Genomic DNA, 121,896 nt, shown 5'->3' with positions numbered 1-121,896 from the left:
CAGAGAGTTCAAATAGGAGGCTAGGCTTATGTTTGTGTTGAATATTCTAGCTTTGTAAAATGTTTCATTTGCAAGAGTAAGCTGCCCACTCAAGATTGGTTAAGTAATCTATTGAGTAACTCTATGATGGTTTTAGAAGGATTAATACATGGGGGAATTGATCATGGCATAAAAAACAAAGAAAGCAGGTTACATAAAAATAGCATTTCTGGTAAAGTACTACTTTTTAAAGTATTATGTATACATATTACAATTTATTCATATGTAGTTGGAAGACATGCCATATGTTATCAATAGATCTTTAGCTAGAGGGATTATGAGGATTTAAAAATTTTTTCTTCATATCTTTTTGTCTTTAATTTTTTGTACTATAATTTTTTTGCAATTTTTTAAAATCGAGGAATAGTTGATGTACAATATTAGTTTTAAGTATAACAGTGACTCAATTTTTAATGGTTATACTCCATTTGTAGTTATTTAAAAATACTGGCTCTGTTCCTTGTGTTATACTGTATATTCTGGTAGCTTATTTTATACATAGTAGTCTGTATCTCTTAATCCCCTACCCTGCTTCCCTTCTGCCCTCTTCCCTCTTCCCAATGGTAACTACTAGTTTGTTCTCTGTATCTGATTCTCTTTTGTTATATTTGCACTGGTTTCTCCTATTTTTTAGACTCTACATGTAAGTGATATCATACAGTGTTTGACTTATTTCACTTAGCTTAATACCATCCAATTCCACCTTCATTGTAGCAAATAATTTCATTCTTTTTTATGGCTGAGTAATAGTCCTGTGTGTGTGTGTGTGTGTGTGTGTGTGTGTGTGTGTGTGTGTACACACACATATACCATACCTTCTTTATCCATTTATCTGTTTGACAGACACTTGGCAATTGTAAATTACACTGCTGTGAACATTGGGGTGCATGTAACTTTGTGAATTAGTGTTTTCATTTTTTTTTAAGTTTCTTAAACTTTTTTTCTTTGGCTATACCCACAGCGTGTGGATATTCCCAGGCCAGGGATTGAACCCACATCACAGTAGCGACCCAAGCTGCTGCAGTAATAACACTGGATACTTAACCTGATGTGCCACAAGAGAACTTCTGGTGTTTTCATTTTTTAAGATATAAACCCAGAAGTGGGATTGCTAGGTGCTATGATAGTCCTGTTTTAAAGGTTTTTTTTTTTTTTTTTTGAGAAAATTCCATACTGTTTTCCACAGTGGCTGCACCAATTTCCATTCCTACCAACACTATACAAGGGTTATATGTACTTAACTTTCTTTTTTCCTTTTTCTTCTTATGGCTGCATCTGTGACATGTGAAAGTTCCCACGCTGGGGTCAAATTGGAGCTGCAGCTGCTGGATTATGTCACAGCCACAGCAACACCAGATCTGAGCTGCATCTCCAACCTACCCCACAGCTTGAGGCAACATCAGATCTTCAACCCACTGAGCGAGGCCAGAGATCAAATCCGTAACCTGATGGAGACCACATCAGGTTCTTAATCTACTGAGCCATAATGGAAACTCTGATATGGATTTAATTTTCTGTATTGAATTTTTATTTTGTTTAGAATTTGAAAATGAAATCATTAAATTTAAAATTGTCTCATGTAAAAAGAAAAAAATTCTTCTATTCAAATATTTCCAGGATGAAGTTGAAACCATCTAAAAAAGTGATCAGTGTTGGCCAGGGCTCTTTGAGAAATTACTTCTGCCTTTTTCTGAGAAAGGGTTGGCAGTGCTACAGTTAGTCCTGAACCATCCTCTATCAAAGAGACACAGTCTTAGGTGAGATACAGGGTCAACAAAACAAGTTAGGTTGCTTTCCTTATCACTAAGTTAGGGGAAAAAAATTTGCTCACAGGATTTGTGAAGCCAAAACAGCAAGTGAAAAAAAGGCTGACGCTAGAATGAAATATGAATAACTAGATACATTTTTATTCCTTTGCAAAAATTTATTTTGGCCTCTCACATTAAAAAGCTTTTTTAGGAGCTCCCGTCAATGGTTGACAAATCCGACTAGGAACCATGAGGTTGCGGGTTCGATCCCTGGCCTTGCTCAGTGAGTTAAGGGCCTGGCGTTGCTGTGAGCTGTGGTGTAGGTCGCAGACGCGGCTCGGATCCCGCGTTGCTGTGGCTCTGGCATAGGCCGGTGGCTACAGCTCCGATTCAGCCCCTAGCCTGGGAACCTCCATATGTCGCGGGAGCGGCCCTAGAAATGGCAAAAAGACAAAAAAAAAAAAAAAAAAGCTTTTTTACAGGAGTTCTCTTGTGCTCTTGTGGTGCAGTGGGTTAAGGAACTGGTGTTGTCACTGCAGCAGTTTGGGTTGTGGCTGGGGTGTGGGTTGGATTCCTGGCCTGGGAACTTCCACAAGTTGTGGGCGTAGCCAACTCCCCCAAACTCCGCCATGTACTAACTCAGTATATTAGCCTTTTTTTTTTTTTTTTGGAAAAAAACTTTTTCTACAGCCATAGTTCTCAATAGTTTTAACATCATCATCCATCAAATCCAACAAGCTCCCAAGAGTAAGTAACTTTCAACGGGACAAGGAAGAGAGCCTGAGACAGGTGCAAATCAGAGTGGGGAGAGGAAATGAACTCAAGTAAAAAAAATATTTCTTGGAGTTCCCGTCGTGGCGCAGTGGTTAACGAATCCGACTAGAAACCATGAGGTTGTGAATTCGGTCCCTGCCCTTGCTCAGTGGGTTAATGATCCGGCGTTGCCCTGAGCTGTGGTGTAGGTTGCAGACGCGGCTCGGATCCCGCGTTGCTGTGGCTCTGGCGTAGGCCGGTGGCTACAGCTCCGATTGGACCCCTAGCCTGGGAACCTCCATATGCCGCGGGAGTGGCCCTAGAAATGGCAAAAAGACAAAAAAAAAAAAAAAAAAAAAGTATTTCTTGCAGCTTCTGCTCTCCCCCTACTTTGATAATTGCTAGTTTATATGATTTTTGTTGTCTTTTATTGAATATTTAGATCAACATGGCAGGCAACTACCTATAAGAAAAAAAGCTTTATTCTGCTAATCATTGTTAGTAGCACTTCATTCTCATCCCTCCCTTCTTTCGTGAATCCATCTTGCTGTCCTTCTCTATAATCCCTGTGCTTTGGGTGGGGGGTGGGGGGTACAGTGGCGGGGCCAGGTGACTTGGCCTCCAGCCTCAGGGCTAGACCTGGTTGCTTTAGAACTAATCTCCAACCCTTGCATCTGTGTCTGGTTTAGGACCAGGGTTTAGGCGAGTCACCTGTGGCATTTTCTGGACCATAGGATTGTTCAGAAATGAGCCTGAGGGCCAATGTGAGTGAATGAGACTCCAGCCACTTCAAAAGAAACGTCCTCCCTGTTGGGAAAAAAAAAAAAAACCCAAAGTTCTTTTTCTATGGAAATTGCCCTGTGCTTTTACAGTCTCTCCCTAATACAGGATGCTGACTGGAGGAGGAACTAATTCCAAACGAAGAGCCCAAACAAGGGATTTGTAGGGGCTGTACCAACCTTGAAGCTCTCTCCACTTCTCAAGTACCCAGTGCAAATGTTTCCTTACGCTGTGGGCCATTTGGGGTCAAATTTTCCATTTCTTGAAGCTGAAAGCATACAACTTATATAACACTGAAGAATTCCTCAGTATGATTTTAGTGTGAACTTCATAGGCTGGAATAATAGGGAAAGAGAAGCTGCTGGAGTCCCTGTAACTGTTGATTTAAGTTAATCACTTTAGCATTTTAAATGTTAATTCTAAAAGTTTCCATTAAATACAGCATAATAATTTGGCTGGTTATAAGAGACAAGGGCTTTTAGCAATCATAAAATGCCAGCGATCTTAAAGCAAATCTCAATAATAGGATGTGTGCTTAAACTGTGTTTTACCTGTAATGTCCTTGAGATCTAATCTTAAAATATCAATGCTGATAAGAGGTGATTAAGATACATTGCTCCCTGAATAATTTAGGTATCACATCGTCAAGTGGAAGAATTACACTGAAGAGAGATTTCACTAAGTATGCACAGTATTACAAAAATAGTTCTTATGTTTTTCAAAAGTGGTCCCTTTTCAGCTCGTTCATTTACTCTTTTAAAGTGTACTGAAATATTTAAAAATAACATCAAAAGCACAAAAATAGAAGCAAGTCAACTTTCTAAAAAAGGAGCTCAACTTTTTCCTTCTTTGGTGAAATTTCAGATTTTGTTCCCCAGTTTGTAAGTCTAGAAAATCAGTCCTTTAAGGGTATGGGGAGAGGGAAAGGTGATAAACAGATGCCAAGTAAGCCACATGATTGTCTTCTAGGAGAAATACAACTGCATTGAAAGCGTATGTTTTTGAAGATCACTTAGATGCCAAAATAATTGTGAAAAACCTGCGCTATATTTTGACAGAAAATCTTCTGCCCTTCAAAGATGCTTATTTTGGGATTTCCCCTTTCTCTCCATTAAACTCAGCAGTATTTATTCTGCAGGCTACAGATCCATAGGCACTTTGCCACCCATCCTCCATTACATACTTGTATTTAATCTGCTCGATGCACACATTCCTACCTATTATAAAGAGGAAATAAAATATTCAGGTTAGCTAAATATTGGTCATCTAGATTTAAATTGGTATCTATTATGCTGACAGAAGAAAGTAGCAAAAAGGTATAGCCTCATCAAAAGAGAAAGTTCTTTGATTAAGGGAAATGTATTAAATTAACTCTATTCTTTTTTGTGTGTTTGGTGGTTCGTGTATGAGATTTTAGAATGGAAAGCAGTATCTGCTAAGGTCCAAACAACCAATATTAGCTATTTTGTAGGTTCTGTTTCCAAAAACCTATAACATTTTAATCCAATGAGACTTCGTTTTAGAGAGAGGACTTGTAAATAAAATATCCCAATGAGTGAAATTTTGACCAAAGTAAATAAGGTCACTGGATATGTTATTATCTTTGAGTATAGCCGTGGTTGATTTAAGAGGAGGGAAAGAAAAAAAAAAAAGTATGAAATAATTGCCTAATTACCGGGTATCAGGTTAAAGTACTTATTTGATTTAAATGGATGTGAAGTTAATGAATACAAGGAACTGCTCTGAAGTTCCACTTTTTCTTATCAAAATGATAACATTAGGCACCCATACTCCTGAGAACCAGCCTGGGTAGGGAGAAAGCTAATTGATCTAGGCAGAAACCCTTCAGGGGAAAAGACAAGAAGAAAAGAAACCTGGCCACGTGTGTAAGACGAGCACTCCCTAAGCTCTACTCTGAGAAGTGATAAGTTAACTCTTTGGATGGGCTGATAATTGGGTTGGTCCCTTGCAGTGCTTTTGTTAGACTTTTAATACTTTTAATACATTTAATACTTTTTAAATGGAAACAAATTCAAGCCTGATGTCTGCTCAGTTTTCCTAAAACTTAGAAGCTTGCTTTAATTAAAAAGACAGATCACCCGTGAACTTGACTGAACATTGATATATGATAATTTGTTCAATTACAAACCGATTAAGTTCAGAGGTACATTTTCCAAGATAGACCGAGATGTGAATTTGGGTATTTGAAATTTGAATAAACTCCTGGGAATCTTACGGTTCTATTTTGGTCTAGTGAAGAAAAAGAAGAAAGTCCTTGAACTTCTGATTTCTACATTTAAAAATGGGAAGTGTAAAAATTTGACAAAAGTAAGCTACTAGCCTAATACAGCTTTTTATTTTGAAGAGAGGAATATTCCAAGAAAATGTTCAACATTTTGGTAAATTTACTTTATAATAGGTAATATTAGTCAAATATGTCATATCACATTAAGTTTAGAGTCCATCCATTGGCTGAAATCCACTGTAGTTTTGTTCATTTGTTCGACAAATATTTATTAAATGCCTCTTTTGTGCCAAGCACTGTTTTAGACCCTTGGATAGAAAGTAGAACAAAGAAGGTTGTGTCTCATGGAACTTAATTAATAGATTGTACTTCATTGGCACTTGTTCTACTAATATAACGAATTGTTAATTTATTTTTTAAATTTAATTTTACCAGACCATAGTTGTCTTAGTTTCAGGGGTACAGCAAAGTGAATCAGTTATACGTATACGTATATCCATTCTTTTTTCTCCCCATATAGGTTATTTCAAACTTTGGTGTAGATTTTCCCTTGCTATACAGTAGATTCTAGTGAATCATCTATTTCATACAATAATGTACATATATATTTTTCAACAAGCACATGAAAAAATGCTCAACATCACTAATTATTAGAGAAAGGCAAATCAAAGCTACTATGAGATACCACTTCAATCAGAATGGCCATCATCAGTAAGTCCACAAATAAATGCTGGAAGAGGTTTGGAGAAAAGGGAACCCTCCTACATTGTTGGTGGGAATGTAAATTGGTGCAGCCACTCTGGAGGTCAGTATGGAGTTTCCTTTATTTGTTTATTTATTTATTTTTCATTTTTTAAAATTGTAATCAAATGTCTTTTCTCCAATATATTTTTTTTCTACTGTACAGCATGGTGACTCAGTTACACACACATGTATACATTCTTTTTTCACACATTAGAGTTTCCTTTAAAAACTAAATATAGAACTACCATGTGATTCAGCAATCCTACTTCTGGGCATATACCTGAAGAAAACTGTAATTTGAAAAAATACACGGTTCCAATGTTCATTGCAGCACTATTTACAATAGTCAAGACATGGAAGCAACTTAAATGTCCATTGAGAGAGGAATGGATAAAAAGATGCATATATATATATATATATATATACATATATATATAATAGAATATTATTTAGCTATAAAAATGAATGAAATAATGCCATTTGCAGCAACATGGATGTGCCCAGGGATTATCATACTGAGAGATTATCATACTGAAAGATATCATATGATATCACTTAGATGTGGAATCTAATGAAATTTGTAGAAAAGAACTTATTTATAAGACAAACTCACAGATTTCAAAACCAATCCAATGGATACCATAGGTGAAAGCACTGGGGGGGGGGGAATTGTGAGGGTGGAAATAAAATACACACATTACTGTATGAAATAGATGATTCACTAGAATCTACTGTATAGCAAGGGAAAATCTACTCAAAAGTTTGAAATAACCTATATGGGGAAAAAAAGAATGGATATATGTATACGTATAACTGATTCACTTTGCTGTACCCCTGAAACTAAGACAGCTATGCTCTGGTAGAATTAAATGTTCATTGCAGCACAAAGTGTGATAAGGTGATTTTAGAAGTAATAGTATTGTTTGGCAGGGGGATCCAGATAAAGAGAACTATGTAAAAATTTTACTATGTGAAAAAGTTTCCCAGTTTATTTTAATCATTTGACAGATTTTTTTCTGACCTGGGATCATTCTCTGGCGTTCAGTGATGGTTTGTAATCTAGGGTTTCAGCCCAGCTGTACATCCGAAAGCAAAAACAATGAAGTATATTGATGGCAGTTCCTAGTTCTTTTACAGCTGCTACTTAAGGTCCGAGGTTGTTCATATTAAAAGGTAGTAACCAAATGGCATTTACTGTATTTAAGTCCTGTACTAAAGAATCACATATGGGTAGCATATACAATGGTAATTGCCTAGCTGAAGCTGAAGTTAAAAGAGTTATGTGACTTGCTTAAGGTCACCCAGCATGATGATGGCAGAGGAAGGTCCCAAACTCTGATCTCCTGGGTGTTCTTTCCACTGGAGATACTTAGTGCTTTGGCCTCCCTTGTGTAGCATTTAATGTTAAGTAGTGTTTTACACTCCTGGTAACCTTGTTTTTGCTTGTTGTTACTCTGTTTGCTTTTATTTTTTTTTCTTTTGGTCTTTTGAGAGTTACACCTGTGACATATGGAGGTTCCCAAACTAGGGGTCGAATTGGAGCTGCAGCTGCTGGCCTACACCACAGTCACAGCAACTTGGGATTTGAGCCATGTCTGCAACCTATACCACAGCTCATGGCAACGCTGAATCCTTAACCCACTGAGCAAAGCCAGGGATCAAATCTGCGTCCTCATGGATGCTAGTCAGATTCATTTCTGCTGAGCCATGAAGGGAACTCCATTATTATTATTATTATTTGTCTTTTTGCCATTTCTTGGGCCACTCCTGCAGCATATGGAGGTTCCCAGGCTAGGGGTCGAATCGGAGCTATAGCTGCCAGCCTACACCAGAGACACAGCAACACAGGATCCGAGCCGCGTCTGCAACCTACACCACAGCTCACGGCAACGCCGGATCCTTAACCCACTGAGCAAGGACAGGGATTGAACCCGCAACCTCATGGTTCCTAGTTGGACTCATTAATCACTGCACCACAATAGGAACTCCCATTATTATTTTTTGAGTATGTAGACATATTAGACTGCTCATTGGAGTATATATTAAATAACAACACTGATATTGCATCAACAAAATTTAGACTGTGGTAAACTCTGTAGGACACAAGACTAGTTTTTTCAGTGAAGAGTTTCAAGAGAAAAAAAAGTGGGAGTTAGTACTTCTAGAGAAGAAGAGGCAAGAGAGAGATCAACCAAATACATTATATTCTGGAACTTGTTTGGGTCCTGATTTGAACAAACTAACTGAAAAAAATTTTTAGACAATCAAGGAAATTTGAGCATGACAACTTAATTATATTAAGGAATTGCTGTTAACTTTTAAGATGCAATAGCTCACTTGTGGTTAAGTATCTGACGTTTTAAGATTGTTTAAAAAAAGTCTCTCTTTTTAGAGGTACATATTGAAAGAGAATAATCAATATATAAGGGATTTCCTTCAAATCATGGCTCCTCTGCACCAGATGAAGATGATTGGTTTTAAGCTGATAATTGTTGGAGCTGTGTTGTGGGTACCTACAGGTTCATTACATTATTCTATCTACTTTCGAGTCTGATATTTTCCTCAAAAGAATGTATCATTCAACAATGAACCCAAAGTAGATCATTATTTTGATTTTATATGGCATAATGTGTTATTTCACTCAGGGAGGCCTCTGAAGGGTCCTGAAAAGGATTTAGATTCTTCCACTTTTTTTTTTTTTCTTTTTAGGGCAGCACAGCATATAGAAGTTCTCAGGCTAGGGTCCAAGTGGAGCTGTAGTCGCCAGCCTATGCCACAGGTCACAGCAACGCTGGATGCTTACCCCGCTGAGCCAGGCCAGGGAAGGAACCCGCATTCTCGTGGATACTAGGTGGGGTAGTTTCCACTGAGTCACAAGGCGAGTGAACTCCTCTTTTTTTGGGTCTCCCAGCATGAAGTTCCCTGGCTTGGGACTGAACCCCCAGCCACAGCCTTGCGTCCTTAACGGCTGGGCCACCAGGGAATGCCCTGAAAGGGTCTTAGAAGTAATCTAGTATGGTCTCCAGCTCCCTGCACAAAGCAGAGGTGGAGGTGGGGAAGGAGAAATTGTACTCTCTTCCTCTTCCCTCCCACCTATCTCGTCCAAGATCCAATTTCAAACTAGGTGACCTCCAAAAGATTTTTAATCTTCTCTAAAATAATGCCTGAAGTTTTAGGGGGAGAAGGGTGGAAAAGGGAAAATGTCGGTTGTCAGCCTTGTTTAATTTCTGGTCTTGATTTTGCTAATTAGTTACTTTGTGGTCCGGGGTTAGAAAACCCTATACCTTTAATTTCACTGCCCACGTGACAATGTTTTTGTTTTAGGGTAATTTCTAAAGCACAGGAAATTCTCAGAGAGCTTACGTCACTGCCAACGTTACAGTAATTACCGTATTGACGCTACTTGTTTATAAGGCGTGGAAACTTGAGCTGCAGCGCGAGGACAATTTAGCAATTTCAGAGTTCAGATGTAAATTATTATTGCTCTGTAACTTAACTTCTAAGCAGTGTTGATACTTGGGACCTGAACAGACCTAATTGTTGTTTTTGTTTGTTTGTTTGTTTTTCCTTTAATGACTACTGATACAATTTCCAGGTTGTTTAGGGCATAAAGCAGAGAATACAGCGCATTCACGTTCCTCCCAGGGGAACTTCAGGAAGTGTTTACTGCAGTAGTGCGCCTGCGCAGTTGTTCTCCACCAAATCGCCCGCTTTCCCCCATCCGGCTAGCAGGGGGCGCTGTGAGGTAATGGCTAGTCTTCTCCCGAGACCTCTGGAACGTAGCGTAAAAGGCCAGGAAGGGAAGCCGGCTAAGGGGCGTTCTATCTTCGACTGCCCTGGTCTCTATCACCCTTTGTCCTCCAGCCTCCCCTGCGCGCAGGGCCTGCGGGCCTGGTTGCTAGGCGGAAGCGGGGCGCGGTGGCGGCCGCGGCGGCTGCCCGGGCGTTTGAAAAGCGGCTACGCGGGCGGCAAAAGGTGCTCAGGCGGCGGGCTCCCCTCTCCCTGCAGACTGGCCCAGCCGGCTGCTGAGTGGCTTTTGTCTTCTGTCGGGGCCCGGTTGCGGGTGGACTGTCAGCCTGGGGACGGGAAGCCGGGCGCGCTACAAGCGGGCCGCAGAGCTGGGTCCGGGCGTCTGGGGCCACGGGCGGGCGACGGAAGCCTCACCCAGAGCCCTGCCGTGGGTGGCGGGCTACCTGCAGCTCACCCGGGCCCCTCTTCCTCCCAGCAGACCCCGCCTGTGGGCCGCCGACCGCGACCATGGTCTCCAAGTCCGACCAACTGCTCATCGTCGTGTCCATCCTCGAAGGTGAGTGGCCCGGCACCTGCTTTTGCAACTGCTGCTTCCAGAATTTTAACAGAGTAGTGCGGGGCCGAGGCTTTGTTAACCTTAGGAACCCTGGCTTGTGCGGCCCCCAGAGACTTGTTCAGAGTTGTACGTAGTGAGGTCCGTTAGGCAATTGATTTAAAAATCCCTCAAGGGAATATGAGCGCTGTTAGAGATCGGTGATATATAGCGTGACTAGCCATAGACCCCAGAGGATCTTGGCAAAACGATTTGCATCAGAAGCAGCGTGTATGTGACTTTGATATTATGAGCTGAAAGTGTGCTTGGAAAGCACGATCTGTTCAGCGACTTCCCGGTAATACCATTGGTGAAAATTTTGCTTTCACTCTAGTACAAGTTTCTCTTTACAAGTCGATGGGGGCCTTAGAAGACAGTTGTCAGGAGGGTCTGTTACACTTGCATGCCTTAAAGTTTGATTTGTCGAAGGAGTGACATTTGTTTATTAGGCATCTCACTGACTGTGAGGCAGTGCGCTGAGCCTGTAAACCAGTCCTGGTTCTAAAAGCTAAAGGTGTAGCATGAAGAGCAACAAATCATTCAAATAATGCATCAGGGTGTGGGTATGGTCTCTTTTGCCTGGGCAAGCTGGGAAAGGTTTCCTAGAGGAGATGGAGTTTATTCGGGTCCTAAAAGATGATTAGGAATTCGTCAAGTGGAAAAAGGAAGGAAGGGCATTCCAGGCAAAAGGAAGAGCCGGTGGCATTTAAGGTGTAGTAAAGCAAGGCTTGCTTCTGTTTGCTTTAATTCAGTGAGGTTGAGAGCAGGATGCAGCAAAATGGAGAGAGTCGATAGGTAAATTGAGGGTGAGTTATGAATAACAGGACAAGAAGGAGTCATCTTGAGTAGTGAGATAGAGGAATGGCTGGGGATTGTCATGGTGGTGTCCCCCCCAAAAAAAAGGTATGGGGAGGGCCTAGGAGTATGGGTGTGGGGGGAGGTTGAGAGGGAAGAAAACACTGGAAACCTAATTTTCGAGTTGTGGAACAGGAGACTGACCAGAAGTCATAGTGTTGGGACAGTTTTAACTGTGAGGTTGCTGACTTTTAAAGACATAGGCCTGAAATTCTACTCTACTTTAGTGAACAAAAAGCTTTTGAACTTGGAACCGTGCTGCATGCTCTGAGATAACAGAAATGTAAGGCACTCACTGTCCCTTCAAGGTTGTAGGGTTCTGGCTCCTTGGGGAGACCAAAGTAATGCACAGGAGCTAATATGTTGGGATGTGATATAAGTTAAATAAAGCTCAAGGATCCAGGCTGTAAATGGAAGTTTTGGAGGTGGCTGAGGATGATGGCTGAAGTGCCTTGAGTGATACCTGAGCTTGAGGTAAACGAGGATAGAGGAAGGTCATCCCAGGTGATTCAACAGCCCGGGCCACTGTGGGAGTGAGCAGGGTGGGTAGCACAGTGAAGAGGTCAGCAAGATGACCAGAACGGAGGAAGGAGGCTATTAGGAATACTGTGGTAAGAAATACGCTTGTATAGACAGGGTGCATAGGCCTTGGAGGATCTTGAAAACTGTGGTGTTTAGATTTAATGTTCTGAAAAATAGGGAGGCGGGATACATTCTTAAGTAGGAGAATAGTTTTTGCACGTTTAGTTTAATAGCAGTGTGCAGGGAGGAGAACCTGGCGTTGGGAAGGTCAGTTAGGTGTTGCTACAAACATGTCTAAAACTGGCGTGCGGTCCTCCCTCCAAACTGTTCCTCCTCTTGTGTTTGTATTTCTCTTCGTTATAACCACACTGTTGCCTCAAGCCAAGAACCAGGGAGTCATCTTCTTCCTGGGTTCCTGCTCCATCTCCCACTTGCGCCTGTCACCAAGTATTGATTTTATTTTTAAAATAATAGTTCATTTCAAAGTTCATATGAAGCATCTACAAGTTTCCATTGTGAGTGCTGTGCTGCAGAGCTGTCTTTATCCACCTAAATACTGTAGTAATCTTTTCACTGGTCTGTTTCATAAGTGTGTTCTTCTCAGTAAACACAGTTCACCTTATTATATGGGGATAATCCTTCTGAAGTGCCAATCTCATTTTCTTAAAATCCTCAGTGTCCTAAGAGATAAGGTCTCTACTTTTTTTTTTTTTCCATCTATTTATGGCCGCACCTTTGGCATATGGGGGTCCCCGGGCTAGGGGTCGAATTGGAGCTTCAGCCACAGGCCTACACCACAGTCACAGTCACTCGGGATCCGAGCCAAGTCTGCAACACCACAGCTCACGGCAGCAAAGGATCCTTAACGTACTGAGCAAGGCCAGGGATGCAACCCGAATCCTCTGAGCCATGACAGGAGCTCCAGTCTATACTTCTTAGAATGGCATTCATAAGGGTAAACCTGTGGCCTCCCTTTTCAACCTCATCTGCGCTGCCATGTGCTCATATGTTTCCAGTCCTTCAGCTATATTGAGCTACTTGCAGTTTCTTGAATACACTTTTGGAAATGCCGTTTATTCAAAAGAAAATGATTGGCTTTCTACCACGAGCAAAAGTTGGCCTATTTATTGGATTCCAGGGATGAAAATGGCAAGGTTTGTTCTCAAGATAGTCGTTGTCTTTCGGACAAGGCAGACACCTGTTTGTTTCACTGTCTTCTGTTTTCAAACCTATTGGAGGTTGTAGTTAGGTTAATCTGAAAATAACAAGTTTTTTTTTTTTTTTTTTTTTTTGGACATATATGAAATGCATTTGGGGAGCTTAGTGATCTTTTACAGCAGCTGAAAATAAGGTCCTGAAAGAGGCCTTTTGAGTGCTAATTGGGAGAGCCATGCCAGATGTGGGAAGACTCATAGGGCATTTCAGATGAGAACGTCAGGCTGAAACTCACAGGTTTGCAATCAAGGTCTCTTTGGCCCACCTAATTCCTTCCTAAGTAGCTTGTACCAGGGTGAGTAGCAGCAGAGATGTATTTACTTAACAGTGGTTAAAACTCCCTTCCCTGAAGACTCCCTCACTAGGTCTATAAACATCTTGGCTCTAAGAGTCTTAGTGCGTCTTTCTTAGTTCTTTAGTGTTCTGTTTTCAGTGTTTTAACTTTATCTCTTTCCACTAGAGTCTCAATTCCTTGAGGGCAAGCAAGCACCCTGTTTTATTCCTTTACATCCCATTATCTGACATAATACCGGACACTGAATGTGTCTTCAGCAAACAGTAAAGGAATGGAGTCAGGCAGTGCAAATGAACAGTAATGTGTAGATAGAATATTTTCCTTCTTGATAATGAACAACATTGTGCTTGAAAATAAGATGTATGAATAAATGGTTATTTTCTTTTACTAATTTATAAAGTATCCTTACTTTAACAGGAAAATTAAGATGCAGGTAAATTTGTTTGTGCTAATTCCATTATTTCTCAACCCTCCAGATGACTTAGCTATTCTGTACTAAGTACTGGTATAGTAATAGCTCAAGTTGGTATGATTACATTTTTAATTGTTTAATTCTATTTTTATTTTTTTGTCTTTTTGCCATTTCTTGGGCCGCTCCCCCAGCATATGGAGGTTCCCAGGCTAGGGGTCTAATCAGAGCTGTAGCTGCCAGCCTACGCCAGAGACACAGCAATGCTAGATCCAAGCCACATCTGTGACCTACACCACAGCTCATGGCAATGCCGGATCGTTAACCCACTGAGCAAGGGCAGGGATGGAACCTGCAACCTCATGGTTCCTAGTCGGATTTGTTAACTACTGCGCCACGACGGGAACTCCTAATTGTTTAATTCTAAATGTTACTGAGATCATTGCTGCTCAAAGTGTGAACCGAGGACACCAGTGACATCTCCTGAGATCTTTAAGAGTCTTGCAGACTCTCAGGCCCACCCCAGGCCTGCTGAGCCCGAATCTACATTTTACCAGGGTCTCGGAGCACCTTATTGTTTGAGAAGCACTGATTTGTAAATTAAAGATTTTTTTTTTTTCTTTTTGGTTTTTAGGGCGGCATCTGCGGCATATGGAGGTTCCCAGCCTAGGGGTCAAATTGGAGCTACAGCTGTAGGTCTACACCACAGCAACACAGGATCCGAACCACGTCTGCGACCTACACCACAGTTCACAGCAACGCCTGGGTCCTTAACCCACTGAGCGAAGCCGGGGATTGAATCCGCCACCTCATGGTTCCTAGTCAGATTCGTTAACCACTGCGCCACAACGGGAACTCCTGTAAATTAAAGCTTTCAACTTGACTCATATTTCTTAATCATGAATTTGGATATATATGTGAGTATGTGCTAGTGAGATAATTTTATGGGATATATGTCAGCCACTTACACCATTTGTCAGTTTTTAAAACATATACGAAATGATCACATTTGATTTTTGTACACATCTCGTTAACCTGTATAGTCTTTTTTTTTCTAGGTCGCCATTTCCCCAAACGTCCAAAACATATGCTTGTGGTAGAAGCAAAGTTTGATGGAGAACAGTTGGCTACTGATCCTGTGGACCACACTGACCAGCCAGAATTTGCTACTGAGCTAGCCTGGGAAATAGACAGGAAAGCACTGCATCAGCACAGGTGACTGTGATTTTCAATTCGTACTGCTCTTTTTCGGTCAGTTATAAATCAATAAATATATATCTCTAGTTGGTAATACTTGTTGAGGGTTTTTTTTTTTTTTTTAATGTGCCAGAAAATTTTCAAAGTACTTTGCAACAATAATTGGCTTAAGCATCCAAACAATGCTATGAAGTAGGTATTATTTCCCCCATATTACAAATGAGAAAACTGAGGCCTAAGAGGCTAAGTGACTTGTGCTAAGTCAGTCAGCTGGATAGGGATAGAGGCCAGCAGCCAGTTCAACGACAGAGCTAAGCTTTAACCACTACACTTAGCTTGCCTTTTTTTTCTTTTGTTTTTCTTTTCTTTTTTTTTTTTTTTGCTAATGTCTGAGAGAGTAGATATTCTAGAAGTGTCATAATGATACCTACCCATTGTTAAATGTGGGTTGGAATTCATTGTAATTTCTGTTAATTCATTTATTGTATATTTTACCTGGATTGCCAAGGATATATAGAGATAGGTATGTGGTAATTATGTAAGAGATTCTTTCTAATTAATTTTACAGCTGGTTTTAGACTTCATTGGTGTATAAAACATACTTAAAGTTATAGCTTTTTATTATTTTATAAACTCTGATGATCAGAAGCGGGGAAGAACACTGATAGTTTTATTAGAAAAAGGGTTAAAAATATGTTTTCTCTGGGTAACATAGAATCATTTCAATATTTGCTCTCTCTTAGTACTAAAATCAAAGTACAGAGTCAAAAAATGAAAGCAAGGGTAAATTTATTTTCTTGGGTTGCCAGATTAATCCATGGATTTATCTGAAAGTGAATTAAGTTCTTAAAGGATATCAGAATTTTGTGTTGTATTTCTGCCTTCTGGAATATTTGCTCAGAGTCTTGGTATGAGATATTAGTGCCTGCATCTGTGGTTGTGTGTACAGTGGTGTTAGTGCTTAGCGATACCACTCTATATTTTGTAGGCTGAGAAAATAACACAGATACATGATGATTTTGTGCCAAATGCAGGTTTCATAGTCATTCTATTAGATAATAGTGGTGGCAAAATCTAATCCTCTTACTGTATGAGCCAGTATAAGAGTTCTAGACTCAGGAGAAGCCATGTTACACCAGTCCAGTTCATGCTTACGTTACCTTAGCATGTATTACACTGAGCTATTGTTAATTTTAATAGTTTATGCTATTATGGCATTTAATTCTTAAGTTTATTTCATTTTTTTTAGCAACAGAAAGAACCAAAACTATATACATACGTGCATTTGAAGTTTTATGTGTGTTTGTGACAGTCTAAGAAAAATAATTTAACATCAGCCTTGAGGATTTATGGGAACTTTTTACTTTATTATTATTTTTTAACTTAGTTTTTTTAGTCATTTAAAAATTTTTTTAATGATTTTTTTTAATCTTTTCCATTATAGTTGGTTCATGGTGTTCTGTCAGTTTTCTCCTGTACAGCAAAGTGACCTAGTCACGCACACGCACCTAGTCATACACATTCTTTTTCGTCACATCTTCCATCATGTTCCATCACAAGTGACTAGGTAGCTTTTTACTTTGAAAGAATTCTATGTTACAGAAGCTTGAGAAACATTGACCTAGATGATAGCTTTTTAGGTGAGGGAGACTAAACTTTTTGACATGTTTCATGTATTACTTAGTTGTGGTATAGGTGAGTAAAGGTAATTAACAGTTCATGCCATTTGAAGAGTTTTTCAGATGTAGAACGGATAGAGGTTATCCAACAAAATTATAATTGTCTTGCGAGTAGTAGGCAGCTTTTTCAAAGCTAATACAAAGTTCAGTATTAAGCAGAAGTGATTTTATTTATCACATAAATTGTTATGTTACAGGTTACAGCGTACTCCTATCAAACTCCAGTGTTTTGCCCTGGATCCTTTATCTTCAGCCAAGGAAACGATAGGTTACATTGTTTTAGACTTAAGAACTGCTCAAGAAACCAAACAGGTACTGACCTTTTGATGTTTTTTTACTGATTATGTTAAACAGTTGGTCCTTTTCCGTAGGTAACAGATTGATGGGAAGGACATGAAGTATTGGACCTGATAGATTATGGGCATGAGCCGGTGTGGTCGTTCTTCGTTCTTAGGAATTTGATTTAGAAAATCCTGCCTGTTTGGTCCTTCCTTTGACCTGGAACTATCTTTCTCAGAGAGACTTCTCAGAGTTCAGATCTGTGTGCAAGTTGCTATTACCTCGAGCTGGGCATGTTCAGCTCCTGCGCTTTTCTTTCAGAGATGCTCCTCTTTTAGAGTCCTTGCCGCAGTGGACGGTCGCCACTCTCTTTCCAGTTAGGTGAGCTAGAAATAGAGAGGTCTTCCTCAGCACTTCCCTTTTCTGGCCTCCATAGCCCCCCTTTCCGGGTGGTTTTCCCTCCTGATGCATCTGCTCTTCTGCAGTTGCATTGCTGCAGCTTTCTTAGCCTAAGCCGTCGTTTCTTACCTTGGCTGTCACAGTAGCCTTTTAATTGGCTCCCCCGCTTTCTGCTCTGTGCTTCCTTGTGCAGTAAGCAGAGTAAAGGTACTTACTGAAACACACCTAGGTTATGTCAGCAGTATTGCCACCAAAAGAAGGTTAGGATTAAGGGTTAGGGTTTGATAATTCTTGCAGTGTTTCAACATTTTTTGTTACTATTATTTGTTATGGTGGTCTGTGGTCAGTGATGTTACTATAGTAGAAAGATCATGACTCACTGAAGGCTCAGACGATGGTTAGCATTTTTAACAATAACATATTTTTTAATGTATGTACATTGTTTTTTAGTCATAATGCTACTGCACACTCTAAATAGACTACAGTATAGCGTAATCATAGCTTTTGTATGCACTGGGAAGCCAGAAAATTTGTGTGACTCACTTTATTGCAGTAGTCACTTTATTGTGGTGCACTGGAACTGAACTTGCTGTTTGACCATAGTCTGTCTCTGTTTGCTCATGAGCCAGGCGGCCTGGCCCAAATTTGGAGTTAATCAAAAGAAACTGAAATTTTAAGATGATATAAAAGAGGACTCATTTCTCTTCCATCTTTGGGCACTCATTGTTTCTCTGCCCTTAAGTCCTGAGAAAGGCTATCCTTTTTCAGTCTTAGACCCTTGGATAGTCCGCAGTCACTTTGCTTAAAGAGAAGGTAAATCCTCTTAGGAGGAGGATATCTGGCTGGAGATCATGCCTCTAACTGCTCTTGGTATTCCTTTCCCCCTGTCTAGTCCTTTAGGGTAGTTTGTTGTTATATGGATAATCAAAGTTAAGGAGAAATGTTTCAGGTTTTTTTTTTTTTTTTTTCAGTTTTCAGAAAATCAAATATTGTCCCCGTTATCTCTTCCAGTTGCCAACAGAAATATTTGAAGTTGGATAGTAAATATTTGAATTTCAAAATAAATTGATTTCTCTGTAAATAAACACAAACAGAAAAACAGATTTAGTTTTCTGAGTTAGTAACAGAAATTAGCATAAATTCTGTGAGTAGGTTTAAAGTCTCTTTTTTCAGGCTTATGCTTACAATGAGAAAATGTCTATTCTAAGAAATACAGGAACAAATTATACTATGAATTTTTGCCTTTAAAAAAACTTGGTTGTTTGGAGTTCCTAATGTGGCACAGCAAGTTAAGGATCTGGTGTCTCTCCAGTGGCTTTGGTTGCTGCTGAGGTGTGGGTTTGATCCCCGCCTAGCACTGTGGGTTAAGGATGTGGCATTGCTGCAACTGTGGTGTACATCGCAGCTGCACCTTGGTTTTGATCCCTGGCCTGGGAACGTCCATATGCTGTGGGTATGGCCAAAAAACAAAACAAACAAACAAAAACCCCCAAAACAAAAAAACCCAAACTTAGTTGTGAATTTTTAAAAAATATGTATGGCCTAGTTAATCCAATTTTACTTATAAACTTAGGTTGAACATGAGAAGACAGTTTTGGGTTTTGATCAGTATAAACAACAGTTACTTCCAGTGCCTCTGTATTACAGTGGTCGGAGTAAGGATGTTGGTTATAGGTATTGAAATTGTGCCTCTGCACTATCGGTGCATGTGGTCCTGGGCCATGAGATTTAGCAGGCTGATCTGGGCGTTAGAATTCATGAGATTACCCTGGGGTTTGGGCAGAGGGTGGATATTCAGGTGGTTTAGGATACTTCATTCTGTGGGCAAACCTTTCTAGTTCAGTATCAGTCACGTGCATGTTTCATAACCCAGAACTCTACCATTAGACCTTTACTTTAGTATTTTGTTAGTGTTATTATTAACACTTTGCTTTTCCTCTCCTGATTTGATATTAACAGAACAGAAATATAGGAGGCAGAAAAGGTATAATAAAAAGTGAAAAATCAGGAATTAGGAAAGTGGAAAATTGATAGTCTTTTTGTTTGTTATTTCTATAAGGGATGAAGTGAGATTGGAGCTATAAGAGTGAAGATAGAAAGAAATACATGTATTTCCTCCTCTGTAATAAATTATTACCTGTTGAAGCACAGGAATAGAAGGAAGGAAAACAATCCAAACTTGTACTTAGTTTTTTCAAGAGGAAATTCAGTTAGTTTCCTAAGCAGGATTAAAAAGGATTAATTTCTTTTGAGGAAAACATGGGGAAAAAAATACTGGAAAAGAGGAAGAAGGAGTTCCCGTTGTGGCTCAGTGGTAGCAAATCCAACTAGTATCCTCGAGGATGCAGGTTCAATCCCTGGCCTTGTTCAGTGAGTTGAGGATCCAGCACTGCTGTGAGCTGTGGTGTAAGTCACAGACATGGCTCGTATCTGGCATGGCTGTGACTGTGGCGTAGGCCAGCAGCTACAGCTTGGATTTGACCCCTAGCATATGCCGTGGGTGTAGCTCTAAAAAAAAAAAAAAAAAAAAAAAAAAGTGGGGTGGGGGAAGTACTGAGAAACTACAGGAAATATATTTAGAATTGTATACAACATTTCCCACTACTGCTTATTTCCTATTAAGATGTTTTGCTGTGTTCTGTTGTTACTCTCTAGGCACCAAAATGGTACCAGTTGCTGAGTAATAAATACACCAAGTTCAAGTCTGAGATACAGATAAGCATTGCTTTGGAAACAGATACAAAGGCACCCGTGGATACTTTTAAAGCAAAGGGAGCTCCTCCTCGAGATGGAAAAGGTTTGTACATTGTTTCAAAGGACATTCTCTGAGAAGTTAAATCTGTGGACTAGGACCTTGGAAAGGGCAGGGAGGAGATATTTCAGGGAGATAGATGCAGGAGCGTACACTGCTTTTACTCTAGAGCATCAGACAGGAGTCTGATATTGTTACACATGAACACTTGCTACTCTTAGCTCTTGTTTACAAAAATTCGAAATAGGGAAAGATTGGTCTTTGACATATAACAAAACAAAGCAGAAATTTATATTGTGTATAAAAGTTTAGGAAAATGTTCCTAGTGTGAGTGCAGGAAAGCCAAAAATGGTTATGCTGGACTCTATCAACTCAGCTGTAGTTCAACAGAATCTTCATTTTTTTTCCCTTTCTTTTTAAATTAATAAACTTGATTTTTTAGAGCATTTTTAGGTTCATTGTAAAACCTAGGTTCATTGAGTGGGAAGTACTGAGTGTCACCCTCCCCACAGCCCCCCAATACAATCAACATCTCCCCCAGAGCAGTACATTTATTAAAATTGATAAGCCCACATGGACACATCACTGTCACCCAATGTCCATAGTTTATAGTAGGGTTTGTCCTTGGTGTGGTACATTCTGTAGGTTTTGACACATGCTGTGACACATAGCCACGATTGCAGTATCCTGCAGATAGTTTTGCTGCCTTAAAGATGCTCTGTGTTCTGCTCGTTCATTCCTCCCTTCTACCTAACCCCTGGCAGCTGCTGCTCTTTTACTCTTGGCATAGTTTTTTCCAGAATGTTGTACCTTTGGAATCTTGAAGTATGTACCCTTTTCACATTGGCTTCTTTGACTTAGTAATATGCCTTTAAGTTTCTTCCATATCTTTTTGTGGCTTGGTAGGTTATTTCTTTGTAGAGCTGAATAACAATCCATTGTTTGGATGGACTGTTGTTTATCCACTTAGCTACTGAAGGATATCTTGATTGCTTCCAAGTTTTGGCAGTTAGGAATAAAGCTAACATCCCTGTACAGGCTTCTGTGTGGACCTAAGTTTTCAGTTCATTTGGGTGAATGCCAAGGAGTGTGATTACTGGATCATACGGTAAAAGCATGCTTAGTTTTTAAGAAATTGCCCAACTGTAAGGGTATATGGGAAGAGTATATTTAATTTTGTAAAAACCACCAAACTGGTCTTCCAGAGTAGAGGTACCATTTTGTATTCCCACCGGTAATGTGTGAGTTGTTTTTGCTCCACATCCTTGTCAGCATTTGTTGTCAGTGTTTGGGATTTTGGCCATTCTAATAGTTGTTTTAATTTGCAATTCTCTTGTGATAAATAGTACCAACATCTCTCGTGATGCATTTACTTGCCATCTGTATATTTTCTTAGGTGAGGTATCTGTTTAGGTCTTTTGCCTAATTTTTACTTTGTTGTTTGTTTTTGTTTTATTGCATTTTTAGGAGTTTTTGTATATTTTGCGACAATTTTTTTTCAAGTCTGTGACTTGTCTTCTCGTTCTCTTGACATTGTCTTTAGTAGAGCAGAAGTTGTAAAATTTTAATGATGTCCAGCCCATCATTGTTCCATGGATTGTGCCTGCAGTGTTGTTTCTAATAAGTCATTACCATACTCAAGGTCACTTACGTTTCTCCTGAATTGTCTTTTAGGAGTCAATAGGTTAGTGGTTTACACTTAGGTTTATGATCCATTTTGAGTTCATTTTTGTAGAAATTTTAAGTTGTTCCAGTACTGTTTGTTGAAAAGGCTATCTTTGTGCCATTGTATTGCCTTTGCTCCTTTGTCAAAGATCAATTGACTATATTTATGTGAGTCTATTTCTGGGCTCTCTATTCTGCGTCATTGATCTTTGTGTCTCTTTCACCAACATCACACTGTCTTCATTACTGTAGCTTTATAGTAAGTCTTGAAGTTGAGTAGTATCATTCTTTGACTTCGTTGTTCTTCAATATTGAGTTTGCTATTCTGGGTCTATTATTTATTTAAAGTATAGTTGATTTAGAGTGTGCTTAATTTCTTTTGTGCAGCAAAGTAACCTAAACTTATAAACATTATTTTTTTAAGTATTCCTTTCCATTATGATTTATCCCAGGAGATTGGATATAGTTCCCTGTGCTATATATAGTAGGACCTCATTGCTTATCCATTCTAAATGTAAGCGTTTGCATCTACTAACCCCAGAGTCTCAGTCCATCCCTCTTCCTGGCCCTCCCCCTTGTCCATGATCTGTTTCTGTTTTGTAGATAGGTTCATTTGTGCCATATTTTAGTTTCCACACATAAGTGATATCATATGGTATTTATTTTTCTCTTTCTGAGTTACTTCACTTAGCATGATAATCTTTAGTTGCATTCACATTGCTGCAAATGGCATTTACTTTGTTCTTTTTATGGCTGAGTAGTATTCCATTATATATATGTACCACATCTTAATCCATTTACCAGTCAGTAGACTTTCAAGTTGTTTCCATGTCTCGGCTATTGTGAATAGCACTGCTAAGAACATAGCAGTGCCTGTATATTTTTGAATTATAGTTTTGTCTGGATAGATGCCCAGGAGTTAGATAGCTGGATCATATGGTAGTTCTCTATTTAGTTTTCTGAGGAACTACCATGCTGTTTTCCATAGTGGTTGTACCAATTTACATTCCCACCAATAGAGTAGGAGGGTTCCCTTTTCTTAACACCTTCTCCAGCATTTGTTATTTGTAAACATTAATGATGGCCATTCTGACCTGAATGTGGTGGTACCTCATTGTAGTTTTAATTTGCATTTCTCTAATAATTAGTGATTTTGAACATCTTTTCATGTGTTTTTTGGCCATCTGTATGTCTTCTTTGGAAGAATGCCTATTTAGGTCTTCTGCCCATTTTTCATTTGGTTTTTTGTTGTTGTTGTTGTTGTTGAGTTGTATGAGTTGTTTGTATATTTTGGAGATTAAGCCCTTGTTGGTTGCCACATTTGCTACTATTCTCTCCCATTCCGTGGGCTGTTTTTTCATTTTTCTTCATGGTTTCCTTTGTTGTGCAAAAGCTTGGAAGTTTGATTAGGTCCAATTTGTTAATTTTTGTTTTTATTTCTATCACCTTGAGAGACTGATCTAAGAAAACATTTGTTGTACGGTTTATGTCAGAGAATCTTATACCTGTGTTCTCTTCTAGGAGTTTTATGGAGTCATATCTTTGGTTTAAGTCTTAGAGCCATTTTAAGTTTGTTTTTGCGCATGGTGAGAGGGTTGTTTTAGTTTCACTGATTTACATGCATCTGTTCAGTTTTGTCAGAACCACTTGCTGAAGATACTTTTTCCTATTTTATATTCTTGCCTCCTTTGTTGAAGATTAATTGGCCTTAGGTGTCTGGGTTTATTTCTGGACTTTCTATTCTATGTCATTGATCCATATGTCTGTTTTTGTACCAGCACCACTCTGTCTTGATTGCTATAGCTTTATAATATAGTCTGAAGTCTGAGAGAATTATGCTTCCTGCTTTTTTTTCTTTTCCGTCAGAACTGCTTTGGCAGTTTTGGGTCTTTTATGGTTCCGTATAAATTTTTGGATTCCAGTTCTATGAAAAATGTTATGAGTAATTTGATAGGGATCACATTAAATCTGTGGTTTGCTTTGGGTAGTGTGGCCATTTTAACAATATTATTTCTTCTAATCCAGGAGCATGGGATACCTTTCTATTTCTTTGAGTCCTCTTTAATTTCCTTGATTAATGTTTTGTAGTTCTCAGTGTACAAGTCTTTAATCTCCTTGGTAGGTTTACTCCTTTTTTTTTTTTTTTTTTTTTTTTGGTGTGATTTTGAAAAGTATTGTTTTTTATTTTCATGTTCTAATACTTTATTGTTAGTATACAGCAGTGCTAACTTATTTCTGAATGTTAACTTTGTTTCCTGCTATTTTGCTGAATCCTTTGATCAGATCGAGTAGTTTTTGTGTGGAGTCCTTAGGATTTTCTATATATAGTATCATGTCATCTCCATATAGTGACAGTTTTACCTCTTCTCTTCCAATTTGGATAACTTCTTTTTTTAATCCAATTGTTGTGGCTAAGATTGCCAATAGTATATTGAGAAAAAGTGGTGAGAGTGGGCATCCTTATCTTGTTCCAGATTTTAGTGGGAAGGCTTTCAGCTTTTTTTTCATTGAGTATATATTGGCTATGGGTTTGTCATAAATGGCTTTTATTATGTTGGGGTATGTTTGCTCTATACCCACTTTGCTAAGAGGTTTTTGTTTTTTTTTAATCATAAATAGATGTTGAATTTTGTCAGATGCTTTTTCTTTGTCTACTGAGATGATCATGTAGTTTTTGACTTTTCTTTTGTTAATGTGGTGTATTACACTAATTGATTTACCTATGTTGAACCATCCTTGTGAACTTGGGATTAATCCCACTTGGTCGTGGTGTATGATCTTTCTTATGTGTTGGTGGATTTGATTTGCTAAAATTTTGTTGAGTTTTTTTGCTTCTATAGTCATCAAAGATACTGGACTGTAATTTTCTTTTTTGGTAGTGTCTTTGTTTTTTGTATTAAGATGATGGTGGCTTCATAGAATGTCTTTGGAATTGTTCCTTCTTCAGTCTTTTGAAGAGTTTAAGGAGGATAGGTATAACTTCTTTGTATGTTTGGAAGAATTAGTGAGGCCATCTGGGCCTAGACTTTTGTTTGTAGGAAGTGTTTTTATTACATATTCAAATTTAGTTCCAGTGATGGGTCTGTTCAATTGATCTTTTTCTTCTTGATTCAGTTTTGGTGGCCTGTATGTCTAGAAAGTTGTCTGTTTCTTCTGGGTTGTCAAATTTGTTGGCATATAATTGTTCATAGTATTCTCATGGTTTTTTTGAGTTGCTGCAGTACCTATTGAGAGTTCTCCTTTCTCATTTCTTATTTTGTTTATTTGGATTCTCTCTTCTTGATGAGCCTGGTCAGAGGTTTGCCAATATTGTTTACCCTTTCAAAGAACCAGCTCTTGGATTTATTGATTTTTTTTCTGTTGTTTTTTTTAATCTCTCTTTTATTTATTTCCTCCCTTATCTTTATGATTTGTTTCTTTCTGCTGCCTTTAGGTTTTGTTTGATCTTTTTTTCCTAATCCTTTTTGGTTATATGTTGTTTTGTTTGTTTGAAATTTTTCTTGTTTTTTGAGGATAGCCTGTATAGCTATGAACTTTTAAGAACTGCTTTTGGCATCCTGTAGATTTTGAATGCTTGTGTTTTCTTTGCCATTTGTCATGAAGTATTTTTTTTTAATTTCTTTTTTGATTTCCTTGTTGACCCATTAGTTTTTTCGTAGCATGTTAGTTTACATGTAGTAAGTTTTTTCTCATTTCTTTTCCTGTGGTTGATTTCTAGTTTCATGCCATGGTGGGTCAGAGATGATGCTTGAAATAATTTCTGTACTCTTAAATTGATGAGGTTAGTTTTGTGTCCCAGTATGTGGTTAGTCCCTGAGAATGTTCCATGTACTTGAAAAGAATGTATACTCTGATTTTTTTTTTAAGGTAAGAGTCCTGAAAATATCCATTAAGTCTAACTGTTCTTTTGTGTCATGTAGGATCTCGGTTGCTTTATTGCTTTTCTGCCCAGAGCATCTGTCTGTTGATGTGAGTGGGGTGTTAAAGTCCCCTACTGTTATTGTATTCCCATCAATTCCTCCTTAAATGCCTGTTAGTATTTGTTGTATGTATTGGGGTGCTCTTATATTAGGTGCATATATGTTGACAAGCATAATACCATCTTCTTAAAGTGATCCTTTTGTCATTAAAAAGTGTCTTTCTTTATCTTTTTTATGCCTTTGCTTTAAAGTCTGTTTTGTCTGATAAAGAGTGTTGCAACTCCTGCTTTCTTGTCATTTCCATTTGCATGAATTATCTTTTTCCATCCCCTAACTTTGAATTTATATGTGTCCTTTGCCCTAAGGTGGGTCTCTTATAGGCAGCATATTGTAGGCTTTTGTTTTTTTAATCCATTCTTGCACTCTGTGTCATTTGATTGGAGCATTCAACCCATTAACATTTAAGGTAATTATTGATAGATATGTATTTATTGCCATTTTAAACCTTGTATTCCAGTTGATTCTTTGTTCCTTTCTTTTTCTTTTTGTGGTCTGAAGATTTCCTTTTATTTATTCTTATGTCCTTTTCTTTTGGGTTTTTGTGAATGCACTCTTCTTGATTTGTGATTGCCCTGTTTTTCTAGTATGTTACCCTCTTTATCTCCTTGCTTGAGACTGACAGTCCTGTAGGCTCAAACACATTTAAAAAAAAAAAGAGTCTAGATTTTCTTACTGTTCTTCCCCACATTTTGTGAATTCGATGTTCTTTTTTACATCTTCATGTTTATCCTTTTGCTCTTCCTTGTGTTTATCATCACTTTCACAAATAGTTTTTTTTTTTTTTTTAAATCTGTGTACTGGCTTATTTATTTATTTATTTTTGGTCTTTTTGCCTTTTCTAGGGCCGCTCTCACAGCATATGGAGGTTCCCAGGCCAGGGGTCTAATTGGAGCTGTAGCTGCCGACCTACACCAGAGCCACAGCAACACCAGATCCGAGCCACGTCTGGACCTGCACCACAGCTCTCGGCAACACCTGATCCTTAACCCACTGAGCATGTCAAGGGATTGAACCTGCAATCTCATGGTTCCTAGTTGGATTCGTTAACCACTGAGCCACAATGGGAACTCCAGTACTGGCTTATTTAAGTAATTACTTTATAATTGTGATTTCCTTCATCCTATATCTCTTTATTCTTTCCTATTTAGACCTTCAATGTTTCTTTCAGGATTGGTTTAGTATTTTTGTATTCTTTTTGTATGATTAATTCTCTGTGTCTCCAATTTTAAATGATAACCTTGCTGGTTATAGTTTTCTAAGTTGCAGACTTTTCCCTTATAGAAGTTTGATTATCTTGCCATTCTCTTCTGGTGGTAGTGTTATTGTAAAGAAATCGGCTGATAGCCTTATGGGGGTTCACTTGTAATTAACTCTGTTTTTCTCTTGCTGCCTTTAGAATCCTCTGCTTATCTTTAACTTTTGCCATTTTTATTACATGTTTTGATGTAAGTCTGGGACCCTCTGTGCTTCCTATCTCTGGATATCTGTTTTCTTCTTTAGATTTGGAAAGTTTTTAGCTATAACTTATTCAAATACATTTTCAGTCCCCCTTTCTCTTTCTTCTCCTGCTGGGATCCCTGTTATGTATAGATTGGCATGCTTTATATTATCCCATATATCTCTTTCATTGTTTTTACATTTGGCTTTCTGTCTGTTGTCCTGATTGGGTGATTTCTATTATTCTAATCTTCCAAGTCACTTATTCATTCCTCTGTATTAGTCATTCTGCTGTTCACTGCCTGTAGGTCAGCTTTTGACTTGGCAAATGAATTTTCTAATTTTTCTTAGCTCTTGCTCATTGTTACTGTATCCTTTTTAAAGAAATCTGCATTACTGTCAATAGCCATTTTTAATTTCTTCAGTGTTTTTGTTACCTCCTTTTTGATCTTGGTGTCTATTAGACTGCAGAGGTCTGTTTCATTATTTATTTTCCTGTTCTTTTAACTGGGAATAGTTCTTATGCTTCATTTTGCTTGAATTTTTATTACTGTGTGATTTGAGGGAATATAATTATCTACTTTAGCCTTGGAGTGCTGTTTATAAGCTGAAGTGTCCCTGGGAACCTTGTGTGGGTTTCCCTTTTTTTTTTTTTTTTTTTTTTTTGTCTTTTTTGCCATTTCCTGGGCCGCTCCAGCGGCATATGGAGATTCCCAGGCTAGGGCTCGAATCAGAGCTGTCGCCACTGGCCTACACCAGAGCCACAGCAACGTGGGATCCGAGCCGTGTCTGCAACCTACACCACAGCTCACGGCAACACCGGATCCTTAACCCACTGAGCAAGGCCAGGGATCGAACCTGCAACCTCATGGTTCCTAGTCGGATTTGTTAACTACTGAGCCACGATGGGAACTCCGGTTTTCTATTTTTTTGACGTGAGCACTGCTTTCAGTTTGAATGCTTCCTCTCTCTTTCCTCTGTGTGTGCAGGCTGTTATCTCCTTGATAGGGGGTGTGCAGGTGGATGGCCTGTGCATACTTCCAGGGAGGTGAGGTCAATGGATGGTGCCTACAGGGAAATGCCTGGTGGCCAGGCCCTTGGCAGTGGGATTGGCAGACTGTGCCTGGTGGCTGGACCCTTAGCAGTGGCAGTGAACCCCAGGGAGGTAAGGGTGGTGCCTGGGGCCCGTGGCAGTGGCAGTGGCAAGGCATGTGTGTTCCCAGGGGGTAAGGGCACCAGCGGTGCTTGGTTACAGGGCCCTACTCCTGGGGTGGCTGGGGCAGCAGGTATGCCTGATCACAGGACCCTTAGTGGTGGCAGGCTGTGTCCACCTCTGGAGTCCAAGATGGCTGAGGTGGTTTGCACTTGCCCTGTAGCCTGCACAAGAGATGCCCTGCCACCTGAGAGCCCACTGATGGGCAGAGAAAGAAGGTCCTATGGCAGTCGAGCACTCCCTGCGCCCCCTCCCCAGCAATGGCACTTTGCCTCTCTGGTGGGCCAAGACCCCCTCCCACACTCCCTCGGTTATGGCACACCACTCTCTAGCCCTCTCAGGGAGATTTTACACAGCCAACTCTGGTCTTCTTCCCGGGACTGATCTCGGAAGTCCAAGCCTCAGCCCTTAGTCCCCACCTGAGAGTCTCAGGCTGTGGTGTGCTGGGCAGTAGTACTGATTGTCTTTGCGGCTCTCCCTTGCTTTGCCCTCCTCAGACTGGCTGCTGCACTTTTCTCCAAGGTTTTGAGGGCCCCCTTCCCTCCTGGTTAGTCTCCCTGCCAGTTAGGTGGCCTCCCAGTGTCAGATTCCTTTCTATTTTACAGCTCCTCGGAATGCTGATTCTGTCCTGATGCCCTTTTTCCTCTTCTCACTCTCTGTTTTTTCCCATTTGTTCTACCCAGTTATGTGGAGGTTTTCTTGCCCTTTTTGGAATTCTGAGGTCTTCTGCCAGCGTTCAGTAGATGTTGTGTGAGAATCGTTCCACGTGTAGGTTTTTTTAATGTATTTGTGGGAGAAGGTGGGCTCTATGCCCTACTCCTCCCCCATCCCTCTTTTTCTATTTTCCTAATGTAGAAGCCTAGATGATGGATTTTTATTTATTTATTTTTTTTGCCTTTGAGTACCTTATAATTTTTTTTTTTTTGAAAGATGGACATGATATAGTGGGTAAAGGGAAAACAGGCCTTTGGAAATGCAGTGGTGGGAGTTCCTATAGTGGCTCAGTGGTTAACGAATCCGACTAGGAACCATGAGGTTGTAGGTTCGATCCATGGTCTTGCTCAGTGGGTTAAGGATCCGGCGTTGCTGTGAGCTGTGGTGCTGTGGCTATCCCGTAGGCTGGCAGCTACAGCTCCAATTCGATCCCTAGCCTGGGAACCTCCATATGCCGCAGGAGTGCCCCTAGAAAAGGCAAAAAGACAAAAATAAATAAATAAATAAATAAATAGAAATGCAATGGTAAGGTGTTGGGGGAGAGGAAGCGTTCTATAGTTTTGTGATTAGATTTCAGTCTTTTGGTGAACCTGTGTCTCCTGTCCTGTTTGAACTTGTCTAACATTAAATTTTAGCTATGCATCTTTGGCAGGAGTCTCTGTCTCGGGTGCTATGTTCTCATTGCATCTTATCAGGTGGCACACTATTTGGATTTTTGTCTCACTACTGATGATGTTCACTTTGGTTACTTGATTCAGGTGTTGTGTGTCTGTTCTCAACTATAAACTTACTCATTTTTTCCTTTGTGATAAATATTTTGTGGGGAAGAATTAGAAAATTATAGAAATATTTATTCCTCATTATACCTTCAATTTATTCATTCATTTTTATTGTATAAGTATGGACTTATAGTCATCTTTTTATATAGTGGCTTATAATTTTTAACTATCATTTTTTGTCCTATATTTGGGCATTGAGAGCCCCTTCAAGCTGCTTCTGTTTCCTTTTTGCTGTTTTAGTAACTCTTTGAGCTTTTGTTTTATTTTGTTTTCTGGCTGAAGATGATTGGTCCAGGCTCATCTTAGGCTTTTCCTGTCTCAGTCCTGGATTCAGCCATTTCTTTAAGGAACTTTGCTGCTGTTTAGAAAAGAATTATGTTTAGAAGTCAAGATCTGGGTGCTGATTGTACCAATTGCTGTTCCCACGCATGTACATACATACATGGTGTGCACATGGATATATATACACACAAGGATGTATAATATGCATTTTTATATCTTGTCTGTACATATACTGAACAACGTAAGTTCACATTGACAAGCTCATTCCTTTTCATCCTATACCACAAGATTTATCCTAGTGTTCTCCTTTTCTGATAAAGAGAAACCTGTCATAGTTACTGTTTTGACTTCTTAGCCCTGCTGATCTTACTATTTAATGGCTACCTTCATTGAAGTATTTTATTGCCAGATACCATGCTGATTGCTTTCCTTTTGTTATTGAATTTTCTCTCAACAACACTGTAAAAGCATTGCAGAAGGAAAAATGGAGACTGAAGGAGATCATATATATAATTTCCCTAAAGAACTATTGCCAGTAGTAGAACTGAGACTGGAACTTCAGTCTGTGTGACTCTAGTGTCGGTGCTCTTAACTGTTAACACTATTTTTAGCCAGTGCTGCAGTAAGCATCTTTCTCTAGGATTAACTCCTGGAGTCAAGGACTGCTGGCTTATAGGGTATGCATGTGTAAAATTTTGGTAAACCTTGACATATTACCCTCTAAAAGGTACTTACCTATATCTACCAACATGGAGAGTGCCAACTTGCTGGCATTCTTCCTCACACTGGCACTATCTATTATTTTAGTTTTGTATAGTTTTGTTTTTATCCTTGATTAATTTGCAGAATCCTGCCCCTTTCCACTCTCTTTATAGCAAAGAGTATTTGATTATACCTGATCTCTTCTCAACGTCATTCTGTGATTTTCTCTTATTCTTAGAAAACTGTCCAAACGTTTCAGCACAGCACTCAAGAAGCTCTTAATGATGTGGCCTCTGTTTCTCTCTCTGGCCTCACCCATTTCTGTACTTGAGTCTTCCCTCTGTGTCTAGCACGCCACACCTATTTCAGTCCTCTAGCCACTTGCTTTCTCTTGCTTCTACACCTTTGTATGTATTATTCCTATTGCGTAGGACACCCCTTTTCACTCCCTCATTTTTATCCAGTCAGTTTTCTCTTTTTAGTAGAGTTTTGCCTGTTTTTCAGTTTGCAGTTTAGATTCGCTTCCTTCAAGAAACCTGTGATGCTTTTTCTATGTGGTTCATTAGGTGTTCTTACTTCAAAGTAGGCCTTTTATGGGAGGAAAGAAAATGGTGGTTAAATAAGGTATCTTGGAGGGCATATAAGGAAAATCAAAGGAACCCTTAGGTAGATATTAACTGTATTTTTGAAACCTGCCAAGTAAATTGAAAGGTGTAACAAGCTTTCAAAATCTTATATAATGGTTCGTGGTAAACTACAATGTAGCTTACTTGTGTCTTTTTTCCATATAGTACCTGCCAGCCTGTCTGGACTTGACCCAAAGGACATGGTGGCAGTGCTGAATGAGGAGGGAGGTTACCATCAGATCGGGCCAGCTGAGTATTGCACTGACTCCTTCATTATGTCAGTGACCATAGCATTCGCCACCCAGCTGGAGCAGGTGAGATTAGTGATTCACAAAGAATTTGAAAACATTTTATTTTTAAAATCTGTCTTTTAAGTATTAAAGACTTGCAAGTGGACTTCAAAGAAAAATTAGAAAAATGTTTTCTTTCAGATCATTTTTGCTTTATGAAAACAGGAAATTGGGATGAGCTTGGTAGTAAGAGAATAATTTAACTCTTAGAATGTAGAGGAAAGACAATAAATAAGCTTTGTTTCACATTGTATTGTGTGCCATTATAAGAACTGGTTTGAAAGGATTTTTTTTCTAAGGATTAAATAAGTTACTTTTTGGAGAAATATACAATGTTGGGAACATTGTCTTAGTCATACCTTAATAGTTGTCAGGTCTGGGATTAGATTTTACCTTATTTACAAACTCATGGATTAGCCTGTTACTTTTTTTCTTGGATGCTGCCAGAAGACAGAAGATTCTTGGGTCAGAGACAAAGGAGTGTATTACCCTCAGCAAGGGGCATGAATATCAGTGTATTTCTTTCAGTTCCCCTTGTTCCAAGTCCAATGGGGGTGACATGGAGGGGCCCGGGTGGTTGCTCCACACTCAGTGGTGTGTGTCACAGCTAAGGAACACGGAACTTATGGAATGTAACCACTTTTATTGTAAGCAGCCCTGGTCTTTGTCTGGGAAGACGTATAACCTTGTCTCTCAAGGTTACAAGCTGTATAAGCAACCCTGGGAGACGGCCTGGGTAAGAATGGTCAGGGCCTTGCAATCTTGGTACACTCAGTAAGAATGTACAGGTTTGCTCAGGACCCGTGGTTGATTGCTTCTTCCCAACAGTGGCTCAACGCAAAAGTAGCTGTTATTTCATTGTTCTTTTTAGGATCATGTCCAGTTTATTTGAAATTATGTTGATCTGTAACTCCTGAAAAAAATTACTGCTTTTAGAAGTAGAGAATATGGCTTATGATGTTAAAATTTTATACAACTATTTCGTGACTTTCTTAGAGGTATGCATTTCCCAGATAATCCACATTCATAAGTGAAATATGAGTTAGTGACCACATCAAGTCTTACTAGGTTTATCAGGTAAAGATGTTTCTTAAAAAATATGTTTGGCTTTGTCACACTGAATTCATGCCCACAAAAAGAAATACTTTATATATATATATATTTTCTTTGAGCTTTACTCTTTCTCTCCCAATTTGGTACTGTCTTTTTTTTCTTTTTTTTTTTTGTCTTTTTGCCTTTCCTAGGGCCGCTCCTGCAGCATATGGAGGTTCCCAGGCTGGGGTCTAATCAGAGCTGTAGCTGCCAGCCTACACCAGAGCCACAGCAATGCAGGATCCGAGCCACATCTGCGACCTACACCACAGCTCACGGCAATGCTGGATCCTTAACCCACTGAGTGAGGCCAGGGATCGAACCTGCAACCTCTTGGTTCCTAGTCAGATTCGTTAACCACTGTGCCACAATAGGAACTCCCCCATGAGTTTCTTTTCTATGGAAAGTTTCATTTGTGCCGTATATTCGATTCCAGATATGTGATATCATATGGTATTTGTGTTTCTCTTTCGGACTTACTTCACTTAGTATGAGAGTCTCTAGTTCCATTCATGTTGCTGCAAAAGGCATTATTTTCCTTTTTATGGCCAAGTAGTATTCCATTGTGTATATATACCACATCTTCTTAATCCATTCATCTGTCAGTGGACACTTCGGTTGTTTCCATGTCTTGGCTATTGTGAATAAGGCTGCAGTGAACATATGGGTGCATGTATATTTTTGAATTATAGTTTTGTCTGGATATATGTTTATGCCCCAGAGTTGGATTGCTGAATCATATGGTACTCCTATATTTAGTTTTCTGAGATTCCCTCCATACTGTTTTCCATAGTGGTTGTACCAGTTTACATTCCCACCAGCAGTATAGGAGGGTACCCTTTTCTCCACACACTCTCCAGCATTTGTTATTTGTTGACTTGTTCATGATGGCCATGATATTTGTATACATTGTAAAACAGTCACCACAGTAAGTCTAGTTAACAATATATATAGTTACAATTGTTTTTTCCTTGTGAGGAGAACCATTAAGATCTATTCTCTTAGCAACTTTCGAATATGCAACACAGTGTTATTGAACATAATCACTGTGCTGTACATTATATCCTCTGTACTTACTTTATAACTAGAAGTTTATACCTTTTGAACCCCTTCACCAGTTTTACCCACCCTACCCCCTCCACTTCTGACAACCACCAATCTGATTTCTGGATCTTTGAGTTCAGTTTCTTTCGTTTTGTTTTGTTTTAGATTCCGTTATAAGTGAGATCATATTGTACTTGTCCTACTCTGACTGATTTCACTTAGCATAATGCCCTCAAGGTCCATCCATCTTGTTGCAAATGGCAATATTTCCTTCTTTTTTATGGCTAAATAATATTCTGCTGTGTGTGAGTGTGTGTGTATGTATCTATACTTCATTTTCTTTTCCCATTCATCTATTAAGGGACACTGAGGTTGCTTCCATATCTTTGCCATAGTATATAATGTTGCAGTGAACATGGGAGTGCACATTATCTTATTAAATTAATGTTTTCATTGTCTTTGGATAAATACTCAGATGTGGAATTGCTGGGTCATACAGTAGTTTTGTATAATTTTGTAAGGGACCTCCATACTGTTTTTCCTAGGGATTACACCAATTTACATTCCCACAAACAGTACACTGGGGTTCCTTTTTTGCTACATCCCTTACCAGCACCTGTCATTTCTTATCTTTTTGATAACAACCATTTTAATAAGTATGAGGTGATATCTAAGTGTAGTTTTGATTTGCATTTCTCTGATGATTAGTGATGTTGAGCATTTTTTCATGTACCTTTTGGTCACCTGTATGTCTTTGGGAAAAAAGTCTGTTCACATTTCCCACCCATTTTTTAATCAGATTGTTTGCTTTTTTTTTTTTTTTTTTTTTTTGCTGTTGAGTTGTATGAGTTCTTTATATATATTTGGATATCAGTCCCTTACCAGGTACATGATTTGCAAATATATTTTCCTATTTGGTAGGTTGCCTTTTCATTTTGTAGATGATTCCCTTTGCTGTGCAGGAACTTTTTAATTTAATTTGGTTTTTGCTTTTATAGCCTCTACATTATATGTGTTTTTGTCTTTCTCCATCAATTTCCTTATTATTTTTTCTTCTTTCCATAAAGCCCTGCTTGTGGATTGCCCCACTTTAATATACCATACTGGCTGAGGGTAAAGCTAAATGTCCACTGTCTGTTCATTATCCACAACAGAAAACACTTTAGATAATGAGTCTCCTCTATTTTTACTGTTATTTAATACCTGTAGAGTATTTTAAATTGATACTTTATATTTTTTTAATGTTTTTTAACTCATCAGGAAGGCATAATTGTTAATATATATATATCAGCCATTTACTTGTGTTATATTTTGTGAAATAGGAGTTGTGCTAACTACTTTGCTAATGTTACATTTAATCCTACCACAACTTTTGGGATGATTATTTTTGTTTTTGAGATGAGGAAACCCAGTCTTGGGAAGGTTTTATACCTAGCTAATGGCCTAGTAATTTCTGGCCATATGGTCACTTTCCACATTCTATTATTTTCATATTTTGATCTTTGCCTCTAAAGGCTTTTGGAGTAAGATGAATTTGAATTGGAATCTCATTTTTTACTAGCTTCTTTAACTTAGGCAGTTTTCTTTACCTTTCTCAGGCTTGAATTTTCTTGTTTTTATGGTAGTGATACTACCATCTTTGTAGGTGTTGGGTGAGGAATGAGATTAAACTAATGTACTTTGGGAGTTCCTGTTGTGGGTCAGTTTGTTACAAACCTGACTAGTATTCCTGAGGATGAAGGTTCGATTCCTGGTCTCACTCAGTGAGTTAAGGATCCAGTGTTGCCTTGAGCTGTGGTGTAGGTCTCAGACATGGCTCAGACCCTGCGTTACTCTGGCTGTGGTGTAGACCAGAACCTGCAGCTCTGATTTGACCCCTAGCCTGGGAACTTCCATATGCTGCACGTGTGGCCCTGTTAAGCCAAAAAACAATGACAACAAAAAACAACCACCACCACCACCAAATCAACAAACAAAAACTGTTGTGTTTAGTATATAGTTTGTATGTGTGAAGCTGTGTTTATATGTGTTTATATGGTGAAAGCTTGTTGTGGGTAATTGACCTATTGAATCCACAACTCAAACTAATACAGTTCTTGGTAATACAAAGTAACTTATTAGAGGAAGTCACTCAGTTTATTTAAAAATTCAAAAAAAAAAAAGATTGATGTCTGGCATGCTGTTTGATATCTCTGATAAGAATTAAGCCAGGAGTTCCCGTTGTGGCGCAGTGGTTAACGAATCCGACTAGGAACCATGAGGTTGCCGGTTCGGTCCCTGCCCTTGCCCAGTGGGTTAACAATCCGGCATTGCCGTGAGCTGTGGTGTAGGTTGCAGACGCGGCTCGGATCCCATGTTGCTGTGGCTCTGGCGTAGGCCAGTGACTACAGCTCTGATTCGACCCCTAGCCTGGGAACCTCCATGTGCTGCGGGAGCGGCCCAAAGAAATAGCAAAAAGACAAAAATAAAAATAAAAAATTAAGCCAAATAGGCTCCTCAAAAGATTTAAGTAGAACTATCATAGAACCTAGCAATTTCAAAAGAATTGCAAACAGAGTATTCGAATAAAACTTGTACATGAGTATTCATCGCAGAATTATTCGCAATGTCCCAGAGTATCACAGAAATAGCCTAGATGTCCATCAGTGGATGATTGGGTTAACAAAATGTGTGTAGGTGTGAGTATTTACACACACTGACACACACTGATCCGTACTGATACATGCTATAACAAGGATGAGTGTTGAAAACATGCTGAGTGAAATCAGCCAGACATAAGAAGCCACATATTCTATTCATATAAAGTATCCAGAACAGGCAAATCCATAGAGATGAAAGTGGTTTCCAGGGATGGGAAAGTTGTGGGGGTGTGGGGTGGGAGTGACTGCTTAATGGTTCTGGTGTTTCTGTTTACAGTGACGAAAAAGTTTTGCAACTAGATACTGGTGATGGTTGTACAACATTGTGAATGTACTTAATGTTACTAAACTGTACCGTATTTAATGGTTAAAATGATAAATTTTCTGTTACATGTATTTTACAATAATTTTTGAAAACACACAGAAAATTAAGCCCAGTAATTTATTCATCCCTTGATACTGCTTAGTATTACTTCTTTGTTTTTTCATTTTTTTAGAGACAAGCCAAGGACTTCTCAAGCTAGTTAAAGGCTCAGTGGGTTAAGGATCTGGTGTTGCTGTGAGCTGTGGTGTAGTTCACAGACTCAGCTCGGGTCCCGCATTGCTGTGACTGTGGTGTAGACTGGCAGCTCCAGCTCCAATTCAGTCCCTAGCCTGGGAACTTTCATATGCCACCAGTGTGGCCCTAAAAAAAACAAAAGAAAAAAAAAAAAAAGAAAAGGAAAGCATCTAGCAATAAGAGTAGTATATTTTTTCCTCAGACATGATCCCATTCACAGTAACAGGTGACCATGTGTTAGGCAGAACTGTGGAAGTGAACATGTATTAGCTTTTTTAATCCTTCCAATAACCCTAAAAGAAATGGAGGTACATAGTGATTAAGTACTTGTCTACGATCTCATAGCAAGCCATCAGTGGGACGAAGGTCGATGTTTGGGGCTTACTCCAGAATTTGTGCTCTTAACAACTAGAGATGCGTATATGCTGGCTCTCAGTAGACAGAAATCTACATGATTAAAATCCATACGATTAACATCTACTCATGTCAACAAATCTAAAAACGTATAGGATTAAAGTGATAACTTACTTTATATATAATATATAATTTATATAAAATAAATAACGTTATTGACTATGTACAGTGTGCCTAGTACCTAAGCTGTTTTAATCTAAGCAGTTAGTACTTTTTATTTTCACAAACTATGCAAACTGTCTTGTAACTTTTTTTCTGACCTAATGGTGTCTTAGTTAACTTTCCTGTCAGTGTATCATTACTTAGCAGCCATACTGTATGGTAACTCTAATATTTAAACCATCTCTTATTGATGAACATGTCAATTACTTATAGTTTATTGTTATTTTTAACAGTGTGCTAGCAAACATTAAAGATGTGTTAGAAGGTATTTTCCATTTTATGGGACAAGAATCCCATGTCTTCACATTACATGTAGCCATGAAACTACCAGCTTTAAGAAGACATGCTCCTAGTATGGAAGATACCTTTTTGCAGCTATTAATTTATAGCTCTCAAATTTTGAAAGAGTAGCTAAAAAGCTGGGGGGGAGTTGTGTTTTTTTTGTTTGTTTGTTTGTTTTTGTCTTTTTTAGGGCTGTACCCATGGCATATGGATGTTCCCAGACTAGGAGTCGAATTGTAAGTGTAGCCACCAGCCCACGCCACAGCAATACCAGATCAGGGCCCTGTCTGCACCTTACACCACAGGTCACAGCAATGCCGGATCCTTAACCTACTGAGCAAGGTCAGGCATCAAACCTGCCTCCTCATGGATACTAGTCAGATTTGTTTCCACTGAGCCACAAAGGGAACTCTGTTTTTTTTAGTCAAAAGCTTGGACTAAGAGTTATAGTAAATAGCCTGGATTAAGATTTTTTTTTTTTAAACATTTTTTGAGTTCCCTGGTGGCTCAGTAGGTTAAGGATCCTGCATCGTCACTCCTGTCATGTGGGTCCTGTACCTGACTCAGGAACTTTGGCGTGACAAGGGCATGGCCAAAAAAAAAAAAAAAAAAAAAGAAACAATCCTCATTTATGGAGAAGATAGCGGAGTAAGGATAAGATGAAATAAAGAGGTATATGGAAAAAAGGAAAGCTCAGTAAAATATTTGACCACTTTTTTTCTAAAAGAACATTTATGGACTTTTAATGGACTAGTTGAATGAAATGTAAACCTTGAAACAACATAAATGTGTACAAATACTTTAGTCTCTTTGTGCTAAGATAAAGCTTTTAAAATTAATCTAACTATGGAGTTCCCATCGTGGCTCAGTGGTTAACAAAGCCGACTAAGAACCATGAGGTTGCGACTTCGATCCCTGGCCTTGCTCAGTGGGTTAAGGATCCGTCATTGCCGTGAGCTGTGGTGTAGGTTGTAGACGACGCGGCTTGGATCCCGTGTTGCTGTGGCTCTGGTGTAGGCCGGTGGCTACAGCTTCGATTCGACCCCTAGCCTGGGAACCTCCATATGCCTTGGGAGCGGCCGAATAAATGGCGAAAAGACAAAAAAAATAAATAAAAATAAAAAATAAAATTAATCTAACTAGTTATTTGGTAGTAATTTGGCAAAGATGTAGAAATTTTGAGTGATTAAAACTTGAAATAAAAAAATTACTTTAGCAAGTATTTTTAGTGTTATCAACATTTTTAAGCATGTTTAGTGGTTTATAAAGTAATAATCTTTTTTTCCCCTTAAATGTTTAGTTAATTCCCTGTACCATGAAACTTCCAGAAAGACAGCCTGAGTTTTTCTTTTACTATTCTTTACTGGGAAATGATGTTACAAATGAACCCTTCAATGATCTGATCAACCCAAACTTTGAGCCAGAGAGAGCATCTGTTCGAATACGTAGCAGTGTTGAAATTCTTCGCATTTACCTGGCTCTTCATTCCAAGCTACAGGTACGTATGGCAGAAAATTGTTTTTCATTAGAGATTATTTTTTTGAGCATTATAGAGGTACCTAAACTCTCTTACTTCTGAAGTGGATATCATATTTCTGCCACATCTTTTAATTTTTTGAGAATCACCCTGACTTTTAAAGTCACAGCATAACAGTTATTTCAGAATTTTAGGAGATAATACTGCCTTACCATGATACTGTGAAAAAAGGTAGATCATTTTTCAGTCATTTATAATAAAAAAAATTGTACCTGGAGCTTAAAGCTGTGGGCACCAGGCAGGTTTCATTATTGTTAGTGGAGATTAGCTGTCACCATACAAGTCACACTCTATATCTCAGAACTTAAACAGCTGATTGCTTTTAAAAGCAAAGGAATAAAACAACTTTCTAAAACCTGCCCTTGAATCGAGTGTTTTTGTAAACCATTTTTAAATTGGACTCTATATAAAAGTGAACCTTAACTAGTCCAAAATTACTCTTTTGTGTATTATGATTGCTTTTAATCAGACAGAAATGGGGTGGTGAAATAAAGGTTAGGTAGTTTGTTTGTTTTTTAAAGAAAAGTGGTCCTTTATTAGATTTTGCATTTTGGGTAGGAGGTGAAAAGGGACATTAAGAATTTTTAGTGGAGCTAAATTTTAGAGGTGCTTCTGTTAAATCTAAGGTATTTAGAAAGTTGGAGGGTATATAAAATGATGAAATACAGGAAAAAAACACTTGGAATTTTATTTGAGATCTAACTCATCAGTCCTTAACAAGACCGTTGATTTATTACTTTGATTCTCATGGACATTTAAGGCATGAAACTCCTTTCTTCATACCTAAAAATATATCACACCTAATAACATTGACTGTTTAGAAATTTTGAGTGATTAAAACTTGAAATAAAAAGTTATTTTAGCAAGTATTTTTGGAGTTTATCAGATGTTTATAAGTGCATATAGTGGTCATTGCTGATATTAGAGCTAAAAATATCTTTATATAATGATTACATATTGTTCATATGAGTACTAGGTTTGCTGAGACTTCAGGGTAGTAAGGGAAAAGAATAGTTACGTAGCATAGCTAGAATAGCTTTCTTTTTATTTTTCGGTAGTTATAAAAGGTGGTAAGGTTGAAGTTTTGATTAGCTAGCAGTGGTTAACAGGACATTCCACCCCAGAGGTATTCTCTTTTACCTTTTACTGTTAAAGTTCTTTTTTTGTATATAAATTTTGTGAAGCAAGAAGAAGAAACACTCAAGGTATTTAATGGGTGAGTAAAACAGAATTTTTTGTGGTTCTCTCATTTCCAAATAGGGCTAGATCCACCCACTTATTTTTTTAAGGACTGTGTTTAAATTGCTGTTGAAATGGAAATGGAAAATAATGCTTGATGATACTCTATGCAAATGTAAAATAGCATAGTAAAATGCTAACCGTAACTCACCAAAGAGAAAAGAGAAGAAGGTGATAACATAGGAGTGTGCAGTACTGGAAGAAAAAAAATAAATTAATAGCTTTATTATTGAGTTCTGGGTAAACTTTGTGCCTTATCCGCAGTTTTAACAATCATGTGAGCAAATCTTACCTAGTCACTGCAGGTCATTAAGATAGCCTGCGTTCTGTTTGCCTTCTGTGGATCGTTTTATAACTTTTTGTTAAGTTTATGTGTTTAGGATAAAGGAGAAAACATAAAACCTGACTTTGATTTTTCCCTTGTATGTTAGATCCATCTTTGCTGTGGAGACCAGTCGCTTGGAAGTACAGAAGTACCCTTAACTGGATTACTGAAAAAGGGAAGTACGGAAATCAACCACCGCCCAGTCACAGTTGAGGGTGCTTTCACTCTTGACCCCCCAAATCGAGCCAAACAAAAGCTTGCACCTATTCCTGTGGAGCTGGCCCCCACGGTGGGAGTGTCTGTGGCTCTGCAGAGAGAAGGCATAGACCCCCAGGCAAGTAGTCATCCTCCTTCCCCTTCTCCAGCTTCTGTGATGTTGCTCAGGATTAGTCGCCAAAATTGAACTTCTAATGAGTTACCTAGCGTAAGAAAGTATTTACTACTCTTGGTGACCTTCATCGTGTGATACTGCCTCTCCAGAAAGACCCTTCTGAAAAGTGCAGTGGCTTCTGCTGGCATTCATAAGTGACTATGCAGAGCCTTTAGCACAGTGTTCTCATGTAGTGGAAACCATCCCCTACACCCCCAGCTCAGGCAGTGTCTGTGGCAGAAAAGGAACTCTGGTAAAAGAGAACAGTTTTAGACCTCGTTTCTGGGAATCTGCATTCATGCCTCTCTCCTGGTTGACTCAGCCTTAGCTGAAATAAGGTTCTTGGCTCATCAGTGCGTCATAGTTCTCATACTGCCTCAAGGCAATAGACAGGCATTTATTTGAACGTATCTGTTTTTGAATTATATATAGCCCCAGAGTCATCTTTAGGGTCCTGTTCTTTTAAAGAACTAATTTTTAGGTAGGTTGTGAAGAGAAGTGAGAGCTCAAAAAGACATATATTCATGTATTTTTAGAGGGTAGTAGAGCAAAGGAAGAAAATCATACTAGATATCTGGGTTTTTGGTTTTTGGTTTGTTTTTTAGCAATAAAGTCCTCCTTTGTATTGCCTTGATAGAAATAGCCATTCCCAGTAACTCCTATGCCTGACTTCTTCTATTGAATATCCATTTTTACACATTAGGATGCATTTTGATGCTGAGCTCTGGATATCATATTTCCTTCCTGTTCAATCTTCCTTTTTCTGGTCCTAGATGCTATAAGAAAATTGGCAAATTATGAAGAAAAATAGACTAGGAATATCCAAACGGGGAAAGGAAGCTTATATTTTTAAAAAACAACATCACATTTTTTTGCTTAAGTATGAAGGAAAGTTCTTTGCAAATTATACTTTATTTAAAAATTGTTTTTAGTCTTTAATTGAATTAAAGACCCAGAATGAACATGAGCCACACCATTCAAAGAAGAGAGTTTTAACCCCCATAAAGGAGAAGACACATACTGGGGCAAAATCTCCAAGCGTGTCCCCTGTCCCACCTCACAACCAGTCACCTCCAACAAAAGATGATGCAACAGAAAGTGAAGTGGAAAGCTTACAGTACGATAAGGACACAAAACCACATCCAAAGGGTAAGATATGCTTTTTATAGATCCTCTAGGTATAGATTTTTCAGCCATCTAATAATAAATGACTGAGAGTTTTCATGGGTTCTAAGTAAATATTTTAAAGAGCCAGTAGTGTGTGCCAGTGGGGGAAAAAAAAAATCACTTTAAAGTAACTGCAGTTTATTTAACTTCGTGAAACTTGCTAAAAGGTAAGAAAATTTTTCATCTACTTTCATCCTAGAAATAGTAGCTTATTCAAAAGAAATTAAAGAAGCATAGTAGTTTCAAACTGATTTTTAGCGAACTCATGGATATCTTGAATTCTTTGGCATTTTAGAGAAAAAGAACTAATTGCTTCCTATAGTAAACTGATAGTAATCATTTCTGATCTCAAAGTTGAGACAGTCTGAGAATGCATATTTATCTGGTATTTTAAAATTTTTTCCATCTGTAACATAAGGATCTACAGTTAAATTTAGTAGTGTAAGTGATTAGAATAGTGGTGGATTAGGAGTTAGACATTTGGGTGCAAGTTACAGCTCTGTCACTGAGTAGCTGTATGACTTGGGCCATTCACTAAACACTTCTATTTTGTGATTGGGTTGAACTAGGTACTTCTGTCTTTTCAAGTGTTAGTTTTTTGTTAGTCTATGTCATATGTACCTCAAATAACCAAACTACTTTTTAAAAAGTGATGTAATTATACCTGCAGAAAGTCTCAAATATTAAGTTTTTTGTTACTCCTTCTTAAATTATACCTGCAGAAAGTCTCAAATATTAAGTTTTTTGTTACTCCATCTTAGAAGTAAATTAGCATCTGCTGCTGTCGTACATTACTGCATCAGTACTGTATGCTTTTATGTTTTGCAGTATACGTTGAGAGTAAACTCTTATTTACACAGTTTTGTAATGGGAATTAAAGGCTACGTAATTTTGGTCAAATCACATTGAGAAGGTTATGTCTCAATTCATATATTTATACAATCAAATAGATTCCTTATTTGAAGATAAATGAGATGATAGTTTTAAATTACCTGAATAACTTAAGAGAAACTGTTAGCAAATGGAATTTCTTTTTTTTTTTTTTTTATTTTAATTTTTATGTTCATTTTAGCTATCAGTTCTGTACCGGCTTCACAGGCCCAGCCAGTAACTACACCTATGGCTTCAGAAACAGCTTCAGGACAGAAGATTGCTGTTCCTGCAACATCACATCATTTTTGCTTTTCAATAGACTTAAGGAGTATCCATGATTTGGAAGTTGGTTTTCCAATCAACTGTATATTAAGGTGTGATTTGATTTTGTTTCAAAGTATTATTTTCTGAGGAGAAATGCCACCAAAGAAGTTGTAATAACATTTGTCAAATTAAATCAGTGGCCCAAAGGGGGTAAGGCTATGTTCCATTGACTTTAAACTGGGTGGCATTGGTGATATGAGAGATGACAGTCTTGCCTATTCTAATAATTGTAGGCATTTAAAATAATTTGTTAGTGGTCCTATTTAAAATGCACTGACTCTTGAACTTAAAATGTGTTGTTTCTGGAAAAGGTGCCATAGGTTAAACTAATGGAAGTATAGTCTCTGATATTTCTCTAAAACTGTGTAATAATGGGGGGTTGTATTCCTAATATCTACCTTTTAAACTGTGACTCTAGATACCATACCTAATGAACTATGTGTCCACATCGTTCAGTTTAATTAAAATATGTATTTCAGTCAGTTACATGGCTTTACACAATTTACATTTAATTATTGTATTAAATGTAATACACTAATGTGTTTTAGTTTGGAGTATTTAGCTTCTCATAAATTACTTTGTAACGGACATTAGCGTTTGTAATAAAGTTACTGGTCTTTATGTGATTAAAATGAAAATCTCTGTATCATCTTCAATTGCCATTTCCAGGAATGTAGGCAACTACTCGTTGTTTGCTGCTATGATTTGAGGCATATCTGTCTTTCAGATGTGCCAGTCAGCTCCTACTTGTATCTGAATTTTCTTTGCTTCCTTGTCAAGTTGTTTCCAAAATCATCTGAGCTTTGGCGTGAATAATGGATAGAATCAGAGGGACCTGCACAGAGCATGATGGTGAAGTCATAGCATGGAAGGCTTTCACAGCTGAAGTTCTACATTTTATCTCATGTTAGAGGCTGAGAATCATTACTGAAGTGTTGTTTTTATTTAAAAATTGAAGGCCAGACATAGCTCTTCTTACAGGGTTTAGATAACATAGCACTATTCCTTTTTCTATTCTGCTGCTACTAGAGAAATTGATCTTAGGATACTTAGAGCTGATGCTGACCAGAAGCACAGGGATGATCTAAAATTGGATGGCCTTGAATAAGCCCATTTAGAAAGAACTAACACTAGTTTTTGTGTTTCCATCTTGCTGTAGGGCCACTTGTTTAGTCATTAAATGCCTACATTATGCCAACAATTTGCCAGGTATTAGGGGTACATGGGCCATGTAATAAAGGAGCTCAACCTAGTGAAGAAGGAGATTCAAAAATGCATCTCAGGTATAATTTATATGTAAAGCGAAATTCCTCAGTTTAAGGTCAACAATTCCGAGTTTTGACAAATATATTCAGTTGTATAACTCCCACCCACCAAGGTCATCATGTAGCAATCTCCATCACCTGAAAATGTTCCCTTGGCACCCTTTGCAGTCAGTCACCTCCTCTCATTTTTACTCCCTGACAGTCAGTGCTGTGCTGTCTCTACAATGTGTGTTTTCTAGAATTTCGTGTAAATAGAAACAAATGGTACACCAAAACAAAACAAAAGAAAACAAATGTCAATATGTGAGGCTACTATTTCACTTGACAAAGAAAGGGAAAAGAATATTTATCCCAAAAAATAGTTCCTTTTTTTTTCTAATTGTACTAAACCTAAAACCTATTTTTTAAACAATATTTTATTTATATTTGTACAACGATCAGCCCAACCCAATTTTACAGCATTTCCATCCCAACCCCTGCCAGAGAAATAGTTCTGATGCACTTAATACTCTCTATGGAAATCACTTGATAAAAAGGATGACTGCTTCTGTCTTTGAGGCATTTTAAAGCATTTTTTTAAGTTGGGCATTTAACTTGATGTTTGATCAATTTTATATTATCCTGCTCTGCATTGGTATGAAATTGTGGTTGGCAGTTATCCAATGGAATTGGTGAGACAAACACTGACATTTGAAAAAATTTAATGAGTTTGCTTCTTTTCTTTTTTTAGTCACTGCTTGTGTAGTAGGGGGATAAGTTTCTAGTGGATGAACTCTCTGAGATGACCTAAATTTAGTGTATGTAATTATGTAGGAATTGAGTTGTATGCACAGGGTTCTTCTTACAGGAAAAGTAGTTTTCAGTAGTAGAGTTTATATTTCTAGTTTTCTTTATGAATAACAAAATATAAGATGAAATTTAAGCATTACTATATCGTTATATTTGGCTTTAAATACAAAATAAGTTCAGCAGTAGTTAAGCATTCTTCTATTTAATCTGGTGTGGCATTTATGATGAAAGTTAGAAGTTTTATGTCACTCTTTGATTCATCTGTAGTATATTCGAGCTGCCTCATTTTTGATTCTCAGTTCAAAAACAAAATATGAATGAATGCTTTTGGGGTTGACTAAGATTTTTTAGCCCATAAAAACTCAGGACAGAGGAGTTCCCTTGTGGTGCAGTGGGTTAAGTATCTGGCATTGCCATAGCTGTAGCACAGCCTGCAACTGCAGTGCAGGTTCAATCCTTGGCCTGGGGAATCTTGCATGCTCTGGGTGAGGCCAAAAAAAAAAATCAGGATAGGACTTCCTTTGTGGCTCAGCAGGTTAAAGATCCTGCATTGTCACTGCTGTGGCATGGGTTCGATCCATGGTCTGGGAACTTCCACATGCCGCAGGTGCAACCAAAAAAAAAAAAAGTCAGGACATTACTATATAAAGGAAACAAGGTTTAGAAATTAAATTCAGCAAGCATTTCTTGATAATTTACTGTATGACAAAAACTTGTTCTTAGGAGTGCAAAGATGAAAAAAATAGGACCCGTGCCTTCAAGGAACTCCGACTAAACATGTGGCAGCTCTGTCTTAGTTTAGTGGAGACATTTTCGTTTCTAAATCTTTCTCTTATTTGGAATATATCAAAGTCACTATCTCTTCCTAACATGGTGTCATTGCTTTCATAATATCAGAATTCTCCTAATTCTCCAGAGAATCATTGGAAGATGACTTGTAAAACAACTTTGTAAACTCTTGCTATCCAAATATGCATTTTCTCTATAATTTCTGTAATTTTTATATCAATACTGAAAATACTTGTATAATTTTAAAGTTGGTGACAGGAGTAAAACTATAATGTATTTGTGCCCTTTGTCTCTTTTAAGAATTCTGTTTGCTCATAATATTCATATTATACTTTTTTTTAAAAATGGACTATTAAACCTTATCTGCAAACTGTAAGATTTTGTTTTTTTGAAATTCTAGGTACTCATATCCTTTCTTTGGAAGTGCAGCTCCTATTATGACTAATCCACCTGTAGAAGTTCGGAAAAACATGGAAGTTTTTCTTCCCCAATCTTACTGTGCATTTGATTTTGCAACAATGCCTCATCAGCTGCAGGATACCTTCTTGAGGTAATGGATGCATGATATGTATATTATTTTCTCAAATCAGCTCTTGAAGATTTGTATCTTACTAACAGGGGAGTTTTTTTACGGCTTGGCGGGTTAAGGATCTAGCGTTGTCATTGCAGCGGCTTGGGTCACTTGGCCCTGGAACTTCTGTATGCCATGGGCACAGCCAAAAAAAAAACAAAAACAAAAACAAAACCCCAACAAACAAAAAAACTAAGAGGAATTTCTATATATTTAATCCACAACAGTTTATTATGTATTTGAGACTGTAGAAACAAACTATTAATGTCTATGATACTTGTGCTTTCACTATAAAGTTTTATATGGATATGAAGGCTCTTTTTAGGTTTTCGTATCTTGTTTGCCTGTGTTTGGATATTAGAACTTGCTTAAAATAATATATGAGTAATGGAGGAACTTTGAAAAGTAGCCTTGCTTTTTCCTAGTATAATAGGTGAAGATAAATATGAACTGTTTTTATTACTGATTCTCTTAATGACCATAATACATCATATGCTTTTTTTTTTTTTTGTCTTTTGTTGTTGTTGTTGCTATTTCTTGGGCCGCTCCCACGGCATGGAGGTTCCCAGCCTCGGGGTTGAATCAGAGCTGTAGCCACCGGCCTACGCCAGAGCCACAGCAACGCGGGATCCGAGCCGCGTCTGCAACCTATACTACAGCTCACGGCAATGCCGGATCGTTAACCCACTGAGCAAGGGCAGGGACTGAACCCGCAACCTCATGGTTCCTAGTCGGATTCGTTAACCACTGCGCCACGACGGGAACTCCCATCATATGCTTTTTATGTTTTTTTCATCTGTATAAAATGGAGGTATTCATCCAGCTATCTGAAATGGATTTGTGGAGAAAAATGAGATCTGTGAAATGTCTTTTTACTTTCTCAGAGTATCACGACTCAGAAAGAATTTTAAGAGAAAGAATGAAGAGTAAACATCATGTAACCATTTGTGGGAATAGTAGTGTTTGAAGTGTTTTCTTCATTGCATAGAAAGAGGTGTAAAAAATGTAGTAGTGTTTTCTGTTTGTTACCGTGGAATTGAGCCTTTACATTCCAGATAACAAAAACATCTTTGGCTTATTAAATGAATTTAGAAATTTCAGTATAAGAAGCCTTAGTTCAGAGTTCATAGGTATGAACACATGTTTCTCTTTTTCCTTAGGATTCCATTGCTGGTTGAATTATGGCACAAGGATAAAATGAGTAAAGATTTATTACTGGGAATTGCCAGAATCCAACTTTCTAACATCTTGTCTTCAGAAAAAACTCGCTTTTTAGGTTCTAATGGTGAACAGTGTTGGAGACAAACGTACAGTGAATGCGTGCCTATTATAGCAGCACAAGGGTAATGTATTTCCTATAATTGGTCTTAGCTTTGCTTTTTATTCTGATTAGCTACTTTATCCTTTCTTGTCATTTTGTTTCTGATCTTTCTTCTCTGACCTGTGGGAGCTATATCCCAGTTTGGTCCTTAGCTTTCTGATACCTACTAAACACTCACAGAGTGTTTATTTATTCAGAGTGTTGAGGAAGTATTTCTCTTCCCTCTCTTTGGCCTGACAGTTTTAAGTTCAGGGTTGGATTTTTTTTTTTAATTTAATAATTCAAGGGCAAATTTATAATGTAATTATAAGGTTATAAAGTGAGGCTTTTTTTTTTTTCCTTGAAAAATATTTTAACTTTTGCCTCCTATCTCAAGTTTGAGAATGTTGCAACTGTTTGGCACCTGAAAAAAATAAGTGTATTTTTTGCTCTGGAATTCATTGCCAACAGTGAAAAAACTTGATTTCATGTATTTTAGACAAAATAATATATTTGTTGAATGATCTTTTTATATTTAATAATACAAATTTAAATTTAATTTTATATTTCACTCACCTTAAAGTATAGTAAGAATGCAAAAGAATATCTGGCCCAGTACACAGCTGAGATCTAAAATTCTTACTGAAATTTCTTCCCTTCCTCTTCCTCATTCATAGCCACCTCCAGAGAGTGAAGGGTTTAGTAAAGCCTTTTATTCACTTGGAGATCTGGGAACAGGTTTTTAGAGAATCCGTTATTCTGGTTAACTGAAAATTCTTTTTAAAATCAACATTCTTTTCTGTCATCATAAGTAGAATATAATTATTATTTGTTGAGGTTATTTTAATGAGGTTTGCTGTGAATATTAACTTTTGTTGCCCTGCTTTGTGCACAGAAGTTTTAAGAGGTTTATTAAGTGAAAATTTCAGAGATGATAGGGCTTAATTTTACTTTATATATTTCTTGAGAAATCTGAGATTAGAAGAAAATGTGGAAGTTGATTAAGAGTTCAGATTGTGTGGAATTCATTCATTCAAGTTTGGTTTAGACAAAGCCATGTGTTTTTGTTGCCAAAATGTTATTTTCCTCTAACATTTTGTCTTTTTATTTAATGAAAAATGGTAAATGCTGTTGTGTGATACAAGGGTATTCATTATTACTAAAATTGTATAAAATCATGCTGTTTCTAGGAATTAGTCCTGAAACAGTGCTCTTAGCCATAAAAAATTTATGAATGAGTGTGTTCCTCCCAAGAAAAGTAGAAAGAGTTCAGAATAATTTATGTATATGGTAGAGGAATTACTAAGTTTTTAAAATTTTAATCTGTAAACTCATTAGTATGTTTCATAGGCATTAAAAATTACATTTTTGAATTTGCCATTAAACAGGAGAAAATCCTCCTGTGTAAATGGGAAGAAAGGCCAAAACTATGATTTTTAACGTTCATGAGTACCTGTGTGTGTGTGTGTATGTAAAAAAGAGAGGAAGGAAATTAAATTTTAGAAGTAATTACTTGTGGGCAGTGAGATTTAAAATCTCTCTTTTATACTTTTCAGTTTTTAAAAATAATCTATACCTGTTACAGGTCATTTTGTAATACATATATAGGTGTGTACTTTTAATATGGTGTTTGTGATGAAATAAAATCAAGTATGTAGAAGATCTTGAAATCTATAGAAGCTGTTACACTTTGAGCAGCAAATGTCAGGTGCAAGAAATGTTACCAACTCAATGATCTAGAATTGGGGAAATAAAAGGGAAAATAATACAAGAGTGTTTCCATCAGTTTTAAGATATTTCTGATTTCATTTTTAGGTCAAATAACAGGATAATAGATCTTTCTTACACAGTGACTCTAGAAGATTATGGACTAGTAAAAATGCGTGAGATTTTTGTCTCTGATTCATCTCAGGTATTTCATTGAATGTTATGAAATTATTCTTTAAAGTGGACCTAATGTGTTTATGTGTATGAGTATGTTTGTTTCAATATGCTTTTTTCATTTGTATCTTAGGGATTATCTGCTGTACATCAAAAGCCATCTTCTCTCCCTCCAGCACCTTGTCCTTCAGAAATCCAGACAGAGCCTCGTGAAACCTTAGAATACAAAGCAGCACTTGAGCTGGAAATGTGGAAGGAGATGCAAGAAGACATTTTTGAAAATCAGGTTACTTTTTAAATATTAGTTTAAAACTATTTTTATCTATTTAGTATAATTATCCTTCTCCACAGTAGACTTTTCGCTCTCTGTTTCATGGGGAGCCTATCTAATCTTTGAAATTCAAGAATGCTCTACTCTTAAAAAATAAATTGAATTCCAGTTGTGGCTTAGTGGGTTAAGAACCCAACACATTGTCCAGGAGGATGTAGGTTTGAACCCTGGCCTTGCTCAGTGGGTTAAGGATCCAGCATTGCCACAAGCTGTGATGTAGGTCTCAGGAGTGGCTCAGATGCAGTGTTGCTATGGCTGCGGCATAGGCTTGCAGTTTCAGCTCTGATTTGGCCCCTTGCATATGCTGCAGATGTGGCCCTAAAAAAAAAAAAAAAAAAAAAAAAAAGACGGGAGGGGAAATTGAGAATAAAAATTACTCAAATGTGACAGCAAAAGCCACTCAGAGGGATTCCTCTAAACTTTCTGCATGAATCTTAGAATTCAGAGGTTAAGAACTTGTTTTCGGAGTTCCCGTCATGGTGCAGTGGTTAACAAATCCGACTAGGAACCATGAGGTTGCCGGTTCGGTCCCTGCCCTTGCTCAGTGGGTTAACCATCCGGCATTGCCGTGAGCTGTGGTGTAGGTTGCAGACGCAGCTTGGCTTGGATCCCGCGTTGCTGTGGCTCTGGCGTAGGCCGGAGGCTACAGGTCCAATTAGACCCCTAGCCTGGGAACCTCCATATGCCGCAGGAGCAGCCCAAGAAATAGCAAAAAGACCAAAAAAAAAAAAAAAAGAACTTGTTTTCTTTGCATTTCAGACCCCTCATTTAGGTTACCCTTCTGGAAACTGGGATCATCAGTTGTTAAATAAGAGAGGTGGAAAGTAGTTTAACATTAATTAGCTTTATACTGTCCTGAATTATACTCATATGGGTATTACTTGCTTCAGGCATCTCTGTTTTGTTTTAAATAAAATAGCATGCCTGAAAGAAATATATCTGTTATCATTATTAATTATCTAACTGAAAACAACTGACTTGTTTATTTTAAATATTTAGGGTTTCTTTTTTAACTTAATTTTTCTTACTTTTGTAGCTAAAGCAGAAAGAACTGGCTCACATGCAAGCTCTTGCAGAGGAATGGAAGAAAAGGGACCGAGAGAGAGAATCACTAGTAAAGAAAAAGGTAATAGCTTCTAGAAAATAGAAGGAGAAAAGGAAGAATATTAATGATAATATCTGCTATATGCATTAATGAAAATCTCTGGAAGGAATAATTAATAATGTTTCTATATTGGCTTGATAAAGTGGATGGATGGGTCAGGGCTTAGGAGGGAAGGGGTTTTTACTGTAAGGTGTTTTGTACTCTTTGGTTTTTAAACCCTGCAGATGTGTTAGCTGTTCAAAAAGTGAATAAATAGAAAAACTGAATACTCGAGAAAAATCTTCTAAGTAGAAAAATAGAATATTTAAGTATATATAAATATTACATTATAATTTATAAGTACATAAAACCACCAAAAACTTTTAAGGATTAAGTCGTAAATTAAATTACATCTTTAAAAATGATAACATGAGATCGTCTGATCTTACTCCAGAAAACAAAAATTAAATATTTATTACCATTCAAGTACTAAGTAAAAAATCTAAAAAATAAAAAAATTAGGCTTGTCTCAAATTTTCCAAATTTAAGTCTTTAAATAGTGGTCAATGAAATATTTATAAGTGGGACAGGATAAGCAATGGGAAGGTGGTATCTTATACCAGACCAAGAGACAGGCCATGGTGTGGACTAGAAAATTCTTTGAAGTTATTTCAGGTCTCTGTCTTTAGGCCATTTACATCTAATGTAATTATTGACACACTTGTGTTTAAATCTACTATCTTGCTTTCAGTTTTCAATTTGTCATGAACAGTCTTTGTTTCTTTTTTTCTCCGTTTTCCTACTCTTTCAGTCATTGAAAAATTTTTTTATGATTGTATTTTATTTCTACAGTTGCCCTATTAGCAGTATCTCTGTTGTTTTTGTTTTTTTGGTTTTTTTTTGGATGAAGCATGTGTTGTTTTTTTTTTTTTTCCATTTTTTTTTTTATTACTCAAATGAATTTATCACATCTGTAGTTGTATAATGATCATAACAATCTGATTTCACAGGATTTCCATCCCACAGCCCAGGCACATCCCCCCACCCCCCAAACAGTCTCCTCCGGAGACCATAAGTTTTTCAGTGATTGTGAGTCAGCATCTATTCTGCAAAGAAGTTCAGTCTGTCCTTTTTTCAGATTCCACATGTCAGTGAAAGCATTTGATGTTGGTGTCTCACTCTATGGCTTACTTCACTTAGCATGATAGTTTCTAGGTCCATCCATGTTGCTAAAAATGCTGGTATTTCGTTCTTTTTAATGGCTGAGTAACATTCCATTGTGTTTATGTACATCTTCTGGATCCACTCCTCTGTCGATGGACATTTAGGTTGTTTCCATGTCTTGGCTATCATAAATAGTGCTGCAGTGAACACTGGAGTACATGTGTGTTTGCGAGTTGTGGTTTTCTCTGGATAGATGCCCAGGAGTAGAATTGCTGGATCAAATGGTAGTTCTATGTTTAGTTTTCTGAGGAATCTCCATACTGCTTTCCTCAGTGGTTGCACCAATTTACATTCCCACCAACAGTGTACTAGTGTTCCTTTTTCTCCACACCCTCTCCAGCACTTATTGTTTGTAGACTTTTGGATGATGGCCATTCTGGCTGGTGTAAGGTGGTACCTCAGAGTGGTTTTGATTTGCATCTCTCTAATAATGAGTGACGTTGAATATCTTTTCATGTGTTTCTTGGCCATCTGAATTGTCTGTTTAGATCTTCTGCCCATTTTTTGATAGGCTTGTTTGTTTTTTTTGGTATGGACTTGCAGAAGTTGTTTATAAATTTTGGAGATGAATCCCTTATCAGTCGATTCACTTGCAAAGATTTTCTCCCATTCTGTGGGTTGTCTTTTCACTTTGTTTAGGGTTTCCTTTGCTGTGCAGAAACTTTGAAGTTTGAGTAGGTCCCATTTGTTTATTTTTCTTTTTATTGTCAATACTCTGAGAGTTGGATCTGAGAAGATGCTGTCGTTTATGTCAGAGAGTGTTTGGCCTATGTTTTCCTCTAGGAGTTTGATAGTGTCTGGTCTTATATCTAGGTCTTTAATACATTTGGAGTTTATTTTTGTGTATGGTGTTAGGGAGTGTTCTAATTTCATTCTTTTCCATGTGCCTGTCCAGTTTTCCCAGCACCACTTATTGAACAAGCTGTCCTTTCTCCATTGTATATCCTTGCTTCCTTTGTCATAGATTAGTTGGCTGTAGGTGCATGGGTTTAATTCTGGGCTTTCTACCCTGTTCCACTGATGTATAGTTCTGTCTTTGTGCCAGTACCATGCAGTTTTGATGACTGTTGCTTTGTAGTATAGTCTCAAGTCTGGGAGCCTGATTCCTCCAGCTCCGTTTTTCTTTTTCAGGATGTCTTTGGCTATTCTGGGTCTTTTGTGCTTCCAAACAAACTTTAAAATATTTTGTTTGCGTTCTTTGAAAAATGTCCTTGGTAATTTGATAAGGATTGCATTGAATCTGTAGATTGCCTTAGGTAGTATAGTCATTTTGATAATATTAACTCTTCCAATCCACGAGCATGGCATATCTTTCCATCTGTTTGTGTCATCTTTGATTTCTTTCATCAGTGGCTTGTAGTTTTCAGAGTATAGGTCTTTTGTTTCTTTAGGTAGGTTTACTCCTAGGTATTTTATTCTTTCGGATGCGATGGTGAGCGGGATTGTTTCCCTAATTTCCTTTTCTGCTTTTTCATTGTTAGAATATAGAAATGCTGTCGATTTCTGTATATTGATATTGTATCCTGCGACTTTGCCAAATTCGTGGATGAGCTCTAACAGTTTTCTGGTAAAGTCTTTAGGATTCTCTAGGTATAGTGTCATGTCATCTGCTAAGAGTGATAGTTTTACTCCTTCCTTTCCAATTTGGATTCCTTTTATTTCTTTTACTTCTCTGATTGCTGTGGCTAGGACTTCCAGGACTATGTTGAAGAGTAGTGGTGAGAGCAGACATCCTTGTCTTCTTGCTGATCTCAGAGGGAATTCTTTCAGCTTTTCACCATTGAGAATGATGTTCGCAGTGGGTTTGTCATATATGGCCTTTATCATGTTGAGGTAGGTTCCCGTTATGCCCCCTTTCTGAAGGGTTTTTATCAGAAATGGGTGTTGGATTTTGTCAAAAGCTTTTTCTGTGTCTATTGAGAGGATCATATGGTTTTTATTCTTCAGTTTGTTAATGTGGTGTATCACACTGATGGATTTGCGGATATTGAAGAACCCTTGCATCTCTGGGATAAATCCCACTTGTTCATGATGTACAGTCCTTTTAATGTATTGTTGGATGTGGTTTGCTAATATTTTGTTGAGGATTTTTGCATTGATGTTCATCAGTGAAATTGGCCTATAGTTTTCTTTTTTTATGGTATCTTTGTCTGGTTTTGGTACCAGGGTGATGGTGGCCTCATAGAATGAGTTTGGGAGTATCCCTTCCTCTGCAATTTTTTGAAATAGTTTCAGAAGTATAGGTGTTAGCTCTTCTCTAAATGTTTGATAGAATTCGCCTGTGAAGCCATCTGGTCCTGGACTTTTGTTTGTTGGAGGTTTTTTAATCCCAGTTTCAATTTCAGTTCTTGTGATGGGTCTATTCATCTTTTCTATTTCATCTTGGTTTAGTCTTGGAAGATTGTACTTTTCTACGAATTTGTCCATTTCTTCTAGGTTTTCCGTTTTATTGGCATATAGTTGCATATAGTAGTCTCTTAGGATCCTTTGTATTTCTGTGACGTCCGTTGTTACTTCTCCTTTTTCATTTCTAATTTTATTGATTTGAGTCCTCTCTCTTTTTTGCTTGATAAGTCTGGCTAGGGGTTTATCAATTTTGTTGATCTTTTCAAAGTACCAGCTTTTTGTTTCATTGATCTTTTCTATGGTTTTCTTTGTTTCCATTTCATTGATTTCTGCTCTGATCTTTATGATTTCTTTCCTTCTACTAACTAGGTCTTGTCTGTTCTTCTCTCTCGAGCTGCTTTAGATGTAATGTTAACTTGTTTATTTGGGCTTTTTCTTGTTTCCTGAGGTGGGCTTGTATTGCTATAAACTTAACTCTTAGAAGGGCTTTTGCTGCATCCCATAGGTTTTGGAGTGTCGGATCTTCGTTGTAATTTGCTGCTAGGTATTTTTTAATTTCCTCTTTGATTTCTTCAGTGATCCATTGGTTGTTTAGTAGCATGTTGTTGAGTCTCCACGTGTTTGTGTTTTTTGCAGTTTTTTTCTTGTTGTTGATTTCCAGTCGTATAGCGTTGTGGTTGGAAAAGATGCTTGATATGATTTCAATTTTCTTAAAATTACTGAGGTTGGCTTTGTAGCCCAGGGTGTGATCAGTCTTAGATAATGTTCCATGTGCACTTGAGAGGAATGTGTATTCTGTTGCTTTTGGATGAAATGTCCTATAAATATCTATTAAGTCCATCTGGTTTAATGCTTCATTCAGGGCCTGTGTTTCCTTATTGATTTTCTGTCTGGTTGATCTGTCCATTGCTGTAAGTGGGGTGTTAAAATCTCCCACTATGATTGTGTTATTGTTGATTTCTCCTTTTAAGGTTGTTAGCAGTTGCCTTATATATTGTGGTGAACCTGTGTTGGGTGTGTAGATATTTAAAATTATTATATCATCTTCTTGGATTGATCCTTTGATCATTATGTAATGTCCTTCTTTGTCCCTTAAAATATTCTTCATTTTAAAGTCTATTTTGTCTGATATGAGTATTGCTACTCCAGCTTTCTTTTGATCCCCGTTTGCATGAAATATTTTCTTCCATCTTCTCACTTTCAATTTGTATGTGTCCCTAGAAGTGAAGTGGGTCTCTTGAAGACAGCGTATATATGGGTCTTGTTTTTGTATCCATTCAGCCAGTCTACGTCTTTTGGCTGGGGCGTTTAGTCCATTCACATTTAAGGTAATTATTGATATGTATGTTCTTACTGCCATTTTATTAATTGCTTTGGATTTGTTTTTGCTGCTTTTTTTCCTTTCCTTCTTCTCTTGTTCTTTTCTGCCTATAGAAGTTCCTTTAGTATTTGTTGTAAGGCTGGTTTTGTGTTGCTGAATTCTCTCAGCTTTTGCTTATCTGTGAAGGTTTTGATTTCTCCTTCAAATCTGAATGAGAGCCTTGCTGGGTAGAGTAATCTTGGTTGGAGGTTTTTTCCTTTCATCACCTTGAGTATATCATGCCACTCCCTTCTGGCCTGCAGAGGTTCTGCTGAAAAATCTGCCGATAGCCTTATCAGGGTTCCCTTGTATGTTATTTGTTTCTTTTCCCTAGCTGCTTTCAAGATTTTCTCTTCGTCTTTAATTTTGGTCAGTTTGATTAGTATGTGTCTTGGGGTGTTCCTCCTTGGGTTTATTTTGTATGGTACTCGTTGTGCTTCCTGGATTTGAGTGAGTGATTCCTTCCCCATGTTAGGGAAGTTTTTGGCTGTTATCTCTTGGAATATTTTTTCTGTCTCCTTCTCTCTCTCTTGTCCTTCTGGCACCCCTGTAATACGGATGTTGGTGCATTTCACGTTGTCCCAGAGTTCCCTGAGACTCTCTTCATTTGTTTTCAATCTTTTTTCTCTTTTCTGTTCTGCATCCGTAATTTCCACTAATCTGTCCTCCACCTTGCTTATTTGTTCTTCTGCCTCCTGTATTCTGCTGTTAGCTGCTTCTAGTGAATTTTTTACTTCAGTTATTGTATTTTGCATATCTTCTTGTTTAAGTTTTATATCTTGTATCTCTTTGGTCAGTGTTTCCTGTAAGTTATCCGTCTTTGCCTCCAGTTTATTTCCAATGTCTTGCATCATCTTCAGCATCAACAGTCTAAAGTCTTTTTCCTGGAGGCTGAGAATCTCCTCATGGCTTAGCTGTTTTTCTGGGGTTTTTCCTTTCTCCTTCATCTGAGTTATAGTCCTCTGTCTTTTCATTTTTATAGGTTTTTGGTGTGGTGACCTTCTTATAGATAATAGAGTTGTAACTCTCTTACTTCTGATGTCTACCCCCCTGTGGCTGAAGTCAGTATGGGGGCTTGGTGTAGGCTTCCTGATGGGAGGTTCTGATGCCTGCCCCCTGGTAGGAGGAGCCGATTCTAATCCCTCTGGTGGTTGGGGCTTAGTCTCTGGATGGGATTAGAGGCAGCTGTGTGCCTGAGGGGTCTTTAGGTCGCATGTTTACTGAGGGGTGGGGCTGTGATCCCACCTGGGTTGTTGTTTGCTCTGGGGCTTCTCAGCCACTGGCTGATGGATGGGGCCAGATTTTCCCAACGTGGCCACCTCCAGAGAAAGGCAACTGCTGAATATTCCCGAGAACTTTGCTTTCAATGTCCTTCCCTCACAACAAGCCACGTTCACCCCTGTTTTCCCAGGATGTCCTCCAAGAACTGTGGACAGGTTTGACCCAGATTCCCCTGGAGACATTGCTTTGCCCTGGGACTCAGTGCACGTGAACGTCTGTGTGTGCCTTTTAAGAATGGGGTATCCGTTTCCCCCAGTCCCGTGGAGCTCTTGTGCACAAGCCCACTGGCCTTCAATGCCAGATGCTCCGGGGCTCTTTCTCCCTGGGCCAGATCCCCACACGTGAGAGTTTGATGTGTGGCTCAGAACTCTCACTCCTATAGGTGAGTCTCTATGAACCAGTTTTCAGTCTGTGGAGCTTCCCACCCAGGGGGTATGGGGTTGTTTATATCGCAAAATCGCCCCTCCTACCTCTTGATGTGGCCTCCTCTTTTTCATCTGAGGTAGGGTATCTTTTTTAAGGTTTCCGGTCCATTTTGGTGAAGAGTGCTCAGTCTTTAGTTGTGAATTTTGTTGTTTTTAGGAGAGAAGTTGAGCTCCAGTCCTTCTATTCTGCCATCTTAATCCCGTCCCCTCTTTTGTTTTATTTTTGGTTAGTGGTTGCTCTAGGGCATACAATATGCATCTTTAACTTAGCACAATATACCCTCAAATGATATGACACTTCATATATAGTATGAGAACTTTACAACAGCATATATCCATTTCCTCACTTGTATTCTATGTGTTCTCATCATGTATTTTGTTTCTGCGTATATTGCAAACCCTGCAATAGATTATTTTTTCTTTAATCAGTTACTTTTTAAAGAAGTTAAACTTTGAGGCAATAATGTCTTTTATATTAGCCATATAATTAACATTTCTTGTAGTATGAGTCTGCTGGCAATAAATGCTGTCAAGTTTTATTGGAGAAAGTCTTTATTTTGCCTCCATTAAAACTTTTTTTTTTTTTTTTTTTTTAACTGGGTATAGGTTTCTGGGTAGATAGCTTTTCTTTTGTATTGTCCTGATAGAATATTTGCTGTCATTGTTAACTTTGGTCTTCTATGTGTAATGGGTCTCTTTGTTCCTCTGACTGCTTTTCAGATTTTTTTTATCAGTGTTTTTAGCAGTATGATTATGTGGGCTTTGTGGTGTTGTGTGTACATATGTACACTTGTTCATCCTGTTTGGATTCTTTGAACTTCTTTGATTATAGGTGTGTTTGTTTTTAAAAAAATAATTTTCATCAAGTTTGGAACAATTGGGATTTTTATTTCTCAAATATTTTTCCTGTGTCTCTTTCATTCTTAGTTTCCAGTTTACCTATATGTTAGCCTGCTTGATATTGTCCCATAGATAATTTGATTATTTTTAAGTCTTTTTTTCTTTTCAGTGTTGCATTTTGGATATTTTTCTATTGCTTTGACTTAATGTTCACTGATCTTTTCTTTTGAAGGGTCTAATTTGCCATTAATCCCTTTTAGCATAATTTTTCATTTCATATGCTCTATTTTTCATATCTAAAAGTTGCATTTAACATATTCAACTTTTCATTATGTTCATGTTTTTCTTTACATTCTTGAGTATCTGGAATATATTTATAATAGATTATCTGTTAATTCTACCGTCTGTATCATTTTGAGGTCTGTTTCTATTGATTTTTTTTTCTCTTGGTGATAGATTATATTGTTATACTTCTTCATACACCTGGTAGTTTTTTAATGGATGCCTGAAATTAAAGTTACACTATTGGTTGCTGGATTTTGTTGTATTCCTTTAAAGGGTGTTGGATTTTGTTCTGGTACTCACTTAAATTCTTTGGGATGTGTTTGGTCCTTTGAAGTTGTGTTAGGATGATTCCAGAGCATTTTTAGCATTAGGGTATATAGCAGTGTCATCTTTTTTTTTTTTTTTTTTTTTTAAATAGTGTTTTTTTCTTTTTTTCTTTTTCTTTTTTAATTTTTTTGTCTTTTTTGTTGTTGTTGTTGTTGTTGCTATTTCTTGGGCCGAACCTGCAGCATATGGAGGTTCTCAGGCTAGGGGTCTAATCGGAGCCATAGCCACCAGCCTATGCCAGAGCCACAGCAACGCGGGATCCGAGCCGCGTCTGCAACCTACACCACAGCTCACGGCAACACCGGATCGTTAACCCACTGAGCAAGGGCAGGGACCGAACCCGCAACCTCATGGTTCCCAGTCGGATTCGTTAACCACTGTGCCACAACGGGAACTCCAGCAGTGTCATCTTGAGGATGCTACCTGATGCCTAGTGTATGACAAGATCTTTCCATTTGGTGGTAGGAAAGTAAAATACTCTCAAAACTGTTTGAGCCCTGGGACTTACTGAGCCTATTGATTTCCAATAGTAATTTTCCCAGCCTCATGATGTTTCACCTCAGGTCTGTATTCAGCCTCAGGTTTGAGGGGATTACTTTGCATGTCTCTGGTGGTCACTCTCTATGCATCTCCCTCCTCTCCTAATGTGTTTTAGTTGCCACAACTTCTCCAGTCTGGTCTTTTTCTCAACTAAGGAAGATTGATAGGCTGTGTTTGGGTTTTCCTTCTCTGATAGTCTGGAAATTGCCTTCAGGCAGTGAGCTAAAGTTATCATAGAACTTGCTTTGTCTCCTATCTCCCAGGGATCATAGACCTGTGCAGCCTACTGCCCAATGTGCAAAAACAGTTGTTTCATTGGTGTTACACAGTTTGTGGTTGTAATTATAGAAGGGAGTAGTTGGTCTTTATGGGTAGAAGCAGAAAGTCTCCAGACCTTGACTTGGTTTAACTTAATTTTCAATCATTGAAAATTTGAAAGACCAGTGGGCTTAAAAAAAAAAAAAAAACCAACAAAAAACCAGAAACAAAAACCTAAGGGAAGAAAAAGAAAAGACTACATCAAAGTTTCTGTTTTAAGAAATGTTCAAATAACCAAATAACTAAAAGCCCTTACACATATTTAAACATTACACTAGTTTTATTTGAAAGTGACTTTTATTTATTTATTTATTTATTTTTTGTTTGTTTGTTTTTGGTCTTTTTGCTATTTCTCTGGGCCGCTCCCACGGCATATGGAGGTTCCCAGGCTAGGGGTTGAATCGGAGCTGTAACCGCCAGCCTATGCCAGAGCCACAGCAACGCGGGATCCAAGCCGTGTCTGCAACCTACACCACAGCTCACGGCAACGCCGGATCATTAACCCACTGAGCAAGGGCAGGGACCGAACCCGCAACCTCATGGTTCCTAGTCGGATTCGTTAACCACTGCGCCACGACGGGAACGCCTGAAAGTGACTTTTATATTAAGTAGTCTTTATAGTTTTCAACTGTAGTATCATGAATCTGAGTCTGAGTAAGCTGAAAAATATTTAAATTTTTTGAATTTTTCATTTTTAAGACAAGTTAATCTTTTAGCCATTTTTTAAAATGCAGTTAAGTTCTCCAGTGTTGATGTTTTGTAAAATTCAAATCGTGTTAAATTTTGAAAAACCAAAATTTATCAGAATTGTGATAAACCCAACTTGTGACATAGTTGAACTTTCTATTGCAAAAGGGAAAAAATGAGTAATTCTTGATAGTTATCTTGGTAATAATGATCTTTTCAGTTGAATTTTAGTTGGTTTCCAAGTATTCAACTTCTGCCACCATTTCAGCTCAAATTGATGAGCTCTTCACTAGTTAATAATTACTCCAATCAGAAGTATTGAAATTAGAAATATGATGCCTGTCTATAAGTGGCTGACCTGTTTATCTAAGTTGGTCATGTTGAAAAGGTAGATTGTAGTTTTCCATTTTCTTTTAACCTAAGTACATTTCAAGAGTAACAACTCATTTATTTTAATGTGTCCTATCTTGAAAGAATATTGTGAAGTAGGATGTGCTAAAATGTGATCAGGTTTTAAAATTTTTATAAGACACTGTAAAATTGAGTCGCTGGAGAGAAAAAAGGAAAGCCGTTTTTCCTTAATAAGATGGAGTCTTTTGAAGCTGAGTGTTTTGAGAATCTTATACTGATATTTCTATGCCCATGATATATGAACCTTTTTTATTAGCTGAAGTTTTAAAAAACAGTATGTAACTTCTTCAGTACTTTGAAAGTTTACCTGAAGGAGTCTTTGAAATGTTAGTGGAACATTTACAATTAATTTATTTTTATTTCTGTTATTCTGCACAATGTAATGATCTAATAGTAAATGAGCGTTTGTTTACTTATTAGGAAAGCTATTCTTACTTCCAAAAAGATAACGAGCTAGTACCCCATCAATTCAAGATGAGATGGTGAACTACGTAACAACACAAATATTTTAGTGTTGTATTTGTAATAGTAAATGAGTATTTTATGCATTTGAGCTGTACCTAAAGATAAGTCACTGTGGAAAATTGGGTTTTTATTTGGTTTTTAAATCTTTCGTGTGTGTGTGTGTGTGTGTGTGTGTGTGTGTGTGTGTGTGTGTGTGTGTGTTTGAGAGAGAGAGATCTTTTGAGACCATATAAGAAGAATTATTCTGTTACCTGAAAAATAATGGATTATTTTTGTGGAAGGTTTTTTTCTGTTTCATAAAATAGTTCAGTAATTCATCTTTTTCAGTTGTTATAAACTTTTTCACTTATACAGAAACTATCCCAAATAAATGAAGCCTTAGTTAACCTTGAAGAAGATAATGTAGTTTCTGGGGTAAACTGAGATATTTGCAACCTACCAAATCTTTATTTCCAGAACCCAGGGTATTGGTAATTTTTTTCTCCTTTTACCATTTAACCTTTCCAATCATCTTGTTGAACAGATGATCATGCTAAATCCAGTGATTGTTAACTAATGAATTTTTCTTAAACTAAGTTATAATTACATTTACAACATTCCAGTCCTCTTCTGCCCTCTGAATGGCTGAGATAATGTTTGTTTTGTCTTCCTTATGACTTCTCATAAGATAGCCAGAGATAGCTATCACATACCCACAGAGAAGGATGACATCAGTTCTGCATAAGGGAGCATGAGGAAGTGTTTCACAGATAAGATCATGCTTCCACTTTGACGAAAATTAGTAGATACTGCCAATGGGACTCGAAGACATTTTAAATAGAGAATTTTGAAATAGGCTTTACATTAAGAAATTTGTATGTAGCTTGGTGTGGGAAGAAGGGAGGAAAGGGTGTACCTCAAGAAATAAGGTGGGAGAGGCCTTTGGAATGTAAATGCTCTTGTATTCCATTTGAGGGGTAGAGACTTGCTCCTGTAGACTTTCTCAGCCAGAGTTTTCTGAGAGAATTTAGCCTTAATGCCCAAAGGTAGCCCTTGTTGGTAATGGATTAACTTTTCTCCTGTGCATCTATGATGGTAGAGTTGTGTACCATTCTAGGAGAATGTAGAAAAAAAAATCATCTAAATTGCTTTATGTGTTCTGTGGCTCAGCTGATAAACCCTGTTTGGTAAAGATAGAAATCTGAGAATTTTTGTTCATAAAGATTTTTATTTAAGGGGATGTGGAGATCACGTTTTCATTTTGGAACAATCATTCTGATGGAAGTATAGTGGATGGCATAGTGGAATGTGGAACTCAAGTCGGGAAGTCCAGGAAAATAAATATAGAAGAAAATGAAAGCTAAAAACAGCAGTGATGAGATGATGGAGAAAAAAAGGAGGAATGGATGTTAAAGCATTGAAATTAAGGATGGTTCAGATCTCAAACCTTAAGGCATCCTCAGTAGTACCCTGCAGTCCTATTGCATTCCCTAATCAATTTATTCTCTCACTCTCCCAAAAAATTTCACACTGGTTTTCTTAAACAACCCTCTCTCATCCTCACCCAATTTGATCTCTACCTTTCTAAAACACTTCCTCTACTTGAATTTCTCTACTCATCCTACTAGTCTACTGACCTCACTGGTCTCGCCTTCCTAATTTTCATGGTAGATCCTTCTCTTTATCTCAACTTCTATGGGCTTTATTGGCTTGCTCCAAGGTGCAGTCCTTGAATCTCCTTTCCCTTTTAATACTCACTCCTGGGGTGATCTCTGCCACTTTCATACCATTATATATGTTATATACACTATGCACGTTATATATATACAAATATATAATGTTTGTTTATTTCCATCCTCAGCCTCTTCCCTGACTCTACATTTGGCTATTTGGCTGCCTACACTATATTGCTAAATGGCTGTCTTTAATATGCATCTCAAATTTAACCTGTCTAAAAACACTCTGTATCTCCATCCTATGTAAATTTTTTTCCTGTTGATTCTTTTAGTAAATGGATATACCTTTTACTTAGTTGTTCAGACTGTAAGCCAAGTCATCCTTGATTCTCTTTCATTCTACATCTAGTTTATTAGTAAATCCTCTTGACTCCACTTTCAGACTGTATCCTGGCAATGAAGAATTTCCAACCACCTCCATTGCTACTTTTCTAAACAATCAGGATTTCTTTCCTAGACTACCACATTTACTTTTTTTTTTTTTTTTTTTTTTTTTTTTTGCCATACCCAAGGCATGCAGAAATTCCTGGGCCAGGGATTGAGCCTGAGTCACAGCAGTGACAACACCCTATCCTTAACCACTAGGACACCAGGGAACTCTTAATTTGGTATTCTTTACCCCTATAATGTATATCCATCTTAGCTAGGAGTGGAAGATTATATACTCCTTTGCTTAAAACTCATCATACTCCTCATCACATTTAGAATAAAACTCAAAGTTCTTACCAGGAGCTGCAAGGCTTTATGTGATCTGTCCCCTAGCTTCCTCTCTGACCTCATCTTTGGTCAGCCTCCTGTTCACACAATCTGTTCTAACCACCCTGGCCTCTTTGTTTTTCCTCAGACATGATAAGCCACCTCCCTCAGGATCTATAGAGTGCTGTTCTTTGAGAGATATTTTCTGGTCTGCTTGGTAATCTGCATGAGGCCTTCTCTGACCACTGTATCCAAAATAGTGTCCTCTTCCTCTTCCCCCAGGCACTAGCTCCTCATTCTGGTTTATTTTCTTCATAGCATTTATCTACTGTTGTATTACATATCCATTTCTTTGTTTATAGTTTGTTTTTCCTTGGAATATAGGTTCCACCTGACCTAGTTTTTCCCGGTATCCTCTGGTATTCAATAAATATTTGTTTCAGATTTTATATAGTTTGAGTTTGAGATTTTGGGGGAATATTGGCATGTTCAGCAGGTTTGGGATATATAGGTCTGAAACTCTGGATGGAGGTTTGACTTTGAAGCATAAATTTGGGAATTCTTCATATATGTGTTGTTACGTAGATAAACTTACCCAAGGAGGTCATGTCTTTTGAGAGGAGAAGACATCGTGAGACAGACCTCTGGGAACGCAGATATTTGGGTTGCCTGAGGAAGAACATGTGGTTTGAATATTCCCGCATCATCCTGTTTTCCTGTCTTTGTCTTTACATGTGGCACTCAGAATTTGACACATTGATGTTAGTAATTTTGGTTAAGGATTTAAAGGGTGAACCAAAAGTTGGTGGTAGAGTTAACAGCATTAATAAATAATCTTGGTTGGTTAAAAGAATTAATAAATAATCATGTTGGGCCTAAATCATCAAAATAAAGTTTAACAAGGACAAATGTCCAGTTCTGTCGTGAGAGTGAAACGCTGACTTGGACAATGGGTATAGTTATTCTAGATCTAAAAACAAAAATATTGAGGATTTTCTTTGACATAACAAACAGTGTGACTAAGATCCTCAGACAGAAAATGCAGTTTTAGACAAAGTTAGTAGACATGTGTTGACCTAGTCTTTGACAGTGTGCATTCTTTGGTCTCTGACTAGTGACATCACATCTGGGTACCATATTTTTAAAAGAACTTAGTGTAGAATATAGACTCCAAATTCAATCCAAGATACTAGAGGATGTGGAAACCATAACATGTGACTAATAGTTGAAGCTTGTGTTTATCTTGAAAAAAAAAGACTAGGAGAATATATGATGGCCACTACTAGACTCAAATATGTGAAGATACTTTTTTTTTTTTCCTATTTCCCAAGTGGGTAGAAACAGGATTAAATGTTAGACTTTCAAGGAGCATCAAATCAGGGCTTTAGTGGCAGTAGTATGGAGAAAATCATGTTGAGGCTTGGGACCTGGAGACTAAATGGTGAGAAAGACCAGAAATGTGGTTCAGAAAATCTTGGTAAGTATGATCAGTCTGAACTGAAAGCTAGAGAACCACAAGAGTCCTATATTTCCTGAGTAGGCCAAGCACATTGATCTCATCCTTGATGGGACTCACATTCTTTAAGACAGAGCAGAACTTTAGGCCTATAGAAATTTGGGTACTAGACTAGGGGCCCAAGCAGGAGCTCTAGCTTCAGAAGTATTGAAGCACTGAGTTATTTGAACTGTGGTAAAGGGCCATATCTGAACAAAAGGAGAACTGACTTGAAACTGACTAGCTGGCCTATCACCAGGGTTAGTTCCAGTGAAAGAGCATAAATGACTAAGAGGGCTTCAAAGGAATACTGGAGTAGTGAACAAGGCAGATTTTTTAAGAAGCTAGTTTTTCATAAACACAAGATTTTAGTAGCAGTCTAACCAATCACCCAGCGGGAGAAAGACTTCCTCAGGAGACTGAGTATTGCTAGAGATAATCTAAGCAGAAATTAGTTTGGCTTCCTTCCTTAGAATATAGTAGAAAGAATTTCTGCCTTGACTTGGATGTAATTCATGATTTACCTCTTCTCATATCCTCTGTTTCAGTAAAATAATAATATATGCATTTTTGAAATTGCTTGTGTTTTGAATTCGAGGAAAAGTTAAGGTAACTTTCATTATATTTTAGGTGGCTGAATATACTATACTAGAAGGAAAACTTCAAAAAACCCTAATTGACTTAGAGAAGCGAGAGCAGCAGCTTACCATTGCAGAATCAGAGGTACTGTATTTATCATATCTTTCTTTCACAGAATCCATATATTGAATTCATACCTTTTATTTGCTTTCTTTTATACTTGTATAAAACATATTTCATGGAAATTATGGAGAAAACTGCTATTGAACCAAGTAAAGAATATTTGATACGTTGGTATATAAGGAATAGGTGGAAAACTGTGTGAAATGAAACGAATGACAGTTACCAGCTTTGGCTGACGTCTGCAGTAGCGGAGATTTTTGGTTACCTTTGCAGTTGTGTGGACGGAATGGATAGTTGTGCTACTTGGAGAAAAGAAAATGTAGCATAGGCTCGGGGCCTCAAATCCTGATTTTGTTTTCAGTAAAAAGGGAATATCTCTCTTTCTTGCCCATTAAAGATTAGATCCCAAGAAAGAATAAACTTATGTTAATACTGTGCCTGGTTAGCACTTTTGTTAGCTCTTATTAAATTTTACCCTAAATACTTTCTGAAATTACTATAAGGTCACTTCAAATTATTAGAATTTCTTCCACATGAAATATATATTGCTACTTCCTTACCCAAATGTGTTTCTTAAAATTTTCTCAGCATATCAGCTTAACCTTATCTTTACACATTTTCTGGGATTTCTAAGTTGATTTAGGTATTTAAACTTAAATATAATGTGTTTTTGTTCCTAATACTAATGCTGTGTTATCTTCTAGGCGATTAGGTAGAAAAGAAGAAACTTGGAGACATTTACTTATATAATAAAATGGGTTTTATTCAGATAGGAATTTAAAGCAATTAGGGCCTTTTCAATTGAATTTATGTATTATATGTAGATTTTTGGTTATACTTTGTATTTTAGAATTAAACAATAATTTATAAATTAATGAAATTAAATGAAATCTTATAATTTAAATACTGACTAATAACTGAAAATCATATGAAAATCAATTTGTAACATATTCTGGACATTTGACCATGTATAAGGATAATGAAATGTTGAACAATAGTATAATTCAACTTCTTAAAAACATATCTTTTTAAGCTTCAAAGAGAAAGGAAGGAGCTGAAATCAGAACGTGAACGGAACCTGCAGGAACTCCAAGATTCCATCCGTAGGGCCAAAGAGGATTGTGTTCACCAAGTAGAGCTAGAAAGGTTAAAGATCAGGCAACTGGAAGAGGATAAACACCGACTTCAGCAGCAGGTTGGATTAGAAATGGTTCACTGAAGAATTCTAAAAATTCTCAGTAATTTGGACTATTAATCATATTTAGTGCACTGAGACTCAAATATGAGTTGCATCTTCTTTCCTGAGTCAAAGCTAAAGACTATATTGGAATAATTTGACTTCCTTTATAACTATTTGCATGAGATTGTACTATGTTTTAACTCTCTACTTAAAATCTTTTTCTGATAAATCTCTTTGACAGAGTCTTCGTATATCACTAGACCAAGTTCAGCTAAGAACCAAATTGCATGAGAGAATTGTCTATGTGCCTTCCCATTTTCTTTGTCCTTGTTTTTATATATTCTCTTCTCTCAACTTCTCTAACACCACTCTTCTTGTTTTTCTATAGTTTTCCGACATCTTTCAGGCCCTTTGCAGGCTTCTTTTCTTTTCTTTTCTTTTTTTTTTTTGAAGCCACACCCTCATATGGAAGTTCCCAGGCTAGGGGTCGAATCGGAGCTGCAACTGCCATCCTACACCATAGCTTGTGGCAACGCCGGATCCTTAACCGACTAAGCGAGGTCAGGGATCGAACCCACATCCTCATGGATACTGGTCAGGTGTATTACCACTGAGCCACTGATTACCAAATAAGTCAGGAACTCCAGGCTTATTTTCTTTCAGCGAGCTATTAGACTTCCTCGAAGCTCAGGACTGAACTTTCTGCTCAACAATCTCACCCATGCCCATGGCTTCAGAGACAGTCTATACCTCTGAGACTTGCACATTTGTACCCTAAACCTTTCCTTTGCACTATAGACCTTTTATTTCTTTGCCTTTTGGACATGTCTGTCTGGGTGTCTTAAAGGCATTTAAAATCCAGCATGATCCTCCTATCCTTACTTGACCTTGTTCTGAGTATTCTTTACTGCAATAATGGACCCCTGTAACCTGTTCTTCCTATTGCAGCCTGAGTGATATTTTTGAAATTTGGGAATTAAAACAGCCTCCTCTAAAACAATTCAGGATCATCTTAATGCTCTTTGGATAAAGATCAGAATTATTACCTTGCCCTCCAAGCCTCTGCAGAGTTTGGATTCAGCCTCCCTCTCTCCCACCTCATCTCCCATTCTTTCAGCTCTGCGGTATCCTCTCTAGCCACATTGCTCTTGAGGTCCTCAGGCATACCATGCATGCTTTACCCGTAGGATCTTGGTGTGTGCTGCTTTTTCTGGGCCTAGGAAGCTGTACTAACCCTTCAGTTTCCAGCGAGGCATCACTTTCCCAAAGAAATCTTCCCTGACCCCTGCTGTCCAAGTCAAGGTCAAGTTTTTGTTCCATGTTTTCTTGGGATATTATTTTCCTGTTCTATTTCTTTATGATATGTTACAGTGGTTTGTTTTTATTTTCATTAGTGTGATAATTTGATTGATGTCAGATTGTTAGCTCCATAAAACTGTTTTGGTTTCTATCTGTATGCCTCGATCCCAGCCAGTCTTCAGCACATGATAGGGGCTTAATAAATTTTTGCTGCAAAGAAGAAGGCTCAAGCTGTTAAAAATGAAGCTTATCTTTCTTGAAAAATTTCAGTGTAGATTAGATATGTATGACAAATGCATCTGAAGTCTTTAGTAAATTCTGGCATGAAAAATAGTATCCAGAACAATTGAGGTCAGTTAAGATCCTATTATTTAAGTGGTTGTAAATGTAAATTTGATTGTTATTATGGAAGTCTCATTTCAAGTATGAAAAATAGGGAGTTTCCGTTGTGGCTCAGTAGTAACGAACCCAACTATTATCCATGAGTATGTGGGTTCAACTCCTGGCCTCACTCGGTGGGTTAAGGAATCCAGCATTGCTGTGAATTGTGGTGTAGTTCACAGATGCAGCTCAGATCCTCTGTTGCTGTAGATGGCTGCTACAGCTCCAATTCAACGCCTAGCCTGGGAACTTCATATGCTGCAAGTGCAGCCCTAACCCCCCAAAAAAAGGAAGAAAGAAAGAAAAAATTGTAAAAGTGGGCAGTCGTGATGAGATTCAGCTGTAATGCCTCTCTTCTGCTACTGATCAGGAATATTCAGCCATCTAGAACAAAGGCTTCTAACATGTATTAGAATCACCAGGGAACTCTTGGAAAAAACCCATATCTCTTTCCTGTCCCAGACTGGTATAATTAGCTTACATGTTTGTGGGAAGAACCTGCATGGTAAGAAGTGGTATTTTGGAAAAATTCCCCGGGGCACTCCTAAAATATAAGCTAGGACCTGGGGAAAAAACAGCGTGGGCAGCCTAAGTTTCTGGGATACTCAAATTGTTAAGTCAGTGACTGTAAATAGGAGTTGTGGTTCAGTGGTAACAAACCTGACTAGCAACCATGAGGATGTGGGTTCGATCCCTGGCCTCAATCAGTGGGTTAAGGATCCTGCGTTGCTGTGAACTGTGGTGTGGGTCGAAGACGTGGCTCGGATCTGGCATTGCTGTGGCTTTGGTGAAGGCCAGCAGGTACAACTCCAGTGTGACCCCTAGCCTGAGAACTTCGATATGCCACAAGTATGGTCCTAAAAAGAAAAAAAAAAAAAGACTGTTAATATTTCCCATTTTATATATAAGAAAACCTTTTAGGCCCTTATTCTGAGCCAGGTTACATGTACTATACATACAGTTCTAACTCTACAGGTAGAAGGAGCAGATAGATACTCTGTCAGTGCAAGGTGATGAAGATAAAGTACCTATATTCAAATATGTAAAAGCAGTTATCAGAACTGAAAAAAAATGAGTGTAGTTTATGGACCACTTAGCAAAGGAAAAGAGTCCAGTATGCCTAGTAGCTTGATTAATAATATGTAGTAGTAGATTGATAATGTCCCTAAATGGTAAAAAAAATAATTAAATAAAAATAATTGTTGTTTATTAGCTTTTGTTTCAAACAAAAATGTGAGAGAGATTCTTTAGACAGTTTTCTTTTCAACTTTAAAAATAAAAGTTTGCAGGTAAACTTCAGTTTTTTGGTCTGTGTATGGAATACTCATGACCTAATAAAGATGCTGGATAAATCCTAATTAGAATTATTGGTGATTTAAATTCCTTTTTTTGCCACCAATTTTCTCAGTATTTCACATTTAGTTAAGTCTTAGTCTTAAACAGATAATTGGTTTATCTAATGATGAATAGTCATATTGAGGTATGTTTTTGGAAAACATCTTTAACAGTGCTTATTTATATTTGATTAAAAAAATCCCAGATATATTCTCTCGCTCCCCCCCCTTTTTTTTTATAGTTTTGAAACTGTACTAAGAGAAATTATAGTATTTAAATCAAAGCAGCCTCTCCCCCTTTTTTTTCTTTTAATTTAAGAAAGTTTGCTTGCTTTCATTGGAGCATTATTCTAGGGGACAAAAAGATCTGATTTCTTTTCCTGTATCTGCTACTGGGCAGCTCACTGGCTCTTTGGCACTGCCTTAGTAATTTAGCTCTTTGATCCTCATTTTTTTTTTTTTAGTTGTAAATATGAAGGGATTATGGCAAATAATCTTTAAATTACCTTATAATAGCATTAGAATTATGAAATTTATAGAGTCAAATTATTGTAATAAATACTGGTTGAAATTACACTTATTTTCATTGATAATCAGGTATATCTAGGAGTTCCTGCTGTGTTGCAGTGTGTTAAGAATCTGGCATTGCCACTGCTGTGGCACAGGTCACAGCTATGGCTCAGATTCACTCCCTGGCCCAGGAACTTCCATATGCCAGGGATGCAGCCAAAAAAAAAAAAAAAAAAAAATCAGATATATCTATAATCCTCAATCTTACATGTGCTATTTTAAGGAGTTATTTTCAGTATTTTTATAAAATGATTTTCTTTGGCCATCTGAAATTTAAAATATCAAATACTCATAAGATGTTTCATACTCCTAAAAAGTTTTTGTTTATTGCTAATCAGCTGATTTACTAAATTTTTAAGATTACTAGATATCTTATTCATTGTATTTTATGTATTTTCTAAATTTTCTAAATATGAACATGCCTTAGAATAAGAAAAAATGACACTGTTGAATTGGGTAATATTAAACTTTGCATACTACTCTTTTAATATGGCTGTAATTTTTTTTTCTACAGCTTAATGATGCTGAAAATAAGTATAAGATTTTGGAAAAGGAGTTTCATCAGTTCAAGGATCAGCAAAGCAACAAACCAGAAATTCGACTCCAATCTGAAATAAATCTTCTCACTTTGGAAAAGGTACCCATGTCAATTTATGGCAACTTAATTAGCCCTAATGATGATCACTTTATAAAATCAGTGATACTTGCATGTACAATGTAATAACATTTAACTGTAGTACTCTGATATCAAATAAGAACACAGCAGGAGTTCCTGTTGTGGCTCCGTGGTAACGAATCTGATGAGTATCCATGAGGACATAGGTTCAATCGCTGCCCTTGCACAGTGGGTTAAGGATCTGATGTTGCTTTGAGCTATGGTGTAGGTCATAGACATGGTTCAGATCCTCCATTGCTGTGGCTGTGGTATAGGCCAGCACTTGCAGCTGTGATGTGACCCCTAGCCTGGGAACTTCCATATGCCACAGGTATGGCCCTAAAACATAAAAAAAACATATCAGAGAATTTGAGGCATGTGATACTGTAAGTACTTGAATTTCTTGTATTTGTCAGTTATAGCCTCTGCTGGAGTCCTTGGCTGGGAACCTGAGTAAGATTCAGGTGTTTATAAAGGAATTCACAAAACTGTCAGGAAAGCTAAAGAACTAGTTTCAAAATACTGGCAGGAACTGAGGAAAGCAAGTCATGGGCTCATCCTGTCAGCCAACAGTCTACTCTGGATGCTCCGGTTGTTGCCATGACTGCCGTGTTGCTGGCTTATGTATTCCCTGATTCTAGTGTCATGAATTCAGTTTTGCAGTGGCCTCTGAATGTTACTACCCTCTAGAGTGAGTGTCCCTGATAGGAGTATGCATTTAAATCTAAGGCCTTCACTCCACTCTCAGTTTGAAAGAAGGGATAGCCATCCTATTTTGATTTCTGTGGTTGGTAGCCAGGTCTTGATTCCCATTTATATTGGGATTTCCCACAAACAAAAAGGATGTTTGACTTTTAGGCTTTAAAAAAATCTATAATGGGCAATAGACAATCTAAATTTGATAGTATGAACTCTTGCATTTTATAGTTTGATAATTTTTAGGCATTTATTAAAAAGATAGAGCATACACAGGCAAAAAAAAGCAGTTAAGAAACAGGAAAATAACCCTTAGAAGTTTAAGGGTTTAATTGGCGTGTTAGCCATTGCCTGTATGTTCCCACTCAACTCTGTATGGAAGGTTTCTTTGCCTTTTGTCTTCTGTGGATTCAGCCACTAGGGGACACCAGCAGAAGACTGGTAGAGAGGCATTGGGAAGATACCAGGGTAGTTCTTTCTTCTATCTTTTGACCTCATTACTTCCCTTATTTTCTCTGGAAGTAGTTACATCTTTTTATGGATCCATCTCCCACCAGATCATCCTTCTCTCCAGCTTTCGTAGGCAGTCCCTACTATGGTTCTAGCCTACTGGACATCCCCAGTTTTGGGGTTCCTTATATTAATGGGTACTTTCTGGTACCCATTTGTAGTCCCTCCTCCCCAGGAGAGGTGGGGGCTTCTTGCTGCTTATGATCACTAGGTTGCCTCACTGTATCCTCTTTGGCATTTCTGTTCTTCCATTATCTGTATAACCAGTTTCCTGTATTAAATCACTTCTGATTTTTAGTTTCCTGGCAGGATGCTGATTGATACACTTGGGTTTTCATTATCCAGAAACCTGTTTTATATATATACTATTTATGATACCATGTTAAATACCATTAGGAATGATTCAAAAATGTTCAGGATATTGTAAAGTAAATAACAAGTTACAAAAAGAGACAAGGGACTTAGATGAAATCTGCTATTGTTTTACCTTTTGCTATGATTATCTAACTTTCTCTTGCTAAATTCCATGAGTGCAAACGGAAAACAATTACTTTTACTGAAATCAATACCTTAAGTATTACGAAGAAATGAGATTGCACATGGAACCTAAAGAATAAGTGAAACTTTGACTAGGTGAATACATGGATGAGGTTATTCCTAAAAGAGATGTTGAACAGGAATGTAGAGATGAAAAAGTCCCTTGCATATTTGGGTAACTGCTTGACTAGAACCTAGAGTTTGGCCATTATACTAGTATAGTTGACTGTTGTATGTATGGTTGTATCATGGTTGACAATGTGAGTTTGAGCTATGAGGGTTCACTTTTATGCAGATTTTTTTCAGTAAATACAACTAGAGTACCACATGATTCATGGTAGGTTGAATCTTTAAATATAGAACCAAGTATATGGAGGGCCAAATGTGAAGTTAGGTGCAGATTTTCGACAGTATGTAGCACGAGTTTTCCTACACTGAACAAATGTCAGCTATAGTAAATACAGGCCTGATGAAAGAATGCTGGAAGTAACGGTAATTTTCAGCCATGTCGAGAATTTCTTATTTCATTTGATTTTAAAAAGTCAGATTACTCTCAAGTTTATAAGACTGGCTTAATGGATTTTAATAAAAATGGAGATTTTTTGGGGGGTGGGAGCCTACTCAAGGCATGAGAAAGTTCCAGGGCCAAGGAACAAACCCTTAGCACAGCAGTGACCAGACCCACAGCTCTGCCATCAGGGACCTCTGAAACAGCGAATTTTGATGAACTTTTTGGGGCGATACAAGTTGTAGGGAATTCTCATCTTAGACAAATTCCATTTGAGATGCTAATGGGATAATCTAAATGAAGGAGTTCACCAAGTAGTTAAAAATGAGAAAATCCAGTAGGAAGAGAAAGGGGCTAAGACATAGATTTGATGGTCATTTGAATAAAGTAACAGTTCTAGAAATAGATGCAGTTGCTTAAAGGGTGTTAAGAAGAACAGCCAGTAGTAAAGCTTGGGGGAAGGTTCAGCTTTTAGAGCAAGCAAGAGCTGGGGAAGGAAGCTAGAGAGATTTAGAGAAGTAATAAAGACAGTCTAGTGGTATGCCCAAAAGAAAAGGAGGAGTTTCAAGGACGAGGAAGTAAAAGTAATCGCTTATGATGGGAAAGTCAAGAGTGGTTGAGGAAACACCATGAGTTTGGCAGTTAAGATGTCACTTGAGTTTTAAGAAGCCAAATTGCAAAAGGTTATAAAAAGTTTGGCTTTGAAAAGAAAACAAGAAGAAACATAGCCCAGGGGCCTAATGCTCTTGAGAAAAGCTCATTTAGAGGTAGGAAAATCAGAGAATATTTTTAGATTGCGAGAAATTAACTGCAAGGAGAAACTGAAGGTTTAAGAGAGGAGGGGATGGTAGGAGCATAGATTTAAAACTTAGTCCTTGATAGCACTATTAAAGAGGCAGAAAGGGTGAGTATATAGAAAATTCGGAGACAAGAGTAAGAGTGTAGTTAACAAAAAAGGAGTTGAAAAGGGTATTAAATGGTTTCTTCTGTTTCTGAATTCTTTAAATGTTTCTGCAGCTTGTCAGATGCCATGCTATTTTTGGTTCCTTTTCTTACCACCGTATCTATTTAATTGCAAAGTCTTGTTGATTCTGCTTCTTTCATATCTCAACAATCTCTTCATTCTCCATGTTTGGCTTTCTCCTCATTTCTCTACCAGTGACCTCAAATCCAGCTGGATTATTTCCCATTCCTTTTGATTAAGCCAAGTATAAAAGTATTTTGATTTTTATAAATATGAATTTTATGGCTTACTAGAGATACTTGAAGCATTCAGACAATATCATCAATTCTCACAAACTCTTAAGTAGCTGTCAAAAGTATATCCATTTTACTTTTGGGAAATTCAGAGCCAAATATCTCAAAATTGCAGCAGAAGCATAATCATATTCATCTTTTCTGAATATAAACGAGGTAATATCCATCATAGACATAAATTGTGATTTTAAAAATTCCTTTTTCCAACTACTCTTCTAACAAAAAGGATAAAAAAATCCAAACATGTTTTTACATACTGTAAAAACAGTACCATGAACTTGAGAGGAAAAAAAAGAAAAGCCTAAGTGAACTCCCTCTATATCAGATCTAATGAATTCATTCAGTATGTTTAAGTGCCTAGTAAAACAAGGCTTCTCAGCATTTCTGAAAATTCTTTGTTGTAAGTTTTTTTGGAGCCAGAAGAGGGCAGAATCTTATTTCTTAAGTAACAGAGGCATGCAAGCACAGAAAGAAAGACGTAAGTGAAAAAGTACCTGATTTAGTCTGTAACTTCTGTTTATGTCTGATTGAGAGCTTTTTTCTTTTCTGATTATTCGTTTTCTTCAGTGTAACACACATTCCCATTTTTCACTGAAATGGCCAGAAAATAAGTTAGCTTGCCATTCTTGATTCCTGAGGTGAGTAATAGTTTATGATTTGCTTTTAGCTCAGAAATGGCTTTTTAAAAATAATTGGGAAAACATTCTAATTTAGTTGAGTATACAGAGGGTTTAGACAGAAGCTAAAATGTGTCTATTTAAGAACATTTGGGGGGTATTTACTGTGTGCTCACCCGTCTTAGGGCAAAGAGGAAAAGGAAAGTACATTCTCCTTTTGGGACCTCACTTTTAAAGAGTTTGTAATATAAGGGAGCTGACTCAGAACTGCAAATGACTGTATGATCAGATACCAGGGAGTGTAATAAGAACTCTCTGCACTTCAGAAAGGAGGTAGCATTTGGTGTTCAGAATATAGTAGTTTTATGGCAGCTCCACATAAAAGTAGAATTTTAGCTGTTTTAAGTACATAGTGAAGAAAAGAAAGACTTGACAGGCTCAGGAAGTAACTTGCTCAAGGAGGTGGATGTAGGGGACACAAACCTCGTAGTTGGAGGAGAGGGTTTCCTGTTGAGGAATACTTAGGTTGAGCAAGTAGGATGGAGATTCGGTTTTGGAGCTCCTTAAAACCTAGGCAGAGGAGTTCAGGCTCTATCGAAGGCAAGTTTTAGTAGAGAGTAAATAGATGTAATAGTGGCTTGCAGGATTTGTAGATAGAATACATTTGAGGCTGAGGAGACAAGCAAAGGCGAGATGAGCCAGAGCTCATAGAAAGTGGTGGTAAGAATGTCAGAGAATAATACTGGAAAATATTTCAAGGGAGAAATCTCTAGTTCCTTGTGACAGACTGGAACTGGGGATAGGAGGTTGGACGCAAAGATAATTCCATACCTCCAGGAGAGAATTGGGATTATGGGTTTAGCAAGGATAGAAACAGGGACAATGAGAACCAGTGAAGGTCCGTGTTTTTGGTCTTCACCAGCTTCTGAACTGACTTGGGTCCTGAGCTAAGTTTTAATTTAAGAGTCTGTAACTTGCCTTTTAAGTGCAAACAAGACTTGTCTACCCACAAAAAGGGCTCTCAACTTGGGGTCTTTGAATGCCCTGAAACTATGTCAAAACTTGTATATATTTTTCTGGGAACTGGGTCCATATCTTTTTTGAGAATCACAGAGGCATCAATACCCTTTTAAAGTTAGGAATCACTGATTTGGTAGTTGGGTTGAGTAAGAAAAATGTTATGTGTGGCTTGAATTTGTTAGCTACAAAGTTTTTTTGGTTTTTTTGTCTGTGAGTGTGACTTACTGTGCTAATGAATAACTATGCAAATGTGAATTATTTTGATAATCATGGCAAAACTTTTTCTGATGGAGTCAGTTCAGTGGATATAAATGATTTCTCTAGGTTCATCTCTGTCCTAACCCTCATCCTGGGGCTTGTCCAGGATACTAGACCTTCTCTAAGACCCAGGCACATCATCACTTTTATTATTGAATACTACCCTTTTATCTTTTAGTTATAAACAGATTTTTTGCTTTTCCTCTGACATATGTCCTATTGTTAAATTACCAAGTAATATGTATAAATCTTTGGGGCCTAAGTGGAAGAGATCATCTTTGATAATCTTAGCATATTATTCAACTTAAGACATATGAGCCTAGTTGTGAAATGTCAACACGTTTAAATCCAAGCACTAGGGATTTGTAAAGCAGAAAAGACCTTGACTCCATGAAGTCATATATTACTGCAGAGAATGTTCTGCTCTTTTGTGAAGGGATTTTGGCAATCTGCTTTTCCTTTCATTTCCTTCTGAGTTTTCTGAAGTTTAAATTTTTGGATAGTGTCTTCAGATTCATTTTTCTGCAAAACATTAAGAGTTGTGTATATGGGAAAAACTAAACTTGGTATGAAAATATTAGACCAGTTTAGATTAACAGTGTTTAACTGTAATTCAGGCATATTATTACCTTATCTCTTAAATAGTAAAACTGTCTGTTGGCTACATGAATCTGTTTGGTGCTTGGTTTGAAACATTGAGAGAGTACATTCCAAAACATAGCCAAGTTGGCTTCAGTTCATGCACAACAGATTGCCTGCTGCAAGTATAAATAATCTTTTTTTTAAAATTGAATCTCTTTTGTGTCTTTTTATATATATATATATGAAGAAAAATAGAAAATAAAAGTTAGCTGAGTATTATTAGCATTATTTTTCTGACTCTTGGGTTTATTTTAACATTCTTAAAATATTTTTGACTTTGTACTCCACTTTCTTAGTAAACTGCTTTCTGATAAAACATTTTACTGTTTTTAGCATTCTTTGATTTTTGCCAAAACAGAGTTATAAAAGTATCTCTACTAGTTCTCTTCAGTGTAAGACAAAATTCCACATAATGATAGGCCTCCAAAAGGAATAATTTGGTTTCTAAGATTGAGAGTGTCAGCTAAATTGGAATGCTAACAGAACTGCTTTTTGTAAAAAAAAAAAAAAAGTGTATTTTCACTCTATGATCTTTCTGTAATATATATGTTTTAAATACATTTATAGTAACTGTCTGGAGGTTAAGACTGATTTAGTTCCTTTTAGTATAGGCTGTTAGGCAGTAAAAATACGACTATATTTTAAACAAGAAAATGTTCACGTGCCATAATATTTACAGTAAATTATATAACAGTTTTAGATGATGTCGTATGTTACACTACATAAACTCTTTTCTTAAGCCAGACTCTTTGTATATATTATCTTTCAGTGATTGTACACAGTGGTATAGTGTTTCACTTGATATGATTTTAATCACTGTTAGGTTGAACTTGAAAGAAAGTTGGAATCTGCGACTAAGTCTAAATTACATTACAAGCAGCAGTGGGGACGAGCTTTGAAAGAACTTGCCAGACTTAAGCAGGTATGTAGTTTATAGCTGATGATGGATTATTCAGTCTTTTCTCCCTGTTTCTTTACAACTGTGAATATTTGGTGATGTCTGCATTTGAATCTTCACTGCTATATTTGATGTTTAGAGCCTTTTTTTTTTTTAAAGTGTCATGTGTAAGAGCCTCCCACTCAAACTTTTAGGTCCTTTTTTTTTTTTTTTTTTTTAATCGGGAATGATTTCTTTTACTTTGAATTATAAAACTACCGTCCTTTTTCTTCTTAGTATTAATTTCCTTCCAATGGGAGTGCCTTTGGGGGGAGAAATTTAAGACCATATTTTAAATATTATTCCTAGGAAGACACAGTAAATTTATTCATTAAGAAAAGGAATCACAGGGTATTTCTGCATAATTTTACAAGAATTTAAAAGAGATAGTAGTTTCTAGTTTCCTGCATTCTTCGTACATTAATTTTTTTTCCTTCCTGCTACTAGAGAACAAATGCTCTTAGCTTCATGAGACATTAGTCTTAATTTAGGGTATAATTTCTTCATATGATTAAGATCAAATGATATATGAGCAAAATCTTTATTTTGAATTTCATCTATTTGACATCTGCAACTTTTAAGAATCATTAATGGCTAGTTTAGTAGTCTAAGTCTGCTTTTCTTAAATGTGTCCATTGTATTTTGAATAACATTTGGCACAAAAGGTCTTTCAGATATATTAAAAAAATTATCTCCAAAACCATCAAACGCTATTAAACATCTTAGTGATACTGTACTAAATGCTTATCACCTTGATAGCAGAGTATGTACTAGAGTACGCAGGAAAAAAATAGTACAGTTTACTACCTCAGTGTAACTTGTCGATGAATTGAGATTGTAAGCATAGGTATAAAATAATGTTACACACTGCGTGTTTTATAAAGACAAAGGATAGATGAGTGAATAATCATGTGTAGTACCGAGGGTCTCCTTTTCAAGGCACTGCCCTGGATTTATAGATAAAAGTAAAACGTAAGTCTGTCCCTCAGGAAGCTTGGAGTTTATAACAGAGAAGAAAACTGTAAATACACCATTTACTGCCTAATAGTAAGAGCCCTAAAAAGAACTGTAGTGAGTACTCAGGAGGGAAAAGTACATCTCTTAATGGAACTTAGGAAAGGTGTCATGGCAGATGAGTTATTTGAGATGGACCTCAGGAGAACTGTCTGTGATTTACGAAAGTTGTGGGGGAAATGTCATAAATACAGTGATTATAGCAAAGAAGCATGAAGTCAGAAAGCATAGACTCTTCCTGGAGAACAGAGGAGGTCTTATTTTAGAGTCATTTCAGCAAATAAGGACTAAAACTTGAGTGGAAGCAGTGGGAGTGTGACAAGGAGATTCTTTTGAAAGACGATTTTGGTAGATTCTATACAGTACACTATACCTGATCAGAATGCACAGTGGAAGGTCAAATATGTTACCAAGTGTGCAAACCTTAAGTGTCTGGAATGTTTCAGTGTCAAAATACAGTTATTAAGAAAAGCTGATTGGGGCATGGGAAGGAGATAGAACTTGCAAATTTGAACATTTTAATTATTACAGAGAGAAATTCAGCAAGCAGTTAGAAATATGAACTGCTCTTGGGAGGATGATTGGGCTTAATAACAGATGAAGGAATCCTCTGCAGAGATGATAATTGAAGCTGTTGCAGAGATAACTTGGAATTCTTAGGTTTAAGAAGAGGAAAGAAAGCTGATAAAGGAAACAGCAGCTAGAGAGAAAAAGGATGATAATTAGAATGGTGCTGATAGAGCAGTTAGCATTAATTGAAGGCTTACTAAAGGCCACGTATTGTGCTGAGCCTTTCATATCTTTTCATTTAAGTCTAGCAAGGATCCCTAAATAGCAGGTAGTATCATTTCAATTAATGAAAGAAACTGAGACTTAAAGAAAGTAAGTAGGTTGCACACAATCACACAAGTACTGAGTGATAGACAGAGTGATTGACCAGATTTCAGGCTCAGGCCCTTTCCCCTTTATAATGTTATGGTTTAATTCCATAGATGCCAAATAATTAAAGACTTTCAAAAAGAACAAAGTGAGCCATGGAAGATATGATTTGGCCTATCGTAGCAAGAGAAATGTTATCATTGACTGTTAGATAGACTGGCTTTAGTAATGAGAATTCAAGTTACTTTGAAAGAGAAAAAAAGTTAAAGTCATTATGCCAAGATATTTAGCTTACTTATAGTACCATAGCAGGGAGTCCCTGGGGAATTGGGAGCAAGAAAAAGATGTGATGAGAATGATTGTTAAAAATAACAGGATACAGAGTTCCCATCATGGCTCAGTATTAAACAAATCTAACTAGCATCCATGAGGATGCAGGTTTGATCCCTGGCCTTGCTCAGTGGGTTATGGATCCTGCATTGCTATGTGCTATGGTGTAGGTTGCAGACATGGCTCAAATCCTGCGTTGCTGTGGTTGTGGCCTAGGCCGGAACCCTTAGCCTGGGAACCTCCATATGCTGCAGGTGCAGCCCTAAAAAGACAAAATAATAATAATAGTAATAATAGGATACAAATTCTCTCAGAGGCAGAATACACAGAAGTTTAGAACATGGCCTTTTAGAACAAGAGAGCTGCACTGAATATTGGCTGTACCTCTTAACTGCCTCTGTGACTTGGGGAATTCGTTTCTGTACACCTCTTTTGTACAGTGAAAATCTTTCCTCACAGATTGTTCTGAGAATTAAATGAGTTGTCTGTAAAGCATTTTATACAGTGTTTGGTACACAGTATATGCTCAGTAAATGGTAACGATTGTTAAAAGGACATGAGCCATAAAGCAATTGTGTAGCGTCCTTGTGTTAGCCAGAAAGCTGCTGTGTAGTATAGTAGGTCGGTGGAGACCTAATTAGATGATAGCTTTGGATATTGATGAATACAAAAAATACTGGAAGGATTTGTTCAAGGAAACGATAGACAGCACTAACAATTTGACAATTTTTAAGTCTAGAAAATTAGGATGTTGTTATCTGATAATAGTGACAGGGAGGTGGGGTTGGATATTGTTTGTTTTTGGCTGGTAGTTTTAATAGATGCTCTGTAGAAAGCTGACAGAAGGAAAAAAACACCTTATATGAGTGCTAAATGTGCAGATATGCAAGATTGTCAGCCACTACCGAACTTCAAGTTGGGTGTAAAGAGATAAGAGTGCACTGGGGCTGAAGAAACATCTGTGGTTATTTTATTTGTTCATTCTCTCATTCAGCGAGTACTCCTTGAGCGCCTCCTATGCAGTTTGCACTATGGTAAATTCTCTACACATAGCTGTTCTCTCCCACAGGGAACTTAAAATTCAGCTGAAAGGGCTAATATTTAATAAGAATATGGCAGAGTGGTAAGAAATGCACATGAGGTTAGCAAAAAAATAGAAAATATATGTATTAGAAAAATAAGAGGACAATGAGGTTATTATATTTTATCACTCAAAGCTAAGGGAGACCTGGTTCAAAAACAATGTTTCAAAATCAATATTAGGTATGAAATTGTGTCAAATTTTAAAATGAGAATGGTTGTGGAAGACAGTGCCTACCATTGAACAACTTTATGCAACTTATGCAGAGTAAGAGACTAATACAATGGTAATTATAAGGCATTACCAAAATCAGTAATGGAAAGATAGAAGACTTAGCTGTTGATTAGGGCATTTCTTCTCAAGAAATTTGTAATTATCAAAACATAGTTTCATTATAATTGTAATATTTCTTATTTATAAATACCCATGCAAGAACTTATTACTTTGAGTAAATAGATTTTTAAATTATATTAGTATGTGTATATTGACAGCTGACATTATTTTCATTGTTTGAGATGGTTTTTAGAAGAAAATAATGTTCTAGGTGGAATCCCCCCAGCTCATGGACTGAAGTAGACTCTTCTAAAGGAAGTTCAGTGTAAAAGGCTCCGAGGTCAAGTACCCCTCCTTCCTGACACATGCATCTGTGTCCATTATTTTCTTCTGTGCACTTTCTACCATCTTGCCTAAAAACCATTGGCAAAGTAATTTTAGCTATTTGTGTCTCCTAACAGAAAGTCTGTCACAAAAATTCAGATGCCTTTTTTCTATTGAGTTACTATAAGTGAATTAAGAAGAAAAGAAAACACAGTGTTAAGTTACTGGTTCAACTGCAAACTCTACTTCTTGAAAGAAAATAGTCTTATTCTTTGAGTGCAGTAACTTCATTGCAAACCATTTCTATTCCTTATCCCGCAGACTTTCTGCTTTAGAAACAATACTGTAAACAGATTTCAAGGACACTAGAAATCATGGATGTTTTCCAGATCACCTTTGAGATGCAGCACTTTAAGAAGAAATGTGATAGACTTTGGGATTACCATAGTCAGTTGTGCCCTGCCACTAACTCTTCTTGGAAGATTAAAATTAATAACTTCATCAAATAGGCACAATTTATACATGTGAAAATTACTTCTATTTTTTTCTAAAGCTTTTTATTAAAAACACATTTATTGTGTTTGTAAAATTGGAATCCTCTATCTGCTTTTGTTCAGAGGATTGTTTGTGCAACTTCTTGTTTAAATTGGATTAGTACCATGTTAATTTTACATTGCCTCTGGTGAATAGCCACGGGGCTATAATCTCTGCCAGTAATTTGTCACAGCAAAATCCTCTGGAGGGCCATACAAAACATTTGTGTAGTACGGATTAGACGGCAAAAGCCATATCTTAGATTGTTAATAAATGTTAATGACAAAACCCAGCTGGTAAAACTTGGAAGTAAGACCTAATGCTCAGTGCCTATTGCCAAAAGAATGTTTAAACAGGGATTTCCATTACTCAAAGGTGACCTAGTATAGTCAATTTGTGAATTTAAAAAATCATAATCCTCCAGTTATTTAGAAAAAAAATGTTTTCTTCTGATTCACAACCATAAAAGCCTGTGTTTCCAAGTTGTAGACTTTTTTTGTTGTTGTTCTTTGGTGACTAGGTAGGCGACAGCTGTAAAATATAAACAACTGTAACATAAAATGGGTCCTAACATTGAAAACAAGGAAATACACCCATACCTTCTGGGTTTGATATTGTTGATGTGATGTATAACACGAACTTTAAAGAGTTCTAGGTGTTAGACATCTGCGGGGCATTTAGTTTCTCTTTTTCCCATCTCCAAGTTAAGACTGTCGCTTTTACTCCTGGGTTCTAAGGAGTGAAACATATTTACTTAAAAACATTTCTTGACACATTAGAATGTATGTAGTTATGGAGGAAGAACAAGAGCACTACTTTTAAAAAAGAAATGAATCATTGTTAAGAGGTATGAATTTTTTGTAGGAAATTTAATGTTTTTATCATGTCTGCTACATTAAAGCTAGGTATGTTTGTTCACAGGACAGGAAACAGGCCTAAGATTTGGGGTAGGATGTGGGTCCCTTACCATATTTGTGCACAGTAGATCTGTTTAAAACTGAGCTGATATATTTAGTTAAAACAACACAGACTTCATTGGCTGACATCAGCGCTATCTTGTCCAGCCTTCTCCTTATCCACTCAGAGTAATTAATTTGATTAATTTATAAGTAATTTAGCCAAGGATGGGATGTAAATCTTTGTTTAAGAAAACAGTTGGAGGTCCAAGTCTTGGTTAAAAACTGTGTCTTGAAACCATCCAGGCCCTCCTACTGACTTGTCAGCTCTGGGTTATTTTCAGAAAACTTGACTTGAGTTCCTTAGTTTAGTTGTAAGTTTTTTCCCACAGACATACATGGTATGTGTGAGTGGGAGAGTAAGTAGTGGCCACGTTTTAGCCGCTGTTTAGTCTAGTGTATGTATGTTTACATCTCCTCTCTGGATTTATAGGCAGCCAAGGCAAAATAAAGATTATACTCACTTGATTGAGGAGACTTTAACCCAGAGCACCTGGCAGCAGAGAGGATTTCTTCTTCTAACCTCTGAGTTTTGTGTGCATGTGATTATTGTTAATGCTGTATATTTTATTAAAAATTCTAGGCATTTTTAGGTAAAGGCTTTTCTTCTCTTTTAGAGTTAAGAGGTTTCAGGTCTTATAAAGTTACAGTTTTACAGAGTAACCTAAAAATAAATAATTTGACCCTTTTTTTTTCTGCTTGTAATTATATTTGCTTATGTAAAAAAAAATTCAAATTTTACAGTATCATGACACATAAAATAAAAAGCAACAGTAAACTTATATCACCTCTTCAGCCAGAGGTAACCATTTGGTGTATTTTGTACAGAATAAAATCTGTATGATTTTGTTCCGATTTCTTTTCCTTTTGTATTTTAAAATAACTTTTAAATGAAATATATCATACATTCCAAAGTGGAAAAAAAATTTTTATGCACCTCAACCCCCACCTTCCATAAATAGCATTATTAGTGCTCTATGTGCCTTTTCTTACCTGTATCCTTTCCACAGGGAACTGCTTTGCTGAATTTGTTATTACTCCTTTGCTTTTCTTTATATATGTTATATATTTAAAATATTGGTAAACAACAGTGATTAGTTCTGTATGTTTTTAAACTTTATATACATGGAAACATTGTTTTTGAATCAATCTTCTCTGACTACCTAACGTGACTCAAAGCTGTTTTTTGTGAAAATTTTGTACATGTAAGAGTTTCTTTAGTGTTTATGTCTAAAAGTAGAACTTCTGGTAATAGAGTTTGCTCATGTGCTTCACTAAATGTTGCCAGATTACTTGCCAGATTACTTGCCAAAGTGGTTGTACAAATCTTCAGTTCCCAAGAGAAGTGTATAATTGTTGTTATTCTTCACACCATGCCTAACACTTGGCTTTTATCAGCCGTATTAATTTTTTCCAGTTTGGTAGGTCTGAGATATTATCACTTTATAGCTGAAATTTTCATTGACTTTGAGCATCTTTTAATTTATTAGATTTGTATGTCTTCACTGTGGAACACCTTTTTATGTCTTTTGCTAATAGAAATCAGCAGATTTTGGAGTCACCAGAAAGTTAGAAATAACTACTAGAAAATAGGTGATGTGATGGAGAAATGTATTAGAGGTCTGAGGTCTTTTCAATCATACAGATAGCCTAGAAATGAAAAGTATTACAAATAAAATGTAAAAACTTCAATAGGTGAATTAACAGCGGAACCAAGGAAGTGTGAACTGAGATAAGCCAATAAAAAGTATATGAACTGCAACAGAAAAAAAGAAAATACAGCAGAGAACCTAAGTGACATCCAGGATGGAGCATAAGAGATTGAGTACCCTTTGTGTAACCATAGATCTCTGTCTTCGTCTGTTTGTGTTGCATTAACAAAACACCTCAGACTGGGTGGCTTATAAAGAGCAGACATTTGTTTCTGACATGGTCAGGTTCTGTGTCTGCTGAGGGCCTGCTTCCCAGTTCATAAATGGCCATCTTTCTGCTGTCTTCAAATAGCAGTAGGGGCTAGGGAGCTCTCTTGGGCCTCTTTTATAATGGCACTCATTTAAAATAGCCAAAAAGCAAAGCAAGTCTTAAAAGCCATGGAGGGGTAGAGGAAGACATTGCCTTCTTGAGAGCAACAATGAGACACACAGGTGAACTTTCATCAGAAATAAAAGAATTCATAAAAGAGTGAAATAACATCCTTAAAGTAGTGAGAGAAAAGGAGAGTCAACCTAAAATTCTGTACCCAGTGAAAATGTCCTTCATTAATGAAAGTGACATAAGGCTTTCAGAATAACAAAAACTGAGAGAAAACAGCAGTCAAAATATTTGTTGGGTTTAAAGTATATAGAGAATTAAAATTCATGACAAACAATAGTACAAAAGACATAAAGGGATAATTAAAATGTTTAGATTCTGTTGCATTATTTATAGTGTTGTACAAGTCTTAATTTATATTATTTCTAAAAGAGTAGCAAAAATGAACAACAAGCTGATAAAAGGGAAAGATGGAGTGATGAAATATTAGATCAACCTCCAAAAGGACAAAAGGAGAGAAGCAGAATATAAAATAAATGGAATAGGTAGAAAATAGTAATCTGTAAAGATTTAAACCCATATATATCGCTGATCACTTTTAAGTATAAATACTCTCATTAAAGACATTCAGTTACAAACTGAATTTAAAAAGACCACAGTATGCTACTTAACTATATGCATGCCTTAAATAGAAAGGTACAAAATGATTGAATTTAGAAAGAAGGAAAAATATATACTACATTACTTTTAGCCCAAAGGGAGTCGGTCTAAGAATACTTCAGCTTTGGGGCAAGAGTCATTACTGTAGATAAAGAGAGGTGTCATAATTACAAAGGTATCAAACACCTGGAAGAAGATAGATTTGTGTGTTACCAGGTGTGAACAGCCACAGACTTTCATAAAGCAACCATCGCTAGACCTAAAAGAGAAATAGACAAATTTGTAATAGGATTTTTCTGTTACTCTCCTGGGAACTGATAAAGCAAGCTAACGACAGAAAGCAAGTAGCGATTTAGAAGATTTAGATAACACAGCCAATGACATCAAAAAAGTCCAGGATGCACATCGTTTTCTAGTACACTGGAACCTTTAGCCAAATTGCTCACATCCCGGATTGAACAGCAATTCTAAACACATTTCAGATGAATGCAATTCAGAATATGTTCTCTGACCACAGTGAAATTAAGCTATAAATTAGTAATAAAATGATAGTACACTTCCAGTAAAGTGAGAAAAGTGAAATTAGAAAATATTTTGAACTGAATAATTAAAACATGTCACGACATGAACTTTAATGAAAGCTGTGCTTAAGGAAATTTGTAAATCTCAAGGCATAAAATCTATTCTCTACATATTCCTTTCAAACAGTAAATCAACAGAAAATTAGGAAGGAAATGATCAAAATGAGGAAAATATATTATCAGAGTTGTTGGGAAAAAGTGTCCAATTGTAACTGCCAGTATTAGGAATTTTAAAAATGGTATAGGGCTACAGATCCCCCAGACATTTAAGGAGATAAGAGAATGGTGTGAAAATTTTGTGTGAATTTGAGAAACAGAACTTGTAAAACTGACACAAACAGGTAACAGAAGTAATCATATAGCTATTAGAGAATTAAATCTGTAATGAAAATCTTTCACCGAAAGAAGGCTCCAGATCCAAATGGCATCTACTTTTCAATTTTAGTAAAAATTTTAGAAAGAAATAACACTGATCTTACACAAACTGTTTCAGAAACTAGGAAGAGAGAACACGTCTCACTTTTTTAAGAAATGAGAACATGATCTCTTTTTTTTTTTTTGCTATTTAGGGCCACACCCACATATGGAATTTCCCAGGCTAGGTGTTGAATCAGAGCTATAGCTGCTGACCTATGCCATAGCCACTCAGGATCCAAGCCACGTCTGTGACCTACACCACAGCTCACGGCAATGCTGGATCCTTAACCCACTGAGTGAGGCCAGGGATCGAACCCGCCTCCTCGTGGATCCCTGCTGAGCCTCCAAGGGAACTCCCAAGACCAACATCATCTTGAAATCTGAGAAGGACATTGTAAGAAAGTTAATTGACCAATCAGGCCCATGATTGTAGATATAAAACTTGTAGGCATCACAATCATTTATTAAACAAAGGGGAAGTTGGCTGCTTACTTCCTTAAAGAGAAGAAAATCAAGTGCTCTTTATAAAAAAAAATGCAGAAAAAGTACCTATTCATAATAGTAATTCTTAGCAAACTAAGAATGTAGGAGAAATTTCTTAATCTAATAAAGGATACTTATATCCTGCCAAAAAATCTTAAAAGTTTTTCCCTAAGGTCAGGAATGAGAGAAAGGTGTCACCATTTCTTTACAACATTGTCCTAGAGGTTCTATCCAGTGTAACGGGCCACAAGAAAGAAAGGGTATACAAACTGGAAAGGAAAAAATAGAACTTGTCATTTACAGATGACATTTGTTATATATGTACAGAACCAAAAAGCATGTACACATAATCTATTACAATTAATAAGTGAGTTTATCAAGTTTGCTGGAAACAAAATCACTATGTAAATATCAATTTCATAGTTCCCATTGTGGCACTGGGCAAACAAATCTGAGTAGTATCCATGAGGATGCAGGTTTGATCCCTGGCCTCGCTCAGTGGGTGGGGCATCCCTCGTTTCTGTGGAGGCTGGCAGCCGCAGCTCCAATTGGACCCCTAGCCTGGGAACGTCCATTAAAAAAAAAAGATGGAGCCCTTAAAAAACAAAAAGTAAATATCAATTTTAATTCTCCATATATGAGAGACAGAAAATGAAACTTTAAAACTCTGTTTGCAACAGCATTTAAAAACTTGAAACACCTAGGCTAACATTCTAGTAAAGATGCTATTCTTAGAATGTATAATGGAGAAAAAACAGTCTTTTCAGTAAATGGTGCTGGGAAAACTGGACAGCTACATGTAAAAGAAATTGGAACTTTCTCTTACACCACACACAAAAATAAATTCAAAATGGATTAAGAACCTGAATGTAAAACCAGATACTAACTCTTAGAGGAAAACATAGGCAGAATGCTCTTTGATATAAATTGCAGCAGTATCTTGTTTGATTCACCTCCTAGAGTAATAAGGAATAAACAAATGGGACCTAATTAAGCATAAAAAAGCTTTTGCAATAGCAAAAGTAACCATCAACAAAATGAAAAAAAATACCTAGAATGGGAGGAAATGCTTGCATATGAAGCAACTGACAAGGAATTCTCTCCAAAATATATGAACAGCTCATGCAACTCAATATAAAAAAAAAAAAAAGATCAAAAAACTGGGCAGAAGGTCTAAATAGGTATTTCTTCAAAGAAGACATACAGATGGCCATTAGGCACATGAAAAGATGCTCAAGATCACTAATTATTAGAGAAATGCAAATCAAAACTACAATGAGGTATCACCTCACACTGGTCAGAATGGTCATCCTCAGAAGGTCTACGTGCTGGAGAGGGTCTGAAGAAAAGGGAACCCTCCTACAATGTAGATTGGTACAACCACTATGGAGAACAGTATGGAGGTTCCTGAAAAGACTACAACTATGTCTATCATATGATCCAGTAATCCTACTCCTGGGCATGTATTTGGAGAAAACCACACTTCAAAAAGATAAATGCACCCCAGTGTTCATTGCAGCACTGTTTACCACGGCCAAGACATGGAAGCAACCCAAATGTCTGTTGACAGGAGGACTGTCTGGAGAAGATGTGGCACATATATGCAACGAAATATCACTCAGCCATAAAAAATGAAATAATGCCATTTACAGCATTATGACATAACTAGAATATGTCAGACAGAAAGACAGATATCATATGGTATCACAAAACAGAAACAGACTTGGAGTTCCCTTTGTGGCGCAGTGGTTAACGATCTGACTAGGAACCATGAGGTTGTGGGTTCAATCCCTGGCCTTGCTCAGTGGGTTAAGGATCTGGCATTGCTATGCGCTATGGTGTAGGTCGAAGATGCAGCTCGGATCTGGTGTTGCTGTAGCTGTGGCATAGGCCAGCAGCTACAGCTCCAATTAGACCCTTAGCTTGGGAACCTCCATATGCCACAGGAAGTGGCCCTAGAAAAGGAAAAAAACAAACAAGAAACCAACAGAAACAGACTCACAGACTTAGAAAACAAATTTATGGTTACCAAAGGGGAATGGTGATGGGGATGGATAAATTTGGACTTTGGGATTAACATAGACACACTACTATATAAAAAATAATCAACAAGGACCTAACGGTATAGCATAGGGAACTCACTATTCTGTACAACTTATATGGGAAAAGAATCTTAAAAAGAAAGGAAATATGTATAACTGAAATCACTTTGCTATACACCTGAAACTAGCAACACTGCACATCAGCTGTACTTCACTATAAAAAAACTGAAAAAATATACTATTTTAATACATAGGAAAGTGTAAAATGTTATTAAACAAAATTAAGGAAGACATGAATAATTGGAGAGGTAAACTATTCACTGATCGAAGACTCAATATTGTAAAGATAATGTTTTGGCCAAATTGATTCAGCATAATCACAATTAGTTCAAGCAGGCCTTTTTTATTCCACCCTAGAAATTAATATTTATATGAAAATATAGCAGTTAAGAATAAAAAAAAGTTTAAGACAGAAGTCTATAACAAGAGTTACAGCAATTAAGATAGTAAAGTTTAATGCAAGGATAGAGAATCCAGAAACAAACTCATACATAACAGGATGTAGGTGATACAGGTGACACTGCCAAGCATTGGGGCAAAGAGTTGTTTTTCAGTAAATGTTGCTAGGTCAGTTGGTCCCCTCTATCAGGAGGAAAAGAAACCTGATCTTAGTATCCACAGAAACAATTGCAAATGATTTTTTGATCTAAACGAAGTTTCAAGAGAGGAACATCAAAAGAGTATCTTTAAAACTGAGGCAGGCAAAAATTTCCCTAAATTGGACCTAGAGAGCTCTAGCCAGTGAAGAATAAATAAATTTGGACCATGTTAACATTAGGTAAAAAACACCATTAATGGAGTAAAAGACAAAACAAACGATAGTGGAAAATATGTGTAGTTTAGATAATTGATAAAGGACTTATCCGTTATATATAAAGAACTACAAACATACCAATAAGTAAAGATAAATAGCCAACTAGAGCAAAGAGCCAAATGGTTGAACAGGAACTTTTTAGAATAAAAATCCAATTAAAATTATTAAAACGTTCAACTTCATTAATATTTGAAAAAAATGCAAAATATAATCATGAGATAACTACTACTCTAACCTATCAGAATGGTTTAAATTAAACAGATTTGATACTACTAATAAATACTACTAAGTATTTATTGGTAAGAATGTACAGCACTGGAATGCTTACATGAAAGTACAAATTAGTGCTACTACTTTGAAAATTGACAGTATTTACTAATACTGAAACCCTCATACTCTGTGACCCAGCAGTTTGAATCATAGGTATATACTCAGTAGAAATGCCTACAAACTTATGGGAAAAGGTGTATACCGTAGTGTTCACATCAGCTTTATAATAGAGAACTAAAAACCAACCAAAATGTCCCTCAGCAGTGGCATGAATAGATTGTATATTCATCCCATAGAGTATGTGTAATGTGGAACCATCAACGATGCGTAATACAAATGAATATGAAAAACAATGTTAAGTGAAAGAAGCCAGGTATAAAGTAATATATACTGTACAGTTCCGTTTATACAGAGTTCAGAGCAGTGAAAACTTACTTGTAGGGTTGGAAATAAGGGTAGCTGTGGTCTTTGGTAAAGGATGAGTGATCAGTGACTGGGAGGAAACAGAGGAGCTTCCAGCACAGGAATAGTTACTGACATTTTCTTGGTACCTCTTTGTTTAATTTGTATTTTATGTAATTATTTCATATAATTTACCATTTCTTTGTATAAGTATAGTTTCTTAGATGATTTTATATAAATAACTGTTTCTTAGATATTCCTATAGCTTTGGTTCTGTGACCACTCATTGTGTTGACAAGGAGACTCTTTGTTGCCTTTTACTTCCGTTATCTTAGATATTCAGCTACCCTCAGTCCCTGAGTGGGCCATGAATGTTTACAGCTTATAACAAGAGAAATCATAGAAAGAGCTGGTAAAGAAAATCTGGGCATTTCTATGTAATAATGTGACTCATAGAATCTGCAGTGTGTGGCTCTGTCATTGGATACTGTTAAGTATGATTATAGTAATCACAAGTCAAAGTCATATAAATGTATTTATTCCTAACATTAGAGATCTGGCTTGTTTCTTTCAAGCGGGAACAAGAAAGTCAAATGGCTCGTCTTAAAAAACAGCAGGAAGAATTGGAACAGATGAGACTACGTTACCTGGCTGCTGAGGAAAAAGATACAGTGAAAACCGAGAGACAAGAATTGTTGGATATAAGAAATGAACTGAACAGGTGAAGTAACCAAACGATTCCTTTTTTTTTTTTTTCCATACAAAAACAGGAGTTCAAATAGGACAACTTTTTCATAGGTCATTGGTCCACATAAAGTACACCATCAGGTCTTTCAAGAATAAGGTACATCATATATAAAACACAGCTCACTTCTGCAATAGAAGAATCTATGCTAGGAGTTCCCATGGTGGCTCAGTGGTTAACCACCCTGACTAGTATCCATGAGGGCTCAGGTTCAATTCCTGGCCTCTCTCAGTGAGTTAAGGATTTGGCATTACCTTGAGCTGTGGTGTGGGTCGCAGATGCAGCTCGGATCCCATGTTGTTGTGGCTGTGGTGTAGGCCAGCAGCTGTAGTTCCAATTCGACACCTAGCCTAGGAACCTCCGTATGCCATGCCAAAGACAAAAGACAAAAAAAAAAAAAGACCAATATTTAAAAAAAGAAAAAGAGGAGTTCTCGTCGTGGCTCAGTGGTTAACGAACCCGACTAGTAACCATGAGCTTGCAGGTTCGATCCCTGGCCTCCCTCAGTGGGTTAAGGATCTGGCGTTGCCGTGAGCTGTGGTGTAGGTTGCAGACGCAGTTTGCAGCCCACGTTGCTCTGGCTGTGGTGTAGGCCAGCAGCTGTAGCTCTGATTGGACCCCTGGCCTGGGAAGCTCTATATGCCATGTGTGCAGCCCTAAAAAGACAAAAAGACAGAAAAAAGACAAAGAGACAGAAAAAAGAAAAATCTATGGAAAAATCTATGCCAGAGATCATTGCACTTACATTTTTGGCCATGAAGTCTGTAACAAATCTGTTTAGCTCTTTTGTTTCTACTCATAGCATTAGTACTTTAAGTTTTATTTCCGTTGTGACTATTTCAGGATAACTGCTACTATTTCAAAGTAATAGATTATACTGAATTTGAAATTCCTTATATTGTTTAATAATGAAAAATATTATTACATTATTAATATAAATAATAGGGTAGCTGTTATTTACTGAGCTGTCACTATGGTGTCTGTTTTTTTGTCTTCACGGTAACTTTTTGAGATCGATATTATCCCCATTTAGAGATGAGGAAACTGAGAATTAAATGGATTTGAGTACTCTTTCCAAGGTCACACAGCTAGTAAATCATGGGACCAGAGTTCAGATCTTATTCTAGAAGTTGTATTTTTAACTACTCTGCAATACTGGCTTCTCTTTTGAGTCATGTTCATCTTAGCTACAATTTTTTCAGTATTTCATGTTAGAAAAGTAATCATGAGGAAAAAGTATAAGACCTAATTACTGTCCTTTTGGAGGGGAGTTTACTGGAAGACTTAACTTAGTTTTTCAGGAGACTAGTATTTTTATTTCAGCAAAGCATGCTGTCTTAGCTCAGGCTGGCCTAACGAAATACCATAGATAGGGTGGCTTAAACAACAAATGTACTTCTCACAGTTCTGGAGGCTAAAAGTTCATGATCGAGATACCAGCCTGGTTAGTAAGGACTCTCTTCCTGGCCTGTAATCAGCCCGCTTTCCCCTCTGTCCTCACAAGATTCCCCTTCTCGTCTAGTGAGGGCACTAATGTTATCCTAAGGTCCCACCCATGATCTCACTTAGATCAGTCAACTCCCGAAGGCCTTGTCTCCAGGTACCATCACATTGTGGGTTGGGGCTTCAGCGTGAGTTCGGGGAGGATCCAGTTGAGTACATGGCATACACATTTAACAAAATATCCCCCGATATATCCCGCTATGAACTGGGAAGATTCAGTCACTATATTAAATTAGTTAGGAGCTGAATTACACAACTGCCTTTAGAAAATTAGCTTATAAATATCAGACCTTGGAAAGGTGAAGGTCTGTGGCGCTTGCTGCAGGGCTCAATTCATGCTGCTCTCTTTTATTCAGCAGAGGCTTATTTCATGTCTACTACATCATCAATTTGGAAGATATTACAAGTTTATTACAGCATTCATCTTGCCTTCTAAAATTTTCTGACATATATAGCACTTTTTTATCTAGTTTAGCAAATATATATTAAGGCTGGTTTCTAAGCACAGACATATGCTTAAATGAAGATAGGCATTTGCCTATCAAATGTACAAAATGCAAAATTGAATCTTATTACTATCTTAATAAATTGAGATTTAGGGAGAATGAAATCAGCAAGATTAAGTGTATTAGAAACAAGTGGAGTTTTCTGTGTAAATTATAAGAAAAACCTCTTTAAAATCATGGACTTGGAAAATAGACTTGTGGCTGCCTGATGGGAGAGGGAGGGAATAGGAGGGATCAGGAGCTTGGGGTTATCAGACACAACTTAGAATAGATTTATTTACAAGGAGATCCTGCTGAGTAGCATTGAGAACTATGTCTAGATACTCATGTTGCAACAGAACAAGGGGTGGGGAAAAATAAAAAATGTATACATGCAGGGATAACTTGACCCCCTTGCTGTACAGTGGGAACAGAAAAGAAAAGAAAAAGAAAAAGCTCTTTAGTGATGGGCAAGATATAATAAAACAGTTACTAGAAGGAAGGTTAGGAGGATTTACGTGGCTACTGATGAAACAGTGTGACTTGACTGCCAAAGAGCTAGTGCAGTTAGGGACATTTGTAGAAAGGAGTGTTCTATACTCACTGTGTTAAAAACCACCCCTGGCTTGTTCTTACCAGTGTGCAACACACTCTAAGGGGAAATCAGCCACCTAGAGAGTATCCAAAGGAGTGGGACCAAAATTGGTTAGGCGAGTATACTGAACTTGTAGGGAACTAACTCTTGGGCAAAGCTTTGTTCACATATCTGGAGGCTTAGCATGTAAACAAGAATTAAGTAGGATATTCTTGTGAACAGAATCATAGCCAGTTATTGAAACGTAGAAGGACCTAACAGAGCACTTACAAAAGAGCAGGTTCCAAGTGACTTAAAGCTGGGTGAGTGGAGTCTACACATAGTGTTTGTCAGGGAAGTAGAGTTTCCTTGGATAACTTTATGGGCTTCTTCAGCTGCAGGGTTCTAAAATTCTGTTGTGACAATAAATGATGGTTTGCATTTTAGGAAAGATTTGGTAGGGGTCATCTCTCAGTTGTGAAAAAATTCCATTTTGTCTTTCATGCATAATAGACACATGAACAGGAAAATGATTGAACTTCCTGGTACATAGTTTGTCATTGTGTGTCATTAATCTACCCAGAGGCTCTCTTCCTCCAAGAGGGCTGTAAGAGTTAAAGAGTATGAGAAAAAGCTATCCAGAAATCTCTTATATTCAACCTCATAATTTTACCAGTATTCCACCCCAGTCCCAAAGCACCGGGCTGTCGCTATTTAGGCTTTTTTCTTAGAACAGATGGAAGTGTTTGGTGTCTTTCTTGGACTGTATACCTCAGTTTCTTGTTCTGTGGGGAGTCTTAGGAGTCATTCTGAAGTTTCAGAGCGTCATCTGAACAAACAGAAAGGTATACCACCCATGATCCTGCACTCTTTCCAGGGCCCCGTGCTCCTTGTCTGGCCGTTCAGGACACTCACTCCTCACGGGCTCTTCCTCCTTCTCCCCCACGCCATGTGCGAAGTCAAAAGTGGATTTGGTTCACACTGGCACACTTTAGTATAATGATCATCGGGAAGCAGGGGCTTAGACTCAACTGCTTTTTATCTTTTAAAAAGACAAAATTTGGGAGGAGTCGCAAATTAAAATATTTTGTAGCCAGTCACATAGCAATATAAAGTTTTCTCTTAGTTGTACATTCCAAATTAAATTAAAACCTACTCCATGTCCAAATTTACTAGTGTACTCTGTGTACACTTACTAAATGATAGTCATACCAAGTACACTCTCCATTTTCAAGGTAATATGATTGAGAGTATTCCATTGGAATTACCCAGATCCCAAGCTGGCATCTGCTCCCCTTTTTCATCTCTTAGATATTATCACCATAAAAACACTTGAAGGTATCCATATAAACTCCTAAAATGTACATGCCCTTTGAATTCACATCTGTAGAATTTTACTTTATGTGCATAATTAGTGATGATAAGCTTTGTAATAACAGGAACTTTTCTTCTTGATTCACTGCAACATCCCCATAACCTAGCACTGTTTGGTGTGAAGAAATGTTTGTGGGATGAATTTAGCATCAAGTTTTATATTCAGAAAACAATAACCAAGGTTTAATAAAATAACCTAAAGATCAACAATCAAGGATGATTAAGTAATAATACATCCAAATGATGGACTATTACAAACCATGTAGAACACTTTACTGATAGAGGACAATATTCATTACATTAGTAAGTGATAAACATACAGCACTGCATATATAGTATGACTAACTTTTTAGAAAAAAATGCATTTAAAATGCATGCATCTTTTAATTGAAAAGAAACAGAAAATTATTACTCAGATTGGTTATCTCTGGATATGAGTATAATGATTTTCTTTTCTGCACATTTCCAGAATTTCTAGATTTGAGGTACTTTACAGTTAGAAAAACAAGTATTATTTTTAAAACCATCTTTTCTAAGAGTACTAATACCTCTGGCTAGCCAAGTAGTTTTTGCTTTCTTCCTGAAAATATTAACTAAAAAGTGTATTTTGCCATTAAATCATTTGGGTTTTAAGTGGTATTGTTAACCAAAAACCAAAACAGTGTTTGTTGCCTGCTCGAGTGGCACTTGTTCCTGACTTCACAGGTTAAGGCAACAAGAACAAAAACAGAACCAGGATTCCAGAGAGATTGCGAGTGGAAAAATGGATGGCTCACATGGCACTGCCTTGGAAGAAGGCTTGGATGACTACTTGACTCGCCTCATAGAAGAAAGGGATACTTTGATGAGGACGGGTGTGTATAATCACGAGGATCGAATAATAAGTGAACTCGACCGACAGATCAGAGAGGTTTTGGCCAGAAACAATGCCAGTAATTAATACCATTTGGAAAATCTTTAGAGACTGCAGGTCTCAATTTTAATTGTAAAGCCCTGAAAAGAAGGGATAACGGATGTTTTAAAATGTAATTTTCAGTTTTTTTATAAGCAGAATTTTGTATGTTATTGTATAGTATTTATTTGATTTTATTTACTTTATGCTACTACCTCTCCCACTCTGGCTTATTTGTAATCACATTTTATGTACTCATTTTAAACGACTTTTCAGTGTTTCTCATAATTTAACATTTCAGGGCTAACTTTCAAAACAGCTTGTTACTAAATTTGTTCTCAGAGGAATGACTGTAATTTCCACTTATATAATTTTGTATGTTGAGCCAAAAGAGTGTATGTTGCACTTTAAAAATGCTCTCCTGTTCATTTGAATGGACATTACCTTAAAAAGTTGAGGTCTTTTGTAAATGTGTCTAGTTTTATTTAATTCATTTTAGATTACCGGTTTTTTTAACTTGCAACATTTGCAGGTGACGAGTTTGAAAACAGAACGCAGGACCAATGCAGAAAAGCCATATGTGATCTATTGAGTGACAAACTAGTCATTTATTTAAATAAAGTTAATGCAGATTAAATTTGTTTCAGCTATTGAATTTTCAAATTTTTAGCGTACTCTTAATTTTTAAGAATAAGAAGCAGTAGCTTAATAAGGTCTTCTTCCCTGTCAGTCTCCTGCTCAAGACTGCACTGTTTTCTTTTGTTGAAAATAGAGGTTTCATTTTCCACTAATAGTAATACTACTTGTTAACTTAAACCCTCCATTTGACCCTCTGTTTTAACATGGAAACAGACACATAAACGCACTAGTTAAGAAAGTAAAGTGAAAACCTAGTATTTTTTACTCCTCAGTCTTTTATAAAAAGCACCTGCAATTAAGTCACTGGATTTACATAGTGCCATGTCAGTATAAATTTTCAAGAATTCCTTTACATCGCATTCTTCCAAGTCAACATTTACCCTCTAAGCAACACTTTCCACCTCCTTTAACAGGGTACTCGGAAGGTTTATTAGCAAATTCACAGATTTAGGTGAGTCTTGAAATAGTTAAAATTTCTTATTCCCAAATATAATACATTTAAGTATATACTTTAGGAAGTGTATACTATTTACTGATAAAACTTCTACAGAAGCAGAAGAGGCTATTTGGTAATCTAAATTTTCTGTTGGTTTCAATGGAAGTATATTTCTTGTTTAGGAAAGTAAAGTCCCTGCATGCTTTATATATTTTGTCCCTTATTAACAAGTATTAATCTAAAAACAACCCAACAGTATAAAGAGAGAAATTACTGAATGAGAGAATAATGCATATGTGAATTATAGCAGGAATGTGAGATATTAATTATGGCTAGTCATTTTCTCTCATTGATTTTTGTGCCACATGAACAGAATAGAAGTATTTTTTTTGTTTCCAAAGGTCTCGGGTAAAATATTGTGGCTGTGCCTTCAATTGCATTGTGTGCTGCAATGTGACTGTTTTCAAACACTAGAGGGGGCCTTAGATTTAGAGAAACAGAAAGGACGTTTCTAAAATGGATGTGTGGTTTGCCTTCTGTGAAATGATCTTTTGGCTATGTATTTTAACAAATAAAACTCAGAATTGTGTGCATCTTGGGGTTTCTGAGTAGTCAGTTACTTTTAAGTGGAATGGGCAAGTGTTTGGCACTCGCTGGATCGAGCCACTTTGTATTTTTGGTTTTCAAATGCTGATGTTGCAGATGTTTTTATATTTCCTAAAATGGATTGGAGAGTCTGAAATTTTAACACCTTTTTGTGGGCCTTCAGCAACAACCCTTTCATTTGTAAGTGGCATTTAATGCTTGTGCACTGATTCTTTTCCTAAGTTATCATCAGTGCCTGGGGGTTGAGTATGACCACAGTTAGATGAATGAATGAGCAAGCAAGAGAAGGTGAGTGAGTAAGTCTCCTCAGCACTGTATGTAACAGCTGACCTGTCGTCATATATTTTGGTCTTCTGTCTTTTCAAGGGCCGCACCCACGGCATTTGGAGGTTCCCAGGCTAGGGGCCGAATCGGAGCTGTAGCTGCTGGCGTATGCTACAGCCACAGCAATACCAGATCCGAGCCGTGTCTGCGACCCATGCCACAGCTCAGGGCAACACCGGATCCCACTGAGCAAGGCCAGGGATCGAACCCGTAACCTCATGGTTCCAAGTCAGATTCGTTTCCTCTGCGCCACGATGGGAACTCCTGTCATCAGATAATCAATGTGAAACAAAATTTACCTCTAAAATGTTTGTGACCCCTTTTCTTGGAGGAAGCCTAGTTTCCTAGTCTAAGGCTAGCACGTCCTGCACAGGAGATGTATCTTGTCTTCCAGGTATATGTGGTGCCATGTCTGTAAACTCGAAGAGTTCCTTTACAGGCATATCCTAGTGATCTTTGAACACCTGGGAGCCTGTGGCATCCTATAGATGTTGGAGTTTTGATTATGATTTAAGGACCTATCAAGGTACTGCTTGAACAGCCTAAGTACGATAGACTAGTCTAACCACATAACCTTCCCATCCACTCACTGCTCTGGCCTGATGCTATGCAGCCTGAATCTGAGGCCTCAGCTCCTCCTAGGACATACTGCTTGTCTTCAACCACCTCAGGAGGGACTGAGTGACCTAGTTCTTACGGTCTATAAGAAAGGTCCTCTGGTAGCTATGCATGGACTTTTAAAATCTGGCCTCTCGCTACGATGATGCCTGGCTCGACTGAATATCTAACTTGTTTTTTATTGATATAATTCATATACCATTATATATATGAAGGATTCACCATTTTAAGGTATGCAATTCAGAAGTTTTTAGTATGTTCACATGGTCGTGCCGTCATCACTACTGATACTGAAATGTTTTCATCGTCCCCCAAAGAAACACCACACTTACTAGCAATCATTCCCTTTTTCCCCCACCCCCAGCCCCTGGCAACCACTAGTCTCCTTTCTATCTCTGTGGCTTTGCCTATTTTGGACATTTCATATAAATGAAATTCCAAGTGTGAGATTTGAAATTGGGAACCTGAAGCATTTTTCTTTGCCCAGCTTCTAGGGTAGATACCATTTTATCTGATGTTAAATAATACAAAGATTCAGAAGGACAATATGAGGGTATAATATTCATCAATCAGTTAATACAGTTCAGCTATTCTATTGTCCATTCCCTAGTTCAGAAGTGACCAAAAACAATGAAAAAGTGACTGAAAATGGATCATATTCTGATGCAATAAGACCCCCTGAGCAGGCCTGTGGTACTAGAAATGGACTGATACAAAGGCATGTGTCACGCTCTGGTATCCCATCAAAACTGCACACTTTCCCACATGATTTACAGAGTCAGCATAATGAGAAGCATGGGTAACCAGAATATAAGGTCCATGAGGGCAGAGATTTGTTAGGTCTGTCTTACTTTCTGCCACACACCAGGCCTAAACAGAGCCTCCACCCTGTAGGCACTCAATACTTGCTATAGTCATGAGGAAAATTCGTGTATGATCTGTCGGTTCAAAATAGGTATAAAAATTAATGACGACTGAGGTGTGGGAAAATAGGCTCTCCTGGCCTCACTGCCCGGGCCCTACTGAAATCAAGGGGTTTGGTTGTTAGAGTGTTTGGCTTTTTTACTTTTACTTTTTTGTTTTTTAGGGCCACCCCAAGGCACATGGAAGTTCCCAGGCTAGGGGTCAAATCAGAGCTGTAGCCGCCAGCCTGTGCCACAGCCACAGCAATGCGAGATCCAAGCTGCGCCTGCAACCTACGCCACCGCTCACAGCAACGCCGGATCTCTGACCCACTGAGCAGAGCCTGGGATTGAACCTTCATCCTCATGGATACTAGTTGGATTCATTTCCTCTGTGCCACAATGGGAACTCCTTGGCCTTTTACAAGTATGCCTACCTTCAATGCGCTGAGGTAGAAGGTGGACCAGAAGTTACCTGGGGAGGGGTTGGGGCAGGTGCAGGAATGGGGAGTTCTAGTTGAATAGGTAGAGTTTCTGTTAGAATGATGATCGTGGATTCTTAAGTTGTTCCAGCAGTGCCTTGATATGTCCTTATAGTCAACACTCCCACATGCTGCAGCATTGTGAATATATTTAATGCCACGAAGTTGTACACTTAAAAATTATTAAAATTTTGGTGTTATATTTTATCACAATTTAAAAGAATGTTTGCTTCAAATCTGCCTACCCAATGTTTAAGCACTGAAGTTTTCTGCACATGAATCTCCTCCCAAGCCATTTTTGAGAATTATCTTCTCCTTTGATTGTAGGAATGGGTCAGATACTTCATTACATGGTGGCAGCACCTTTGTTAGCAAAATCTGAAATTAGTAAAAATTAATGGCTTCTTTTTCATCCCAGCTTCTAAAGGTAAATCAGAGGATCCTTGAAACTTGGAATTGTAATGCCGTCTTGTGTTAGAAAATTCAGGTCTTATGATACTTTTAAAAAAGAATCATGACAACAAACTTGAAACCAACAACAACAAAAAAATACTGGTTGTTTAATGAATCAGATAGTCCAGACCATGGACATAAACTTAAGTGATAATTTTTCACAATGGATTACTAGTTCTCTAAATTGGGTTTAGTATTCTTTTCTTGGAGTGAGTCTTATTTTCAGTTGGTGGTATTGTTAACTGATGAAATGGATTGTATTAGAGTGCTGAAATAAAGTCTGGGCGGATCCCTTTTACCACGGTGTGAAAATTCAATTTTGATACTTGTGTTTTGGTAACTGGGACAAAGGCCTCTTGGAGCCCAGACTTTTCAGCATGCAGTGGGCCCTCTGCTTCTGTGACTTGGCCCACAAAGATGTAACTCCTCCATCTTGGTAGCAATGTGAAAATACAGACGGAATTGTTTAAGGACCTACATTTCGCACTGAGACCCAAAGAACTAGAGTGCTTACTGATTTTGTTATATAACCTCTATTTGGCATCAAATTAGACTCCACTATTGTTAGGAATGTAACTGTAGAAAGGCTGCTATATACTTAAATCTCATTTTATTTGCTTCTCTGGGGGTTGTCTTCATGTTTTCATTAGAAATGTTTTTACAGATGTAGGCTCTTCAGATATAAAGTTGCTGAAATAGAGACTCCAAAGTTTAGCTTTCAATTTGAAGGGGGTGGAAATCTGTTTAGAAAGATTAATTTATAGATAAATAATTTACTGACTCTGATACATTAATGTACAATCATCCCAAGAGGCTTTTAAAGATGTAGTCATTATATTCTTAGGGTTTCTAAGAATGTTAAACCTGTCATTCATAATAGGAGGCAACTAAAATAGGGCCCATTTATAATTTCTTCTTGGAAACATTTCATCCACAAATTCATAGACAAATATTTTTTTTCTTTTCCAAATAGCTTATCTAATAGTTTGGACAGCACAACCCTTTTCTTGATTAACATGTTAACTAGTCAAAAGCAGGCAGATACATTGGATAGTGCTGAATGCTGAATTTTCCTCAATATTTTAGATTAAAACTTTGCCAGAGCAAATGAAATATTACTGCAAGATCCTACTTTGGCATTACTGTAAATTTTAGTTAATGTCAACCCAGGAGAGTCTATGCCTAGTAGGTTTCCTCAATTCTTTAGCAAATTCTCATAGTAATGAATAGATGGAGCAGGATTAAAAGCATTAAAGACCTGGTTTCATTTCTTGCTGTAGTCTGAAAAATGGAGAAAGATTTTTGTTACTACAGTTTCCATCTGTTTTCTTGAGTGAGATTCTGCGTTTCAAGCAAGGCTATTACTGCATTACTTGAGTTCCGTTCAGATTTTCTGCTAAACGTAGTACCCTGAAGATGGGATGTCAAATCAAGAACTTGAGACGTTAATATTCAGCATGTATCCTGAGTCATCCTGTTTAGATTGGATGAGATAGTAGAGCTGATCGGTGTAGTCACATGGTTGTTGCCTCAAGGAAGGAAATTTCAATTCCTGACTTAACTTCACGGTTGGCAGATGAGATTAATGGTCCTGTCTTGGTTTCTGGCAGAAGTTTATTTAGGTAACCAAATGAAATTTGTAAAATTTGCCCAGAGAAAATAAAGGTACCAGATAGGAAAGTCTTATAAATAGTCTTCAGAAGTAATTTAGGCCAGAGACTTTTTGTTTTTTCTTGGCCAATAAAATTGTATTAGCTGGCCCACATTTGGCCTACCACCTCTTTCCCTGTTATTAATCTACGCTTTTTCCTCTCATCTCCCTGTAAATGTGCCAAGTATTTACTGGGAACAAATGACACCCAAAATTTCTCTCTAAAAGTTTCTTTATAAACTCCTGGAGAAAAAAAAAAAAAAGAAGAAAGAAGCAAAAAGAAAGAAAGAAAAAGAGTGGGAAGAAGAGTTCACACCTCCGTTTCCCTTAAGTCTCCCTTTTCCTTTTGAAGTCTATAAAATTATCAGGTGGTTTTACTGATTCCATTATTCTTTACCTTATATTTTTCACTTGACCCTCAGTGTTACTGTCCAGATCTCTCTGATTGGCCTCTGAATCCAACATTATACATACACAGGAGAAGCAGATGTCAACCTAGTCTATTTTGGCATGAATCCAAACTTAAAATTTGGAGCACATGTGCAGTAGTCGTTTCAGCGCCACCTTCAGCATGTGTAGATATTTAGCAATTGCCAGTGGCATGCCGTTCTACCAAATGAAAGAGAATAATCTACCCGTTCCACCGAGATCAAATAAATTATGTATTTATATATATTTATATACAATACACTGTGGAATTGCTTTATTTAGTATACAGTTCTGTATAAAGTTGACCCTTGAACAACACAGGTGTTAGGAGTGCCAACCCCTGAGAGTCAAAAATCCACCTGAAACTACAGTCGGGCCCTCCTATCTGCAGTTCTGTATCTGCAGATTCAACCAACATGGATCACGTAATTCTGTATAAGTGTCTGTGTAAGTGGACCCATAACATTCAAATCCATGTTGTTCAAGGGTCAACTGTAGTTATATATAAAGTATTAATATTGTTCTTTATTACATGGTTACATTATCTTTGAGAGAGATTATCTCTTTCATGGTTATTGGTAAAAACTATAGGTGACAATGGGCCCCCCTTCATGTAAACAACAGCAGTGAGTGACCAAAATAGCATTTCTGCATTTTCCTTCTCCTAATCCTTTATCTACACTCATTGTTCTACCTTTTCTGTGATAGATCCTATTACTATAAATCGGATTAAGCAAAAAAGTTTCCAATAACAGTATTAGTAATAAGAGCGCTGCTAATGCATGTTAATTATTTTATGTCCAGAAACTTTGTCTCGGGTTTCATGGGTGTCTGGACAATAAATTTGATGTTAAAAGTAGTATCAAACCTGTTTGAATCAGAGGAATAATTTATGTCATAAACTGCATTAGAGTAGCTGCTAGTCACACTGAAACTTCAGAGGTTAAGTAGAACCTTCAAAGGTGAGTATATGAAGAGAATGGGGAAAAAAATGTGTTTATAAGCCTGTGTTCCCACAAGTTAGCTAGCAAAGGGGGGTGTGTCTGTAGGCAAACTCAGTTGGAAGCCAAAGCATTCCATAGAATATGGCAATAGCCAACACTGGGTACTAGCAGTAATAGTAGTCAAGTGAGGAAAAGCATTTGTAAAAATGCAACATCCTTTCCCGAAAAACATAGCAGAATAAGGAAACTTCCTCATCCTGATAAAAGGAATCTACAAAAACCTAACAGCAAACATACTTAATAGTAAAAGAGGGTGCATTCCCTAAAGATCAAGAACAAAACAGTATCTGTTCTCACTGTCCACTCAGAATTATGTAGAAGGTTCACAGCCAGTGAAGTAAGGCAGAAAGAACAAGATAATGGAGAAGGAGATATGCATCTTTGTCCCTCAAGAAAATAGAACAAGTGTGCAGCCACCCATAAATGAAAACAGCCCTGGGAGGACTCAAGAGTCCAATTAAGAGCCTATAGCAACACAGTGGAGCCAAACTGGAGAAGAACTGCCAAAAAGGATCTCTTTTGGCATAGATCTCTTTCAGCATAGCTGAGGTGTCCAGAGACAGCCAGGAACAAATTTTTTTCCCTTCTTTTTTTTTTTTAATGGCTGCACTTATGGCATACGGAAGTTCCTGGGTTAGGGGTCACATCAGAGCTGCAGCTGCTGGCCTACACCACACCACAGCAACAGGGGATCCAAGCTGCATCTTCAACTTACACTGTAGCTTGCAGCAATGCCAGATCCATAACCCACTAAGTGAAGGCAGGATTGAACCCACTTACTCATGGATACCAGTTGGGTTCTTGGCCCACTGACCCACAGTGGGAACTCTGGAACCAAAAATTTTAAAAGGTGGGGGGTTATCAGTTCCAGCCACAGGGCAAGGCTACTGCATTCCCCATGACACACTCTAGGGAGGATCCCAACAGGCTTTGTGCCGACAAGGACTTCAACAACTCTGATGACAACTATGGCCCCCTCCATCGTGATTGTATGAATCCCAACAGGTTCCCCACAGAGGACACCAGCATCTTTCACCAATCTGGTAACCAACAACCATTGCCATAGTGGACCCCTCCAAGAGTAGTACTTCAACATACCAAGAGGGATCTTTGTTGTGGTGTCCAGTGTCCTGTCACCCCTCTCACCAAACCCCACACTTGCTCCAGACCCTGGAGCCACAGCTGCTCTGCATGTACTTCAACTTCAGACCCTGACTATGCATGTGTTCTGTGTGCACCTGCTCACATGTATACCCCTATCTCAGGCACTGGAGCCAACACTACCAAGGGCTAGGAAGTACCCCAGACTCGAGAGTTACTATCTACAAATACGCTCAGTCTTCTCTTTCCCAGCTCCATGGCTGCTTGGCTTGCATCCACATCTTAGACACCAGAGCAACCACCACTGTGAGCTAGCCAGCATTCCAAACCCTGGAGCCACTTGTGCTCCATGAATATCCACATTCCAGACCTCCGCCTCTTAGTTGTGCCATGATGCCACAAGGGCATTTGTGAGCTGGACCTGGATCCAAAGGGAACTACCTCAGCCATGACACACTCAGCAGGACAAAAAAAGATCAGGAGTTCCCCAGCAGCCTTCACCACCAAAAGCCCCGTCAGACCCCATCAGCTCTAAGAGAACACAAATAGACAATAAAATTAGGAAAACAATGCATGAACCAAATAAGAAGTTCCACAGAAAGGAAAAAAAAAAAAAAAAAAAAAAAAGAACCAAAAATGTTCTGGAGCTGGAACTTATAATGAATGGAATGAAAAAATGCACAGAGAATATAACAACAGACTTAATCATAGAGAAGAAACAATCTTCATTTCTTCTGGCCAGGTGCTTTTTACCCAGTCAAGTGAGAAAAAAGAAAAAAGGATGAAAAAAAATTATGAAAGCTTATGTAAATTATGGGATACCATTAAGTGAAACAACATTTGTATTATGAGAATCCCAAAAGGCAAAGAGAAAAAGGGGCAGAAAACTTAAAGAAATAATGACTGAAGAGATCAAGACCAGAGGTAGAATAAGGACACATCAAAAAAACATATACATGTGGAGCAATTCTCACTGAAAACAACCTGGAGACTGGCCGAAAAAAACTAAAAAGAAATCAGGTAATAAAGAAAAATCCACACAGAATTGGGGAGGAAGGAAAGAGCATTGATCATGTCAGAACCAATGCCCCTGGAAGGGGACACAGAAGGGGGTTATTAAACAGGCTTGGAGATACTCTCTGGGGAGTCAGTGGTTCAAACCACATTTTGTACATGCCAGACTGTGAGTTCAATGCTGGGAAGATGAATCCCCTTGGCTGGTTTAAGGACCAGTAGGACTCAGAGTGGGGCAGTGAGATACTCGGACTCTGCTTGTGAAGAGTGTGTATGATTCCTTGCTCCCAAATTAATGCTGAATAACCAAACTGATTCTGATCAGGACCCTGACCAGCGTCTCATGATCACCCCAGTACACACCCTGATACCTACTGAGTGCCCACTCTAGCCTCTTTTGCTCTGTGGGACAGCACCCCACTAGAATGAAGGGTACAACTGCCAGGGAGAATGTGCAGCTATGGGGGACAAAGCTGGCTTGTACTTGGCATTGTTCTGAATGAGGTGGAGGGGCAGCCATTGCTGGCACTCTTGGAGGCAGCAGGTCAGGAATGGTCTGGATTTCTGCCTGGTATACCAGGGTCACTCCAGGACATGCCTCAGCCTATATAGGGTCCCTGCTCTGGCCCCTTTTACTCCAGCCCAACTTCCTTCTGGAGTGAGGATGCCAAAGCTCTAGGACATTGGGGACCACATATTTACAGAAAGCAGAACCAGTTTGGATCCACATTTCAGGGCTTTGTCTTCAGCATCTGGGGACTTAACCCCAACCCTAGTAGGCTCATGTCAGCCACTGAACACAAGAGAAGCCCCAGATCACACCTGGCTCTGGCTTTAGCTCCACCATCTCCAGCCCCACCTTAGTGATAGCTGCCAGTATAGCCTGGGGAATATATGACTTGTGTTCATGTCAGATCCAGCTCTCCCACCAAAGCCACTGGACACACAGACAGACTGTATAGGGACAACCACACAAAGACACCCCATCAAGACCAAGGTAGGTAACTGGTCCTGAAACTAGATAACTTGAAACTCAGTAACTGTTTATCTAGTTTCACAGAGAAAGAGAAACTAACACAAAATAAGAAGACACAGAAATTTGTTTCAAATGCAAGAAAAAGAAAAAAAACCTCTGAAAAAAACACAACTAATGAAACAGAGATAATTTACCAGATCCACAGTTCAAGGAATTAAGAATGCTCACTGAACTAGGGGAAAAAATAGATAAACACAGAATTTTAACAAGGAACTAGGAAAAATCTTTAAAGAACCAATCAAAGCTGAATACTACAATAACTGAAATGAAAAACACACTGGAAAGAATTAAAAACAGAAGAATGCATAAGTGATCTGGAAGATAGAATAATGCAAATTGTTGCATCAGAATAGCAAAGAGAAAACAAATTTTTTTTAAAAAATGAGGACAGTTTAAGGGACCTATGGAAAACATCAAGCATGTTAACTATGAATCATAGGTGTCCCAGAAAGAGAAGAGAGAAAGGGGGGGGAATATATTTGATGAAATTATAAACCTCCTGAACCTGAAGAAGGAAACAGATATTCAGGTACCAGAGTATCAAGAATCCTAAATAAGATCAATTCCGAAAGACCCATGCCAAACATATCATAATTAAAATGGCAAAGGTAAAAGATAAAGGGAAAATTCTAAAAGCAGCAAGAGGAAAATAAAGAGTCACATACAAGAGACTCCCTATAAGGTTATCAGCTGATTTTTCTGCATAAACTTTGTAGGCCAGAGGGAAGTGTCATGATATACTTAAAGTGCTAAAAGGGAGAAACCTACAAACTAAAATACTCTACCTAGCAAGATTATCCTACATAATGGAAAGAGGGCTAAATAACTATTTGGATAAGAAAAAACTAAGAGTTCGTCACTACTAAACTAAATCTAAAAGAAATGTTGAAGGACCTTCTCTAAGTGAAAAAGAAAATGATACAAAAAGATGTAAAAAATTAAATGAAAGATCCCACTAGTGGAAGCAAATAAATATTGTGGATTGACCACTTAAATAAGCTAGTATAAAGACTAAAATATGACAAACTGTAAAATAAATTATAACTACAAACAACTGTTAAGGGATAAACATGAAGATGTGAAATATGACATCTGAAACACAAAATGTGGGAGGGAAGTAAAAAAATGCAGATCTTTTAGAATGCGTTTGAATTTAAATTATTACCAGTTTAAAACAGGTAGATACAGTTATAAGTCAACATATATGAACTCCTTGTTAACCACAAAAACTAGAGAGAAAGGAATACAAACATACATAATGGCAGTAAGTACATACTTAGCAATAATCGCTTTAAATGTCAATGGACTGAACACTCCAAACAAAAGATATAGCGTGGCTGATTAAATTAAAAAACCAAGATGCACATATATGCTGCTTACAAGAAAACTCACTTCAGCGCTAAAGAAACACACTGAAACTGAGAAGAAAGAAAAAGATATTTCATGAAAATAGAAATTACAAGAAAGCTGGGGTAGGTAGCATACTTGTATTAGACAAAATAGACTTTAAAGAAAAATCTGTAATGAAAGACAAAGAAGGACATTATATAATGATAAAGGGATCCATACAAAAGGAGAATATAATGCATGTTAATATATATGCACTTATACTGGCATGCCTCAATATACAAAGCAAAAACATTAACAAACATAAAGGGAAAAACTGACAATAATACACTAGTAGTTGGGGACTTTAAACACTCTACCGACATCAATGGACAGATCATCCAGACAGAAAATCAATAAAGCAACAGAGGTCCTAAATGATGTAATAGACCAGTTGGACTCAACGGATGTCTACAGAGCATTACATCCAAAACCAGCAGGATACACATTCTTTTCAAGTGCACATGGACCATTCTTCAGGTTAGATCACATACTGGATTAAAAAACAAGTCGATAAATTTAAGAGGATATAAATTATATCAAGCACTTTTGAGGAAAGTGAGAATACACAAGGAATAAAAATGGGAAAAACACAAACATGTGCAGACCAAACAACATGCTACTAAAAATGAGTCAATGAGGAAATCAGAAAACACTTCAAGAAAATGAAAACAAAAATACAACTTTCGGAGTTCCCGTTGTGGCGCAGTGGTTAATGAATCTGACTAGAAACCATGAGGTTGCGGGTTCGGTCCCTGGCCTTGCTCAATGGGTTAAGGATCCGGCATTGCATGAGCTGTGGTGTAGGTCGCAGACGCGGCTCGGATCCTGTGTTGCTGTGGCTCTGGCATAGGCCGGCGGCTACAGCTCTGATTCGACCCCTAGCCTGGGAACCTCCATATGCCGTGGGAGCGGCCCAAGAAAAAGGCAAAAAGACAAAAAAATTAAATAAATAAATTTAAAAAATACAACTTTCCAAAATCTATGGGTTGTGGCAAAAGCTCTTCTAAGAGTGAGGTATGGTAATACAGGCCTACCTCAAGGAAGAAGAAAAGTACTAAATAAACACTCTAAACTCAAGTTTAAAGGACTTGAAGAACAAAAAAAGCCCAAAATCAGCAGAGGGACAGAAATAATAAATGTCAGAGAGGAAATAAATAATATAGAGATCAACCCCAAAAGAAAGAAAGAAAAGATCAGAGAAACCAAGAGCTTAAAAAACAAGATTAACAAAACGTATTACCATTTAGCCAGGTTCATCAACAAAAAAAAAGAGAGGGGAGGGACCAAATAAATAAGAAATGAAAGAGGAAAAATTACAATCAATATCACAGAGACACCAAAAAATCATCAGAGATTATTATCAATAGTTATATGCCAACTAATTGGATAACCCAGAATGGACAAGTTTCTGGGGACACATTCTTCCAAGACTCAATCAGGGAGAAATAGACAAAAATCCCAGGAGCAGACAGCGTCACAGCAGAATTCTACCAAATACAGAAAGAGCTAATATCTATCCTTCTCAAAGTATTCCAAAAAAATTGAAGAGGAGGGAACACTTCCAAACTCTTTCTATAAGGCCACCATTATCCTGATATTGAAACCACAAAAGATGAGACAAAAAGAAGAGAAAAGAACAGGCAATATCTTTGATAAATATAGATGCAAGAGTCCTCAACAAAATATCAGCAAACTGAATTCAACAATATATAAAAAGGATCATATACCACGACCAAGTGGGATTTACTACAGGGATATAAAGATGGTTCAGAGTCTATAAACCAATCAAGGTGGTATACCACATTAACAAAATAAAGTAGAAAAATGATATATAGTCATCTCAATAGATGCAGAAAAAAACAGTTGACAAAATTGTTTGAGGGAATGTATTTTAACCTATGTAAAGGCTACTTAAACTCAGAGCTAACCTCTTACCCAAAGGTGAAAAGTGAAAGCTTTTCATTTAATACAAAGAATGAGACAAGAATGATCACTCTTGCCACTTACATTTTCTAGACACAGCAATCACACAAGGAAGAAGATGCATCCAAATTAAAAGGGAATAAGTTAACTGTCAAATGACAATGACATGATACTAAATATAGAAAACCTTAAGGTATCTACTTGAAAACTATTAGAACTAATAAATGAATTCGATAAAGTTTTAGGATACAAGATTAATATACAGTTAATTAATAAGATTAATAGTGGTTTTCTATACACTAATAATGAATTATCAGAAAGAGAACATTAAAAACATCCATTTAGGAGTTCCTGTCATGGCTTAGTGTTTAACAAATACAACTAGGAACCATGACTTTGCAGGTTCAATCCCTGGCCTCGTTCAGTGGGTTAAAGATCCAGTGTTGCTGTGAGCAGTGCTGTAGGTCATAGACGTGGCTCGGATCCTGTGTTGCTGTGGCTCTGGTGTAGGCCAGCGGCTACAGCTCCAATTAGACCCCTAGCCTGGGAACCTCCACATGCTATGGGTGTGGCCCTAGAAAAGACAGACACACAAAAAAAATCCCATTTAAAATTGCATCAAGAAGAATAAAATACCTGGGAATAAATTCAACCAAGGAGGTGAAAGACCTATACACTGAAAACTGTAAAACATTGATGAAGGAAACGGAACATGATACAAAGAAATGGGAATATATTCATGGATTGGAAGAATTATTATTGTTAAAATGGCCATACTATCCAAAGCAATCTACAAGTTTAATGCAATCCCTATCAAAACACCCACAACATTTCCCACAGAACTGGAACGAATAACTCTAAAATTTACATGGAACATCAAAAGACCCTGAATTGCCAAAGCAATCTTGAGAAAAAACCAATCATTTGGAGGTATCGTGCTCTTTGACTTCAGACTGTACTACAAATACACAGTCATAAAAACAGCATGGAACTGGCATAAAACAGACACACAGATCAATGGAACAGAATAGAGAGCCTAGAAATAAATCCATGCACATCTATGGTCAGTTAATCTAGGACAACATAGGCAAGAATACACAAGGGACAAAAATTAGTCTTCAATGAGTGGTGCTGGGAAAACTAGTAAAAGAAAGAAATTAGAACATTTTCTGAAACCATTAAAAATAAGTTCAAAATGGATTAAAGACCTTAATGTAAGATCTGAAACCCTAACACTCCTAGAAGGGAACATAGGCAGAATATTCTTTGACATAAATCATAACAATATTTTTTTGATCTGGTTCCTAAGGCAAAAGAATCAAAGGCAAAAATAAACAAATGGGACCTAATTAAATTTACAAGCTTCTACACAGCAAAAGAAACCATAAACAAAAATGAAAAGACAGGAATGGGAGAAACTATTTGCAAATGATGTGACCAACAAAGGGTTAATGTCCAAAATATGTAAACAGCCCATACAACTTGATATCCAAAAAACCCAAACAACTCAATCAAAACATGGGCAGAAGACCCAAATAGACATTTTTCCAACAAAGATGTACTGATGACCAACAGGCACATGAGAAGTTGCTTAACATCGCTTATTATTATTATTATCATCATCATTATTTTTAGGGCCAAAGTTCCCAGGCCAGAGGTTGAATAAGAGCTGTAGATGCAGGCGTATGCCACAGCCAGAGCAACACCAGATCTGAACCACATCTGCCCATACGCCATAGCTCATGGCAACTGCCAGATCCTTAACCCACTGAGCAAGGCCAGGGATCCAACCTGCATCGCATTCTCGTGGACACTAGTCGGGTTTGTAACCTACTAAGCCACAACAGGAACGCCAACATTGCTAATTATTAAAGGAAGGAAAATCAAAACCACAATGAGATATCACATTTGTCAGAATGGCTATCATCAAAAAGTGTAAAATAACAGATGTTGAGGTGAGTGTGGACAAAAAGGAACCTTTACACACTATGGGTAGAAATGTAAATTGGTGCAGCTACTACATGGAAAATAGTTAGGGAGTACCTCAAAAAACTAAAAATAAAACTACCATATGATCCAGAACTCCCCTCTTAGTTATGTATCTGAACAAATTGAAACCACTAATTCCAAAAGATACAAGCACCCCAATGTTCATAGCAGCACTATTTACAGTAGCCAAGATATGGAAGTAACCCAAGTGTCTATCAACACATAAATAGATAAAACACATGAGATACACACACACACTATGGAATATTATTCAGTCATTCAATAAGAATGAAATTCTGCCATTAGCAGCAACGTAGATGAACCTGAAGAATATTGAGCTAAGTGAAGTAAGATAAAGACAAATACTGTATGATATTACTTTTATGTGGAATATAAAAAATAAAAATTACATATTACAGGAGTTCCCACTGTGGCACAGTGCATTAAGGACCCAGCATTTTTTCTGGAGCAGCACAAATTGATCCCTAGCCCAGCACAGTGGGTTAAGGATCCGGCATTGCCACAGCTGTGGCATGTGTTGCAGCTATGGCTCAGATTTGATTCCTGCCCCGGGAACTTCAATATGTGCTACTGAAAAAAGAAAAAAAAAAGATTGTATATGGCAAAACAAAAAAACACTTGCAAATATAGAAAACACAGTAGAAAGAGGGAAGTAGGGAGGGGTAAATTATGGGTGAGGGATTAAGAGATGCAAATTTGATGTATAAAATAGTTAATCAACAAGGATAAACTCTATACCCCAAGGAATTACAGCCATTATCTTGTGATACTTTTTAATGGAGTATAATCTGTAAAAATACTGAATTCTGTGCATCTGAAACTAATATTCTTATTGGAAAACTATATACTTAGTAAAAATTAATTAATTTTAGAAACTGATTTTGAATTTCAACGAAAATAAGCATGGTGAAATTTTGATAGGGATTACATTGAATCTATAGATCCATTGAGGAGAAGTGACACAAATCTATTCTTTACACTACATAACAAAAGTTAACTCAAAATGGTTCATAAACCTAAATGTAAAGTATAAAATTATATAACTTCTAGAAGAAAAACTTAGTGGGTTGGGGTTAGACAAAAATCTCTTACATATAACAGCAAAAGCACAATCCATAAAAGAATACATTGATAAGTAGAACTTCATCCACATTAAAAACTCTGCTGTTCAAAGACACTGAGTGAAAAAAAAAAAAAAGACACAACTTGGGAGAAAATATTTGCAAATCATGTATCTGATACAGAATTTGTATTCAGAATATATAAACAGGAGAATAAAAAGAAAACAAATCACTCAATTTTTCGAAAGGTAAAATCTTTGAACAAATACCTCACTAAAGAAAGATATACGGATATCCAATAAGTATAGAAAAAGATGCGCAACATCAATAATCATTAAACATAAAGTTAAAACCACAATGAGGTATTACTACACAACAATCAGAATGTAGACTAAATACACTAAATCATTCCTCTCTTTGTGTTTACCCAAGAAATAAAGCTTATGTCCATACAAAGACTTGTAAACACGTTCACAGAAGCTTAATTTGTAGCCAAATTCAAAATAGTCCAAATATTTATCAGATAGATGCCACAAGGATGAATCTCAAAATAATTAGAGCGTATTTATAGACTGAAAAAAGTCCCCAAAAAAGCACAAAATGAGTGATAATAGAGAATTCTTAAAAGCGAAAATTAATCTGTCGTGACAGAAAGCAGATCAAGAGTTGATTTGCATTAAGTAGGATGTTAAGAAAAGGAACAGAGTGGAGGAATTACAGCGATACAAGGAAACTTTTAGGGGTAATGGACATGTTCATTATCTTGACTAAGGTAATGATTTCTCGGATTTATCCATATGCCACAACTTTTTGAATTGTGCTTTAAATATTTGCTCTTTATTTTATCTCAGTTATGCCTTAATTAAGGTGTTAAGTTTTTTAAAATAGCAGTATAAAAACAGTAGCTACCAAGGAATTCTTGGTTTGTTTTTTCAATAATACAGTTTTTTTTTCAGTTTTTAATACACTATTTAGGATAATGATAATGCATCTGTTTCCCATATTAGGGCATATACAGTTGACCCTTGAATAACATAGATTTGAACTGTGCAGGTCTACTTATACGTGGATTTTTTTCAATAAATACATACTACAGTAATAATGATGAACAGTTGGTAGCTTCTACAGACGCAGTACATAAGATACAGAGGGCCACCTATAAAGTTTTGTTGTGAGAAGGTTGGTACCTCTAATTCCCGCACTGCTTAAGGACCAACTATACTTTTCTTTGTAAGTGGATTTTCCAGATAACTGAGGCTTAGTATTTACTGCATTAACAATTGCTTATTTTAATCATTTTAAACATAAATTTTCATTTATCACTGTCATCTTTACTTTTTGAAAGAGAATACAGCAACCAAGTGTTCTTTATGTCACAAACATTGCAACAGCTGCAGCAGAGGTGAAAAAGTACTGTACGTGAGTTCATTTGCTGCCCTTTACAAAGAATTTCATATGGTTTCTGAAATTAAATTCAAAAGGAAGTAACAAATGATCAAAGGAATCAATAGGAGAGAAAAACACATACTGGCAAATATTAATGCTAGAGACAATATTAGTGAGAAAGGACCTTGTCATGATTAAATCTCTTCATGCAAGTGATAGAAAAATCCAGCTTGAAATTATCTTGGCATTAAAGAGAATGCAGTAGCCACATTAAAAACTGTAGCAATAATGAAATGGGAATGGCCTTGAGATTAATATCCTTAGGATTCTCTCTGCATTTTGTCATCTTTGCTTCTCCTTCACTGCATTAAGAGGCAAAAAAATAAGTAAGGATGTAGAAGACTTAAATATTGTTAATAGGATTAGATATAACTTTTTAATATATATATTTTCAGAAAACAGTAAATAAACCTTTACAAATTCACTTGAAATATGCAGAAAAATTGAGAGTGTATTAGGGCATAGAATAATTTATGCCTAAAAATATATAGAGTGTTGATAAGGCTAAAAATTAATAAGAAAACTAGATTATAAAAAGACCCTTCTATTTAAAAATTGCTTAAATACTTTCCTAACATTACATCAAAGAGGAAAATCTAAATCAATACAAATTACAAGACTTCTAGAAAATAAATGTGATGATAAATGTGTGAACCAGGAGCATCCAGGCCCTCCTGCACGCATGGAAACATCAAGTAAACAACAACATACTGACTAGAGTAACTTTTGGGGAGCTCTAGAAACTAAAGTTAAGAACAATAAAGTGAAAAGCAAAAAAAAAAAAAAAAACAAAAGTCACACGCACAGTATCACAGAATGATAGGAAATTTTGTGGTATTTTTGCTCACATTTACCCTGCCCTAACCCTGATGTGGAGTTGTGCAGAGATGGTCAGAACAAAGCTGCCAAATTCCTGGTTCCTCCCTCAGGACAGAAGGACAAGAATGGAGGTTGCTTGCAACATTTTGGCTTATCTCAACAACACTGAGGGACTGGTTTCTTTTACTGCTGATTTTAATCTCAGACACCAACAGTGCCATGATTTGGATATCAGATTGGAGGCTGGTGAAAACAGTCGCAGGCAAAATGACACATAAAAACTGCAAAGGACTGCAGACCCATGGGTGCCTGAAGGCAAGATACAAAGGACTGGAGAATACAATAAAACCTCTAAGATCTGAGAAAAAGCGGGGGTCAAACTCAAGGAAATTAACACATTTAAAAGCAGGTATGGGGAGTTTCCATGGTGGTTCAGCGGTTAGTGCACCCGACTAGCATCCACAAGGACGTGGGTTCAACCCCTGGCCTTGCTCAGTGCAAGGATCTGGCGTTGCTGTGAGCTGTGGTGTAAGCTGGTGGCTTCAGCTCCAATTGGACCCCTAGCCTGAGAATACCCATATGCTGTGGGTGTGGCCCGAAAAAGACAAAAGACACAAAAAAATAAAAATTAAAATTAAAGCAGGCATGTATATAGGGCAATTATGAGGAAAGACACACACACTGTCTCAGGGAAGAAACATGCCCAGAAAAGTTCTAAGAAGAATTAGACCTTCAGGAAAGGTGAATTAGTACAGTTCTTCCACTACTCAGAGCTGGTCTGCAAAGACTTGGAAAGGTGGCTCATTCCTCTTGTGGCCAGTTTTCAACCAAGATCTCAAGTCAAACAAAGAAAGAAGGAAACATGATCCATTCGAAGTAACAAAATGAATCTCCAGAAACCAACCATACAAAAACTCAGGTTTCAGACTTACCAGATTTTAAAACAATTATATTTAGGTGATCAAATATATTGAGCCAAAAACTAACAGAGCTACAAGGAGAAATAAACAGCAATACAATAGCTGGAAAGTTTAATACCCTACTCTCAACAATGGGTAGAACCTCTAGACAGAGAATCAATAACAGAACAGTCAATGTGAACAACACTACAAACTGAATGAAGCTAACACACAATATAGAACATTTTATCTGATAACTAGCAAAAGATACATTTTTCTTAAGCACACATGGAACATTGTCTAGGACAGACTAAATGTTAAACCACAAAACAAGTCATAGAAAACTCAAGGGGATACCATGCATGTATCTTCTCAGTGACATGAATCTAGAAATCAGTAACAGAAGGAAAGCTCATGAATACATGGAATGCAAACAACACTCTTCTGAACAACCAATGGATAAAGAGTAAATTAAAATGAAACTTTCCACAGAAAAGAAAATCAAATCATGAACTTGGAGAATAGACTTGTGGTTGCCAAGGGGGAGGGAGGAGGATGGATTGGGAGCCTGGAGTTAATAGATGCAGACTATTGCCTTTGGAATGGATTAGCAATGAGATCCTGCTGTGTAGCACTGGGAACTATGTCTGGTCACTTATGATGGAGCATGATAATGGGAGAAAAAAGAATGTATACATGTATGTGTAACTGGGTCACCATGCTGTACAGTAGAAAATTGACAGAACACTGTAAAACCAGCTATAATGGAAAAAAATAAAAATCATTGTATAAAAAAAAGTTTCTTGAGACAAATGAAAATGGAAACAACATAAACTTACAGGACACAGCAAAAGCAGTTTTAAGAGGAAGGCTCATAATAATAAGCACGTACATTAAAAAATAGGAAAATTGTCAAATGAACAACTCTACACCTCAGGGAACTAGAGTAAGAAGAACAAACCGAGCCCAAATTTAAGTTGCAAGGAAGAAATAATAAAGGTTAGAGAAGATTAAAATATAAAGTAAGAAAACAACAGAAAAGATAAACCAAACCAAGAGTTGGTTCTTGGAAAAGATAAACAAAATTGACAGAACTTTAGCTAGACTAAGCAAGGGGGAAAAAAAGAGAGAATCTATATCAACACAATTATAAAAAGGACATAACAGAAAAACAAAGGCTCCTAAAAGGCTACTATGAACAACTACATGCCAACAAACTGGACAACCTACAAGAAATGGAAAAATTCTTAGAAACATATAGCCTACCAAGAATGAATTTGCAAGAAATAAAAAATCTGAACAGACCAATTACTAGTAAGGAGATTGAATCAGTAATCAAAAATCTCCCAACAAAGAAAAACCCAGGACCAGTTGGCTTTATTGGTGAAATTTTACTAAATATTCAAAGACCGCCAATCCTTCAAAATTTTCCAAAAAATTGTAGAGGAGGAAACATTCCCAGAAGACAGCACTACCCTAATAACAAAACCAGAGAAGCACATTCAAAGAAAAAAATACAGGCCAACCAACATTTCTCGTAAATACAGATGCAAAATTTTTCAATAAAATACTAGTAGCACATGAAAAGGATCATTCTTTATGATCAAATGTGATTTTTCTCGAGGATGTAGGATGGCGTAATATATGCACATCAGTATGTGATTTATCACAAATAGAAAAAAAACATATGATCATATCAATAGACACAGGAAAAGCATTTGAAAAATTCAACTCCTATTAATGACAGAAAACTTTAACAAATCAGGTATATAAGGAATGTACCTCAACAAAAAAGGCCAGCTAATATCACACTCAATGGTAAAATACTGAAATCCTTTCCTCTACGATCAAGACAAGACAAAGGCTCAACTCTCACCACTCCTATTCAATCAAGTCCTGGAAGTTCTAGCCAGAGCAATTAGGCAATGAAAAGAAAAAAAAAAAAAAAAGCTATCAGAATTATAAAATAAGAAGTAAAACTGGCTCTGTTTTACAGATGGCATAATTTTGTACGTAAAAAATATTCAAGACTTCACCAAAAAACTGTAAGATTTATCCAACAACTTCAGTGAAGTTGCAGGAGACAAAATTAACATTAAAAAAATCAGTAATGTTTCTCGACACTAGAAACTAATTATCTGAATAGAAATAAAGAAATTGATCTCATTTCCAATAGCATCAAACCCACTAATATTCTTAATAAATTTAATCAAAAGAGATGACTATCTCTGCACTGAAAACTATAAGACATTGATGAAAGAAACAGGAGACACAAATAAATGGAAAGATAGGTCATGCTCATAGAGTGGAAGATTTAATATTGTTAACATGTCAATACTATCAAAACCAATGCAATCTCTATCAAGACTCCACTGGAAATTTTTACAGAAATAGAAAAAACACTCCTAAAATTCATATAGAACCACTAAAGATCCCGAACAGCCAAAGCAATCCTGAGAAAGAACTGGAAAAAGAAATTCTGACATTTGTCACAACATAGATGAATCTTGAGGACAGTATGCCAAGTTAAATAAGCCAGTCACAAAAGGACAAATATTGTATAATTTCTCTTATATGAGGTAGCTAAAATAGTCCAATCCATAGAGACAGTGAGTAGATTGCTAGTTGCCATGGCCCAGGGGGAATAGGAATGTAGATTTTTTTTTTTTTAATGAGTGTAGAGTTTCAGTTTTGCAAGGTACAAAAGTCCATAAGATGGATGATGATGGTTGCCTAACAATATGAGTGTATTTCATGCCACTTGACCGCACTCTTAAAAAAGGTTAAGATGGTAAATTTTATGTTATTGGTGTTTTACTACAATAAAAAAAATTTAATGCAGAATTTCAGACCCTACCTGGATTTCCTGAATCTGAGTCTGCCTTTTAACAAGATCACCAGGTGTTCATTATGGATATTAAAATTTGTGAAGCATTGGACTGGAATGGTCTCCCAGTATGCCCAACACACACTCAGCAATACTCCTCACAGAGTTAAATACACACAGGCATCGATAAGAATGAGCAGAACTGGCCCTATGTACCTAACTCAGGTATTTTATGTAAGATGATTGGGGAAATGAGGAGAAATTGTTGGAGCTCTTAGCTATCAACCCAGAGGACAGCAGTGGGGCTTTTCTTTCCCCTTCCTTCTTCTCTTCTCCCCCTCCCTTTGCCTCTCTAACTGGGGATCTCAGTGTGAAAGACTATAAGGCATTACTCATCAAGTGTGGATAGTGCCTGCAAGAGGAGAGACTGTCATCACTCCTCTACTGACCATCTACTAAGTCACCTTTAGACTTACTGTATGCAACTCCCTAAGCAGAGAAGGAGAGACCTGGTGAGAGAGGATAAGCCAAGGACAAAGAGGAGCAGCTTGCATCTCCACTAGATGTATGAGGATTCTGTGGCTCAGGGGATGCTATGGAAGGGAGA

At 37.3% G+C, this 121,896-nt stretch overlaps 1 protein-coding gene and 1 long non-coding RNA gene across 7 annotated transcripts; both read left to right on the top strand.

The window, feature by feature from the left end:
- Positions 1-10,202: 10,202 nt before the first annotated feature.
- Positions 10,203-99,888, top strand: CEP120 (centrosomal protein 120). Of its 6 annotated transcripts, none has more exons than XM_005661594.4 (21): positions 10,203-10,284; positions 10,538-10,615; positions 15,006-15,162; positions 17,021-17,135; positions 20,157-20,298; positions 31,817-31,965; positions 39,434-39,631; positions 41,341-41,568; positions 42,537-42,753; positions 43,844-44,018; positions 47,212-47,361; positions 48,543-48,725; positions 50,498-50,594; positions 50,697-50,849; positions 51,931-52,020; positions 67,024-67,116; positions 68,129-68,290; positions 72,374-72,496; positions 79,383-79,481; positions 93,223-93,368; positions 98,034-99,888. In XM_005661594.4, the coding sequence occupies exons 2-21, from the start codon at positions 10,567-10,569 to the stop codon at positions 98,266-98,268; spliced, it is 2,961 nt and encodes a 986-aa protein (XP_005661651.1). In that variant the 5' UTR covers positions 10,203-10,284; positions 10,538-10,566; the 3' UTR covers positions 98,269-99,888. The 6 variants fall into 6 exon arrangements, with proteins under 6 accessions (XP_005661651.1, XP_003123925.1, XP_013850511.1 ...); XM_003123877.5 differs by having other exon boundaries at positions 10,535-10,615; XM_013995057.3 differs by having other exon boundaries at positions 10,203-10,615.
- On the top strand, positions 59,188-63,808 carry LOC146405715 (uncharacterized). The gene is made up of 2 exons (XR_014838673.1): positions 59,188-61,214; positions 61,518-63,808. It is a non-coding gene; the product is annotated as an uncharacterized LOC146405715 (long non-coding RNA).
- Positions 99,889-121,896: the final 22,008 nt, after the last annotated feature.

Source organism: Sus scrofa, chromosome 2 (genome assembly GCF_054392235.1).
Source record: "Sus scrofa isolate SSC_HxYL_T2T_F1_AM1 chromosome 2, Sscrofa_HxYL_maternal_Yorkshire_Landrace_v2.0, whole genome shotgun sequence".
Lineage (NCBI taxonomy): Eukaryota > Metazoa > Chordata > Mammalia > Artiodactyla > Suidae > Sus > Sus scrofa.
The sequence above is the reverse complement of the archived record's forward strand: the minus strand, read 5'-3'. Positions and strand labels throughout refer to the sequence as shown.

Bases quoted from the DNA above. Each gene is read 5' to 3' on its own strand.
- CEP120 (XM_005661594.4), top strand. From the start codon at position 10,567: ATGGTCTCCAAGTCCGACCAACTGCTCATCGTCGTGTCCATCCTCGAA. The intron at 48,726-50,497 runs GTAATGTATTTC...TTTCATTTTTAG, and splicing joins CCTATTATAGCAGCACAAGG to GTCAAATAACAGGATAATAG. The intron at 93,369-98,033 runs GTGAAGTAACCA...CTGACTTCACAG, and splicing joins ATAAGAAATGAACTGAACAG to GTTAAGGCAACAAGAACAAA.